Here is a 144179-nt window from a genome sequence, read left to right on the forward strand (position 1 = left end):
ATTTATGGCTCTGATCTCTTTTCTGGCTCTGATCTCACAACCTCCAGATGGCAGTGGAGGAGCAGTTCAACATTGGGTATGAGCTTTCACAACGGCGCATGTAGGTGTGTGTGTTTGTGTCTCTGTGTAGAACTGGTTGTGTGAACAGAGAGATGAAGATGGTTAGTAATATATAAGGTAATGTGGACTAATTCTACCTGTGCTATCTCTGAAAATTGTTTCAGCGATAGAAAAATGGTAAATCTTGTTCCTGCCATTATTTTTCTCTGTAATCTATGACAAAACAATAAGAGGATGTGATCAAACAGTTTCAGCTTGTTCCCTGGTTATTAAATGTCATGTCTGACCCAGATTTCAGCAGCATTTACTGTCACACTCATGTTTTTCTGGAGTTTTATATTGTAAAACTGAGCTTAAAAAAAGGAATGACATGATTTTGTTTTGATTCAGTCTACCTTGTTGCTGTCAGATGCTGCTTTGAAGCCTGAATTAGAAAATAATCCTTTTCCACTTTTGGACTGTGGTTTACTCCACATTTGCTTTCTTGTTTTTCTAACAACCTTCTTCGTGGCAGTTGTGTTTCTAACTCCTGACATCTAAACACTTTTGATCTTTTTACTATAATTTTCTCTTCTTTCAGAATAGATCACACTTTTTCTTTTACAATACCCCTTCTTTCTTTTCTGTCTTTTCTTTCTTTCATCAGCTCCCTCTGTTTCCTTTGTTACATCATGTGATCGTCAGAATCCCTGCTTGCAACCAGTGAAATTTAATCCTCCCGTTAGCTGTCATCAGATCCTCATCTGAGCTTTGCCTGATGTGTAATCTCTAGGTACACACCTTTTCTTTTTGCTCGCAGCTGCGTGAGAACCCGTCTGGGGCGTGACACAGAGTCATTGGCTCAAGCTACTCCACATGATGGAGAGGCCCTCCTGTGCACTCCACCATTCTCCTCTCCCCTCCTCACCCATCTGCACTGTCGTCGTCTCTCCCAGCCATCCGTCTCTCCCACCCTTCCACACTCAACCTCTCAATTTCTCACTTGGCCTTTGCGTCCAGCCCTCTGGCCTCTCTCTGCTCCACCACAGCTCTCATTACCTCTCTGTCTCTTTTCTCAATGACACGCTATGACCGGCCATCAGCTACTGACACCTTGATATCCTCCTCGCTTCTTCACCACCTTTCTTTCCACTCACTGCAAATCTTTCCCTCTTGTTCTCTGTTCTTCTCCCTGATGTCTTTCTTTCTAATTTCCTGTCTTTCCTTCCTGCTGTCATTTCATCACTGTCGGTTGGTTAGACTTTTGAAAAAAAAAAAAAGTTTTTCACCTTAATATTTTTTGCTTCCCCACTCGTCTCTTTATACTATTTAAGGTTCATATGTACAATGCCTAGTTCTGCATGGTGCACAGTAGCACTGATGTCTTGTAGCATAAGGTCCTACTTTCGAATTCCAGCCTATCTTGTGTGTTTATATGTTGCTTTCCAATGAACTGGCAGCCTGTCCAGGGTGTACTCCACCTATGACCAATGACAACAGTTAGACACCAAACCACCCAGGCAATGAATGAATGTACAATGTCATACAAACCACAAACATTGATGTATTTCATTGCAATTTCATGTGAAAAGTCAAAATCATGCATAACAAAGTGAAAGGAAATTACTTTCATCTTGTGAAAGTAATTTCACAAAGTGAAAACAGTTTATAAAAAAAGTTTCAAGTAGCCAGACTGAAATTTCTATTCAGTCCTCCTAAATCAATGCATTGCAGGATCTGTCACGAGTTGCGGTGGTGAGTGGTGAGGCAGACGCTGAGACCCAGGTAGGATGAATAGTGAAGGTTTTAATGTTGAACAATCCCAAAAAACAGAGTACAACGATGATCAAACTAGTCCAAATCTCTAGCAGCACTGCTGAGCGGAAGCTGAGGCTCAACACAGGTAGCAATAGAGAACACGAATGGACTAACGACACACGGCAGAACAAACGTCAGAGAAGACGAGGACCCGACAAAGACACAGACACACAGGTGACACTAAATACACGAGAGGTAATCAGGGAACGAGACACACCTGGGAATAATCAAGGGGAAGACAGGACAACACGGAGACTCAGAGACAGAAAACTCATTACACAGAGAAAAACTCAAATCATGACAGAATCACCTTTCTCTGCAATTACTCATGTATTTGGGGCATCCATCCATACTTTGCACATCCCCCAATTTTTCATTGTTATTATTATTATTATTATTATTTATTTTATTTTTTTGCAAAATAGCTTATGCTCAGTCATATTGGATGGAGACCCTCTGTGAAGTTTATAGCTCTTGTCAAACTGTCTAAATTGGAATCAAGTCTGGACTGTGTGATTCGAACACATGCTTTGATTTGCAATATAGTTTGAATTCTGCTTTTGTATTCTTGTCTCAGTGTCTCTCAGTCTTTTGCAGACTCTAACAGGTTTGAGCTTCATCCATCTTTCCATCAAGTTTGACAAGTGTTCCTGTCTCTACTAAAGAAAAGCACTGTCACCCCTTGATGCTATCAGTGCATTGTTTCAACTTGTGAAGGGTGTATTTAAGTTCGTGCGTAGTTTGTTTTCCACTGCTCATTGTGTTTTAGATGTAGCTCAAACCAAGTTCTGTTTTGAACTTCTCCGAACAAGACACTTTCTTTGACATGTTTGTTGTTTCCAAACATGTGGGCAAACCGTGAATGCAAAATGTGACTTCTTATAGTTTTTTTATTTTTTATTCTTTGCTTCTCTTCTATAAAGGCAGATATATAGAGTACTGAATTGACAGCTGTCTTGTAAATGAATTATTTTGCCTGACCTGCAGATATCTGCAACTCGTCCAATGTTACTGTCAACCTCTTGTCTTCTTCTCTGATTAATTATGCCTGACCTGTCAGAATATGTGGGCAGACATGCTTTGGAAGGTTTGCGGTATTTGTTTTTGGATGTTCGATCATACAGTGCTCCTTGTAATTTTCCGAAGCTTGGGTATTTATTTATAACCGAACCTTGTCTTAAACGTCTTGATGACTTAATCCCTAATCTCTCTGCTGTATTCCTTGGTCTGTTTGTTCACTAATGTTCTATAACAAATCTCTGAGGCCTCACCTCATATATTTACACTGAGATTAAATAACAGAGTTGGACCCTATAGTACTAATTAGGCACCTTGTGAAGAAAACTTTCTATCAGAGTACAAGGGGATTTATTTATGAAATATTTTTCATATTTTAATTGTAATATATTTTGAAATCTATTGAAGATTTTCCAACCACTTTACTTTATTGCTATATGCTGCTCTCAAAATTGCAAAACAAAGTAATCAAAGGTTTGTAGCTGTAAAAATGCTGTCACAAGGCACTTTACATTTCTTGCCACATATTTTACCATACTCCACTTTATGTGTCAGTTTACACCACTTATTCTCCATCTATCTATCCATTATCCAAATACGTTTATCCTTTCATGGTCCCAAGAGGGTCTGGCGCCTATCTCCAGCAGTCTCACTTATTTTCTTAAATATACATCTTTTTGCCTTTTTGCATCAAGGTCTTCTCCTATCATTGTGTCATGTTTGTGTGTATCCCAGTGCATACTGTACTAACTGCCCCATTCACAAAACCTCTGTGGCATACTGCACTGAACTAAAAGGAGTATAGGGACATCATTAGGAGAGTAACTGCAGTAGACTCTTCTCATTGTGTCAAGGACCTGGACAAGTATCCCTGTCCATGTTTTTCATCCCACTGTGGCATTGATGGCACCAAAATTCTCTACATTTGCTTCTCTGACTTCTCATCATCTACCTACACCGGCACCTTCATAACTATGTCTCCTCACAGTCAAAGTCTAAGAGTGTTTGTTTTTTCCAGACAAAACAATGGAACAAGCTGGATTTTCATCATTTTAAAGGCACTAAACCCACTGCAATGGTAGCCTGTTTTGTGATAACAAAGGAATATAATTTCAGTCATTAAAATTGCATATTCCACTCAAGTCACTCAAGTTCCTATGTGTGTGAGACAAAATATATTGTATTTCCTTTTAATTCCTGTAAAGCACTTTGTATTGCCTTGTTGCTGAAAATGTGCTATATAAATAAAATTACCTTTACCTTACCATTACCTTTACCAGTTTAGCATAGAAATCAACATACTGGTCATACTGGTTACATGGTTTACCAAAATTGTTTATTAACCTAGTGTACAATCTTAAAAAAAGTATTTGTACAGACATTTGCTGTTGAACTGTCGTACAATCCACATGTACAAACTAAATGTTCTTAATTAACTAAGAACAATGTTTTACTGAAAGCATTAATTAGTGACTGGAACCAACTGGGCAAAAGTTGTTAAAATTGCTGAAAAATTGTCTTTAAAATCCACTTCAAAATTCTGTTTTTTTTCTTATGATCTTCTTCAGGGTTGCTGCAAAATAAGTAATCAAGGTCTTTAAGATAAAACAAACAAACAAAAAATCCTGACTGTGTGAAACTCAAACTCATTAATATATTTCCACAAAGGCATTTCTTTGTATGTGTCAGTAAATAATTTTGGCAGCACAAGTTGATGCAGTTCTTATAGCTTTAGGTTTTTTTACCCTCAAGCACAACAGTTAAACCGTTGAGACACAAACATCTAAATGAGTTTTAATTATAGGAACTATTTATGAAAATCTTGCGTAAAAGACCATTCATACAGTTGCAGAGAAAGATATCTTAGAGTCTAATTATTGCTCCTAATTTTCAGAAGAATTTTTTTTTAGCTTAATTAGTTGGGCATCCTGCTGGGTGGCACACTAAACCATAATGGTGTCAGCTTCCTTGTTTGAAAAGACAGTTTTGCAGTATAAATACTATAAATATGACAAATCTACTTCAAGTTGTTTAATAAGTTTCAGAGTTTCCTAGGGACTACTAGTCATGGGTGTGTTACTGTATTAAGGTATGGGATTTTATAAGGCTTTAATTTTAAAACCACTAAAATACTGTCATATTATCCCTGTGCTATGAAGTACTTTTTCTGTGATGCCAGAGATGGTACTGAAGGTCAGGATTTTCTTTGACTTTCTTTGAATAACATTGCTGCCCATCGACAATGTCTCATATACTGACAGAAGGATCCTCTTCTATTTTTTCTAACATAAAAAATTTAGCTGTTGGAAATATGTTTTGTCAAAATACTGCAACAAAGATGGTCATAGTTTGGTAACTTAAGAAGTGGCACTCATTATTTCCATTAATGTACAGTTATTTTAAAATAACAGTTGGCAGGTTAAGGTTCAAGCAGGCATGTTTAGTGCCTGAGCTGATTGCCCAAGGCAACATCAGCATGTTAGACCCCCTGTACTAATTTATGAAGTGCAGAACTTAACTAATTAAACAATTGAAAACTGCTACTATACTTAGTTTATTCTATTCAGTTTTTAATCAATGCATCAAAAATAAAATAAGACTAGATATACTATAAATACTAGCATTGCACTCACAGTAGTTGATTTGCTAGATTAGTTCAGCAACAGTGGAAATAGTGGTTGTTTTCCCATTTCAAATATATGCACTTATCATGCTTTAAATTTTCATCACACTCTCTGTGAATTTTTAACGGATCCAGCATAAACATCCCGTGATGTTGGAGCTCAGAATGATTAAATTAATCAAACATTGTAAATAAAAGTAAAGCCTCATTATATACAGGCTAAATTTGAACTCTGTGTAACATAACTTCAAGCACTTCTAAAAAGCTGTTAAAATTCAATATTTTCAGAGCTAGGTGACTACAAAGTGTTTCAAAAACCAATAATAGAAACTCCTAAAAGCAGAAAAGAGTTGTTTTTCTTCATATTCTTCCCTTAACCTAAGGTAATTTGTTTATGTTTATTTCAGCCTATGTTATTTCTGTTGATCTATGCCGTTCAGTTTAATTTGATTTGACAGTTTCACACAAACATGCCATTAGCATTCAGGGAAAGCTGCCTTTAGTCTTTGTTTCACAACAAATAAATAACTCCTGGGCTATCAAAGTCACTTGTAGAAGAAGCCTAAAGAAAGCATTTACATGAAATAAAGAAAAACTGAGAAGACATAAAGCATCTTGAATATCAATAACTAAGGACACATGAAACATAATTTATCGCTATTTTGATGTGCTATGTTTCTTTGGTTTTGATCCTCATAGATTCTGATGTAGATGAACTATCGACTTCAGACAAAATTGAGTGCCAATTTTTTAAATGCTAAAAAATCTTCATCCCGCATATTCTTCTGCTCAGGACCATCTTGAATGAGTCCATCTGGCATCCAAAAAAGTGTAATCAATTAAAAAAAGATCACAAAATAGGAAGGAAATCACAGCTGCCTGAGTAAATACATCTGCCTGACACTGTACATCAGTATAGACATCTGGTGTTCTTTCTTCAATTAACAGTTTGTAAGTGCAGTAAATGAATGCATGAAAAAGTCAAAATTTTCCGTATTAGTTTCCAATTCTTTTTGTTAAAATGCCTAACATTATCTAGTGGGAGGGTTGTAAAATTACTTTGACTACAGCTGGGTGATTACGGTACTTGCTTTCCCTTTTTGGTGCTAGGACTGTGTCTTCTTTAAAATGTTTCCAATAATTTTAAAACAGTTTCTATACAGTGTACCCAGCATTTGGGTTGCCTAAAAAATATTTAACCCAACGGATGACATTCAGTGCAGCACCATGATCATTGCCTCCTAATGAATTCAATAGCCCTGACATTTCACAGTACACTGGTTGTCCTTTTCCTGCAACTGCTCAGCTGTTGCATCCTTCCCTTTCATGCATTATGTTGCTCCTTTGTTCTTTTTCTTGTGTCACTCGTTCATGTGCCTTTTGGCCCCTTACAATGCTCGCCCCCCCCACACCTCACAGCCCCTTGCACCGTTCTTATACCACCCTTCCCTCTTCTCCGCTCAGTCTTTCACTCATCGGTATGCCACTACACGCCAGGCTGTCTGTTCGAGCAGATTTGACAGAGAACAGGAGAAGGAGGGAGTAACTGTTTAGGAGCACAGACAGAATCCAGCTGGAGGGTCACAACCTTAAATGACCATGCACACTAACAATCTCACAGGCACACTCAATAAGTCATATACCCACACTTCCCTGATGGCAGGAGCAATAGGTCGTATGCCAACAGTGTTGGAAGAGGGAGAGATAGACAAAGGGGAATGGAGAGAAAGCCGGATTCGGGAACGAGGCGGTCATGTGCTTGGTGGACCATTATTGTGCTCTGTTGTGGAAGAATTGTGATAAAAATTTCAAGGCTGACAGAAGGTGTTAAGCTTGGGGGACAATTTGACAATGCTTTCGGAATTGCCTGAGTATAACAGAGTATAATGTCCTGGAATGCAAATAAAGCCTAAACTATATATGTGCATCATTGCATGCAAGAGACAAGGCCAAAACCTGAATCATAAGTACATTTCAAATCTAACTCCTGGAATGAAATTAAAAAGTCTAAGAATACTTTTGACAATACTGTCATAGATATGTTGACTACTGCAGCAACATAATTTTTTATGTTGTTGGGTCTTTAATTTGTTGAGGTTTTTTTTTAAGAAACATTTTGAATCTCACAATTAAAATTTCAAAATATTTCAGAATAACGCTGATGAACAACTATTAAAATATCTGAAGAAAAATGACAAAATTCATTCCAAACCCTTATCTTTTGTTCTATTGCCACAAAAAATTAATCATGTGACATTCATTATTTATAAGAAGCTTTTACAATTTTATTAATTATATATCTGTAATGTGTATAAAAAAAAAGCTGCTATAGTGGTGCTATGGTGTCAGCAATGACTGTATTGCCATTCTTAAATTGTAATGTAAAACAAACTGTTTCTTTGCTGATTAATAACAACTTGTTCCTTCTGTTTTTTTGTGTTTGTTTTTTAACAAACTGTAGGACAAACAGGGTCAACATTTTAAATTTTTATGGTAAGCAAAAATGTTGCATAAAACACATGAATTGTACCCATTTTAAATTTTATGATATATATTAGTATTGTTTCCCTATGCACATACGCATCTATGGATTTCCCTTTGGTCTTTTCAAATGAATTGCTGAACATTTTTATTTATACTTTTGGGAAATGATCTTTTCTTTGAAGGTCGTCAACACGGACTGTCTAGAGATGTTAATTTTAAATGAGTTAAAGTAACTCCAAAAAAAAACAAGTGCTGAAAAAAAAGTGACGTTGAAAGCTTTAGTCAGTGCTTAAAATTTATCTTGATACTCATAGAAAGCATCATTTACAAGTAAATCCCACTAGTCTGCTCATAATTATTTAGGGAACAGGGGGATAAATGCTTTTGAACTATGTGCTTATTTATGTAACAAAGAAAGTCACGCAGTATTAATCTGTCTGAAGTTGAGGATTAGTCATCAAACACCCGCAGGGAGGTAGAAACTGATATCAACGCGCACACGGAGCGATAATATATTCAACTCAAATTAACTTCCGGCTTCGGTTGCCATAGTGACTCCGTCCCAACAGACACGTCGCTCTTGTAGGCAGCGGTTGTTGGCGAAAAACTTACTCAAATACGGTAAACCTGTAATGAATGTAGGGAACTAACTAACACCGAGACATGTTGTGAAAAAAGACATTAACGCCCGGATTCAGGGTAAGTTTAAGCTCCTCTACGTTGTGTTTGCTCACTTTAAGCGGTGTGACGCAGTGCCAAAGTTTCTTGTTAGCTTCGCTTTGAACAGAGCAGCTGTTTTAGGATGTGGTTTTAGCAGTTGTTAGATAAAAGGTAAAAACACACGTGGAATTGATTATACGGTGGATGGGTTACCACAGAGATTGAACACAATTCTGTAGAAACTACTCCCTTTTTTTATTGCAAGTTGTAGTACCCATTTGATGCCTTTAAAATTTTTTTTTAGAAATAGTTAATGGTCATTTTCCAATTTATCTAACATTAACGTCTCTTTGATGAATTTAGTTTATTTAATTTTACTGTTCTGTTTTAAAAATGCTTTCTATGGTTCTAGCCAGAAGGTGTTGTATAGCAGCCTGCAGCTTGTAGTCGGTGTGTTTGGTCAGTATGTACAAATAATATTGAATATAGGGTGGCCTGTTATGATGACAAGTGAAAAGGTAGAGTGTGGTAAAGACTCGGAACTTCTTAAAGAGACAGAGGTCAATTTCAGCATGTCTGTCAAGGATCCGGGTGCAAGCTGGCAAACCAAGCAGATAGCCTTGATTGGACTGTTTATTCAGCTACTATCAGCTTGTTAAGAGCAAAATGGCAATAACGTGTATTTTGTGTATTAAGCGCTTCAGCACTGGTACCAGGTGTAGCTGGTGTTTACTTTACATGTTGCTACATATTACTAGCAGGTGTGCCTGTGTTGCTAATATATTGCAGTATTTGCAAATGTACTTTTCAATTTAAATACATAGAAAATGTCCATATCTGTCATACAATTTTTTTTGGCAAAGAACTGAAATAATTTTTTTTTCATTAAATATTTTGCTATTTTTATTGTGGTCTGGTTTATTTATAGCAGAATGTTATTTTGTGAGAAATACATGATTGTAAATTTAATGGCATCTCTGTACTGCTGCAGAAGAGTTTCTTTTCAAAAGCGCGGTAGAAGACCTTGGTGAAATACTGCAGCCCCTGGAAATAAGAAGCATGAATTTAAATGACTATGTGGTTCCTAATAACAAGACCAGATCTGTCAAGCTCAATGCCAGGTAAGATGAGATCAATAATGTGATTTAGGGCATTCACTAGAAGCCCACTAGCGTCCCTTCACTACAGTTCTTTTCATCTGCTAGTCATCTATAGGCATTCAAATTTTATCATGAACAAAATGGACTTCTGGCCAATCTATAGACTTTCTTGATTTTGCAGTTTTCTGTGTAGCATCTCTTTTAGGTGACTAAAGATATGTTGTCCAATTTTTGTGAGCACAGTACAAAATTCAGTTCTGTCCCTCGCTACAGTTTCTCACATGCCTACAGATAATTGAGTGGGTTGATGCCTTGCTTGGCAGTACACTGATCCAGTAACTAATTGATTGAAGTATTGATTTAGTCATGGGAACAGGGATCTGCTAACGCAGAAGATGAATTGAACATATATCGATGAAAGCCTTGCCATCCAATCTGACAAAACCGGCCATTTGTGTGATTGATTGTTGATACCTGATTGCTGTATGTGCATGTGTTTTTGTTGCTATAGGAACCTGCGCAAACTGCAACTGGACACCACATCTCTGGCCAGTGAGAGCAAGAATATGGAGGAGAAACTTAAACAGTTGAAAGAAAGCATGAGCAAAGAGAAGGAGGAAAGAAGGTGAGTTTTGGTTATACTCTTTCTAAAGAAAGCAAAGAGCAGTGCTGGGAAAGGATAAGCAAAGGGGATAAGCCAAAAATGTAAGTAAAGCAATAACATTAAATGAAATTGTGCTGTTGAGTAGACATGCCCAGAAAAATTCAGGATAGAAAAAGATAATCATAGGATTTGATAGTTATTAAATGGAATATACACTACAAAGAACAAAAAAACAACATTAGCATGTTCCTAAAAGTGGAATCTTGTTTTAAATAAAAGGAGATGGTCCACAATACTTCAAATGCATTTGAAGTATTGTGTTAAACATTATGACGCTTATTTTAATTGTATGGAAATGACAACTATGTTCTCTGAACAGTTTTATTATTTGTTTTCCAAAATTATTATTGCAGAAAGGCTTGGTACTCACTGCAGATTATCATTTTTATCATATCCTGCACATATTGATTTAAAATGGTGACTGGTTCTGAGTGGATGACACTGTTGAAACCTGCTTATATCTGGAATTGTATAACAAATAGCCTGAGTGATGTTCTGTTAAAAGAGCTGTACAGTCTTGGCTTGGGAAGAAATTGGGCCTCCATATCTTAATAAAGATATTGGATGAAAAGTAGTTGGGTTATAACCCGACACTAAACACTATTAGTGTTTAAAAGGGCATGCATAAGGCCGAGATGCAATTGGAGATGCGGTACTGGGACTAGAGAAAGTTGGAAAAGTGTGCAGCAACCATAAGACAGTTGCAAACAACATAGAAAAGACAACGAGTAATAGAGACAGAAAGACTATGACTGCAGTCTAAAGTGCAGAGACATGAGGGATTCTTCCACCTGTAAAGGTCAAGCAAAAAATCCACTTTGGAAGGAAGAGATGAGAAAACTGAAGCACCTTTTAAAATTAGGTAGGCTAATACCCATATAGTCATCTATAGTAAAGGTCAAAGGAGCAGAAATGTGGGTGCAGGTTTATGTCTAATTTTACCTGTCATTTTATTTGTGAAGACATTACTCTTGGTTTTTGGTAATTGTGAGTATATTGACAAAGAATTTCATTGGTTTGATCTGTAGAGATATAGTTCATTTATATATATATATATATATATATATATATATATATATATACACAAAATCTTACCACCATTCTAATCAAATATCTACATTGCTGGTTGTTTGCTTACAGGTGCATCTTAATATTTTATTGTTCATTAATTTCAATAACTAAATTCAACAAATGAAACTTATTATGTTGATCAATAACACAGAGACTGATCTTTTCATGCCTTTGTTCTGTTAATTATGATGATTTCTCAATTACAAAAAAAACATTTATGTATTTAGCATAAATCATCGCTGAATACACAAGTTCCCTCATGGAACCTAGGCTAAATTTTTTAGCCATTACTGTTTAGAACTATTTGTTTTTTCACACATACATGCATATGTGAGTGTAGTTCATTGTGTGTATATTTGGATTAGATGATTGGATTTTCATTAATGCAGTCCATACATAAACCCAAATAGGCATGCACACTGAGGGGGCCCCTGAGGGGACACCCTGTCATCCTGCACTGACAGGGGTGTTCTTCAACTGTCTCCTCTAGCGACAGTCCAGTTGCCGTGATGATGCTGGTAGGATGATTACCTGACGCCTTCCCTCAGTGTCAGTACAGCAAAGCAACAACATTAGGTTTCTGGATTCTCTATGTGTGTATGGATTCTCCATACACACATATTCAGATTCAAAGTCTGACTTCCTGAGCCTTGGCAGGCTGCCAGCTCAATCTAAAATAAACTTTTTCCAAAGAGAGCCCAACATCACAATAGAATAAATGTCATAAATAATTCAGCAACATGAGCATGAACAATATTTCCACCACACTTCTCTCATCCACTTTTGGAAACTTACATTTCTGTGCAGGGTTTGCACATATGCATTTCACTGGGCATTGGTCCATTACTGATATCAACATATATTGCTTCTCTGAAAGTATAAACCAAAAACCTAAAGTAGCTACCGCTCCCCCAGCAGGTGCTACACACAGTGCTTTCAGCTTTCTGAAAGGCAAAGCAATGCAAATTTATTTGCATAGCACATTTTGTGTATAAGTGCTTTACCGAAAAATGTAAAGAGTTTAAATACAGAGTTTAAAAATACAGGTATAAATTAAACATGATTTAAAAAAAATCATTGTCTAATGAAATTAGGAAAAAACAGTAGATCAAATCCTTCCATCTGTCATATGCACGGCTAAAAATAACTATTTTTAACTTGGATTTAAACATTGTCAGAGTCCAGTCCTGGCTCACTTCTCCAGAAAGACTGTTCCAGATTTTAGATTTTGCATAAAACTGCAATGCAGTGTTGTTGTGCTTAGTTCTGACTCTGGGTACCATCAGGAGACCACTACCTGCTGTTCTCAGTGTCTGAGCTGGTTCAAAAGAAGGCTTCCAAACTTTTCTGTTCTCAATAACTATAAATTGAGATGTTTGAAAGTATTTCCAATAATAAAATATTAACAGTTTTGTTTTGGAAGGAAATTAGTTCCCAAAGTAATTATTTAAATATACAGTTGAACAGCTACAAACATCACCTGAGCAGATAGTCCTGGTAAATATCTACCTATTATCAGTTTGTTTGGCTTGTGTTACTCTGCTAAGAGCAGAATGGCAAAAAAGACTTAGTATTCTGCATAACAAGCACAGTGTTTACTGTACTAAATTTACCAGTTATGAAAAATAACTGGTATATAAACAGTGTACCATTGTACCAATGTTTATATATCAATCAAGATGTACAGTAAATGTTACAGATAACATGATTTTAACTAATCAATATGATATACTAGTCGTTGTTGGGATAGTTGTTGCTTTTCTGTTTTTAACTGAATGCAATTAGATAATTTAATACACTTGTTTTAAAATATTGTGTTATTGAGATATCTACTCTTGTGACTACAGTTTAAAAAATTCCACATTTCTGCACCCTTCTCTAAATTTGCAAAGAAAACAAAAAGCTATTCATCAAAAATGAATCTGTTTTTTCAGTCTTTAATACTCCCAATTATGTATTATATGTACATTCCACCTATCCTGAGAAATGAAATCAGTAATAATCTGTTCCAGTTAAAAACCTTGAAAAATTTAATATTCCAGTGAGTTTCATTCATATTAATAGTGCTTATAATACTCAGATGATTGTTTTTCTTCTACATGAAATGGCACAATAAATCAAATTAGTTTAAAAACACTAACAACTGTTGCGGTGACTACTGATATAAGCTTGACAAAAGCACTGAGAGTTGTCTGAATCATCTGAAAATGCTGCTTTGTCAGATGTCATAGTCAGTGCTGTGACAAAGGACTCATGCTGGCATCTTCAACTCCATAGAGTTCTTCACTGTCTAGTTAGTGGGTGTAGGGAAGCATCTCACTAAATCAGACTGGTGTGCCTTAGTGATACTGATTTCTTGTTGTATGATCTCATTGGCATGAATGACAGAATGAGTACTTCTTCTGGAAAACTGTGGACTTTTGACAACAATTATAATCAATTATTCATTTAATCATCTTTCTTTAATTTGTAATATTTGTCTTTGTTGGTCTCTTTCTTCAGGCATTTTAGAGACTTAAGGTGGAAATTTGGAGAATGTATTTCTTCAATCAGTAACCCTCAACCTAACAGCTTCAAGAAGACCAATGACAACAAAGTCCAAAAAGTAAATAAAACATCAAACTCTGCATCCTATGCCTTTGTTATTTTATGGAACTTTATACAGTCACTCTGAGCTTCATTTGCTTTTGTTATCAATCCTAAACATTTAATGCCACATAAAAGATGCTGGAGTTGGTATACTGTTATTATTAAAACAAACAAAACATTTTGTTTTTACCAGGCTGTTTGTAAACTAAAGAATAAAACATTTTCCTCTTTTATGTGACTTATATTTCATCTTCCCAGCTTCCAGCAGGGAAAATAAAGATCAAAGTTTTGAAGGATGAGCCACTGCCAGGTGAGTTAATTAGTACAAGAAAAAATAATTTACTAAGTAAATTGATCAATTAGCTGATTAATTAGTAATCATTCCTATTTCTATAGCACATTGATTTAGAAAGATCCAACATACAATATAAATATACAATATAATTACAAAATCAAATGCATTCTTCTGTTTATATTCTTTGTTGTTGCTGTAATAGGTTGTATTTGCTCTCACTATGGGATGTATTTTACAACAGAAGTGAAAGACTTCAAATTATTTTTCCAGTTGTGCATTAGAAATATGCTCACTTGTTTGGTATTATTTAAGATTAAAAAATCTGTACTGAAAAACAAGCAAATGTTCAATAATATATTGTTCTGTACATTGTTTATTTATCTAATTAATGTGTTCTTTTTGTCTTTTCATTCTGGTTTGATAATGATAAATTCATATGTCGATAATAGTAATAAATAAAATCCCTGTGTCGGGTGTTAACATCTGCGTGTTTACTTTTTCAGCCCCACCGCAGTCATCATCTTCATCTTCAACCCCTAACGCTGGTCTTGGAATGACAAGAAGAACCAGAGTCAAGGGAACGATCTCCAAAAAATGTGAAGTCAAATCAACTAAATTAGTAAGAAAACAAACACATTTGATATTTACTCTGAAAGTCTTTCGAGATAGTCATTTCTTAAGGATTGTGAGAAGGCAAAGCAGCATTTTGTTACTTGTAAAACGACATCAGTCTGTTGAGTTCTTTCCAAATTTGTAAAAAAAACATTGTCCTGTACATTGATTTAAAAATTTTAGCAGATTAATCACATTTTGGCACTGTGATTAGTCATGATTAATCACTATGCCTGACTTTGTAAGCTTGGAATACAAATATGCTTGCAGTTATGCAAGTCCCTCCAGCCTCATTCCAATGGATTAAAATGCAAGCAATTATTAGACCAGAAAGTGGGTAATGTAGTCCCCAAGTACTCAACATCTACTACAGATGCATACGGGAAGTAGCAAACTTTTTCAGGGGACAACTGACAGATATATTTTATTTTTTTCTACTTCTTTGGTGTCCCACTCCTTATGGTGCCCCAGGCAACTGCCTATATAGATGAGGCGATGAGGTGACAGCCAGTTGACCTCATCCAACCAAGTGAAGGGCGTAATTGGTGCATGTGAAATTTCAAGCTCATACACATAGATGTGCACATGTGAAGCAACGCAAGAAACTTGAAAATGTTCAACTTTTATTGCTGTCTGCTGTCGCAGAAAACTTTCACCCTTCACTGTCATTTGTCGCTGCCCGCGTATCAAGTCCATTTCATGCTGCTGTGAACTAGGTGACCCTAGTTAATGCATTATAATTTTCAGATTAATCACGTTAACGTACGTGATTAATCTGAAATCACGTTAAGGTTAGCACATTCATTTTCTTTGTTTGCAGCCAAAACACAAAGACTTACATTCAACTAAGCTGGTAATAATCTCAGCTGTGGGATGTTCTTTACAACAGAAGTGAATTAAAATTTTTTCCACCTGCTCTTTCTCCATTTCTTTTTCAGCCTGCCTGTCACTCTCTATTTGTTCAGCTGTTGATTTCATTTAAACTTATCTTTTCATTGTTCTATTTTATTCCTCTTGATATATTTCTGTTCTTTGTCTCTCCTCTACATCAACTCCTGGCTTCTGCTGTCATTCAGATACCCATTATCTCCTACTCTTTTCTTCTTGGTCATTTGGTTTATCCGTCTTTTAGTTTCCTTCACACACTTTATCTCCTCACTCCTTTCCCTCACTTCCATCTGCTTTATTACAAAGTTGTCTTCACTGTGTCTTGTTTACCTGTTTTTCTTTATCTTCTCTTCTCCTTTACGATGCCTCATCTGTCCTATCCAACAGTCGATCTGAGTGTTTGTGTTTGCACTGATAACTGTTTAGTTGGATCCATTCATCGATATGGAAGACCCCTAAGGGCACCATTGTTTATTTTTTTCTCACTCATCTTCCTACAGCTCAGGAGGTGGGACAGCTACTCCCAAATGTTTGTGAATAAAAAGTGTGAGTGTGTGTAAAATGAGCAGCTTGGTTGCTATCTATCCTTTTTTTTCTAATTTTACCTTGAATTTAGCTGATCTTAGGGTCAAGCTTATGCTTTCAAGACACAGAGACAGAAAATGTAAGGTGGTGGGTGTGAGAGCCAGGCAGACTGACAGAAGAAATTAAGGAGGAGGAGGGGTTGAATTGGCTGAGTTGACATCCTGCCCTTTATGCTGTGGAATAGGTTATTCAAATCCAGCACACAAAATGCATTCAAATCTGTTGTGGTAATTTGTTTGAAAGTGCATGCGCTGATGATGGCACTAAACTGTCTATTAAAGTGCCCAGTGCCCCCAGTCTTCTATAGTGATGGGTTTAACGTCAGCACTTATAGTAGTCTGGACAGACACATAGCCTAAATGCAAGCACAAATATACACAATGCCCTAATGGACACATATTTTAGATTGCTCTTGTACCATATAACGATTGTGATAAAGGAAAGCTTTATAACTGTCTGGACACCTCTGTCTGAAAATGCACTCATTCACACAGTTTCTCTCTACACCTGCAAATGTAAACTTCCAAAGATAAATGTGTTTAACTTTGTCTGAAGTTTTGAGTGAAACTTGGACATTATTTAATATCCTACAGGCACATAACTCTGCACCATCTATTCAATCTAGACAAAAAATGAGGAAAAAAGTGGCAAAAGCTGCTCCTTATTTTCTGCGTAGTTGCGTAGCGTGTAGTGATATGCTGCTTGGAACCCAATAGGGAAGTCTCATCCCCAAGGAGAGGCTGTAATTTATCCTCAGGCCTGAGCAGGAAAATGAGGCTGTGTTTTACGGTATACTATCAAGCTACTATGAGGCTTTTGTAAGTATTAGTGTGCATCCAAATGCACATACACATTTTCTGACACGAAGCTGCAAGTGAGAAGAAATATGTACCCTTTTATTACGCATAATATTATTATTATTATTTCTTGGAAATTATTAAATTTTTTAAAAGAGAAACATAAAATAAAGGAGTGTGAAAGGGAGCAAGATTTATTGATGATTTCCAAACTGGTACAGAAAATTCACCAGGTATTCATCAACAGTAATTTTGTTGACTTATGGATTTAGGGCTAATTGTCTTCTACAATTGGCCAGGAAAAAAAAAGTACAACAAAAATTAACCATAATTATGCAATTTAGCAATGAATTGACTTTTGAAAGAAGGCTTCAGTATTTAAACTATATTATTGTATATTCTTATTTCAGAGCAACTGTCTCATATAAAAGTAAACTTGTGGACTAAGCAGAATCATTATAGCGGTTTAGATGAAGGCCGTTATATTGATTTTACATTGCCTTTTCTGTCAGGCAATTACTGACTTCTCAATACATGTTTCACAGAGGAAGATTCCTCATGGCTTAACCCCTCCTTTCTATAAAAATAATTGCCCAATGTAAACATAGTGGTCACATACATTTCCCCAAAGTTATTAAAACTGCAGCTGTTTTAATAAGGTAGAAGTCCACTTAAGTCTTCACTTAAACTAGCCACTAGCGTTTGCCTGCAAGACCAACAAATCTGGAATCCTTATGTTTGGCAACATTGCTGTAGGGCTTATTGTGTCCTCAATTTCTCGCAAGATGCCAAATTTTACATTTAAGTATTTTGTTTAATCTAATTGTGTAGTGAGCTGTACAATTGGATTGCAGAGCTCTCTCTCTCTCTTTATATATATATATATATATATATATATACTGTATACATACCATGGACTTTTGGATAAAACCAAAGTAGTATATTGCAATTATGAATTATCCCTCCACCACAGCACAACCATTTTTTAGTTACTATTTTTAAATTACATTTGAAACAAAATTACTTCTTTTAAACGCTCTGAATATGAGTTTGGAAAATATAGATATTTGTTTTGAGACTTTAAAAGATTTTCTTCAGTCAGTGAAAAACATTACAAATAAAAAGCATTACAAATAATGGGAAGAAAATTTTGTTGTTTTGTTTAAAAACAAGGTTGTTTTGCCCAATCCTCATTCCTTCATTATGTTAGTATTCACCCTGGCATTGCCTGTGTGGTCTGTCCAGCTAGTCCATGCATATCTTCCAGACCTGCTGACACAAGGGTTTTTATTTCTCCTACAAAGACTTTGATACTTTGAGGTAGCAGTGATAATGACCTCCCTTAAGATGCTTTCAAACACCCACACATGCATATGCAGTACTACTGCACTGTTGGTGCAGTGACATAAGGTACATATACAGTACAAAAAGGCACTTCTATCTTTATCTCAAACCTACCCAAAAAGTAATTTCAGTATTCATTCTGTAAAAGTCTGCCTGGCAAAGATGAGTGTTGAAGACTGTGAGATACTTATTAAAGTTAAACTGGTTTTTACAGGTTGTTTCTGCAGGAATTTAAATGAGCATGAACATTTGCATACTTAGCCCTTTTAAAACATTTTTGGGTCATGTAATTACACAAAAGTTTAATTTTTCTCTGGTGTAGCTTCTCTGACTCTTAGTCATAGTGTACATGTATCCTCATGCACACAAACTAAAGGGACTCTTGGTCTTGAAATGTACACTGATAACTACTGCTCATAAGGTGCTTTGACAGACTTTAACAGAAGGGGGCACTGAAACTCCACAACAGGATCTTCATTTATAGAAGCAATATCACAGGTGCATCACGCCTGTTTCCTCTCTATGTTCAATCTCAGTGTTTCTCGTCTTTACTTTTCTACTTCTGTTCTCCTTTGGATTTGCTCATTCTCTGACTGTTTCTGGCTTAAGTTGAAGTCAGTTATATATCAAAACCTACGTCTACAATAAAGAAATCTGTATCTGTGAGTTGGCATGCTTTAACAATCTTCACGTTCACCTGTACCTACTTTTATGAGACTTGGCTTTTTAGTCAGCACCTAACAGTTTAATTATGAAATACTGCAGTAAAGTAATGACACTAGTTCTAAGCTGGATAAAAACAGTATGAGGGTTGTACATAAGAAGGAGCTGCTACAAATTCAGTGTAAAATATTTGGACCCTCTGGTGATATTAAGCATACATTGTAAGAATTTTTTTTTATTATTGTATTTAAATTCTGGCAACCACACAGATTTGTGGTTGCCAAAATTTTATACGTTAACATTCTGGCAACCGCAGCTGCCAATATTTTATCTTAAATTAGAGACGTTTTTTTTTTTTTGTTACACTGTGCAATAGGTTTGTTCCTTCTAGCGTTTGTAAAAGGTTCCATGACAGTCATTCAGTTGACTTGATGAATCCTGTGGTCTGTGATCTCTCAACACTTCTAGTTGTTTAATTTGTGATCCTTAGTCTTTTATTCATGAAACAAAAGTCCCCTGAAATCAGTTTATTTTCAAAATCTATGAAGACTGTGAAAGTCATTTAGTGTTTCCCCAGCTTGATATAGGAAGTGAGAAAAACAAAACCCTAAATACAAAGACCACCAAGATAATCATGAAGCCAGAACAGAAAATAACTAATATTTTGAAAATAAAACAAAAACAAACTGCTCATATTTAGAAGGATGCAATATTATCATTAAAAGGCATGCCAAAATGTAAGCATAAAAACCCAAAGAAATTTCTGATCCAAATCAAAACACACAAACCACAAGCATAATTATACTTTGACATTGAATGCTGACGGCTTCCGTGTGTGTGCTGAGCTGAATGGGAGAACGATAAAAAACTGCATTAACTTTACCAGAGTAAGATATCCTTTTTGTGTTTAAACTCTGCTTTGGTAATGTACAATATTCAGCTTTTATATATGCTGAAGCACATTGTTTACTATATTTTCAGTACTTCAGCACAGGTCAGGTTAACACACTAATGTGTCTTTGGGATGCAACATAGATTAAATAAACCATGCACATACATGTTTGTTTAATCAAACCACAAGAGACCTTAAGAGACAATTGTCATTTTCTCTGTAGATTTTCACTGTTCGTTTGGGCTGTATCCTCACTTTAGCCAGCAGTAATGCAAAACTGTGTATTTTGGCAGAATATAAAGACTGGGGATTATGCTCATGCAGCTGACGCAGGCATATCTCTCTCCCCTATACTAATCCAGTTTGATTTTCTTTGGAAAGAAATTATGCCTTGCCCTTCTGATGAGGGATGAGGCAAAATGAGGTGCAAAAAGAAAGAACAAATCAATATGATAAGTTGAGTTGTTTTTTTTTTTTACCTCATCAGATATGTCTTGTCTTTCACACACAGAGACCTGGATCAATAACGATGAATTAAGTAATCATTACTTGTAGTTCATTAAGGCAGAACCACATGAAGTGGGTGTGGTAAGCTGTGGTGTAGCAAAATATTGTCAGGTAATTTCAAAGAGCACTATATAAACAAAGCATGTTTAATTGATCTAATTTATGTCATAATGTTGTATTTCTCATTTTGTCTCTGAGATCATCCCCACCCACTTTCTATTCTTTGGTTGTGGTTCAAAGGAAAACATTCTCCAATGCAATTTGTTTTCAGTAGGTCATATTTCTGTAAGCATCCCACTTCTAGCTCCCACAGTTACACAATCTATTAGAGCAAAAACAGAAAAATGGAACTGCACGCATTTACTTTGAGGTGCTTATTGTGAGACAAAGATTGATGAAATGAGAAGCACAATGACTTGTTGCAAAAGGGGTTTTTAATTTTTTCTCCATCTTAAAATGTAAGTAAAAGATGCTAGTTCCATAGCTGGTTACCATTCTGGAACCTATTTAAGAAAAAGTTGGCCTGTTTTGTTACTGTTCTGCTTGGAATTTGTTTGTTTCTTCAACTGTAAGAACATATTTTTAATGTATGTATATACGCATTTTGATGGACGCTGTAACTTTTGTTTAACAATATCTTTATTTTTATCAGTTCTATCAATACTACCCAATTTTAAACTATGTGGTTAAAAAAAATTACATTTATTTGTTTGATAAATTTTAAACTCATTAAACATCACTTCAATTGGGGAAGAAATGATGCTCAGCCAACGTTAAATTAAGATTTTTCATACCAGCCATGTAGTTAAGTTCCCTAAGACTGCGTTAGTCAAATGAATTTATCTTTTAAAATCAGAATTTGAACTCATGTCGTGTGTTATCAGTCGTTGTGAGGACTCTACTTTTACTGTACCTGATGCAAACTTTGGTCTAACACAGGAGAGATAAGTTTCTGTTTAAGAAATGTGCTTACTTTCTCCGTTTTCTCTGCATTTGCATTTTTTATCCAACTCGACTAAAACTGTTTTGGAAAAAGTGTTAGTCTTTCTTTGATTATCTGTTCACTTGCATGTTATACAAATGCTTTGCAAATACAGTAATATGTTAGCAGCACATAGTTGTTGAGATGCTTATACTGGAAAAGGGGAAGTATTCTTTATAGGTGGTGTAAAATGGGAGTTATGAGTTTGAATTTCAAAGCCATATTTGTGAAATCCTTTACCTGTAGCTATTGTGTTTTCATTGAATGTTTGTAAGTTGGACCCATTGCTCTACAATTACACCATCACAAAGAGAGTATCAGTTTCAGATGCTGATCTGACAAGTCCTTTGTTTCATATGCACTTAGACATTCAGACTCTATCTAAGTGCACCTGTGAACAGAGCTGGAAAGTGGTCAGAAAAAGGAAAAAGAGTAGCTTTAACAACCTTCTGTTTGTTCTCACTGTTTTTGATTTGCTATTAAGGGATCTTGAAAAGAGTGGCGTTTTGGCCCAACACATGTAAGAACTTTACACAACATTTGAACACTAAGCACAAAGATTTGATACTTGAAGATTTTATTTCCTTCCTCTTAGATTCTAAATTTAACACATAGGCAGAATACACCTAAGCTGATTTTGCTTTCTTGTATATAATGGCAGATTTTAGCATAAAGGGCAAAAACTCGTGCCCTGTCTTTTCCCAGTTGTAAATGTTGTAGAATAACCATCTTTAAATCAGGATTGGAGTGTGTGAAACGCATTGAACAAATAGAGGAGTGAGTACCAAACATTATTATAGTACTCAAGACATACCGTAATTTAATCCCTGTAGAGTTTTGCTTATTATGTGATATACCAGGATGGCATGTGTCCCACACTGACAATTAATTTAGTAAATAAAACCAAAACTTCAGTAGGCAAATTTGATATAAAAAAAAGTTTCATAGGTAACTTATTAAAAAGTCAAGCCCCTCTGCTTTCTCTCTGTTGTCCTGCAGCCATCTGCAGAAATACAGGGCTTGGTCAGAAACAACCAGTCAGAAGGAGAAGGGTCTCAGTTCTGTGTACACGCTGCTCACATGCTTCTCACATGCATCTTATACACCTCCTTGCTCTCTTGTTTGCTACAGATCCTACCCTTCAACAGAGCCTGCTAAGAATGTTCAGGCTTGTTAGCATGGCCTCCGATGACAGCAGATAAATGTTTATCCTATAACAAACTGTAAGTTGTTTATCCGCCATTTGCACTGCTGGCGTGCGCACACGCCAGTGCTGAAACCTTCCTCTTAGCTCTTATTGATTATTTTTGACGAAAAACAATTTATTTTGCAAGTGGCAGTAGAACTAGGCTGACCATTGCCTCCTTGCGCAATTCCAAGCGAAAATTTTTTTTGCTTCCAGCACACTCTGGCCTTTTCTTCTCTTGACTCGGATTGTCTCCGGTCGACCGGGCCAATCAGCAAACAGTTTTAAAATTGTAGTCAGCCTGAAGTTTTAGCAGTGGCAGCAGTGGAAGTGAAGGAAGCCATTCAGTCAGTGTTGGTCACGCTTCCAAATATTGAATTAACATTAACAGTCTTCTTGTTCGGATCGGTGCTTCTCTCTTCACAGTGGAGAATGGTTGTTTACAGTGCAGGCTGTGAGCCCAGACCCTGTGTACAAAGCAAATAGCGTAGGACAAGAGGCTGGTTTTTACCAGGCCACAGTAGAACCATAGGGAGATGGCAGAGGAGTTAACTTTTTCACAGTTTCTGTCTCATGTTATGCTGTCACATCATAGTGACAGTTTTAAGAAATATGCAAAAAACATATTTTTGTGACAGTTACCTACTAAAGCTTTAATGCAAAGGTCACCCAATTCTTTTTCTTTCTTGCTCAGTTTATTTGATTGGACTCCATAGATAGCTTTAGGCATGATGTATATCTGTGAAGCTGTTACATGTCCAATTTTAGGTGTTTCAGAACTAGTCATTATAACACACTGCAGGGCTTCAAACTGGTTCCATGCTGCCTGGATGAAGTAGGTGCTATTTTATCAGATGGTTGAACTTATCAGTGACTAGCTAAACTTTATAAGAGCTACTGAATTATGCCACTTACTAGTTATAATAATGTCATTACTGTCCAGTTGTAAAATCTCGCTGATGAAAAGCATCGTCAGCAGGTGTGTGGACATACGATAGAAGGTTATGTGGGATAGCGTAGAACTATGCAACAGTAAGAGGTGATGAGTGTGTAAATCTTTTTGTATTAGATTTATGAAGTTATTATTTGATTCACATAGATATAAATATATACAAAAATGGACTTTTCTGTGTTGGGTTTCAAGGGTAGACCAGGGATGTAAGTGTGAGCACTTAAAATGATTAGGAGTTACCCTCTAAATGGGGTCAAGAGAGCTGTCTGGCATCATCCCTTTTGCTTTATGCCATCAGTGTACTTTAAATAGGGCTTGCTTGGTATTTACTACTTCAATTTGAGTAAAAGTTGTGAGTGCTAAATCTCTTGTCTAAAATTTAACAAAAAGAATGGTTGCAGGTGTTTGGCACATCGTGCCGCAGTAGTTATTATGCTTCATGGCAAAAAAAGTATATATTCACCCTTTGATCTCACTTAATATGTTTTGAGAGGTGACCTTTAACCTGTCAGTGAGGGGACAGGTTAAGGGTCCCCTCACTGACAAGTCAAAGGTCACCTGTCAAAATGTATTAAGTTTGATTGAAAAGTATATACCTTTTTCATTGCACTACCTTAGCTTGTAGCAATATTGTTAACTAATTGGTCATCTGTCGTGATTGTTTAAACACAATTTCTTGTTTTTAAGTTACGTCAGATTCATGTAAATATATACCAGCCTCTTTGCAGTTTTTTTTTTTAACACAAAATAGAAAAGCAGTCAATCACCTGGCATTCAGTGTATTTAGGCATTTCTATGTGTTGAAGACGACTTGCTGAAGTTCAAACTAATCACCAAAATCAGGAAGAAAGGGAAATTAAGTAGCCTTGATAGTGACATAGGTCTTATGTCGTACGTCCTATGAATAACATCAATTAGGGTTTCTGTTAAATAATCAGGATAGGGATTTCTAAATGTTTACTCATGTAGAAAATAGTTCCTTAGTTAGCTGTGTCTGCTGATAGATCCAAAATTATCCATACACCTGGATTTGGATATAAAGTTATATTTTAATTCAACCAACACATTTCTTCTAAATTAAGCCAACTAGCTCAGTTGTAGCAAGGTTCTCTCATGTATTCCTCTCTTCTATAATGGTTTTCTTACTCATTTGTCACTGCTTGATGGGTTGAAGCGGGCTTCATTTTGGTAATATAAACTCTCAATAGGTGCGTGAGCTTATCGTAATGATGTTTCAATAGAATTTAGATAAGAGCAGTAATTCCAGCCTCTTAAACTAAGCAATACTGATCTGGTGTCATAAACTATGGTCTTCTGTTGCAGACAGACGCACAGCCTCAAGTGATCAGCCAAGGCGTCAGCTGCTTCCAGAGAAAGATTAACCCTGGCTCTTTTCCCGGTATCTATAATCCTGATTCCAGTAGAAGCCCTGATTCCAATCATAGCCTCACATTCAATGCAATAACCACAAGTGAAGATGAGTGGCCAAAGAATGGAACAAAGCTGAAGCAAAAACAAATGAAAGATTTTCATAATTGCAGCCAGGTATGTGCTGCAATTATCCTGCTTTAAAGTATAATATATAAGTAAATAGAGGACAACTTTATGCTCATTTCAATTCCAACATTATGAATCATAACTATGTGTACACGGCACATTCTGTTTATGACATTTAGATTTCTCTAAAAATAAATATTTGAGAAAGTTTTACTTGGTATTGTTTCATTATCATATGTCAATTATTTCATTTTAAATGACACTGTTTAAAACTATTCACTATTTCAGCAGTCTTGCTTTATTTCACTTATTGATATTTTGTTCCAGCAAAATATGAAGCCTCTATCCATGAATGGATACAGCATAAAAAACAAATTTGCCAGTGGGTAAAATTACACTCCATTTGCAGTTTACATGATGTGACAATTCACTAAAAAGATATCCAACAAGCGTCTACGTGGTGTGAGTTCTACCTCTGCACCATGTGAGTCAATTGAAGGAACTTCAAACAAACCCTAATTGACGCCAAATCCACAAGCTGTATCTAAAGGCAAACTTGTGAACTGCATGTACCTTTGGACTGAAAGGAGCCCTCCAGCAGCGTGGGTCTGGCAGGAACAGTTAGATTGACATTTCATACTCTTTACACCACAGAGCGCAGTTGACCTCATTCTGACAGTAGTCTTTTCAAACAACTGAGGTCACAAGGTAGAGAAAAAAATTTGCTCCATGTCCAACTGGTGTACATCTTGCAAATTTGTATTTAGTTACAAGTTTAAAAACAAACAAGATAAAATAATTTGCATGTGCTCGACAACAGAGTTTGCATTAAAGTTTGGATTATGCAGCTATTAATACGATTGATAATTTATTATTAATAAAATTATTAACAGAGTTGAAGTTTCTTTTGGAAAGAGTTGGGGCTCCACCAAAGTATCCAGAATAGTCAGTCAACCATCTTTGGTTTCTCATGAAATAAAAAACTCAACGCTACAGGAAACAAGACACACTTCACACATAATACTGGAATAATCACAAACACTTTTTTAAAATAAAGTTTGAGAATTTATTAACTAAATAGCTCAACCTTACAGTCAAAATATTCAGCCAGCAAGCTTCTATGTCAAACTACATAATAATAAAAAAGAAAAATCAGCAGAAGTAATTATGCAATAATACATTAGAAAAACAAAAATGCATAAATCTCAGAGATGTGAATATATCTATACCAGAACATGCAATACTGGAGGGGGAGTTTTCCTTGTTACCCGAAGCTACTAAGGCACCAGCTACCAGGGAACCAGCTAGCTTAGCTAGGCTTCATAACTTAACTATAGCTTAGCTAGCTTAGCTATGAAACTAAGCTAACTAGCCAGTCAGCCAGTGGCTAGTTAGGTAGATAGTGTGACCATGTGGGAAACTGATGCCAAATAAGAACAAAGGAACAATGACTAAAACTAGCTTTAGAACCCAGATAAAGCAGAAAATGAGCTTTAGTGGTTCCTCAAGATTTACACTCGCTACACCTCAGTCTTCCAAGAATTGGAACTGAAAGATAAAAGGAAAAAGAAAAAGGAACTGAAACATTTAGTATACATTGTACTGACAAAAGAATCTGTATTCATTACATCAGAAGAGCAGATTTGGAGGTGCAGATCATTAGTAGTGGTCACCTTTAGTAATGAGAATATGTATGGGAACTTGCATCACATTTTGACCATCACATAAAAGCTCATGGGATATTCTTTATGTTCTAGGTGCTGGTTGTAAAACATGGACAGGAGAAAGCAGTGGGAGTAATTGAAGATGATAAAAGTGAATTGGCCAACTCCATTTTTACAGGGCAGTATAGTGAGGAGGAGTCTGCAAGATCTTTTCAGGAGGCTCTGATACAGTGGAGGAATGAAAGGAGTGAAGGAAAAGAAAACCTTGATACAACCGATGTACTGGAGACACCCATGACAGCAGGTGAAATATATAGAAATGGTTGGTAGGCATACATACTCATTATTTTTTAAAATGGACAAATGAATTGTTGAGGGTAGCAATTGTAGCAGTTCTGAATACAAAGTGTTTTCTTTTTTGTTTGATATGATTGCTCCAGGACGTTCAGCATTCAGGCTATATTATTTCTAGGAGCTAGGCTGCCTCAAATGTGCAAATACTTCTTTGAAAAAAATATTTTGATTTTGGTGCACCGTAAAATTCTTCAAAACCTGTATACAAAGAAACCTCCTTTTTTACATGAAAAATGACACCAAAAGAAACTGCTCTCTCTCTTATGTCATGACTTTCTGTCGTAAGTCATAGAACCAACGACAGAAAATTATTTATTGCATATCAAAAGTCAACAAGTAAAGTGAGAAATTAAAAAAAAATCTTCACTTTGTTTGAAGTGTCAAAAAGACAAATACAAATCCAGCTAAAAACAAAACATTTCACTTTTAAAATGTGACCTCACCACATACCGAATAAGTGTGCTGAAATTAAAAGTTGTCTTTTTTCTAAATTTATTGTTGTAAGATTTTACTTGTATCTTATACATACTAAATTTATTTTAAGACTTTTTACATGTCTTAATAGGTGTGTCAATAAATTAAATTTGTGTGGAAGAAGCAGTATATCAAACGGTTCTGAAGGTTACTCATTACATGTTCTGTAGTTCACCTATATCCAAACTCAGCTAAAGTATTTGAACTGTGTTACCAAAATGAATTTTCTATCTCCTCTTAAGGCTCGGGGACATGGCATCCATTATTAAAAAAAAATGCATTTCATATTTTGATTCAGCTGGCCACAGGGCAGTTTTCCACTTTGCCTCAGTCCGTCTTTAATGAGCTCAGTCCCAGAGGCTACAATGTTTCCTGATATTTTCTGATAAAATTTGAATGAGTAGGTATGCTTGGTGTGTATCTTTCGAGGAATGCTGAACTTTTTACTTTTATAATTGAAGAGTTTGTGTTGAATGGTTTTTATTCTCGTTTCTGAACTGATGCAGACATTTCCTCCTCAGAACAATTTGTTTTTAATTCTGAATAAACTGACTTTTTCAAATGGAGGCACATCAAAAAATGTGAAAAAAGTTTGTTGCACACTTGCTTTTTTATACATTCCACATTATTTATTAATGTGTTGGCCCTCAGGCCATATGAATGCTCTTAAAAACGCTCTGGTCTGAAACGTCAACAAGTAAAATGGAATTTAAATGAAGATCAACTGGGCACAACAATTTTGAAAAAGCGAGTGTTAATGCTGTAACAATTGCAATATATTGACAATTAAATACATACAATGTATATAAAAATGTTTTTTTTTTATCATCCAACTATCGGAGCCATTTCTCTCTCCTTATCTCGTTTTCTTTTCAGCATTTCCTGCTTTCTTTCTGTTCGTAGTCTGATCAGTTAATTAAGTAAAGTCTTCACTATTATTGGAAGATCCAGGGCTGAATGTGGTGCTAGTCGAGTATAGCTGTTGCATCATGTCGTAATAAACATGGGATTATAAGGACAGGGCTGCACAAAATGCACAAAAAAAGCAGCACTGCCTTTCCTGAGACTATGGATAAAACTATATTAGCTAATTTTTGTGACTTTTCATCAAAACTGTATCTACATTTGTTTAAATTCATATTGTGTGTTTAAGGTTCAAATAAGGTGTGTTATTAGCACAATTTATATTCTGGGTTGTTGTTTGTGTGTGCATCTGACCAGATGTTTGTGTTCATCCTATTTTTTCTGCTCTACTGCTTGGACGAACTCAGGTTCTGTCTATTCATTCTGCTCTGCAAATTGCGGCTAGTCCCTCTGGCGCTAATCATTTCTGCAAGGCCAATGGACCCAAGCCCCAATTTAAAGCTGACACTGTGTGAACTCCCAATGCGAAACAATCACCAAATTTCCTTTACTTCTGTATTTTCTTTTCTCATGTGTGATCACTATGTTTCTGTGTTATTGTTTGAAACTTTATTCTTGCTCTGATATGGTTAGCTTTTGTCTTTCATTGCTTTGGCACTTTTGGCTTGTTTTGGGTATGTTTTCAGTATTTTTTTATAGAAAGGTGTTTATAAAAGGCTGCTCAAAATACTATCCTGCCTTATTCTCTGATTTTGATTCACTTTTCTGTTACTTTATGCTGTGTATTTCCTCTCTTATTTCATTGTATTATGCCATGTCCCCCACCCCATATTTTCCCAGTATTGGTGTCAGCCATGTCGACCCAGACTGACATCCCTCCAGGCAGAGAAGCTGATGGACTAAAAAGAGAAGGAGCAGAAGGGAAGCTAAATGTGACGTTTTCTGAAAACAGCCTTACCTACATGGATAGGTTGCTTCTCAAGAAGCACCGCAGGTACAAATAACAATACAAATGCAAATCACAACAACTGTTTTTAAATAGGTCCTAACGATCCAAAATATTCTATAATCATAGTTTTCAAACTGTAATACAAATACCACTGTATTTAGTGGTACCACAATTTGGCAAGCTAAATACTAGTTAATTAACTTTGATAAAAGTAAGTTTTTCAAGGATGTTGATCTTTGATGCTTTAGGGAGTTTTCAAATAAGAATGTAAACTGTTTTTAGAACTCTCTGTATCAGAAGCAGCTACCTTTGTGTCTTCTTCTGTTAAGTCAGATAAGTTGTGTGCTTTCAAAGCCATATCCAAGTTCTAAGTTTCAGAACTTGGATATGGCGTTTACCAACCAGTAGGATTTAATTTATATAGTCAATGATCAGGCTATTACTAGAAATGCACATGCTGTGTATTTCCCATCGAAAGTTATATGGTATTTTGTATTTAAAAGAGTTAAAGAGGGAGTATTATGTAGAATGAAATTTTTTTAGCATCATGGCATAGTGACAACTTGTTAAGGTCAGTACAGCACTAGTTAACATAATATAACACATATGCAACTTTCAGGAACACACACATTCTCTTTCCTTCTATGTAAATTAATCATGCAACTCCTTATATGCACCAAAACACATACTTACTGTATGCAAACACTTTTACTGTTAGACTTTTTGTTGCCATAGCATATGTCTCACCTGCATCTCCATAGTCAGCCCTTATAAGGCACTACTGAACAAAGCAATTTCTGTGTACTTATTGTGCAGTTCATTGCCTGCAGGTTGGGCTTTTGCAGGTCCCGTTATTATAACCTTTATTTAAGCAGTTTTTTTTGGCCTTAGTAGTCAGCTTGAGAGCAGGTCAGCAGGAAAGAGAGCTGAGTGGAGTTTTGGGCATTCTCTCTGCTGGAGCAGGAATGCTCTACATCCCAAACTGTAGCAGCCTTTAACTGTGGAATAGACCAGAGAGCCAATCTGGAGTGCAATAACCCTGAAGCAGTGGTGGTAGCAGAGCTTAATGGAGAGACAGAGAGTCTTACCGGCTGGAGGGAAGAAAGAAGGAGAGGTTGAATTTTAACAAGCTTTAATAATAATGGGAAAAGGAGGGGGTAGAGAGCAGGAGAGAGCTTTAAAGAATCAGCTAAAAGTGCTCAGCTATATTAGAGTCGTAAAGTCTATCACCCTAGTAGATTTGTGCGCGGCCTGCAGGTTATAGAAAGCGAGCTTTTGACCACGCTGACTGAGCTATGTTGCAGGGGTAAGTGAGTGCTCATCCCTCCTCTGAGAACCAGACTTTTAACAGGTCCTGAAAACTAAACTATAATAAACCCGCATGGTGATAGTCCTCTACTAGACAGGTCCACTTCTAGAAAGCAATTTTAGGATGAGGTTTAACAAATATTAGAGAAAATATTTGATTAACATTCCTTTATCTCTGACTATAGAGCATGAAAAAGGCAAATGTGTGATATCTGTGTTAGCTTGAAATATTGGTCATGACTTTTAACAATAAGGTTTACAAGCATCTGAAACAACACATGCTAAAACACAAAGTTAATCTGACATTAAATAATACAGGCCCATGATATGTCTAAAAAACTGCTGGTGTTTTTTGTAGCTCATTTGCTACTGCATTTTTTTTTTTTACATGCAAGTATTATTTTCCAAAATCTCAGATATGTTTTGCCTTAAGACAATTCTTCATCATGCACCATATTTACCCTTTTTTTGCAACCTTTTTCCAGGAATAGTAAGACATCTATTCAACTACCTACAACAGAGGTCAATATGCCTAGGTCAAAAATCAAATATGCTTTCTACGGATGGGCAATCTGGTGTCAAAAAATAATTATTTATAGTAATATAACAAACAAGTACCAGGAAGGATACAAACTAAACAAAAAAACATTAATTAACAAGATGTTGGTAGCACTGGTATCATTAATACGGAGCCCTCTAGGGGACATGGGGAATTTTTTTTTCTTTTGCGTTACCTCGCAAAACCTTTTGCGTTCCCTCGCAAAACTTTTGCGTTCCCTCGCAATACTGTACTGGTCAGTTATGCAGCATAATTGAATGCTGTAAGCCTTTCTTACGGTGGGCGCCGTACTTTCTGCTTTAATATAAAGTTATGTGAGGTTTTTCCATGAATGTTAGTATCTTTTTGTGAAATATCTGAAGTTTTATATCTTTCTTTAGGATAGAAAGGCACCACAAACCTACGATATAAACAGAAACCTTCCGTAAGTAGGAAAGAAATAAAAATACGTTATAATTTATACTATTTCTGAGTTATTATCTCGGGTAATAAGTCATCTGACAGTTTTGATTGTGTCTCTGTTGTGTTCGTAGTCTGAATGGTTTAAAGAGCTGCTTTCAGTGCCGCTCCATCTTAGCCTTAACAGACATAAACATGCAGTAAAAAAATTGATTTTCAGTCAGTGTTTTGCACCAAACAGTTTTTATTATTAACAAGTTTTTATTATTAAAAACACTGCAAAGTAATGATGGTAAAGGGCCACACTGGGTTAACTCGGGGAATCTCATCTGTCCGTGTATCAATCAACTCCAAACCTCTTCTTTGTTCTGTCACAATTATCGATTTATTCCATTTTGATGATCATGCTCCAAACTTTGCAAGGACTGACCGCCCCGCTCACCGCTTCCTAATACACACAAAGCCAGTATCCTTCCCATTCATACCTGGTGACGTCACTCCCACGTCGACACACCTAAGTGTCAAAGCCGCCTGCTCCTCTCATATCAATAATTACTTATTTCATTCATATGGCTCTTACAGAGCCTCAGTGAAAACTTGTTTATTATTATTAACTGTTTGGTGCAAAAAAAAAAAAAAAAAAAAAGGTGGATCAAGTTTTAGTTGTTAACCTTTTAGATATTCATATATTTTTTTACACATTATAACAAAGGGCTCTTTGCACGTCAGCTTCCGTGTTCGGGGAAAAGCGGCTTGGTCGTTTCCGGTCTCTTGAAAGTGGCATTTGGTGCTTGCAGGGCTTGTCCAAGGTAACAATTAATGATGTACATGAATCCGAAACCCCACCAAGTAAGCTGGAGAAAGGTTTTAAGATGGACGCCTCGTTATACATTCACAGATACAAAGGTGCCTTTTACTTTCTTTAAACTTTGCGGCTAACATTAACTTTAGCTTATGCTAGTAGGCAATATCCTCGGACATTTTTCTTATAAAAATGTGCTATTATAGACAAGACCCTGCAGTGGAGCAGTGGCTGAACATTGTGGAAGAGATTTTCGTAATGGAGAAAATCACATATAGACTAAGATTGCAGGAGGACAAGTTTGTTGTTAAATGGGAAAAATGGAGCGACTACAGACGCAAGGAGAATGCCATTCTTGTATCCAGCTAAATATGGACACGGTTGTCCAACATTGTATATGAAGTTGAATGTATTGATACCTCTCCACTGTATGTGTTCAGAAATGTTCAATAAAAAATAAGTATTAAAAAAAAAAAAAAATGTGCTATTTAAATATCTAAACATTTTAATCCATTCTAAACAACAATGTTTTTACCTTATTTTCAAGTATAGTATGTGTTTATGTTGTCGTTAGTGTCAAACAGACACCAAGTAACGGGGGAGATTACGGTTTGGGCTTTTTGCTTTCGATGCATGAGGAAGCACAACAAGCCCCATAGCTTAAAAGTAGGGCAGCAATGGTGTCAGAGTTCGAGTTCAGCTGACTGTTCAGATTCAAAGTTGTTGCTTTTAGAAAAATGTGGCCATGTTCTTTAAGGTCTCCATGTTATTTCATTTTATTATTTTTGCATGTTTCTTGTGAAGAGCTTAAATAGGACTGTGTTTACAGCAGTGTGTACAGGCGGATCAGTTGCTCAGCGATCTGGCTCTAGTCTGATCACTTGTTCCCATACACTTGCTCTTTCCGGCTGAATACAGAAGTGATTCCATGAAAATAACACAGGGATGGCTCCTTTATTTACCATCCATCTCCCTCGGTAGTTTTAGGCTGAAGAAGCTGATCCGGAGTGAAGTGAAGGCTGCGAACTTTGCTGGTCGGCATTAGCTTTAACTTGTAGCGACGAATATTTACAAGCCACCGTCTTCTTAATTCAAGATTGCTTGGAAATCCATGAAAACGTAAAAGCCCATTATATTTAGAAAATAACTATGTTCATAGTATTGCTTTATTTGGTTCTGATTTGTCCTTTCTAGCTGTCATGGTAACTCAAAGCAGAAGCAAGAATGTGACAGATGTGAGGTCAGCGTCTTACGTGCAAAGAGCCCACAACAGTTTGTTGGTAGTCTATATTGATTTGTGTTTATGTTCTTAAAGACTTTTCCAGAGGTGAACTTCTTTCTTTAACCCTCACCAAATTTATGTGAGCTTACCAGGACCAAGAAATGTTGGTGACGGTGGACAGGGAATCTTGAGCAAATGAAGCTTTTTTACTTGGTGCACTGCAATATGGCTTTCAATAAATTATGAGAGACAGTTGTCAAATACTGTGTTGTGATTGTTTTCAGTTGTTGAGGCTTGTATTATTGTCTCCAACTGGACTGAAATATAAATTTTTTCTTGCTGTGTGAATTCTTTTTTTTGTGACGTCATAATATTGAGATCCACTACCACAGATGGTATGATACAGTGGGTACGGAAACACATCACTCTTTGTTTCATAGCAGTCGTTTGCTAAAATTAAAAAAAGAATAGTAACAATATTAAGTCTCATTAATGTACATTCAGGGTTCTATCTTGAGAGAAAAACCCCCCAGAAATGTAGAAATCTTTTTACATTTCTGAATACTTTCTGCTGCATGTCAATACCCAGAACTCTATACCAGGATATGAAAACTGTCTGTTTGTCCATCTTTCCATCCAGCCATTCATCCAAAGACAGATAGTTTGAGGGAAATACTTATAATTATCTGCTTACATTTATTGTTATGTTTTAATTCAAAGTTGACTTTCTGTTTTCAGAACACCAGTTGAAAGTCCTCCGTCACTGGCATTTGGCATGGGTTTAAAACCACCACCTACCACAGACACAGAGGAAGAGATGGCCACCATCCTAACTGGTAACACAAGCACATCCACACATCTATCCTTCTCTGTGTGATATACATCTTTTGACACAGAAAATTAGACTGATACCGTGAGATCTTGATACTTTTGCTGTACATCTAACCTTTCTGATACACACATTTTCAGAACAGGCTCTCAAATTAACCTAACGTCTCTTCAGAAAAGTAGATCGACAGATGACTTACCCAAGCACACATCCACACATATCACATTCAGATATACAAACACACAATTGGAAAATCTCTTTCTCTCAGCGGGTCAGACATATCGGTCCTTGGCCATTCATCCATAGCATTGTGACAGGTAATCACTGGCTGTGATTGTACAGGTAGAGTGCTGTTATAGATGGCTCAAGCTTGACAGAGTAAGGGATGAGGCATTCAAGGGGAGGTAGGGTTCAGCCAGTCATCTGCAGCTCACTGTCTGTAACTTGTCAGTCAATGAAGTCTTTTCATTTTTTAACTACAACCCAGGGTTAAAAGGAGATGGTAGACTAGCATTACAACCACCCCTCAATACCTTTCGATCCTAGGGCATTCAACTGCTTCCTGTTGCAATAAAGGGCCATCTCTTGTTAATTTTTTAAATGTTATAGGTCAGAAATACTTCCTAGATCACACTGTTTTCTATTAAATAGTCTAAACAAATTGGGAGTCATTTTAGATTGCGCTGACGTAAGGATAACATTAATTGGACTAATTTAGTTGAGGGTTGAATATAAAAATTAACTCCTGACCAATTTTAGGTCTGTGAGTTTCAGCTAGTGTAGGTATATTTCACACATCCAAATGGTGCTTTTGAGAAAGTTGGTTTTGTCCCGGTTCTCCATGTAACAAAAGCCCTCAATCAAACTCCACCACAACACCTAATTGGTTAGCTTCAAAATTCCAGGAGATTGGCAGTTTCTGAAATACTCAGATAAGGCCGTCTGACACCAACAACTATGCCATATTCAAAATTCTGATGATGATGAACTTCAACAAGTTATCTTCACCACTTCTAAATGCTTATGTCCTTTTCTATTTGTTCGGCTAATTCAATATTTGTGTTAACAAGCACAAACAGGCGGATCTAACAAAGTGGTCTGTGAAGGTAAATTCCCCTAGTGAGGCTAAACACAAACATGTTAGCACAAACTTTTTTTTTGTTACTAGTGACCTTTGACAATAACTTGACAGAACGGAGGTGGGGAGAGGTGGAGGAAGACATGTGGCAAAGAAACTATGGACAGGGAGAGTCCCCGGTCTAACCACTGAGCCAGGTGACGCACAAACTTTGGTGCACTCACAAACTGCTGTCACTCCACCACGTTGGTCTGTCAGCATAAGAAAATGAAAATTTTAGATGAAGGGTTTCTTCCTACATGTAGGAAGTAAACAGCTTCTATTATTCATTGACATACTCATTTCTGCCCCTTTTATATTTAAAGATTGATGAGGGGGAGAGGCTCTGCAACCTGTTGTAACGAGCATGGATTAGAATAAAGGTTTGAAGCAGGTGGTAGGAATAGGTTATCAACCTCTGTACATCTCTACATTTCCAAAAGACACTTCTGTTTTTGTCTTATCTGCATAAAGTTACAAGAAAGAATAATCTATTATTTAATTCTCAGTCATGAAATCAAAGTTGTGGAGTGCACTTTTTTTTTAAATAAGCTGCTGAAGAAATTTTGAGCACAGTAAACACTTGAATGTGGATGGTTCACCTACTTGGATAGCAGTTTAAAATCCCTAATTTAATGGTAAAATGTGACCCTTTTTGTGGTTATAACAGAAGATAGTTTCTATACCATTCTGTTACTTTTGATTATATTTTTTTACAAACATAAAAGATGTATGTTATGGAACAGTGGCAACCTACTTTGGACTATGTCAGGTTTCCACATTAGGAATGCAGACCATAAGACCAATGTCTTACATGATAAAATGAAACTTAACAGAACAGTGTGTAAAAAGTGTCTGTTGGAGCAATTTGTTGAAGTACATGATTCATTTTCAGCATTTCTAATTTTAGGAATATATTTTTAACTTGAATTGTGCCTGATGTATTATTAGAAAATACATTTTAATTTGGTATGAACACTTTTTGGAGGCATTATACAGTATGTGCTGAATTTAGATTTAGTTTGCAAGAAGAATTCTTAACCAATGTTTATAATGGGAATGCCTACCTCATCATGTAAACTGTTTGAAAACAAAGCACTTCATACTTTTCAAACAACTCTACATGTTCATACTCATATTGCAGGTTCCATCTTTAGTCATCAAGACTTTTAAATCTTTGAAAATATGTTTTAGCATGACATTTTTTTGAGGACAGCAACAAAAATTACATAATTACTGTATCTTCACTTTCTCAACTAAATGCTTTTTGTCTATCATGATTATTTACTGCAAAGAGCCTTCAGGTTTAGTATTTACCATGACAAAATGTTAGATTTTGTTTATGCTAGAGTGATGTTGATGAGCAGATTTGCACATTGGGGCATACTGGATTGCAATGAAGAATTATTTACAGTGAATATGGATGATAGGAAATATGGAAATAGTGTGTTCTGAAAATCTGGAGGCTGGCCTGGCTCAGGCTCTGTGAGGAATGGGAAGAAATTAGCTGAGAACCAGAGAAATGGAAACTGAAACACCAATTCTGGGTAGGGCTTACAGTCTCTGGTGGAATTCTGAAGGAGAGGCATGGATCCAGGTAAGTGTTGTGGAGGCTCCACAGCCATACTGGAGGTAGAGCAAACAGATTATGGAGTCCAGGGTCAGGTTAGGCGTGGAACAGTCATGGGACAACATGAATCAAATTCTATGGCAAGGCAAGGTGTGATTCCGCTTGACCTGAGAAAGGATAAAACATGGACGAGTCCAGGTCGAACCATGAAAGACATTCGTAGCATTTGCTTTGCAGAACTTAACAACATGGCATGAAATTGATGCAAGATACTACCAGCAAGTGGGTCCAACCAGCGATGAGTGACTGCTCAGCAGTTTCTTAAGACTCCAACAGCTAATTTCTGGAATCAGTAATCAGACTCTTTCACAACGATCTTCTGTGCGAGGAGAGCACTCATATGAACACAGAAACTGAATCCTTCCGTACTGCCTATTTGATCATTTTGGATTTCTGAACATTTTTGTAAATATTTAAACTTTATACTTGAAATCATTTCAACTTAATTCCCCAAATTTTAAATTTTATTCTGCTAAATCACAAAGAATGCTACATAAATATGCCTCATATCTTATTTTCTCAAGTCTACTTTGTGTTTTTATATTTTTAGCTGAAGAGGAAGATTTTCGGGAGTACTGTTCATCACTGCTCAAAGTCCCTGTCAGCAAGGACAGCACTGAGTCACAAGTTTCCACACCTGAATTCTATCTTGAAATAGAAATCTTGGATGAGGTAAAAAAAAGGACCACTTTTATCCAAGAGCTTTTTTTTTATAGTTAACATATCACATCAAGACACAAAAACTTACAAGTGTACTGAGAGGGTCACAATATGAACATGTTGCCTATTAACATTTATGTCTCACTCATCCTCATGTGTTTCTTTTTTCACCACAGGAATCCACAGATATGAAGACGGTGCCTTTGACTGAGCAAAAGTTAGATAGCAACACAGTGTAAGGCTTTGTTTAAAGCATTTATTAGCATGGCTTATAATATAATAGCCAGGTTTAGATTATTTCTAATAAATTATGCACATGTTTTTACCAGCAGAGCAAAATCTGTCAATAACAAAAAGGGAGCAGACATGTAAAAGTTTAAAGAGCCACTCATGACAAATTCTTAGTTGCTGGTAAATAGATGTAAAGCAGATGTTCTCTTGATTGAAAGTATGCGTTGTTTCTTTAAGACAACAGAGAAAAAGGATGATTATTGTCTGTTCACCCTCAGTGCTGATGTGTACATCTAGATGAATTAGCTGCATTGTTGTTAAAGCTGGACTCAGTAGTTAAGTGAGTTGAGATTATTTGCTTTACTTTCAAGTCTTATTCCAATTGATTACATTGAAGAAAAATGGGTTATAATGAATTAGAATGTATTTATTGTCCCATTTGACCATCAACAGGCAGATGATTTGAGAAGGTGCTTTATTTTTCACTCAGAGTTTCAGCTGTTCAACTATCCCAAACAGCCTTGTTTGTTCACAGGAGTTCACAAGCTGTTCTCTCCTCTACCCATTCAACTCAACCATCCACACCATCTAAAGCATCAGTTCAACAAAAAGTCAAGAAGCCACATTGCCTTCGTGATCAGATTTTAAAAAATGACTCAGTGAAAGGTAAGCTGTGTTTTACTATAAAACCTGAATAAGGCTTGAGATTAAGTCAATTCTAATATTTTTTTTTCTTGATGGCAGCAATGCTTCTAAATTAGTCTTTGAAGGGGACATATTATGTAAAATTCACTTTTTGCACATGTTTGTACCTCCATATGAGTCTTTACTTTCTTCTAAAACAGTCCAAGTGCATAAAAAAACACCCATCCTTTCCTGGCAATAAGTTAATATTTTTTGGGTCAAAAACTCATAATAATTAAGTAACAATCAGCGGGCACTACCCTTTTTCCTAGCATCCCTAGCCAAGCCCACTCCTTCACTTTGCTCGAGCACTTTAGGTCAGCTGGTTTTACTGCTGTCCAATAGCTGCTGGAAAAGATAAGTGTTTTGTTTGTTGACTTACCATTCATAAACCGCCCCTGCATCCTTGGTGGTTGTGCAGGATGCTCCAATTCCTCTGCTTCAGGGTCAAAAATGTACTGTTGTACAGTTGAGCATCTGTTTTCCATTGTCAAGTGTATTAGTGCAAGTGTAAATGTTGAGTTGGGGGGTGTGCCCAGCAGCTTATTTCAATTTAAAGTGACAAAAGGCTCTAAAACAGCTTATTCTGAAAGGAGCTAAAAATTGGCTGAACTGACCAGGTGAAATCATATCATCTGACAATAATTTTGTGCAAAATATGTAATGAAGAAGTTTTTATAACCCATAGATATTTTCTAACCTGTTCAAGGGTGCATAGTAGGACCCTTCTAAAATTGTTCTTGTACAGCTAAACATGAATTTATCTTATTCCTGTCTGTGGATTATTTGACTAGCATAACCTTCAGATTGTAGGGCATCCACTTATTCTTCTGTCAGAACATCTAACATCCGCTAAAACACCAACTTCATGTTAATTAAGAACCATTAACTCTCCTACAATAAGTAAATCAATAGCTAACTTGGATCACCACAATGCTTCCCCTTCTTACCAGAATCAAAATTTAAAACTCACAAACCCTCCCAGCCTCCTGTTTTATTTTTAACTGATGTTTCAATTTTGGATGGTGCGACGTCAGTTATCCCAGAGGAGCATCTTTCCCCTTCTTCATCAACATTATTTTCCCCTGAGGTTTATGATCAGTGTCTCTCCATCAGCCTCTACTCAGTGCGTCTTATTGCCAAAGGTTTACCACTCAACCCCACAACAAAATGGTACAGAAAAAACCTGATCTTGCCAATTATTTGCAGAAGCAATCTCATCTCTGAACCCTTATGAAACACCAAGAGGCAATCTAATCTCCCCACAGCAATTCCAGCTTCCCAGCAGTGACCCAGATTGTCTTCTATTAGACAATCAACTCACACACTCTTTATCACCTGGTACTGTAACACCACAGCTAACGTCTAAGGCCTTGGGAACGATTATTTCAATAGCCAAGTCTGTTCCAAACAATTGTCCTCCGTTATGAAAATGCTCCAGTTCTAATGTCATTAGTATGTGGTGACCACAAATTAACACCATCATGTAAAAAGGCATATTGTATCTCATCATATCTTGTCTCAAATGACACTGACAATCCTGGGGATATGAATACTTCTGCGCTATTCAGCAAAAAGTCTAATGTAGATCGACTTTTTGGGGAATAGCTTAATTTTGCAGATAACGTTTGATGCAGTCAGAATGATATATGATTTAGATGCCTATCTGCCATAACATTCCTGTCATTCCATTGCATTAATACACTTTATTTTCACATTGAATAATTATATGGTGTAGTCTTGAAATTAAAAACAGGCCTCCAGAAAACTATTCTCCATTTAAGGATGACACATTAAAATTCTTTGCAGTAAAGAAACCTCAAGAAAATAACTATTTCATGCACAGCTTAAACACAGTTAGCAGTCAATGGCTTATAAATATCACAGTAATAGTTTATTTTATTCTCTTTGGCTATCAAAACAAATTTAGATCCAACAATTAAGCATGTTCTATTTTTTTCTTTTTGTTGAAACTGATTAGTTTATTTCTAATTGCACATCACACTTAAACATGTAACAAACAGAAAGGTAAATTAATGTACTAATGGATAAAACACATTTATTGCTGTATCACCATGGCAACATTACATAGCACAGTGAAATCTGTGGCCTCTCACTCTAACCTTTGTTTCTATCACAATAGAATTAAAAAATAAATAAATAAATCAAACCTTAATCCTCTGACCAATTTATATTTAAAATCTTTAAAATTTAAAGGCAGACATGTTTACAGGAGGTGTTGCTAGTTGTGTTTAAAATCACATCATGGCACAAAAACTCTCACATGCAAACAGAGAGTTTCTTTTAGCAGTTACATTCAATAAAAAAGTTAGCATGTTGTCTGGATGTACATTGTGAAGTCTCACTTGATTGGGCCCATGTTTTAAAATGTATAAGAACTGATAAGTGGATGGTAAAACTGTAGACAAGGGGAAAGCAGTTAATATTTAGCACATTTAATGCATTCAGATGAACGAGACCTGATTTGGCTATCCACCACTTACATTAGAAAAGAGAAGTCTGCTACAGTGACAGCTAAAAGGGTCTATTCTTTCACAACTTTCTCAAATCTTTTTTACTTTAACTTTCCTTCCCTTGCTTCACGTCTACAAATATTTCTGTGTTCATCCATCATCTCTGTGTTCTCCTTCATCTTTTTCATCTTTTATTTCCACTACTTACTTCAGCTCTTTGACCAAGGAGACACTGAATGCCAGCTTTATCAGCTTATTAGAGCTTTAAAGTGTCAAGGACACTTATATCACACATTACCATTTTACTGGAATATTGAATGTAAAAATGTTTTCTCCATCAGTTGAAAACATTACAAACAAGGATAGTCTGTTTTTACTGTTCACCTTGACATTTTACCATGTTCTAAACCACATAAAGACAATTGTATTATGTTTATTAATACTCTTGGAAAACAAGTGTTATTCTTTTTAGCTACAACACATTGGCAACTTTTATTTTAATGTTGGGTGTTTATATGTTTTGTAAAGACAGTGGGGATATAATGACCAGTTACAGTCTTTACCCGACTCCAACAGAAGAAGACTCCTGTGCAGAGAAAGCAAGAATACATGGACAATTACCAAGGGAGAAATCAAGAGAAATGGCCAATAATCTGGAAATGTCTTATCAAGAGGACTTAAGACCTGCAAAGAAAAAAACTGAGAAAGATTTGCAAACTGAAGGCACAAGACAGCGGCCAGAAACACACATGGTAATATATAGTATTTACTTATTATAAAGTTATGCTGAAAAGAATATCTCTTTGTTTTATACAAATGTTTTCCATGTTGCTGTCTTTGTTTAATGAAAGCCCTATGATGGACTGTCACTCAAACCAGTTCCCCTTCCCTCCCTGCAACCTAGTTGGAGATGGATGGATAGATGGATACATGCATGCATGAGTGGATTTAAATGACATAGTTTTGTAAAAAGTTAGGGGTAGTTTTATACAAGTTTAGAAACTCAACCTTCAATGCCTAAAATTGAACAGAGGTGGGTAAAGTACCCCAAAATTGTACTCTAATAAGAGTAGCGGTACTTCAGCATATGTTTACTAAGTAAAAGTAAGAATTTACTCAACTAAGAGTAAAAAAACAAACAAAAAACTATTTGGTAAAAAGACAACTCAAGTACTGAGTAACTGATCAGAACATCTGATTTAATATTTACAAAAATGTTCAGATAAATGGAAAGTAGAAAGCTATGTGTACGTTTAGTATATCAAAGACAAATAAAAAAAAATCACACAAATAAATAACATAATTACATAATAACAAATTAAGGCAGAGGAATCTAAGTTCAATATAAAACTTATTTAACAGAATGTAATGAATATGTATGTTAGAACAGGGTAAAGTATTTCCACTGTCACTATGGTGTACTGTATTTTTTTTTCTATCAAATGTCTCAGTAGATGGAAACTTTAATGAAAAGTGTAGGCATGTGGCTGTATCTTGGGCATTTTTGGTTAAAACATATTTATTGTTCATCTAGTGAAGTTACTCACAGTGGGTAAAGTATCTAGAAATTTCATTATAGTAAGAGTTGTGATACTTCATAGAAATATCACTCAAAAAAAGATCAAAAGGATGAGACAGTAAGGCTGCTCCTAAAGGTACATCTTTTCCAAAATATTATTCAAGAAAATGTAGATATTTACTACCCACCTCTGGAACCGGCAGGAGGAATGTTCTCTTTTTATCAGGACTAGGACCAACATCAGCTCCCATCCTCTACACCAGAGGTCTCAGACTCCAGTCCTCAAGGGTCACTGTCCTGCAACTTTTAGATGTGCCTCTGCTGCACCACACCTGAATAGAATAATTAGGTCATTAAGGCTCTGGAGAACTTATTTACACATGGATGAGGTAATTAAGCCATTTCATTCCAGTGTTTTGTACCTGTGGCACATCTAAAAACTGCAGGACATCGGCCCTCGAGGACTGGAGTTTGAGACCCCTGCTGTAAAGTGTTAGTGATTGCCACAGTTGCATATGACTTCTACCAATTGTAAGTGTCCGCATCGGTGGCGAAATACAGACTGGAAGCCAAATTGTTTTAAAAATCTGTGAAATTAGCTCACCGTCAAAGCTAAGCAGTCAGTACAGACCATTTCTTTCTATACACACATTTCTAAACACATCCCACAGTGTTAAGTGTTATTACTGTTATTATGAATTTCTTGCCCTGCTTTGTGACCTCTTTGCTGCTATTGTTGTAAGCTACAGTTATCATCCTCTGGTATCAAGGGCTAATTGACGAGGAGGTCCATTATGCACTTAATGCATAAAGCATAATTTGCAAAATGCTCTATAAAAAAACCTGTGGTTCTGCTTATCAGTAGCAGTTGTTAAAGGTGAAACTATAAAAGCAACATACAACAGTGAAATGAGAATAAGCCTTGGTAATATGCACAGCACAATTCAGAATTAAGGAGGCAGTGCTTTTGTCAAATGCTTGTCAGTGTTTTTGTCAAGTATGAAAAACTGGTATTGACACATTGTGTTAATACCAATTGACACAATGGTATCAATTGTGTCCAGTAAAAATACACTGGTATTTTTACTGGAATGTCTTTAGATTACTCTAAGGTTTTTGTGGCCTTTTTTTAGAAAATCTCTTGGATGGTAAACTGAGCAGAAAGAGAAAGACATGCAACGGCCAAGGTCACTTGCTGTTGGAGTTGTTTTTAAGAATGATATTGGTTTGGTTTGTTGTGATTAGTTGATGTCATGGGTATAAATGCGACTTAAATATTTGTATCCTTGTAAAAAAAAAAAATTGTTACCTTGTGTCAGAGAAGATATAAGCTTTAGACGTTTATAATGTTTGATATATTCACTGATTAAAATAAAGGAACTTCAGTGACCCATAGCTAACTAGTTAGTTTTTATAGCTGCTACCCTGTTCTATTAGACAATGTCAGTATCAATGTAATTAGATTACATCATTTATCTATAACTTAGAGATATACGATTCTGTGGTATTAAAAGTGAAATTCATTGATAAAAGAAAGCAGAACAGAGTGGATTAAAAAAGACCTATCTGAATGGTCTCAAATGAGTAATCTAACATTTAATGACATGAATCCCTCGTACCGTGGCAAAGGAATGAAAAGAAAAAAAGAGGAGCAGCCAACGCTTTATTAAAAAGCTTGAATAAAATGATGTTCATGATTGTAAAGATGGTGGTTATCTGGACTCTCTGGACCTAAATCAAACTGCTGCTGGAGTGATTAGATAGTATTTTCTTTTTCTAATTTTCTTTCTCTCTTTGCACAAGACTTTTTCTGGTCTCTTTTCCTGTTAATTTCTTTTACTCTCACTCCCTTTCATGTCTCTTGATAAATCTTTTGTTCATTTTTTATAGGTTTCTTCTTCTATTTCTGTATTTTTTTTCGTACATTTACACTGTACATGAGGCAGCTAGTCATTATTAGAACATATTCTGCATTAAGAAATATCATTCCTTCCCTGTTGCTCAGTATCACTGTTTGGTCTCTTGCCATTTAATTGTTTATCTTTTAGCCTGACTTCCTCCTTTCTTTCCTCATCCCTGCTCCTTTCTTGCTCTGAGCATTGCTATTCCCACTTGCCTTTCTCCCTACATTCTCCCAGCCCATCTGCAGTGTCATGCAAGGCTAGCATGCTAATGTATCAGATCTAATCTTAACTAAACAGCGTTTGCTCACTTTACTCCTATCTCACAGGAGGACACTTGCATGGGAGGAACTGCAAACACACCACACAATTGTGAGATGTTCTTGCCAGCTCCAGGGGTTAATTAAAAATCAATTCATCAAGTGGAAACAAAGGAAACAGGGAGAGCGGGGAATAATCTTCATTAAAAGACTTTGTCTTATTAATATGTATTTACATGCTCGACATTGAAAAATACAAATTCAGTTACTTGGGTTCATAAAAGTTACAATGATGGTCGATTTTACTTTAGCCCATACTCTGCTGGGTTATGTGCTATATTTTCATAGTTTGTTTCATTATTGTTGTGTCATCCCTCCTTTTAATAAGCTCCAATATTTACTCTTTTTTTGTCTTGTCTTGCTCTCCTTCTTTGTGTGCCATCTCTCTTTCTCATTCTATCACGAAATGTTTGAATCTATTTCTGTCCCTCATTCTCCTCTGTCTTCCCATCTGTTTTCATATCCCCTTAGGTGATGCAAAACCAGACTGCTGGGTTTGGATCAGAGCAGTTCTGTGATCTGGATGGGTTTTTGCCTTTAGGTTTGGACACGGATACCGGTCACCCAGACTCATCAGAGCAGACACACTGTGACAGACTTCCCACATGCCAATTTTCAGTGCGTGCCTCAGACCCAACAGGTTGGTTAAAAAGGGGAAAGTGTTTTGATATGCATAAGGGGTGTTTTTGAATATTAATGCATCACTTTCAGAGGGTTTCATCAATCTGGATCATGTTTTTTTCTGTGAGCTGCATCAGGAAGTGTCACTGCTGTTTTTGTACTTCAAGAGATTAGATTGTAAAGATTACCTCTGTGTCCAACTTTTGCTTGAAGATACTTTCCAATTTGCAAGCATTATTCATATCACAAAGGCCTCATAATGGGGTTTTCAACAAATATGTAAAATTTGTGGAGCTTACAAGAGAGATGAAAATGAGTTTTAGACCCAAAGGAGTTCTGGCTGCTTGGCGAAACAAGAGAGATGGGTGGGGGAGCAACAGACAATTTACTTCTTGCTGATCCAAAGGGAGGTTTTCTCAGATGTGCTTTTTATTATGTATGTGAATGTGTGTATGCCAATGCTTCTGAGTCAGTGTGCTTCTTTTTACCTGTGTTTAGTTCTTCAGTTCTTGGTGAAACAGGCACTCACAGACCTAGACATACTGTAGGTCCTGTGGTTTAACAAACACTTCTGTCCCCCCATTGACACTGAATATCTGCATTCTATAAAAAGAACTCCTAGATATGACACATCTTTTCACTCTTGTTTCTCTTTTAGTTGGGAAGTAGATAATAAGAATGCTGTTCTTAATTTAGATAAAAAACAATCTACAAATCATTTTTTCCTAGGCGCAGTTTATCTAATCATTGTCTTGTTTTTTTCTTTTCTTTTTAGTTTTTTAAATCCATAGCAAAAAAGCTTGTGCTAACAAAATTGCTAATATACAACTGTTATCTCTTGGTCAAATGGTCAAATAGCCGTTCAGACAAACAAACAAAAAAAAACTAACATCTATCTTTGCATTCTTACAATTGATTTCTTATCTCTTCATCTTCTGTTTCTAGGTTATTCTGTTGAATGCTATAGTGGAACTTTTAGATGGATATTTAGGTGAAATTCTGTTGCATTTATGAGCCATGGACAAAATCTGTTTTGCAAGGTTGTCTTGACCTCTGACCAATACCTTTATGCATTTTAGTTCAAGTGAACATTTGTACCATGCTTAATAAATATCCTGCGGATATTTATTGAATTTTGCATTTGTGGCATTGCACTATGTAAACAAACAAATTGACGAACAACCTGAGAAGAGTGTGTTTAGACATTTAAAGCTGTAGGGGTGCTGTAGTCTTGTTTTTGGAAATGGATATACTGTGACCTTCACCCCTTATTCTCAGATTGCAACAGATACTTCTATCATATATTTGATAGAAGATCAAATATAGAAGAAGTGTGAGTCACATCTCACACATTCAAAATATGGTCTCGAGACCAGGACTGCTATAGAGTACTGCAACACTAGGAGTTCGTTCTGTGGGTTGCCAACTCAAACCCCTACTCCGTCTGTCTCAGTCGTTGTGTCTTCGGGCAAGACACTAAACATGCCTTTCCTTCTGGCGGTGTATGACAGTCTCACTTCTGTCATACTGTGAATGTAAGTGTGAGTTGCTGAATATAGTGAGTTTGGAGTCCTCTAGATAACACTACAAGTCATTTACCATTGGTCAGTTATATTAGCTTATGATCAATGGTCAAACTAATATAACTGACCAATATACAAGTATCACTTTGGGAATTTGATTTTGTCATATATTGGGACGGGCCTATGTTTATTTATTCCTCAATGTAATTTTATTTAATCTAACCTGATAGTTTATTTTTTCTCTTCTGGTGGCTCTTTTTAGAGTCTAATTTGGTTTTATCTACATTGCAGGTGATTTTGCAGCTGGATCATTGTTTGTATGTTTGGTAAACCTTGCTTTGCCTCATTAAGAGCAGATTTCTTGTATTAGTGATATATTTTTTGGAAAATGGTGGCAACGGTGGTAAGAGTTCATCCCCCAGTCGGTTGGTTGCCGCTCCATTTTCCTCTATCGTTGTTTCTTTGGACCTTTCCTTTCGGTGGAGGGCCTGGTGGAGCCGGTCCATGGCAGCCTCACCTCTGTCAGTGTGCCCCAGGACAGCTATGGCTACCATCTGGTAGCTTGCCACCTTCAGTACATGAATGGGTAAATGACTGAAAGTAGTGTGAAGTGCTTTGGGGTCCTCTGGACTTCATAAAGTGCTATACAATTTCAGGTCATTTACCATGTATGTACCATTTAGTTATATTCAGAAAGTCACTCACTCCTTAAAAATTATTCTTACTCGATTTGTGCATAGCATGATACCTGAACGTATTACATGAGGATTCAATCATACATAATAATTTAACCAGCCAAATGGTTCATATTAGATGTTTCTTCTTTTGTATGAATCTGTCAATTTTAAAAATATATTTAAATATGTTTATATTATTTAAATTCTGAGACTGAAAGAGATGTTTGTTTGTCTTTTTTTAAGAAGACTTTCTATAGGGGAATTGCTACCCTTCCTGCACAGTGCAGCCAACTACTGATCAAATCTTATACAGTCTCTGCTACCATTGTTACAGCTCCAAAGATAATGGAACAGAAAAGTAACAGGAGAGCAGTATCACCCTGACAACACTTTACGAGTCTTTATAGCCCTCCATCTGTTTTCTTTATTCCTTTTTATTTACTGAGATTTAACACATCTCATGTCTCCACCTCTACCTTTTCTACATTCCTTCTTCCTTTGGGCTCTGGGCTGTCATTGGTTTGGACACAATGTTGTCAGTATGCAGTTTCTTGTTGCATTTAGACCTAGTAAAACAAGAACTAGAGGGAGACAGAAACATATCACAGAAAAAAATGAAGGTCTCAGAAAAAGCTTTAGAAAATAATTAGAGTAAGTAAAAATATCTATAAGACCATATACACTTTCTGCACATTAAAATATGCTAAATACTAAGACATGAGATGACAAAATTGCCAGCAAGATATGTACAGGTACAGGAAAAACTGCTAGATGTACAAAAAAAAAACCCCTTAGCTGACCAGAAATGACTGTCTTCTTATATTTTGCTGATTTAGACTAGTTAGAAGCTTCTCGGTGCAGTCAATAACATTAATTAATTGGCTGACCACTGGAGAGAATGAAGGAAAAAGCAGTAATTGCTTTGCAGCTATCGTGATTGGCTGAAAAGTCTTGTTGAGCATTACTGCCTTGGTCCTAATACTGCTGAATGCTGAAATATAATAAACAAATAACTAAATTCACCTGAATGTTTCTATGTAATTATTGACAATATCCTGATCTACAATAATAAAACTGGAAGCTATTGGTGCATAGAAAAGATACTGTGCAGGATTTGATAATTGACCTTTGTTACTCCTGTTTGTTGTTTTAGTTGGTCGATGCTCTGTCAGCCTGAATGAATGCCTAATATTGCAGAAATCATAGGGGAGCTTTGCTTCTTTTAGTGGTTCAACCATTTTACCCTAAAGCCTTGTTTTATTGATTTGTTGTCAACCCCAGCAAGTAACTATACTGCAATTATCATGTTGACTGATAAAGGAAACCTTAAATATTATGATCTGAAAACATAACCTTTTGGTTAAAATGATTTGTTTTAACTTTGGGATAATTAGTATCCCCAAAGCGTTGCGAGACTCATTTCTGGGATTTTATTTATGTTTTTTTATGCCATTTATGTAAAGGCAAAGTAAAGGCATTGCTACTTGCAATAATATTCTAAAACAATACATACTGTAAATTTGTCAGATATTTGTCATTTAATTATATTTAATCTTGTCAAAGCTATAGCGAACAAAATAAGTACATCTCATTCCAGAAACGGGTGGATGCCTCAGATTTGATACAGATATTATTATATAGCCTGACTATATAAGATATTGTAGTAAGTTCGGTAGACTGTATCTGGGGGAGAAAAAACGCACAAATACTAGGAGTTACTAACTGAGATTGTAGATTTGTATAGATGAAGATGTTTATGCTTGTTAAAGATAAAGGTATAAGCATTAACCAAATGACTCAAAAGTTGCAAAAAACCTGTTAGAGTTGTAAGTGCTTAATGGTAAGTTTGATTATATTAATCATCAAAAAGGTGAATGCATGTTACACGACAAGAACTAAGAGATCTAAATGTTATGTCATTCAAAGCTGCATATTTCAGTCTGAATAATTAACATCGAGTCTTTCGAGGTATTTGTTAGCAGATCTGTCATTTATGTCAGATTAATATATGTCTTGGTCGGATTTGTCTTTGCCTCTTTCTTACTTTTTCTATTCATTTTTGTAACTTCAGTGCATCGTTCACACAGCAGCCTTGGATGTCACTCTGAGGAATACCTGCTTTGCGAAGTGATGAAGGACAGATATGAAGAGCCAACGGGAATTCAAATTCATTCAACCCAGAGAGAAGAAATGTCAGCAAATGAACTCGGAACATCTGGTAAACATCTGCACACGTTCTTCTAACACTCTTCTGTGTATTTTTATGTGTATCCTTGAACAGTTTAAGGAAGCTGGGTGCCACCTGTTACTGCTCTGTATTCCTTTACACTGAATTCAATTTTGTACACAATTTGTACACAATTGGCTATAAGATTCTTCTTATAGCCAAAAGTTCATGACAGTGACCATGGAAATTTTTTAAACAGATTATACCTTATCACTGTTAGACACAAAATGGCGCACCAGCCATGGTTATGCTGCGAGTACTGTTTGAAAATATATGCATGTCTGGACATTAGTCCAACAAAGTATTTTATCACATGCGAGTCAGGTCTGTCCTTATTAAACAATGATATATTCTACCCACCTATATGAACCTACAGTGGCTCTAAAAAGTGACTGAATTTGCAATCTCTTTTTTTTCCAAAGTGCTTTGAGATTATATTTGTTGCAAATCAGAGCTACGTAGAAATACTGAATGTAACAGAAAAATTGACAAAATTTTTGCTGAATACAAAAGCTGCAATAGTTAAGCTGCATAATGAGCTCAACACATGGGAGGTGACGTTGCTCTCTTCTCCCGTCATTTTCTGTGGCACTTGTGCGATAAGGTGAAAAGTGCTTGCCTTCCTCCAGCTAAGTGACCCGTGAAATTGGTGCATGTAAAAATTTTGAGCTCATGTATGTAGATGTGCACATGGACCATATATGCAAGCTAACAACGCGACACAAGTAAGTTGAAAAATGCTCTATTTTTGTTGCTGTCACGTCCCGTGTTGGATTCACCTGTGGGAGCTTTCGCTGCCATATGTCGCTCCATATATGTTGAGCCCACACATGTGCAGATATTTAAAGATTTGGGTTTTTTTTAAGTACCTTCTGATGTAGCTTCCACATTCAGTTATCTTGAGACCGCAATTATCATCAATTATACTGAATTTGATTAACTTAAAATAAATTTAAACTTTCTCATCAGTTTCCCTGACACTGCTCATTTGCATTCTTAAGTTGACATCATAGTTTGCAGAGAGGCATACACAAATTAAAAAGTGATAATTTTACGAAGAAATCAGGTAGCAAAAATTCAACATTGTTGTTTAAATGCAATCAGCAACAATCTGAGAAAATGTAAGATAAAAGGGACTAAAACTGAATATTTCCAGAATTGATCAGGTATGAAACTTCCAAGAGACTCACAGCAACACTGAAATTTCTGACAAGTATTTGATGTGTTCTATGGGACATCAATTGGTATTTTTCATATAACCTGATTAAGAGATAAACGTGAAGGACAGATGCCTGCTCTCCCTGCTGTCAGACTCCTACCAAAGAAGACTAAAACCTGAAATAAAGTCAAAACGTGTTTGAACAAACAATGCCCACTTGTTCATACTGTGTTATTGCACCTTTTTAATTTCTATTTTTACTCCATTATCACATTTCAGCTAAATTGTGCAGGATAATTATACGTTTTTAAATTGTCATTCTCTAATTTTTCTATTTCAAAACACTGACATTTTAACAGGGAAGTTTCTTTGACTGATTCAGAGTTTACAGGTTTGTTGTTAAATACTTTATATTATATTCTAACATTTGGAAATAAACCTCATAAATTTCAAAGATGTATTTTAAAATCTCTGTAATCTTTCTACCTGCAAAATAGTTTGAGTGATGATAAAATTGCAAATTTCCTACACAAGGTAACCATATTTGTCTTCTAGAAGGATCATTTCAAGTCAGCGAGGCTTCCTTTAGAAAGCATCCATTCTGTGCTTCTAATTTAGGCTTAATAGAGAAGTGAATTCAGCTGCTATACTCATTAACACTTCACTGAGCTAATGATAAAATCATTGCAATAAAGCCAGTAGGTTATTGAAAGAGCTAACATATTGTGTGAAAGAGGTTTTTGTGATTTAGTTCATTAAAATTTTCAATTTTAACTTTGCAATTAACTGCATTCTCTTTGATTACTGATTATAGTTACTATTAAAACAGAGAGGGCAAAACTTCTAAAAAAAAACAGGATTTCTTTCAGTTTCAATTATATTCTACACAATGGTCATCAAGATTTAATCCCCATACACCAGTGCAGATTTACTGGCCAAAAACGCTTTAGCAGCAAAATTTATTAAATTGCTTCTCTTCACACTTATGTTTTCAGTCTTTTGTCAATAAACTTAATATGTATAAAATCTTTAAAGTTTCACCCAAGGTAGATATGTCAGAATACTTTGCCATTATGTTGTATCTCTCAAACACTCAATTTATTTGATGAAATTGTCAAGTTAACAGAAGCCCTTAACATGTTTTTCAAGTTCCTTCATTTGCGCTAACAAAACTAGCCATGAATGACTATTTTAAACATTTTTTGAAACTATTTTCGAATGGGGAACTCGTAGATGTTTTCATTTTTTGGTTTACCATTTTTTGAGTCTCTTTTTATGTGTGTAGTTGACACTTATGTTATACCAACATGTAGGTTTATGACAAGAAAAAATATATCAATAGAATATGACTCAAAGATATAGATATGTACAACTATACTGTTAGGAGGGTATAAATATTGCATTGACTTTCTTTGCCATGGAAGTTTTCAGTACAAAATAAACTTGGTTCAGACTTGCACTACCTTGCAATATCCATGGAAAGTCTGTCACATTGCAAATATGACTTGTTTAAAAGGTCAGATTTGTAGATTGCATGACTTTTAGATCTTTATGTTCACTAATGTTATCCAACAAACTTCTAAGGTTAGAGGTTAAATTACATACAGCTTGACATTTTTGTACTAATTAGGTGATTTCTGAATGCAAGTGGTTCCACTGGATTTTATTTCATGAGTGGTTAAATAAGTGCTGAAGGAAAACGCAATGCCGCTTCTCTTTCCACTTACAAATTATCCACTATTTTGAGGTTGTTTATCAAACTGAATACAAATAAAATTCATTCTAGTTTGTGGTCATATCATAACAAAAACGTTGAGAAATGTGGGAAAGTTTAATGGGCGTGACACTCTATCAGCAGCAGGAAACTGAACATTTATTCTAAATTGAAATGAATTTAGTTCAGAAGTATCTATGTTCAGATGCGTTTTCAGCTCTTCATTTTGTGCGTCTTTCCTCCCGTGCCATTTACTCTGACAGTGCAGGCGGCAGTGATGCTTTAAGTGGAGGTTCTAAGCCAGCCTGAAGACAGGAACAACAGCAGAGAGGGAGGAGAGAAGGTGGAGTGAGGAGACAATAGAAGATTGAAAGAGTGAAATCTTTAACACAAGAGCTGAAACTGGTTAGACAGCAAGCGGCATGAGGAATCAGTGTGCTACAGACATACACATGCTCAGCCACACCATCATAGCTTCTCAGTGGGGGCCTCAATGTAATTTACAGTGAGCAGGTGGGGATGGATGTTCAATCTGATTCAATTTGATGTGGCTCGCAGTGGAGTGGGATGAGACACCACTCATTCCACTAACTGTTGTGATCATGTTTGTATCTCTCACTCTTTCTTTGTAGCCAGAGCTACATTCCTTTTACCTTTGCCTTTCTTCCACTACACCTCCCCTTATCTCTGTCTAACACTCACTCCTTCTGTAGGTATTTTCAAAGAATTCCTTTTGCCACATTCTTACGTTTGTCATTGCATCCGTCAATCAACAGAACATCTACCAAAACAAGAGCTGGAACTCTTGAGTGATCAGAAAAACACTATTTACAAATCATATCAAATCTTCTCTTAAAGGAAAGCTCCCTCAACAGCAGTATAGTATAAGTTGTTATTAAGGCATTTTTGGAACATATGCACTCTTTTTTTCCATCCAATCATTTAGAAAACAAATCTGTCTTTATCTTTTCCCATTGCATGATTTCAAGCCCCTGCAGTTTTGCTTCTTTGAACTTTCTATGCATGAGTACATACTATTACTCATCTTTGTAGATCATTAAATATAATATCTGTTGTTTATTCCTTCATTGATATGGACCACAAAAACTCCCATGCCTACTTGCTCAAGAAAAAAAGGTTAAGACTACATTTTAACTCTTTGAAGAACCTTGACTTAATCCCACAGGAAAATTAAATATTAGTCGAGGTTCTTCAAATAGTTGTTGTAGACGCTGATGGCTTTGGGCTGAAAGATCTCCTGCAGCATTTTGTATTACAGCAGTTCTGAAGAAGCCTCTGACTAAAAACTCTGTTGTTTCAGTGCAGTCTCATAAAGAGAATGCTCAGGATTGTTCATAATTTTCTGGATTTTCTGAAGAATTCTTCATTGCATTGTCATCTCCAAAGGTTCCAGAGTCATTCCCATAACAGAACCTGCCTTCTTCACCAGATTGTTTAGCCTTTTTAAGTCCCTGGCTTTGCTTCTACCCCAGCAAATAATGGCAGAAAATATTACACTCTCCACAACAGACTTGTAGAGATATGTAGCATGTTGCGGTTTACACTCCTTCCTTGTAAACTGCTTCACTGTTGTATTTCTTGTTCAGCCTACTGTCCAGATGAACACCAAGGTTTTTTTAATTCTCCTCAACCACTTCCACTACACTTTCTCTCCTCCATAAAAAGCCTTGCTGTATTTTAGATTATTTCAGTTATCTGAATCTTCAGTAATGGGGAAGAGATCTCCAGTAAACAACATGGTGTCAAAAGCAAACAATAGTCTGGCACAAGAGAGTTTTGGATTTTAGTATATGGGAAAAGTTGCCGTCCGGTGCTACTGTCAAAGACGTGTTGTGTGGGGGAGGGAACTAACATAAGAGCAGAGGGTGTGTCGCCATAATATGGGATATTTACAGGAAAATTCTAATACAGGAGCATGGCAGGAAAGGGGGTAAAAAAACAAAACAAAAACGGTAGTTTCCCGGCCAAAAAGGGAGACTTGACAGGTCTGCTCCTGTGAAAGAGGTTTGACTGATAGACTGGCCCACCAGGTCATGTCTGCACAGTTGCAGTTAACAATAGTCACCCCACTGTTGCCAACTCAGCAACATTTTTGCTATATTTAGCGACATTTCAGACAAAAAATAATTGGTAGCAACCAATATCTGAACCGGCAGGTCAGACTTTTTTAAAGGTCATCGGCCAACAGGCAGAAAAATGCAGTCAATGCACCCCTAGCTACCACTTGTGTCTTCTGGAGTTTTTGACAAAGTAAATTAGGCTCAGTTGCGTTAAATGCATCGGAGAAATCAAACAATGTGAACCTCTCAATGCTGCCTTGTTTGTTAAGAGATGCTTTTCTTGAATGATAAACCAGAGCTCTCAATCCAAGAGAATTTGAGTTAGTAGGGAAACATTGGTCACTATTCTGGGGCAAATAGTAAAAAATATTTTACTGTACATGTACTTTCCTTTTTCAAAGATTCAAAATCATTAACCAGAAAGCTATAAATATTTTTAATGTTTCAATTGTCAGCATGTTGACTAGAAAGACTAACAAATACTCTGTGTCGTAACCAAAACACTACAATGCCTTTTACAAACACAATGACTGGTTCAGCCAGGAAAAAGCAAGCTGAAAAGTGAAGGAATGTAACAGATGAAATGTGATTTCATACAGTTTAGAAGGTGAGTGTTGTTCTTGCAGCATGTGTGCAGCAGTCACCCACCTGTGTGGGTTTTTTTGTGAGGCAGTGAATGACTAAAATCAGTGTAGTAAATGGAGTAATCAGATTTCTTTCAATTTAGTTTTAATTGAGAAGCCCGCAGCCACCTGATGCCAGTGATTAAGACTGATCCGATGCATTAACTTATTATGGTGAACAAGCAGTTTCCTTGAAAATATTAAGTAGCTGTCCTTTATTAGGAGATAATAAATGCTCTGCAGCCAGTCAGAGCTCAGTATTAACAAAGACGTTGCTGCCTTTTCTGAGTAAAATAGGCTTTGAACTAAATAACCATGTACATTTTATAGCACATGGTTATTTTTTGTGTACTGTATGTGTGTGTTATTGTTAGCTGTTTATTTTTTCCAGTTGACATATTTGAGTGTGAAATTTGTGCTAATCATGTGAACCAAAACTCTCAAGCAGAAAATATGTATTTCAATGAAGATTCAAAGTTAAATTAAATGAAGTAACAAACATTGCGAGGTGATACTTAAAAATGTCCAGATTCTCTTCATATTTCCGCTAGATTTTGTCTTTGAGATTGTGAAATTATATATGTAAGTTGATAATGGGTGACTAATTAGTAAACTATTGTGTTAGTTATCTCGTGACACTATACAGGAAAAGAAGTAGTTGCTGTTCAATCAAAATAGAAAACTAATAATTTTAATTGAAACATCCATATTTCTATCTCAAACTTAAAGATGCAATGGTTTTTCTGGACATTTTATGAATTTATTTTTAAATAAAGTTTTCATCATTATATCAAACTCATCATGCTTTCTTCTTTCCCCTCACCTCTTCTTCCCACCTGTTTTTCTTCAAAATTTGCTCTGGCAGGTTCTCAACTTTCTCAAGTGATCATGGAGATCTGTGGTGTGGACCAGACTGGCTGTGAGGACCCTGATTTGGACACAGACATGACCGCACGAATGCTGCACATTATGGAGCAGGAACTACAACTTGTGGCAAACACACAGTGCATACGTAAATAAATCTACAAATATATAAAGAAATAAATAATTTATGACCAGCATGTTACCTTATTACAAAATTGACTTGTAAAAATTCAGTAATCTTCTTTAATATCTGTTTTTTAAAAAGCTTTCCAAGTTTTCAGTTTGGAGTCAGAAGACAGTGGAGGGGAAAACGAAGATGAGAGTCAACATTTGAAATGGTGCATAACATTCAGCTGGTTACTTTTACTGCATAAGCAGGATATGCATCCCTGTGTCCTTGTTTTTACAATTATTATGTGTATCAGCATGTAACAGTGCAGAGAGATTTGTCATCACAACATTATGCTTCCTTAAACTCAACTATTCTGATTCCTGAAAGAACCAAGCCACATTGACTGAAAATTATCTGACATTTATTACTAGTGAATATTAGTCTGTTATGTTTAAGCACTGATGGAAATCTGATCAAAGCCTCAAAATCAGAGTTTTGCGACCCAGAAGCATTCCTATTTTTCTGGAATGCTATACATCTTCAGCCAAATTCAACCACAGTACTAAAATTCTTGTCACAATCTTAGTCATAAACTGTAGCAATTAATGAAAAAATTGTTTCATCCTAAAGAGTTAATGAATATTTAAGAAGGTATGTGTGTTTCAATATAAAAAGGAAAGTTTTTGCCTCTGCCCTGACAATTTGTGGCTAAACATGTATTGTATGTGTATTTTTGCTTTTCCAACCTTAAATCTTTCTACTTTTCCTGGTTCTCCCTCCTTGTGGTGCTTGTCAGTCTCTCTCTGTCTGATATATGAAATGTGTAATGGATCATTAACCAGCACAACGACTTTAGCTCTGACATCCTGTTAGGTACTAAGTCCTAATGTGCTGTTCAATGTTTATATGTGTGAAAAAAAGAGTGAGAGGGCGTGTGTGTGTCAGCATGTTTCCTTGTATTTTTAAAATAATTTTAAGAGTCTATGTCTAAATAATTTTAAGAGTCTAGATACTTCAGTATATAGAGGGTATTTTCTGCTCTAGAGGCCTGCTACTGAAAGGACTCTAAGTTTATTCCACCCATAGATTTGAATTGAACAGAGTAATTCATAAAAACAAGTTTTATGAAATCAGTGATGTTGCTTGATCAGCAATGTATCTTCTCCAGTATGTTTTCAGGCTCTTTGGCAACTGGTTGAGGATGTTTCCACCACTTTCATTACAGTGTTTGTTTTTTTTATCAGACATTTTCCACATCCTCAGTATGCCACTGCAGACACACTGCTTTGTTTTCTGGCAGAAAAATCCTAAATGCCAGAAACTCTTGTATGTACCATTGGATTCAAAGAGAGTGCTATGCAGCCAATGAAACACACAAAAACATGTGTCTCCTAATTGCAGGTTTACATGCTGCATGTGTGCCTTCAGTGGTAAATGATCTATCCTGTTATCAGGGACAAAGATTAGCAGAAAAACAGTGCTGTAGTTGCTAAGATGTACTCAGCCAAATTCTTTGCTGCCTAGCAAAACTCTGTGTTTAGGGCATCCTCACTTGTTCAGGTGGCTACTTTGTCAACTGTTAGTCATGCTTTCTCTCCTAACTTAAAAAAATTGCTGTATTTTAGATAATTTAATGCTATCCCAATCTTCAGTAATGGAGAAGAGATGTCCAGTGAACAACATGGAGTCAAAAACAAACAGTATTCTGGTTCAGGAGAGGTTGCTGTAACCATTGAATTTGTACAAGCAAAGTAGATTTTATGTCGTAATACACAGCTCAGATTGACCCACTAAAAAAAATCTAATCTTTGAAAAGCTCAGGATAGAAATGTATTAACACAGCAAAAGTTTTATTATACGAAAATCAACGTACTTTTATAAATTCTTGAGACATGTAGCACTCTGTTGTAAAAGGCCTTTGAGTCACCTAAAATATTTAGAGTATTTAAGGGCATTGCTGCAAGTGGTTTACTTAATAACATACTAATTTACAGTACAACTCTTACGCACCACCACTGTTGTCTGACATCTACAGAGGAGCTCATTAAGTAACAGTATTATCAGAATGTGTGGGTGAAGTGACATTAATATGCCTGCTGTTTTTTAGAACTTCCAGTTATACTTGGCTGCATAAACACAGTCAAAGATGCTTTCCCAAATCTTTTAGCATGTACAGAGACCAAAGATTAATTCTTGCCCCTGTTCTGTTTCAGTTACATTCAGTGCTTTCTTACTCACAAAATGTATTTTTTCTCCCATTTCCTATTTAAACATTTTCAAACTTTTTGTCAAACCAAATGCTTGTGATCATTTAATAGTTTTCCAATTGCAAATTTGTCTGATGATAAAGGGGTCTGCTGGTTTCAAATGTGACCTAATACTCTCTTCTGGCACCACTAACAACACATAAACTGTACCTCCAGCTGGTACAGCCTATGGACATTTATCATCAAAGGTCTCTTCAAGGGACAATATTATATAAAATCTGCTTTTTGACCTTTACATCATATTATAATGTTATCCTCTCATCAAAAACATACATAAAGTGTTGCCTTGATTCTTTAACTGATGGCATGTTTGAGAAATCCTTGAATCTGCCATGGCAACCATTCAGTTGTGCAAAACTGAAGGTAACATAGTTACGTGATTGTTCCATAAAATGTCACTATATGCCTGGAAAATACATATTACTGCCCCTTCAAGATTAATTACTGGAATATTTAGAAAATTTGCGGCACATGTACGTATTTATTGATTATAGGCCACAATGTAAGTATTGTGTGTGTATAACATTCAACCTTTAATTTGTGGGTTTGGTCTTGTAGGGATGGCCCCAGCAGTGAACAACACGAAGAGGAGAATACTACAGAGAGAGACCGACGAAGTGTCTTCTTACTGCCATGAGTCATGTACTGACAGAGACAAGCAAATGAAATTTACAATTGGTTTAAATTGTGTTTATGTGGTGTGCAGATGCGTTTTACCCACATTTATATAAATGTAGCAGTTATAATAAATGCTGTTTTGATTTGCCTTCTTTTATCTGTGACTCTGGTTACTGTGCACCATGTTTAAATTAGTCATATGGGAGGACTGTGCCTTGCTGTGAGATGCATGCCTGTGGAAGGATTAACTGAAGAAATAAAACAATTTGACATGCAGGGGACAGCAATGGGACAGGAGGTGACGGGAAGACAAATGGTGTCTTTTCCTTTATTCTCAGCAAGAGCCTGCCTGGAACCCTTTGCATGTGTGTTTGTCAGAATGTGTGTGTGTGTCTTTGAGACATCAGTTAAAGGACAGACATTGAGGGACAGTTGCTGTTGGTGCCAGTTTTCTTTTTTTTTCTACAGGGGTTAGGGAGAACATTTTTTTCCTCTGTTGTCACCATTTTGTTCTTTAATAAGGTTAAGGTGGCACTAGATTAGGTCAGACTGTCTACACATACGCGTGCATGCACTGAGTAAGCTCCTGTAGGTGATAAATTATGTTTGTGAGGGAAGGAAAAGGAAACTGTGCCAGTGGTTGCTGCTTCTGCCATCTCTCTGTACGCTTCTGCAGGAGTGGAGGAAGATAAACACCAGGCACGGAAACAGGTTTGTCATCTCTGAGGCGAATGTGCAGATGCTCTAGTGCTGTGTTGCTAGCGTGTATGTTCCTCACTTCTGTTGTTTTCCATTATTCCCTGCAGCCAGTCCTAATCTATCATGGCCGCCACTGTCCTCTGCTGAGATCACTACCCCACATCCACCACTTTATCTCCAGCTGATATGCATTTGAGAATCAAACAAGGACAAACAGGCGGGAAATCACGCTTGCATTACAAAGCCAAACACACACACTGAAACTGGAATTCAATAGATGCTAACTTCGTGATGGAATTGCAGATTAGTTTGTGAACTGTTGAGTGTGTGTGGTGAATGTGAACGCACATGGCCCCGCTCTTAACTCAGTAACTGTGGAGGTATATAAGGGGCATTTTTTTTGCCTGACGTTAATCGCTAGAAGCAGACAGCAAAAGCCCCGTAATCCAACAGCAATTACCACAAGGCTGATTGATAGCGCAGGGACAGAAGGAGACAGACAGAGCGACCAAGAGATAGACAAGGAGAGAGAGGTGAAAAGGTAGATCTTTGTTATTGTGTCCTTCACCGAGTTTATCACCTAATGTTTAGGAGAGGAAAATAACAGAGACATAAATCTGATGGATATCGAACCAGTAGGCTGAGCCTAAACAACTCTGAGATCTATGCAGTCCATTTCTCTCTTTTTTTTTTCCTGTCTCTTCACAAACAGAATCACACACAGACCCACAACTGCATGCATAGAAACATGAAACAAGATCAGTGAAGAAGAGACCTTTGTTAGATCTGGAGCTGTTGATGCTGTCAGAGTGACAGTGAAACTGCAGAAGTTGACATTTAAGTCTACTGTATTAACTGACCCTTTCACTGTACTAAAGCCAAGACTGATTGTGTCATAAAAACACAGAATTATCCAAGACACACAGCCTGCTTCAAGCTTCTTTTCATATTCCTGAGTAAATTTAGAAAACTGCTTATTCTCAAACTAAATTCTAGCAAACATTGCGAGATTGAACAGAACAAATATCGCAGCTGGGACGTATTGTTGAATTTCTGTTTCTGCTGTTGTATCCTCAAGAATTGCTGTGATGATTTGATAGATGGGATTTGTTTTCCTTTCCTTCTGAACTATTTCTCTTTCCTGATCAAAGAAAGATCAGTGAAGAATAACTTCACCATTGTCACCATTTAACTTTCTGGTTTTTCTTTAGTTTACCTGAAACCATTCTATTTGTCACCAATAACTAATGGTGGACAACAATTAATAGGTGAATATTTACAACCAAGCCTTTCACTCACAATTTCAATATAGACCAAATACTTTTATTTAGATTTGAAACTCAAGGATGGCGGTGGCCAAAATTTGAGGTTTTTTTTAACACTTTTTCTTACATTTTCTAAAAAATATTCTATATATGTCGTCAAAATAATTCACCAAAATAATATATTCAGTGCTATTGAATATAAAATTACTGCTTGATCATTTCATAATCTGCCTGTCTTCTAGGTATATAACGCCAATATTTATTGTAAATCAAATGACACGGAGGTGCTATAATTTCTGCAAGCATAACAAAAACAACTCTCATTAAGGTGATCATTTTTGTCTTGTATCTTATATCTGTAACTCTGCAGTACTTGTCTCTCTTGAGTGTACAGTATGTTTTATGACTCATTGGTGAATCGACAGCAGTTGCTTGGCATGCTATAGATCATTTAACGTGCAGTTTCTGGATTTCTTCTCTAAAAGGTGGATTGTTAAAAAGCTTTGTAAACATTATGCGGCTCTGATCTGATGTGTATTTTTCAATTTAGAAAAAAAAAACAATAAAAGAGATTATACACCTACTGAAAAAGGTTCTTTACTCAGACATGTAACACACCACTTATATCATGAGAATATGATTAGACCATGGTAGCTTTAACTTCAATTTATTCTATCACTGTTTGCATGGTTGGTAATGCAGGAAATGATCAATTAAACCATCCCCACCCCCAGCCTCAACGGCGCACAAACACTGTAGCATATACCATCAGTCTTTTGAAATTTCACTCATAAATCTCTTCAAGTATGCAAACTACATCATCCCAGTATGAATAAGTGGCTCTTTTTCTTTTTGGCTTTCAGGTTGGAGGCATATTTGCTGCAAGTGCAGCCATCTAATCATGTCCCATGTTGTCTGTTTCAGCCATGCTGCCTCATTATAGAAAAAGGAAGCAATGCCTTGTCTGTCTTTGTGAAATATAAAAAAGCCTCATAGCTACTTAGTTTGTGCTAGCTGCTTTCTGTGGGTCTACCTTATTATTCCCAGGTTGCGAATAGACATAGCGGCATAGTGCAACACAGGTGTGGGATAATGGGCAATCTTGTTTTGAACATGCAGGATGAACACCAGAATGATTTGCAGGTATCTTAGAGAATGCACAGCCAGGCATTAGGTTTCCTCTATTCACGAAGCACAAATCCATGGTTCATGTACTGCATTTTTATTTTTTATTTTATTTTTGTCTTTGCTGCATCATCCCTACTGTGTTTTCTCATGTTGCAACCTGCCCAGCTTTAACTTAGTTTGTCAGTAACTTTCAAGGTTACAGCCTCGTCTATGCCTAAATGACCCCCCATATGGTAGAAATGGGAGTACTTTATGCCCTGGACAGAAAGTTCAGGCAGACTAAGTTATAATAGAAGGAGGGGAGAGGGAGTGAGAAAATATAAAGAACAGAGAGGTTGTGGTGGTAGAGGGGAGAAATTAAAGAAAGGTCAACAGAGGACAGGAGAGAAATGGAGTGACATTAAGGGAGGGAGAATGCTAGTTTGATAAGGAAAGGTATTTTCCCCTCTACTCTCCCTACCTACGTTTTACAGGTCTACATTTATCTCTGCTCCACTCCTGATGTTGTCCTTTTACACCTATTCAATCACTCCGCCTAAATCCATTCTTTCCTTACCACTCTTCCTCAGTACTCCCCACCTTCACACCGTCTCCATGGTTTCCTCTGCTCGCCAAAGCTCGTTTCCTTTTCCCCTGTGCATATCTTTCTGTCTTTTCCTATGGCATCCCTCTCCTCTCTGAATCCCTGCATTCCCTTCAGGCCTGTGGCAGTCTAGGTGCTATTGTCGAATCGCCAGGACCAGCTGACAAATCGATACATCACTGTAATTGATTTTGTCAGGTCTCAAAGTGTTTAATGAGAGCGAGCATCCTCCTCCCCCCCTCCCCCACTTCTTCCCTATGGCACGTGGGCTTTATCGAAGTCCAGTTTAACGGTTAATGGAGGCATCCATGTGCAACGAAGTGCTAAAAGTGGTGGGTGAGTAAAGAGAGCTGGGGGGATGAGACAGGTGAGGTGAGGCAGTGGTAGTGGAGGGGTGGGGGTGTGTTGAGGGTTAATTAGAGGATTTCTCAAGGTGATGGATTGGTTCAGCTGGTTAATTAGGACAGGTAAAGGCTACAGGAGATCTAAAATGTGTGTGGCCTTGGGAGAGTAGCACTTTGTGGGAAGGAAGTGTGTTTAAATTTATGTGTGCTTGGAATGGTATTTCCTTGTGGTTTTAATGCTTATAATTGCTTACAGCCTTTCTAAATCAATATGTGTTTTGGATAGCCAGTCATTCATAAATTCTTTGCCTACTTTGTTTTGGTAATTTTGACAATTGATGTTTATAATAAGTGAAAGGAGGGACGCGAGGGGGGTGTCAGATAATGCTTCTGCATGTTGGCGTTCCACCTAAAGCCTTTTCTTTTCTTTTCGCTCCGATTTTCCCTTTACGACAATCTTACGACGTCCTGCAGTGTGTGATGTGTTATGTGGTGTCATGTCTTGGCCCGATTATAGCAGCCTGTAGAGTTTTCCCTGACTGGGAGCGAGAACTCAACCTGATGTGACAGGTAGCCAATCAGAAAGCGCGGTGACGTAAGAACGGAGGGGAATCCCAAACAGCTGACATGGCGCAACTGAGATTTCGGTGGACATCGGAGGTGAAATGCGGAAATGTTTATTACTATATGTAAAGGTAATTTTATATATATATATATATATATATATATATATATATATATATATATATATATATATATATATATATATATATATATATATATATATGTTTACTATATGTGATTATGTTTATTCAGTTAAAATGTTAACTACAAAAAAACATAACTCACCTCCAAATCACAGTGCAGCAAACAGAGCGCTGCTCCCGCCATCTTTTATCAAACGCCTTTTCTTTTTGTTTTGTCTTTTATCGCTTTAAATGAGCCACAAACTATCACTGCTGCTTCTACATGTCATCCGTGTTTGATTATTCTAAATTCACGTATGTTGGGAGTTAAACTGGATTTTCTTCTGGAATCGGGATGTTCGTGAGTGGAATCGGTTCGTGTGGTGTGTTGCTCCTGCCTTGTGAACCGATCGAACCTGTTGGACTTTTATCGGCTCACAGAAGTTTGGAAAATCGGCCGACAATCCTTAAATCCTGCCGTGTGAACCAGACCTAAAACTCACAAGCTCCACTCCTCTCATCTCGTCTCGACCACTGCCCTAACGCTCTCTGACTCTGGTCGCTATGGTAACGTTTACACATCCCTTCAAAATAAGATAGAGATGCGCCACAAAAACGAACATTTTACTTTCGTGAACATTTTAACTCACGATAACGACTAATGGGAGCCCTGAGCTAGTTTCTCTGCAACCAGACGGTCCATCTGGGAGTGATGAGAGACAATGACACCCGAAGTGTTGCTTATGCTCAGGATGTTTGGTCTCTATGTGGCGAAGCAGTTTGAAGCTTCATTGCCTCATAAACGCGCCGATCACCATAAATCACCTACCGGGATAAATCCATTCTCCTGTCTCTTTTCTGGGGTCTTTTACCCTTTGCAAAGAAACCTTCCAAAGAATCTGATGTGTTTCTTACTCATTTTGCTGCTTGTGGGCTCAATGTTGGCGCAAGACGTAACCGAGAGAATCCAGTTAAAGGATTTTCAAAATAAAAGATCCTCCAGACTCAAATAATACATAAAACGGAAATATTAAGTTAAAGATGCTGTTCAGTCTTAAAAAGCACAGTGGTAGAGGAGAAAGCAGGCCCTGATGATAAAGTGCGCATGTCAGCCTCAGCTTTTTTTGCTTGTGCGCATGTTTACATGTTGAGGATGGAGAACCTCACGGACAGTGAATCATTAATATCAGCAGCCTGTTAGACACTAATGAATAACAGGAATGTATTGCTGCTCTGCTCTCTACTCGTCACACACTTGTCCTTTCCTCCTCTCTGCGCTATTTGTTCCCTCCGTCTTTAATGAGAAACACCTGTTGGAGCTCCTCGTTAGGACCAAGCCCCCCCCCCCCCCCCCCCCCCCCCCCCACACACACACACACACACACAACACACACTTCCATCATGTTTAGGACGATTAAACACTAGTTCCTCTGTGTCTTTTTGTGCATGAATGATTGCTTATCTGTTTATATAGAAGTATGTACACTACCTTCAACGTTTTGAAAATAGCCTCCCATTATATATTTGCTTTCGGTGCCTTGCAAAAGTATTCATACCTCTTGCAAATTTTCACATTTAAAAGCATGTTTAAAAGCATAGCCTGCAATGTAACCCCCCCCCCCCCCCTCAAAAAAAAAAAGAAACAAAAATTAAAAATTGGGTGATATGTATGCATTTAGCTCTCTTCAATCTTAAGAGATCCTGTGCAGGCAGTTGCCATCATTCATACACACTATCAGTAGGAATCTTGAGTTCAGTGTCATGCTCAGTGGCACTTGAACATACGGTGGAACAGGGGATAAAATGGAGCTCATAACCTCCCAAGTGCTAGACAACATCTCTTACAGCTGATTGAAACTTACCATTTAGCTCTGATTTTGCTTTCAAATTAATAGCTAATTATAAAAGCTCACAGTCTCTGGATTGCTGCTTTTATGCACTGTGTCTTGTGGCAGAAGGTCTCTTCAGTTAGAAATATATGTCACTTCTGCAGCACTTCTAAACACTCCCAGGAAGGGAAATATGTGCAATGTTTTGTTTCACTGAACTGTCATTCATCCACATGCTTTACGCATCAATGAAGTGCATCTGAAATTTCTGTTTCTTCATCTGCTTTCTTTGTTTGAGCAGCTTCCTTCTTTACTTTGAGCTTTAATAGCTCTGACTTGCTGTGACAATTTTGTAATCCTGATTACTTCTATATTTTGTTAATCTGGATATCTAGGTAACTTTGACCTGTATTTGGACAGTTTATTGCTGTTTGGCTTTTGCACTGCTACAGCTTATAGTTTTTTTTTATTTATTAGCCTTAGCCTTTTAATCAAGTTTTTTTTGGTATTAAGAGCGCTGGGTTACAGTTCAATTAAAAGACCTGAATTTAGTTTTGTGATTTTTGTTTTATTCAGTGTTTTGTTTTTTCAGATTCTGTTTGACTTTTGATTATAAATTTTTACTTTTGATTTAAAAAAAAAAAAGAAAGAAAGAAAATGAAACAATAAACCACTCAACTTTTAAACTATTAAAATCTGGATTTTAATATTCCTTCCCCTGGTTGAGCCAGGGCATGGGCAGGAAGCTGCACCTGCACTAAAACAGAATAGGAAAAGAAAAATAGACAAGGCTACTGGATGTAACATCATGACTACAACTGTGAAAAAATCTGTAGCTCAGTGCAGTGTTTTCACATCTCCCGATATATTTTCCTACGACATGTATTTCTACACCAAACATGGAAAACTCAACAAGTCCAAACAGAAAAATGTTGGCCAGCCAGTTTGAACCATTTCTTGCTGCACAGCAGGGGTGTTAAGCACTGACCCACCATACCAACAACTTCAAAACAGAGCAGTCAAAACGCACCCAGAGGCAGTGGGGTAGCTGAATATTAAGCAGAGATGTCTTTTTAGTTTTCCGATTGCAGTGTAGTTGAACATTAAATGGTTTTGTGTGTGTGTTTTAACTGAGAAGGTGTGTACACCAGCTGGCTCTAGCTCTGTAATAACCTGTGCATCTATGATGTGTGCATCCACATATGTTTAGTACCGCACTGTGTTAAGACTAAACACACTGAAGGCCAAGCAATCAACGAATATAGTTTCCCCGTTGCCGTCATTAAAGCTCCACATAAAAGCTTAAGCTGCTTTTATCCTTTCAAGGAATAAAGGGAAAATGTCAGCGCATAATTAAATTAGATGAAAGGAGGGGAATTAGAGGCTTCCTCCTCTTTAAACACAAACGACTTAATCAGAACCTTGGGCTAAATGAAAGACAGACGGCTACATGATCACACGGAGGATAAACATTTTTCTCCCTGCTTCTACGATTTTCTCTCTCACTTTTATTCATTTCTATATTAGCTCTCTTACAGTCAAAAAAAGTCCAAAACACTTAAATAGTTGAACCTCCAGCCACGAAGGACTAAATACAGGACTCTGGTATAACTATTTGATTCAACAATCACTGCATTAACCTACTCCCAGCTTCAACAGGAAGAGAAGGAGCTGTGATGTCATGGGAACCTTTGTAACCCAAGACTAGGACAACACCTGTACGCTTCGTGCTGCGCTGCTACTTTGGAAATGAAAAAGTGTGAACTGAAACCTTCCTTTGCTGGCGGGGGAAGGCTGCTCTATGTCCCCGAACAATGGAAAATGAAGAACAAAATGGTACTAGAACCTTGAATTCACCATCTACTTCACAATTAGTTTCAACAGTTTCACATCGAAGCTGTTGGAAGTAATGATTTTGTATTTCAATGATTGGGAATGGGAATTCCGTCATATCTGACATTGATTTGTTGCGTCACATTTACCCTCAGTGAATGGCAGCTTATTTTTGTGTGATTCATTTTGAAGGAGGCTGTGATGCAAGCAAGTTCATCAGATGAAAAAAGTAAGAACTCCTTTAAGAACTACTGCCAATTCCTTCAATGCCTAGGAAGGAATCTATTTTGAATCAGGTCTACCAAAAGAGCCTAATGACCATAAATGCCAAAGACATTATTAGTTTAAAGCAGAACACTTTTATCTGAAACATGAAAAGCATCCACAAATACAGTTCATGTGATATATATAAAAAAAAAAAAAAAATGCTTTTTTTTTTTATTCATGTGATGTGCATCCCAAAAAAGGACAATTTAAAATATTTACAGTATGGTTTCCATGCTAATAATATTGTCTGCAAAAATGAATATTAATTTTGATTGCTACAAAGACCGTTTGTGTCAAGGAACAATATTTTCTGCCAGTAACTGAAGTAGGGAAACAGAAACATTTTGAAATAATTCCTCAGTCTCCTCCTAGTGCATGAATCACTTTGAAAGGGAGTCACGTCCTGGCCTAGATTTAAAGGAACTCTTTGTTTTGGCTATTTTGCAGTTTTATGGAAGTTTGTTTGAGCATAAAAATTGAATTCTGCTTCTCCAAGCTTTGTTTTGATTCTGGGGATACAAAGTAGACCAGAACCAGAAGATCTAAGATGTCTGGAAGGTTGATACCACAACAGCAGGTCTTTAATGTATTGTGTGGTAAAGCCATTCACTGATTTATAAAGTAACAGAAGTATTTTAAAGTCTATTCTCTGAACTACAGAGAGACAGTGTAAGGACATTAGACCTGGGGTGATGTGCTCTATTTTCCCAGTTTCAGCTGACGCTTCTTGATGCGGTGAAGCAGCAGATCCTCTTTGCTCAACTGGGCTCAGACCCAGCTAGCCTAATGAGGAAGATTATGTCAGCGGCTTGTGCAAAGGATATTATGCTTTAAGTCATGATCCAATTCTAATGAGAACAGGTGAGGGTCAGAGCAGAGACGGATTGGTAAATCGAGACCTTCCTTTTTGGCTCAATTCTTTTTTTCTTCACCATGACGGATCGAAGCTGTGCCCATATTACTGCAGCCAATGCTCCAATCTCTTTCTAGCTCTCGCTCCTATAATCCTATAGTTTCTTATTAAAAAAGACTTTTGTGAAATGCTTGAAATGTTGTTTACATACACCTGCATCTAATGTAGTCTTCTCTGTAAGAGTATGTGAAAACATTGAAGCCCAAGTCTCCTGGAATAGCAATATTGTCATCTGTCCATAACTATTTTTAGCCTCTTTAATTTACTGATCAAAGTCTGTTTAACAGTGCCATCTTCCAATAAATATTTCTGTTTGATTTTGCTAATTCGAGTGAAATATGAGATAGAATATAGATGCATTCAAATTCTGTGTTTGTATTTTCTGTGTGAACGTTAATTCTGTATGAAAGTCTGTTTTTCTATCAACTTCACTGCAAACCGTAGGGAAGCCATGAGAGTGCTAATTAGCAGCACAGGGGGAAGCAACCCCAGCGGCGAATCCAATGCTTTTGAAACTGGTCCCCCTTGAGATGCCGTGGACACAGGGTGGCTGAGTTACCACGGCAATGAAAGATGATGTCATTTAGTTTGAAGTGTTTAGAAAACAGATTTTTTTTTTAATAAGAAGAAAGACATTGTTTTTGTTTGTAAATGTTGCAATATTTGTATCCTCACAGTTGTTGACAATTATAGCTGGAAATTTTTCAAAGGGGGAAACGTTAAGTGAGCAACTTAAGCATGGAGACAGGTTTATACCGGGGTCACATTATAGATGAACTCCTTCAATTTTATGTGATTCAAGAAAGACGTCAACAAAGTTGAAACAAGTCTCTTGATTTAGAGAGTTATGTGTGATTATTCAAATACACCCTTTTTAAACAGTTTTCTTACTCAGGGTTGCAAAGATTGCACAGCTTGATTCTTAACGGAGGGGGGGGGGAAAAATCGTTCATAACAGATCTTTTTTTAAAAACATTTCTTAAAAGGTAGCAATTATACATAAAAAAAGTAGAAATAAATTGACTTATTTTGTTAGTCAATTGTGGTGAAAGCCTGACATTTTCTTGAACTCTACAAGGCCTCACAGTTTGCAGTGATTTGGACTGACAGCAGTTGATAACCTCCTTGTACCTTTTAAAAGGGTTTTGCCTGACAGCAATCATTCAATTGAACAAGATGCTGTAGTGTAAGTCAGTCAAGAGAGTTCATTAGAGAGATCAGAAAAGTGGATTGATTTCTTAGCAAATTGAGCTTCAGAGACCAACTATACTACTGATGGAAAGAGTTATAAAGGATTGGGAACATGGTTGGGAAAATGGGTTACTTAGGTGAGATTAAAACCAAAAACGGTTCTCGACGTCTGATGGCTTTTTTCATCTGAGGCCGTTGGTTCTAATGTGTGAGAATGTTTTCCACAGGATTCCCTAAAAGGTTCACTGTAAAAAAGAGAGAAACTTAATAATACAGCATTCATCTTTCCTAATTTTCCCTATACGAATGTATGTTACTTCCCACAATTTTGAACTGTTGCGAAACTTTTCACTTTGCCATGAAGCACGAAACCCAGACTTTTAATCTGGACAGTCCCTTAAGCGGCTTCTCATACCTACTGAGGTATTTGGGGAGAAAAAGTACCTGACATTTACTGTCAAACTGAAACTTACTTTTCATCATTACACCTTCTGAAGAATGATGGATATAACAGGTGAATTGAAGTGCTTGTAGGCATATGCACTGTAAGCTGTGAAATGAGTTAAACTTGCAAAATGTCTTATAAATTTTTGATGGACTGTACAACAGACTTCCCAATTTAAAAATGTCTTTTAATTGCAAAAGTAGATTCAATACCCAAAATTTCCAGATATGTTTTTGGACTATCTTTTATAGGTCTTTGCTTTCAAAAGCATAATGTTTGAAGCACCAAATTTCACATTTACCATTATCTAATCTTTTTTCTGGGACTTTCACATAATGTATTCTTTTGTTGTTTTTTGACAATAGATTCAAATCATTGCTGATTAATGCATACTTAAAAAGTTGCACAAGTACATCAGCCACACAGATATAAACCAATGAAAATCTGAAAACTTGTATACCACCCAGGGACGCCGTATAGGGGGGGGGGAAAGTGATGACAGTTCTAAGGGCCGTTGACCACAGGGGGACCCCCACAAAAAAAAACAAAATAAAAAATTTACAGAAATAGAAAAAAAATCAGGGTCAAATACTGTTATTGTGTTTTTTTAAAATTGTTTTTAGCAGTAAAAATTATATGTTACCCCTCCCAGACCAAAAAGCACACATCCATATTTGCAGTGAACTCCCCCCTTATCTGTGTTAAATGGTTCGTTCGTGCTTAGCCTGCTTGACTGTGATGTTTTCAGCATCAGTCAGTAGAAGACAAGAACGACTGTGTTCTTGTCTAGGCAATTTTGCTAGGCAGCAAAGTTTTCTAGGCAATAAAATCAAGTTTTCAAAAAAATAGAAATACCACCTCAAATCTTCTGTATATATATTTTTATTATCACACTCTGAAAAAGAAGTTATAAAGTTTGTAGAAAGCCCTATGCTGTCACAACATTACCAGCAATAAAGACCCAGAGTAAACCTCTTTCCACTTAAGCTTCTTTATAGCACAGACAGGATGTGTTAGGGGTTGGGATTTTTCACGCTAGTGAACAGGTATATGACTGTACAACCCACTTGGGAACCATGGCAGCAAGCAATACAGTGTTACATCTTCCTTCTGGGAATGATATTGTAACAGAAAACAAACGAATATAGAACTGCATGTAGTGAGAATAAGAGGACAGTGGGGACGTAGTAGTAATACAACTCAAGACTCGTGAATTCCTTCAACTTCTCCAACTTATTCTCCTCATCAAATGCTATATTAACGTATGTAAACAAGAATTGAAATACGTAATCCCTGCATATATGTTCAGTTGGGATACAAATAATCAAGAAAGTTGCTTATGCTCTATTATTCACCCAAGCTGCTAAGCACCGAGTGTTCTTGAAACAGTTTGTTGCCAAATAATCAACTCATACAGACAAAAAGTCGATGCCATAGGAAATATTTACAAGGTGTTCCACCTATCAGTATGTTAAAGACTTATTAGGTCTTTAGTTTTTAACATTCAACTGTCTATCCCAGGGAAAAAAGAACAAATTATTTTGGGTTATTGTATGAAATTATTCCCATATTTCGACATTTGTCTGTTTCTTTATGTTGTTTTCTTTCGCTCATTTCTGGGCTGAAATTACTGCAGTTAAAAATAATTGAAGCTTTTCCAGAGAGAGCCTGATGACTAGATTCATTCATCTGGTAAACAGAGACCAATTTAGAGAAAGCAGCGTAATGAGCTCACATGATGAGATCATAAATGATACTGGGTTCACATAAGATGAGATTTTTGAATATTTTTAAGAGAAAAGAACACTGAGTTTGTGTGTCAATTTACAAAATGTAAAAACTGCTCTAATTAGTGGGGGCGTGAGGAGATTATGCAAAAACAACCTTTTCAGCTTTATATCATAATGTTGTTCCTCCATCAAACACACACAGTGTTGCTTTGAGTCATTCGTGCATGTTTGAGAGTCCCTTGAAAGTCCAGTGGGGGCCTTAACGTCTGTTCATGCAATGTGCTGCCTATTTACCCAAAGCTCTGCCTTAGTGGTTCAGTCCCCAGCCGAGCATCCACCCCACAGAGCACCTCTCCCCAGCACTCCCACACACAGCTCCACCGGACTAGCAGCAACGATTAGCAAACACCTGGTGGAACTGTGTGTCTAAACTACAATGCTGAGAGAACGGTCAACAACGAACAATTGGAAAGCCATCAATGGACAGTATGGAGAAGCTGTGACGCTGTCACTATTTCTCCCAAAATGAACATTCCTAGCAGTGCTTTTTTTAACAGAGTTGCTCTCTTTATAGTTGTCTGCTGTGCTTTATTTAAATTTTTGAAACAACAAAACATGCACATACAGTATATCTCCTAATATGTTCTGTGCCCTCACATATCTTATAAATAATCGTTGTCGGCCTCGATGGGCAAAAATGCCAGGTCCATTTTTTGGTCCTGGTGAAGACTGGCTGAAGACCTTGATGTGTGGTGTTGCGTATGTTAGGGAGCAGACGATGGTGCCAAGGCGCTAACACAAATCCCCCTGGGCGCCAGCTCCCTGACTGGCCCCTGCTTTCCCACCCATACAATTTTTAAAAATTATTTTCTGCTAATTTCCAGAAGAACTGAATTTGGGTTTAGAAATAATTAGAATCATACTTAGTGTCTAGTTTTGAGTTAAATTATTTGTATAAATAAATGTTTTGATAAAATCTGAATATATGGAGGCCCACCTGTGCCTACATGTTGTGTGTCAGGTAACAGAGACATTGAGTTATCATGGATTCAAATGATCCAAATCCACCACTTTCTTACTGCTGTCTCCAAGAAAAAATGAAATGATCCCACAAAGCAGACTGAATTGATGCAGGTGCTGGTATTTTCTTGAACTATGTTTCTTCTTTGTCCTTATATCTTGCTACTTTTGTCTGACCTGGCTGCCTTGCTTTCACTGTTGCTGAAGCAAGTTTTATTTTGCAAAGTGGTTCTTTAAGTATCTCAACATTTGTTGCAAACATTTGTAAAAATCATTTTCCTTGAATAGATAAATTCTTACTCAATGGAATTGTAACCTGAACCTGATTGCATTTTTTATACCCGGGATTAATTTTGATAAATTTTTTATATCGGAACTAGTTGCGATAAAAGTATCTGCTATTGTTGCTATATTTTCGAATTGAATAGCATTTACTGAGATTTCCATCTAAGGTTGCTCTTTATATGTCTAGAAAGTTGGATGTTTGTGAAAAAAAAATTGCTCCAAGTTTATGCACATTTATTTACGTCTCCTAGGTTGCTATTATTTTCCTTATAGAATGACATTCTTGTCAGAAACAATGCTCTGTGTGGTTTCTTTTAATGTGACATCAGTTCAGAAATGGCTGCCAGCGAGAAATTATACTTCCTCTAGCCAATGCTAATTCAATCCTGGGGTATTATTGTCCCAGCAATCTAATAAGTGAAAGTGCATTAACCTGAAAGCATATCTTTACTGACTCCACTAAGACATAAATAGGGCACAGGTGTCTGTGTAACAATGTTATTGTCTCCATATGCATCTGTCACATTTAACATAACTACATCATCTTCCAATTTGACAGTGGATGCTGCTTCTGGACAATTTATGGTATAACAGCTTTCAATGTCAAGGTTCAGATATTGATTAGCAGTCATGATTCAATGTTTATGGTGCAGTGACAATAGTATCCAGCGAGTTCAGAGTAATAGATAATGTTAGTTTAGCACCTGTAGTGTTTTGCATGTAAATATGTTTTCATCATAAACACTTTGAATTGCCTTGTTGCTCAAATGTGCTGTTCAAACAAACTTACCTTGCCATTTGTAGACAATATAGAGTTTAATGTTCTGGAAGCCTTAAATGTGGAGAAACTCTTAATTATTTTCAAATTATGACTAAAAACAATGTTGTTTGTTAGGGTTTTCTCACAAAGACCAAAGTTTGCTTTATCATGCCTGTTACATTTAAGATTTTACTTGTTTAATTATTATTTTAAGGTGCTTTTTTTCGTGTGAGTGCTACAAATTTGAAACACTCCCATGAGTGTATTTTATGTATTTGTGTATTTATGTATTTATACATAATACCTTATATATAAATACAAATAAACTTCCCATTCCTTCTACATTTTTGCTGTGTCTCCAACATGACTTGTGGCAGAAGGCAAATGAGATCTATAATGGCTTTCGTTCAACAATGGCTTTCAGTCTACCACTTCCCCATAACGACCAGATTTGTGGTATCCAACTGATAGTTGTGCTGTCCCACATAAACTGAGGATTTGTGCATCTTCTTGTTTACAGTTATGTAGACGTTTCCTTTTTTTTTGCATGATGCATTGCTCCATGAGACATTCAGTGCTTGGGATTTTGTTTACAAAGCTCTAAACATTTGTTTGCTAATGTTCTCTAGCAAAACTCTGAGGCTTTACTGAGATGAAATTACACAGAAGTGTAACTTATTATGTGAATTCTGAAGACAACTGGCTGAACTAAATTTAATTGGCTGTTGTAACAAAAACACAGAGAACTAAATACAAGATTAAAGATTTATGTTTGTTAAAAACATTGACAACCATGTATTATATTCCAGTCTACAATTATGTACTGCATTGTATTGGTCAGTCACATAAAACTACAGTAAAGTTCATATGTACGTTATTGCAGTAGTAACTTGACAGAATATGAAAAGGCTTCTTGGATATGCCTATTTGTGTGAGGTACTGTATTATAAACGGACAGATAACATATGCCAGGTATTGCAAGCTCTTTGTTTTGTTTAGGAATTAATGTACATCAGTTTTGTGATATTTGTCAGATGGCATTTAATGAAAAACAGATGACTGACAGCTCAAAAATAGCCATCTCCGACAATTTTTAAAATTATTGATATAATAGTATTCTCACTATTGTAGAGAATACAATAGTGAGAATAAACCACTGAACACATTTTTAAACATTGTTTACCCTTCCTCTTGAAAAATATATTGTCAAAAAGAAGCTAATATTGCTGGCTGAATTTATTCCTAAATCCATCTATGCCAGATCGCAGCTGATTGTCTGTCAGTTCTGCCCCACTTTTAATTTTCCACACGCATTCTCCATCACTGTTGTTTGAATGTCTCTCAGTCTGTTGTTTCTCTCCAGACCTGCAGCCGTTATCAGAGATGCTCCACATAGTTTACCACAGAATGGTCCCCTCCTGCTAATGAACATGTCTCCCTGAGTATGTGTTAAGCAGCGGACTTGATGCAGTGTTTGATGTTTTGATGCATATGTCTCAAACACAAATCGAATGGTTCAAACATTTCTACACAAGAGGCTTAGTCTGACTAGTAAAGGCTTTTTACTAGTCTAGCTTTTTACTAGCAAGTGAATGCTGTGTTCAAGCCAAGGTTTAGTGAATGATTTCTTCATCGTTCATTCATGAAACACAAACAGTTGTGCAGCATTTGAGGGCACAATATTACAACGTTACAATAATTTCAAAATATTACAATGAGGTCTAAGTCACAGCCTCTTTCTAACTAATCACTGTACTTCTATGTGATGCTAACAATACCAATTTATTACATCTATAATTATAGATTAACGTATCAATGTGGAATCACCACTTAACATGCTTGGTTAATAAGAAAATTACATAAATAAGTTTAAGTTTTTAAACTACTAGATTAGAAGTTACCATGTTGTCTAAAGAAGCTGGATGTGATTTTCTGCAGTTGTTATATTTTGCCATCGACATAAAGTTTTAACCTTGGTGTTTTTCTTTTTTTTATCCAGTCAGGTGGTTTTCAGCAGGCACTCTAACATAACTGATTCTGTGTACATTAGCCAAAGTGGTTTATGTAATTATGATCTTTGCAGGGACACAGAGAGAGCTGTTATTTACCTTGAGGCTTCAACACCATAAAAATAACACCTTACAAGTAATCATTTCGCAACTTTTTTCTTGAATAAGTTGTGCTGTGGGTGGAGAGCTCTTTAAATATCCTGCATGTTCTAGTTCTGCATCGTCCAACTCACCACAATTTAGTTATAAAATCTTAAATTATTTGGGAAAGTTCACCACTAGTTTCGAAAGGACTCTTTATACATGTTGCTTTACAAATGCATGTAGTGAAACTATTTTTACAAAAGTTTCTCTGCTGTGTTTAACACTTCATTAAATTCCTGAGGGGGAAGAATGCAGACAGTAGTGTTAATGTGACTCTGAAAATAAATAGTTCTTGTTTAGTGTTTGATTTTTGTCTAGTTTCAGGGGGATACCTATTGTTTCAACAAGACTGCCAAATCAAAACTAATGAAAACTATTTTTTAAAAAGACAAAAAAGGAAATATATCCTTAGTAAAACTTCACAAAAACCTAGTCTTTTAGACAACAATAATAAAGCTTATATGTACCAAAAGTATCACTGAGCAGTCTCTCCAAAAATAAGCTGTGCTACTTCAATCCCAACATGGTCAATTAACATACAGTCAGATGTGTATAAAAATGTGCGTGTGTGTGGGAGAGAGGGAGAGAGGTAGAGAGGAATTATAAATATTTGATGTTATGAGTCTCAATACATGTTCCTCTTTCAGCTCATGACAAGTTGGGACCAGATATAATCTAAATAAATCATGAGGCCACTTGCTTATCAAATCAAACCACTTACCATTTATTCAACTTCTTGTCTTTTCCAGATTTTTTCTGGCTGTAGTTAATTTTTTTCTTATTTTAATCTAACACTGAATCTATAAAATTTCAGATCTGCCTTATTTACCAGTCAAGCAAAAGAAAGATAAAATTATAAATAGTGAAGTAGACAGGTATTTGCCTCCTGACAGATTTCCTATGTTTGTGTTTTTTTTCACATTAGGCTGCCAGATAACATATACGGGCAACATAAAGTAGTCTGAATGATGCTGAAACACAAACCATTTTGCCCCTTTCTAGAACAGAAAAAGTGATAAGAACAAAGTCCCTGTGATGTATCAGTCTAGAAGGAGTCATACAAAGCCATTTTCAAGGCTTTGGGACTCCAGCAAATCACAGTGGAAACATCATCTGCAAATGGAGAAAACATGGAACAGGACTGTTCCTTTCCAGATGTGGCCAGCCAACCAAAAGGCTGCATTGAGAACACGTCTAGGATTTCACAGAAGACTGCAGGCCTTTCTTGCCTCATTTAAGGATTACACTTATGAAAGCTAGTGTGTTTATACAACACAGTTCAGCAAGACAATTCAAAGTGCTTTATCAGATGAAAACATTAAGATTACACTGCAGTGACATAATAAGGAAAAGCAAAGTTTTACTAAAGACTAAAATGAATGATATTTCAGTTAGTGCTATACATTGAACAGTCAAAGGCAACTCTAAACCTTGATTTGACAGGACTTTGTGTTTCATCATTTTGTAGTTTTCTATAATTGTGTTCCAGGTTAGAAGAGAAAAACAAATGAATGCTGTTTCTCCCAGGTTCTGATTCTGGAAATACACAGGACACGAGATCTGGAAGATTGATACAACAACAACAACAACAGGTCTTTAATAGATTTCGGTGCTAGACCTTTCAGAGATTGTATGTTAATAAAAGTATCTTGAAATCTATGTTTTCTGAGATACATGGAGCTTAAATCAGGACCTTAGAATGGGCTGACGTGGTCTACTTTCTTACTTTTAATGAGGATTTGAGAAGTAGTGTTCTGGATCAGCTGCAGCTGTCTGATTGATTTTTTTATTTAGCCAGTAAGAAAGAAACTGAGCAAGAATGTTGAAGTGTACCAACAACCGGTGCTGAGCAAAAATAACAAAGGCTCGCCTCACATTCTCTTAAAAAAACAACTTGGTAATCACCAAGATATCTTCATAATATAATGAGAGAATTATTATTCTGCTGAAAATTGTAATTTTTAGTTGATATTATTTGGCAAGGCCTTATGCAGTCCACTCTTACTTGGAAACCACCGTAGCCGAATTAAAACAATTTTGTGAAGAACTTTGAGCCACAATATTCCACAGAAATGTAAAAGAGTCATTGTCAGAAGAGTGGCAGAACAAGCTATTAAGTTTAGGGGGCACTTCCTTTTTCACGACAGGTTTGTTTAATTCTTTTTTGTCTGGTATTAAAATCCATTTAATAGTCTGAAACAAAAATAAGCAACAACAGAAGCGATCTAAGTCTAGTTAAGTGTTTACCTTCATCAAGCACTGCTGATACAAATGCTCTCTTTTTAAAGTATTTATGTAATTAAGAGCACAGAAAAAAAGCACATAAAACCTTTGGATAAACTGTATGTAGATGCATTTTTCATTAAAATGACATTCCCCAAAGCCATAGTCACTTGTTACAGAGAGACCAACAAGCAGAAGCAGTGCACTGAAACAAAATTTGTACAAACTTGAGCACAGATAGAAATGTGTCACACAGAGATCAACAAGGCAGATTAAAAAGTCAGGCACCCCTGTTGGTATGTTCAAAGCATTGCACAGTTGCATTTTATCATAGGGGACATATAAAACCTCAGCTCTGGTGACCTTAGACTTTTTAAGCTGCTTCGGAGTACAATAAAAATCCAGCTTTTTGACTTTCAACAATAACTGATGTGCTTAGACTGAGCCAACACAAAGTTTCCAGGTTATTCTCATGTTCAGCTTGTGCCCTTTGGAGCATTCAACCTGTTCACAGAACAGCAAATACGAACATCTGATGCATCTCCTTTCATCTGTAAGAGGACTCCAAAGAGCTTCTCCCTACACTCATGCTCACACGCTGACCTTATGAATGACCTTAATTTATTATCTAAATAATCTAGTTTGATCAATATTTGAAGACTTACTTGGGTTGACATTAAGTCTGTTCAACTGGTCTCAAACTTAGCCCCTCTCTTTTATTGAACCTTTGAATATCTAAGGTATAACAGAGAGGTGGAAGACTTCTCACAATATTTACTGTCAACTTTAACCACGTGCAGTGAAAGGTTTTTGTAAAAAAAAAAAATCATAAGAAATTTTATAGTGACTAGCTTTTGTGATTTCAAGCTAAAGTAAAACTGAGGCCAAGTCACCCGAATTGCCCCAGTTAAAGTACAGAGTGTCTGCACCCTCATTAGCATAAGCATCATAGACTTATAGCAGTCAGTGATATAAGTTCTGTCTATTTTGATTATGGCTTACAGCTTATGAAACCCAAAATTCAGTTCCTCAGAAAATAGATACTTGCATAAGATCAACAAAAAGGTTTTTTTTTTAAAAATACCAAAATAATATGGCATGGTTAGATGAAAAGAGGTAATTGCTACAGAAGCAGGTTGTTTACAGATTGTTGTTTTCAAAGTTTCTTTTTATAGGAAGTTTAGTTCAAGGAAAAAAATGTCTGGTAAAAGGAAAAACTTAATCTATTGGAGTGACTGCAGCCGTAGGAAAATTGTGAAACAAAGTCCTTTCAAATGTTTGGAAAAAATGGAAATTCAGAAAGTGTGGACTGAAGCCACACTTTCAAAAACCACCACACATGGGAGTTGAGCTCCAGCTGTTGCCTTACTTGTGTTAAGGATGTCCAGAGACATTATAATCATCGAAGCTGAGAAAAGGGTGCTTAGTGATCCAAGTTCCTCTTTTCAACTGAAATTAAAACTTTTCATTTGAAACTCTGACTTGCAGAATCTGAGAAGAAGTGAAGACCTACTGAGTCCAAGTTGCTTGAGGTCCCATACGAAGTTTCTATAGATAGTTATGCTTTTAGGAAGCTGTTATATCTCTGTGTTAGACGCTATCCATTCCCACAGTGACAATCAAAACAAGACATCCACCCTGCACAAAGCTCCATTTAAGGCTCCATTGAAATAAATGGGGATTTAACAGGACTTGGAAGCACCCCACATTGCCCAAACTGTAAATACTTTGTTCAATGACCATAAGATCACTGTGCAAAAGGGCAATAAAATATTAAAGAATATTTCTCTGATTCTGTATGAAATATTTTCAGTTTTTGAATTAAATTCCTGAAATAAACTTTTGATGATAGTGTTACATATTTAAAAGGCACCTTTAAGGACCTAACATATGTTAGCATGATTTGTTCTTCAAATAGTACATTTCGAGCTATGATGTGAATGAGTTAAGTTCGAAATGAAAACAGTTGTGAATGTGTGTGAATGGTTTTAACTTAACCGTCTGCCTCTGTGGCCACAGTTTTGCATTGAAGAATGAAAGGGATTGCTGATTTGTTGTTGAAATACAGTTCCAGGAGTGAGAGTTATGCCTGTAATGTTTCCAGTTCATGCCTAGTCTTTGTAGCCTTCATAGCTCCGACCCACAAAGAAAGCGGTTCAATAGACGGCAAAACAAGCAATTTCACAGAGTCAAGAAACTAAAACAGAAGCGTGAAAGAAGTGGATATTTGTAATTATGTGTGTGTTTCCTTGTTTGCGTGGGAAGCAGACTGGTGGCAAAGACCTCCAGCAGAGAGACAGAGATGACTTTGTGAAGGCATCCTGACTTCTTCCTCACCACATATTGCTCCAAACAACTGGCGAGACTCAAGCTGTGCAACAGTGTGAGGATGCTGAGGGAAGGAAAAAGGAAGAAAGCATGAGGGAGACACAGAACAAGAGAAAAGGATGGTGGGAGGGAAGATTGGGGGGGCATCAAACACAATATAATAACTGTCTCTAATTAAGACCAGGAGGAATAGGGGAGTTATTAGCTGTCATAAGCAAGTTTATCACACAGAGAATGAGGAGATACAGGGGTGCGTGCGTTTGCGTGTGTTACAGTCTAAGGCAGAGGGAAAAAACTCCGATGGTTAGTTAATGCACTCCTAATGCGTGTCGATGAATGTGTGTATGCTAGATGTAGAGACAGAGAAGAAATTATGCCTGTACTCGGCCTCTTGTGCCCACGTTCATGCAAGCAAGCTGTAATAGCCGAACAGTGGTATTTCCCCCAAACACCACAGATGTTATTAATATGCATGCAGCTGAGAAAGGAATATCTCCTAGCTCATCAAAAATCACTCACAAACGCATCATTATCAATCCCCATTAAACCTCCCCTCACACTCAGATACAGAAGAAGAAACTCAGACATCTATCAGCAAACAAATGATAAGAAATTTACATTTTAGTACTTTTCCATTAAGACTGGTCTCTTTAACGGATTGTAGGACTTTTATATGGGTGGGAGCGCAGGCATCCACAGGGGGTTGGAACATAAGTAAAACTGTGTTTGTTTCTGTCAAAGAAAAAATTAACATGTCAAACAAAAGTAGTTTTTTTAATCTTTCTCTATGTCTTGGCATGCTGATCTATCGCTGCTGTATGAGTCATGCAGTGTTTGGACAAAGTATTTGTTTTCTACACTGTAAATGCAAACATATTGTGCAATTGAAAATAGTTTACTTAAGTCAGTTTTCACCAAATTGCTATCAACACTCAATTTTAGTGAGTTACTTTGTGGTTGAAAAGTCTCTCTGGCTCACTCTGCTTGAACTGGATTAATTTATAAAAAGTAAGTTTTTGATAATTGTGTTTTTTTTCTTTGTTGGAAAGTAGTTTGACTCAATACTGCACACATCCAAGTATACATGCTTTACTTCAATGATTTTCTTCATTTCTGAAACCAGTAATGTCTCTCTGACTTTATATATATTTACATAAATTATATATTTATATATCATTAATGTAATTTCTAAGAAATATATATGTATGTAAACACGCAATGGCACACCTCATTATTTTTTCCTTTATATTTTCTGCAAATAAACTCAACACATTTTAATATCCCATGATGTTTTCCTTCTTTGGTTTTCTTTCTGTTTTCTTTTCTTAATTGTCAATTTTCCTCTTATTGGAGCCAATTTCCCTGCACTGCTTTCCTGAACACTCACAGGGGGTTTAAACAGGCTCACTGAGGAAGCATGCTAACACAAGAATTTGCCTACACTGATAAATGCCACTGTACGTTTCCTCCATCACACCTAATTATTTTACACTCCTCCCTTTTTTGTCTACCACCATGGACTCATATTACTTCATTTTATGTTTCAAGCTTTCTCTTTAATTCAGTTAATGCAATTTTAATCCAGTAATATTTCTTTTCACATTTTCCCACCTCTTTCATCTCTCTTGGCTGGCGTTCACATCTTTTTGTGTTTGTTTTCGCTCTCACCACTCAGCCATCCCCTCTGCCTCTCCCTTGACCATGCATTCCATTACAGTGCAGCCTCCATTGATTTGCTCTCTGGTTGAAGTGCTATTGATTACAATACATGCTCCACTGCTACTGAGCTCAGGCAGTACCACTGGGCAAAAACTGTACATACACACACAAGAGCACACGTCAATCTCACACATACATTTCCTCCTTTCTTCAGCTTTTTGCCTTATACTCATATCGACATTAGAACATCCTGCAGTCTGCTAGATCACTGCTTTATGCTCTTCTGGAGTCGATCTAAACCTCCAGTAGGCATTATTGGCTCATTGTATACACGCTTCAAAAACAAGTATTTCAAATGGCAATTCTTCAACTACTGTTTTTGGTTTTAGTATTGTAAGAAAAAATACCTAGGATTTGTAGTGATGGGAAGTTTGTCTTTTTTTCAGAGAGCCAGTTGTTGTGGCGTGGCTCCCAAAGAAGAGCCAATTCGTCCGGCTTCCCAAATGATTCTTTTAATTTATCTTCATCTGTAGCTTTATATTTTAGTTCAACTTAGGAAAAGTGAATGTTTTGTATAATAAATGCATTTGCATTCAGTGTTTTTAAGAGAAACCTCATACTTGATTAATTTTGTGTGACACAAGAATTGTAGGAAAAATCGCTAGAGCAGAAATTGAAAAAAAAAGATCAAAGCTTCTAATTTCTAAGAAAATGGTGATTTTATTTTTAGTTTTTTTGCAAAATAGTTGAAGTTGTGAAACTACCCCATGCTTTAAATAGCAGTGTAGGAGGTTTCTGTTTGAATTCAACTAGCTTAACAACTGTATTGAAGTCTAAAGTCCAAACTGTTTTGGAGTGTGGGGTAACTCACAGCTTTTTAATATAGCTTAACTTTACTGGCTATTCACTTTTGTTACTGGTTTTGGAAAATAAGTTGCATGTCTGAAGTAAACACATGGCTCATTAACGTCGCCAACACTTTACTCTCAACCCACTCCGGCCATTGGGGAAAAAAGATTAAGAGGTCAGAGACGATAATTTTGAGTGAGATGGCTTTATACCCGGACACAGGGCTGTGATGAAGACATCAATCTGACTTTCCTGTTTGTTATAAACAAGACAAATCAACTGCAGTAGCCACCCTCCAACTCAAAGAGGGCAGCACTAAGACACTTTAAGGCCAAATACTGCTGGATTAAACAAGTTTACAAAAAAAGTGGCAAACTGTGATCAGTAACAACAGATGAAGCCCAATTTATCTAACTTATCTACAGAAAAAGCTTATTTGGGGTTTAGTTACTCTTTATCTTTCTGTTATCTGATTTGTTTAACCAATCGATTTTAATTGCTTTGCGACTGCGACTCTGTCCAAGGTTTGAGGTTTGTGTTTATTTGACAGACATAAAGTCAGTCTTCATAAAAAGTATTCATCCACAGATGTCATTTGACGTTTTTCTTGTCAAACTATATGACTTACAGACATATTTTTTCTTCAGTTTGACAATCTGTGATATATAAATTGTCTTTTAAACTCAATTTGGCATTAACAAATGATATTTTCCCAGCTATATTTTCTGAGGTTAAGTATACCAAAGTGTTGCTCTGCAGCACAGAAAAGATGTAAACCATTTTGACAGTTTTTTAATAAGTGTCTGAAAATTTGAATCGCTAACCTTTTTAACAATAGGCAATCAATAACTTGTAAATGAACTGCAGGCTCCAGTGCATAAAATCCGTCTAATATAGTAATCTGAATGCAGGGCTGTATAATTAATAGCTTTCACTTTATGTTATTTTTAGTGATTACTGGCCTTTCAAACAGCTGACTGATCAGTCAGATGAGGTTATTGGGCATGTAGTCCCTATCATCATGTCTGGGTTTTGGCTGATTTTCATATCTGTCAGACAATTAATTCAGGAGAGTGAAGTAGTTTGAGGTGCAGCTATCAGATTTGAGCATTGCATAAATGATGTAGAACCATCTTATTATGCTTTTAAAATGCATTTTGTGTAATATATTTATTGGGTACTTTTTGGGCAGGGAGATTTCTTAGCAGAAAGCATAACACAATTTATTTCCCAATTAGCTGTTAAGATTTACATTGCATCCTCTATGTTTTACTTCATTTCCAAAATAAACATATGTGAATCTAAATACAATTAAGTGCAAACACTAAAAATGTGACTAATCTTAAATTGCAGTCATTTTGAATTTATCAATATAATGAGATGGAAATATTTAATATGACTTCCCAGCAACAGCACAATAAATTTTAATAGCTGGATCGGATGAATGATGTAAAATAAACTTTTGTGCCACTGAAAAGTGACTCCAACCTGATATATTGGAAAAGAACACATCTATAAATGAGGGGCAGTGAGCCCCAAACATCAGATTTGGAAATATATTAATTTTCTAATATGGCATAACTTTGTTTGCTTCAGTTTCACTAAGGTTTTGTTTAGAGAGTGAATAATCTTTACCATTGTTTCTTGTTTCATCCATCAGTTTCTTCCTCGGTTTAAGTTCCTCTCTCCCACACACCTGGTCCTGTTTTACGATTTTTTCCACCTGCATCACCAGAATCATTACCTTCCTCAGTATATATAGTACCTAATGTTCCTTAGTTCCATGACTCGAGTTCCATGATTTTTTTTTTCGTAGGACACCTGGCTTTTGCGTTATGCTTTGTTTTGCTTCACAAATGATAGTTATGTCATTGCCTGACTGCAAGCCTATATTTATTATGTCTTTCTGTATGATTCAGTGTGACAGGGGTAACTAGGCATTTGAGAGAAAAGTGCTGAAAAGTAAAAAAAAAAAAAAAAAAAGCCCTATTTGTACTAGTGGGTAATTTAGGTCATCTGTCGTGAGTTCTTTCCGCCTCTTAAAACAGAGAGTATGCTGACCATTGTTTTCTGCAGCTAATGGCCTCCTTCTCTCCAGACCGTGAGACAATAAATAACCAGCCATACTGTGGATGTTCTCTGCATGGCTTCAAAGCGCTATTCTTTGCGTCTATGTATTGTGCTCCCTCTTACATGTCAAGAAATTTAAAAGCTCCCCTACTGTTTTGAGCGTGGAGAAAACTTCTGCAGTGAGATTGTGATGCTTCATCGTTGTGGTGGCATCATTTCTGGGTCACTATATCTTTATGGAGGAGCCTGGTAACGTCATAACGCTTGCGTTGCTTTGTCATCAGAGAATTCAAAAGAGTGGCTCTAGGTTGACCTTATGCCAAGGCAAACTCATCACACTCACATGTATCTTGCAGTACTCTACGTAGCCTAATTTGTTGTTACTTTTAGACCTGCAGTTGCTATGTGTAATTGGTTATCACACAACTGAAATGAGCAATTCAGTCCATCAAAAATAAAGATAACTTGTGCTATGTTCAAACACAGATTGATAAATGCCTCGCTCTCTGTGGATAGGGAGAAGAGGGCACACCTACAATAAATACTGAAATTAGGCTTTATAAATTTGTCACAAGGTTTAAACAGCTTATGGGACCCTAGAGGCAGCAGGGCACTTTTATTGCTTTATGAAAGTGACCCTAAGATACTGACTACTCACACCTACTTCATGTAATCCCTTAAACCTCTTGCCATTTCAACCTGTATTTAAACCATACCTCAATCTAGAAGACATTACTTCATCCAGGCACCTGAAGAACAAATTATATCAAACTCACACAGGACAATAATAATGAAGAACTGACTCAAAAAATCAAACTAACAACTGTTGACTCAGCTAAACTAGATTTAAAAAAATACAACTTATTCACTGCAGATTTTGCATCTTGGGACTTCAATTATTTTTAATCTTCTTTAAGTTTGGATAAATAATTCTTGTGCCTCTGAAGTGAAATGAGGCTTTTCCCAAAGCATCACAGTCTCTCACTGATTCCAAACAGATGCAGGCAGCATCACACACACTGACACACTCACGCACAGCAGACATACAAAATGCACACTTATCGTAGGGCAATCAATAGGAGTGCTGATGGATAACGCATACTGATGTACGAGCTGCCCTATGACCCGTAATTGAATGTGCAGGTTTCAGACACTTTATCATGATAGGGCCTTTCACTCCACAGCACATCAGCTGCTAAATGGTTGATAAACCTGCACACTCTGTCTCTGCTGCTCATATGTCTGCTGTCAAAGCATTGGGTTTGTAGAGTGATTTTCAGAAAGTGCTAAAACGCCTGAGTTTGTACTTCAGAAAAACTGAAGCAGTGTAAAACACCGCACATGTGTGGGGGTGCACATATCACGAGTCAGACATTTACAAAGGCTGATTTTCTTTGTTATTTCTCAATGAAAATGTCTGTGATACAAAAACAAAGAATGAAATATAACATCAATGTGATATCAAATCCTTGAACCAATTTATGACCCATGAGTTCATAGAACCGACACCTTCCCGAGGTTTTATTCTCTTTAAGACATCTTCTGCTCTGCTTTAGCAAAAAGTTACTTGCACAAAAGTTGTACAAGTTCTTACACAAACTATAATCTTTTTAAAACTTCCCATAAAATAGCACCACGAATGTATTCAACGTGGGATACAAATTATGAACATAAAACACAGCGGAATTAAACTCATTAAAGTTCGATCTCATGTTTCAGTCACATTTTCCAGCCTTGGTTGAGAAATTCTATTCAGCAAACTCACATTTCTGCCATAAAGAGGGTAATTGGTAATATCTCTCTGCATTAGGAGCATTTCAACTAATCAGTTCAAAATCACTCAGCGAGAAGATGAGACAATGCAAACAGTCGGTGCTATTAAACAGGTAAATTAAAAAACGAAATTAGAAAATAAGAATGAAAATAAATGTATAGTCATGAACCCTTTCCCACTTATGTTTGCATCAGTGATTGAAAGATGTGGCTTTGATTATTGGAGTCAGCTTTTTTCTTTCAACATCTTTCTCAGCTTTTAATGGCGAAAGCCATATTAATTCATTACAGGTACATCTCAATAAGTTAGGATATCATCAACAAAGTTACTCATTCAGTTGTCCAATTTAAAATGTGAAACTAATCATCTTTGCTAAGGGCAATAGTAACTTTATATAAACTCCTTACACTCAGAGTCATGAATTTCAACCTTTTCTTTCTATTAACACAGGACATTTACTTACAGTTGAAAATTCAGTTTCTTGGAACATAGATATTAAATAGGACCAATAAAATAAGGCTTTTTAACACATAAGTTTGATCTTCTCAGTAAAAACACAAAGTATTTTAGGTCTAATTTCTTGTGCAAATATCGTTGTACACTTGAAATAAGGTAACTAACTTACAAGTAACTTTACAGCAAGATAGTAGAGTCTGTTTTAAGTCAATAATTCCTGAATATTGATTTTTAAAAAAGTACTAGTTCCACTGGCTGATGATTTCACTTTTAACAAGGCATTTTTACCATCTAATATGTGAAATCATCTGCTAGTGGAATAGTACTTTTTCTAATTCATGTGCTAATTTTTTGTGGTTTTGGCACCTTGATAAGTCTAAAGTTTGGCAGCTCCGCTCACATGAAAGTGCCAAGTCCTGTGGACTGTAACATTTCAGAACCAACTTGAGCCTCTTCTACTGGATCAGACTTCCTGGTCAAGCCTTTGTTTCTGACTTGCGTCAATGAGCCTTGGCTGCAGATGACACCGTTTCTTGACTCATCAAAGTTACTTCTTTGGACTGCTGCTTCTGATAGGTACAGACCATTGCAGGCTGGGAAAACCCCACAAACCCTGCAACTCTGGAGATGCACTGTTCCTGTTTGTCTAGTCATCCTAATCTGGCCTTAGTTAATCGTTAATATTCTTACACTTCCCTGTTTTTCCTGCTTCCAAACCCATCAACTCTATAAAACAGAGTGTATACCTGCTTCTTGATATACCTCACTATGTTATTTACCTTACTTGCAAGTGGGAATAATGATATAACTGTGTGTATGTGTCATAACATTCCAGAACACAAGAATGTCTGGGATGCCGGCATGGCTATATACCAGCACCATTCCAATCAATATCAAAACACTTTTCTGCCAACTGACAGATCCACTCAGAAAGTCCTTCCTTGATGTGATTCCAGACAGGTCGCTCCTTGCGGACTGCTTTCTCCTCAGTCAGGCTTAAAAGGGCTGAATTCAGCTTTAAATCACTGCTTCTGTTTGTCTGCCAACAGTGTCATTATCTTTTAAGTAAATCATTATTTTTCCTGAGGACTGAGTGATGCAAGTTCATTGAAAGACAGCAACAAAAAAATAAATAAATTAAAAAAATACAACTTAACGTTGCATTAGCAGATCGGATTTACATTTTTAATTTAGCAAGCAGTATGGCGAGATTTCTTATCAATAGATTACCAGAGGTAACAAAGGCTAGTACTGAGCTCCCAATCAGATTCTCAGCATGAGAACAAATTTATAAAATTAGCATTTTTAAGTCACCAGCCTGATGTATTCATGTCCCTTCAATCATACTGATTGCTTGTTTTAACTTGTCTGCAAGGCAAGCCAGCTTGAATTGTTGGATATTATGATTAGTTTCACTGTACCACACAAGATCAATTAATCAAAAGAAACTTAACACAGGAAACAGAGCCAATCTTTTTAGACATATCCATCTATTTTACTATGTCTTCAAGAGATTTTAGCTAGCATAATTTAATATTAATGTTCCTTTCAAAAAGTTAGGAACTTCACAATTGGAAATAGGTTCTGGACTTGCATCAGCCTGATGTCAACAGAAAAAGAGTAAAAATGAAAAAAGCACGATTCTTAATGCATTATTCTAAAACAAAATGAAAAATCAGTCTTGGCCTTGAATGAGGCTGCCTGTCCTTGGTTTTATATTTACAGAGGAAACAGCCAGTAGAGATCATATTAATCATGTTATGGTTTCCCCCACCGTGCGTATGTTTGCTTGTATTTTTGTGTTAGTCTAAATGCTGTGCAACCCTGGGTAGCATGGCCTTCGCTGTGTTGTGACGCATTACAGACCAACACAAATACACACTCATAGGATTTAGCAGGACATTTGGAGGAGAGTAAACAGAGAATATTTCATCAGCTGTGTGAGTTGGCAACATTTGGGCCTGCGGTAACACTGTTGCAGTCTATTTGTTCGAGGCCGTGAGTGTATGTGAGCTGGAATGTGTGTGTACATCAGCGGTGCCAAAGCCCATGGTGGTGTGGGACGCAGACTCACCTTAGCTGGTTTGTTTTGAATAATAAGCCTGCATATAGCCTTTCTAATGCTCAAAAATATACAGTAGATGCAAGAAAAATTCCCATGCAGGAATGTCTGTTCACAGTGAAGGTATAATAAATTCAGGTGAAAACTATAATGGGTTTTTCCAGCATGCTGTTTGCATCATACACACACATCTATATTATTTGTATATAGTTTACAACTTTTTGTAGCTGTCCTGTAATTAAAGGTTATTTCAAATAAGTTGGATTCATCTACCAAGATAGTGATGATGTGCTAATGATGATGTAGGTCTTTCTTTTGGAAATATCTACTTAAAAATGCTACTATTTTGCATGTCCTGTTTTTTATGATTGAGATAAAAAGCTGCAGAATATGCATCAGAATAACCATATTCAATTTATCAGAATAAGCATATTGCATTTATTCTTACATATCCACATCAATGTAAGAATAGTGAAATGTATGTAGGAATTCACACTTCTCTCCTCACAGTCAAAAGTAAATCAAACTAAACTTTCATTATTAATGTCAGTTAGATTTGTCAAAATTATTTCTGGTAATTTTTCTTGTATTACTTACCAAAAATACAGCAATGGGTATTTTTTTAATTATATTTTTCGAAGCCAGATATTTAGAGACATTTACTTAGCATTAAGTAGAATTACCTTTTGAACTCTACGACTTTAGTCAAATGTTTTGTGTAACCTTCCACAAGTCTTTCATCATAGTCTCCTAAAAAAAATGACTAATTTCTCCTTACAGAACTGGTATAACTGAATCAGGTTTAGAGGCTGGGATAAGGGTTTGGTATCCAACAATATAAACCTAATATTGTAACATAATATAGAATGAGGTATGTCTCACTCTAAGGGGTTTGGTTTTGGTTATTCTGAGTTATCTCTGTTGCTATAGGCTTAAGCTGATGGAGACAAAACTAAACACTTTTCAACACTCTTATTTTGTAATTTGCATTATTTATTGTTTTTTTACAGCTAACTTTATGTTTTCCCTCAGTTTTTTTCCTCTCCATAGAAGCTACATCTGGTCTGGCATTCTGTCTGATGCCTTCCTAGAGAGGAGCATCAACTGAGATATTGCTGCCAAAAACTAAATGTTCTCCCTCTCCTGCTATTAAATTTTTACTTTTCACTAACATAAAAAGTACCCCTACATCATTTCTTTTTGTGTATCTGCTCTGCCTTCTCAAACCCCAAGCTGATTGTGGCAGATGCCTGTTTGTGCTGAGCCAGGTTCTGCTGGAGGTTTGTTTCTGTCAGGACACAACCGTTGCTTCATGTGCTGCGTGTGGATGTGTGGCTCACGTCTTTCAAATTGAACCACATAACATTCAAAGAAAAGTCTTTCAATGAATTGTGGTTCAATTCAATATTTGAATGAATTGTCAAAAACAGCAAATTGATCTCATACTCAAATCACCTGCAGGTGTTTTTAAAAAAAAAAAGTTCTGCAAAGCCTTATTGCTCATACTGTTTTGCAAGGTGTTTTCTCTCTTCTCCTTACCAAATGGAGTTAGAAATGGCAAAAACAATTAAATAAAGTAAACATTGCTTTATTTTGGAGGCCTGCTCTGAAGGATTTGAATTTAGGTCAATTAGAAATCCCTAAAGTGGGCCAAAGTAGAGTTTTATATAGAGATACATTATTGTTTAAGTTATAGATTTGTCATTTCTAACTCCAAAGAGAAGTAAAACTGTGTTCAAATTAAACATTGTACATTGCTTGCAACACTCATAACGTAAAATATTTAGCAATAATCAAACCTGATTATGTTTTAACTGACAACAGTTGATTTGGAAGGGGTCATTGCTTGACGAAGTATAAAAACGCCATTGCTGGTTGGTTAGCTATACATGGAAGGAATCCATTAAAACAACGAACCAAACACTATTTAAAACAGCAAAAGTTGCTTGCAGAGTGATGCACTAGAAGTTTTGCACTTTTCTTACTTCTACATTTTGCTTTATTATTGAAAGTAAGTCCATCTTTTAGGCTGTTTGTGATAGTTGGAGCCAATACACTACAAGGTGTGTTGTGTACAGACATACATCCCGTTATGACGGGTCAACTTGAGAGTAGTAAATACCACCTTTTCTGAGTAGCATTTTCATTGTTTCCATTCTTTGAGCCTTTGATTGCCTTGATTGCCTTTCTCCTTCACCTCAAAGTTATACACTGTTAGATTTCAGTTTTGTTCCTAATTAGTTCCCCTGACACTATCCTCGCTGTCCAGCTTTTAGTATATGCATGTGTCCTTGTGACATTAATAAGAAACTTGTGCTCCATTTATCATATCAGAAGTAGAATTCCCTTTTGAATTAAAGGTTTATGTGTCCTATTTTATTTTTTGTTTTGTTTTTTTTTTTTTGTAGATGAGGATGTGAGTTTGTGTTTTGAGGTTTTTAATGATGATGATTCCTCACTGTAGTGAAGTGTGTGGCTCCAACAATGTGAGACGTACTGCAGATTTATTTTTGCTTAATTTTTCACACCCGCATTCTAAGGCAGATGTCTATCAGAGATGTCATCTGGAAAGAGGAGCAGTACACTTTAAAATGTCAGTCTGCAGTTAGCAAAGAAAAATAATAGGCTATTAACCACAGCAAGCATACAGAGACACAATTACAGCAATAATTTGCAACTCCCAATTAACAAAAAAATTATGATATTTCAGTTTTGCTTTCAGTTGATAGCACAAAATTTGTGTCGTTTGGGTGACTTTACTCATTAGAACTAAACTTATATGGACAGATAGGAACTTACCAGGAAGGTGAGAGACAGATGTTGGGCAGCAAAGATGTTAAAGCTGAGTTGCAAGTTTCCAGATAAACAACAAGAAAAATATTGAAGCAAAACACACAAGTCATAACTGTTTTGTGAAATGCCAAATATTTCAAACATGTAATATGCTTTAGTCAGTGGGAATATAGTACAACATAGGTTAACATGCTGGGAATTTCAAGACAACTTCAAAAGATTTTAAAATAGTATTTTCAGTGCATTTGTTTTTAGCTTGGGGAGACAAAGCAAGCGACACACCCCGCTGCTGGAGTGATGCAATGTCACAGCTTGAATGGATCATGTACGGATTGTGATGGAAGAGGTTCTGTTCTGCATGAATTAACTGCGTGATCTGAACAGATCTTGTGAGCGGATCATTTTAAGTGAATAACCCAAATGACTCAAATTAATGTTATTTCCATCGCTAACGGTGCGGTATGTCTTACAACAGCAAATACAGTTTCTCAAAACCATTATTTGGCATAAAAGTACAGATGGAAAAGAGTTTTAAATGAATAAAATGTATAAGGGTTAATATATCTAAGAAACAGTTCAAACCTTACAGTTGAAATTTTTATTTGGCATGGGGGACCTCCTGATTTCAAACAACTGATAAATAAGAGGCAGAAGAGGAAACAGATGCATGAGACAGCGATCGTCTGTCTGGTCACAACTAAGGAAACTATCTTAACTGTTTTTCCATTAAACTACTTAGAGAGAGACACTTTGAGCTCTCAATAAAATTTATTGTCACAAAGCAATGAGCAAACATTACAACAATAATCACATAAATTATGACATATTATGCTAAGACTTATTGAGGCATTTGTTGACAAACTGCAACAACAAATATCAATATTTATTCAGTTATTTGAGTGTCTATTAGGATCTACTTCAGCAGTTTCAAATATTAGGCACGCGAGGCAGTAATAACAACAAACAAAAACCATTATTTGCCATAAAAATACAGATTATTTTTCCTTCTCTAATTGGTTTTCTAAGAATAAGAATAGAATTGCTATAACGTTTCCTTACTCTCTGTTTAATTTTATCCTGAGCTAAGTCTTGTATCAAAACTTCCTCTAAGGCACTCCCATAATATCTTATATTGATACATGTGAGCATATATGACATATAAAACAACATATTTTCATGGTCTAGCCTAAATTAATTAAGTAATTTTCTATAGTACCCAAAAAAATATTAAAATGCTTTCCTTTCAGCTTGTCATGCTTCTCTCATCGTAAGAGACCGGATCAGACAAAACACCGTGTCCACCCAGCTCTCAGTGATGAATCTTCATACAATGATGGAGGAATCGGAGTGTGGCCTTGAGGCAAAGAGATCCACTCCTCCCCACTGCCCCTAACCCTCTTTTGAATTCGGTACAGACTTCAGTGTCTCTTAGTGGATACCTCAAAATTGCCAGCAGCAATCCCTCTGGGTGCAGTGTTGTTTAATTAATTTATTTTTTTACTTTATTTGTTGTGTGTTTGACAGCTTTTGAAGCAAAGTCTTGTGGATGACCACGTTTTTTTTTTTACTCACATCAGTGGGCTCAGACCAGTAGTCCTATTACGTGGACTTGTTATGAGCAACTACTGCTGACATTTGCATTGGGAATAAGATTAGGTACACTGTAGGTCCAGTAGGAAAGCAGTGAGTCAGAGAAGGCAAGCAAAGAGAAATAAATTAAAACGTCTCATGATCCCTGCACAACTGCATGTTGTCCTATTTATCATCATTACCATTAAAGGAACTGAGCAGCAGTAGACGCAGAGTCTTGGCAGCCTCATTGATCCCGCATTACTGTGAAGGGTGAGCTTTGAAGATGTCTTAAGATACAAATGTCCCTTTTTTCTGCTGCTTCTTTGAGATAAAATGCATAACACAGAGAATTAGATGACAACGTATGCATGTTTTTATGTGTCTCTCCTAAAACTTACAAAGTGCCCATGCACATGTCAAATCAGCAAAAGAATAAAAATAAATCAATTCTGAATTGGAGCCTGGAAACATACAATACAGTATGTGAAATCCCAGCTCCAGCAAAATTATAGAGTAAAACAGAAATATACAGATTTCCTTACACACGAAATGTTAGTGTATCTGTACTGACTGACACAGATAGAGGATATGGGTTTATAAGACTCTGAGATGTTAAAAGAATAATGTGTCATATTTAACAATTAATATTGGGAGATTAGAGAATACTGTTCCGTAGCACAAAAACCATTAAGTACTGTTCCCACCAGTGATGTTTAGTTTCATTGCACTTTAAAATGTTCTTTTAACATCACAAGCTACTTAATTATGGTTGGATATTAAAATTCAAATAGCTAAGGTTTAGGAATGAATTATTAATCTGGACTTTTAGACTAAAAACGGCCTGATAATCAGGTAAAAGTCAAGCACATCCTAAAATAATTTGCTGAACAACCTTTTGATTAAACTTCAGTCATCTTGAATGAGCATCTCACACTTGATTTGGTAACAATTGACCATTTCCCATCCTTAAAATCAAGACACATAGGTGGACCTTATCTGCCAGATTTAGTTTTGTTCTTGTCGTGCTTCCTTAAGCCATTTTTGAACCTCTATGGATTTGTTGTAGGGCACATTATCCTGCTTAAAATTGCCACAGCAATCAAGGAAAATAATTTCCATCAGAGTGCGTACATGGAGCATACCTTTGGATGGCAAAAGTTTTGCTAAAGTACCGTACAACCTTTGCCGGCTTGCCTTCGTGTTACTCATCGTGGTACTCTGAGTTCATGTAAGTAATACATGTGCAGCTATGATGTAACAGAAAACATGATTTGAAAGGCCATGCTACCCTCTTCCATTGCTCTATGATCCATTTTTGATGCCATCATTGTTGCTTTATGGTGGTGGAGAGCGGTCAGCATTGGGGCTACGACTGGTCTGTGGGCATCTCCTTGGGCAACAAACTGTAACGCAGTGAGGCCTTACTATCAAGATGATGACTTGATAGTAAAAGAGAACATCTTCAATACTTTCATTGTTGATAAATACTAACCACAGCAGACTGGGCACACCCCACACAAGCAGTTCTGACCCAGTTATTTAGTCATCACAGTTTATGTAAAGACCTCCAGCTGATCTGCATGAGTTGCACACCAGGAGGTTCTTTTAACAAAGAGGAGGGAGCAAGTTGATTTTAATGTTTTCTGTCAGTTAATTTATTGAAATGGTGAACTGGCTAACAAATGTTAGGACATACTGTTTTCATAATTGCATTTATTGTCATATAAACATCACATATTTTACACCTTTGTATGCTTTATGCCCATAAAAGTCATGTGGAAGTCACTTGAAGTGTTCACATGTATTTCCATACTGTGGGAGGCACTTCACCTCAGACCTGAACCTTTCAACTGTCTGTTTGGCAGCTGATAGGTCACTCCAGGGCACAACCACTGCTCACCATGTGACTGTCTTTAACCAGACTGCCTATGTCCAATAAGTCATGTGGATCAACATGCAAGAAAAATGTCCAAATAACAATAAGCTCATGCAAATAAAATCTAAACTGGACATAAAAAATGACAGTAAATAAGTAAAGCAATACAAATATCTAATGTGACATTTACCTTTGCCCATTTTATTTTTGCTATGAACATAAAAACCTGGAGTCAAAACATTCATGTATTGCCAAATGTAATCCTTGGAGTTGCCACGATGAAAAAATTATCCATGTCACTCACTTTAGTTGTCAGTGGTCATAATATTATGCCTGATCAGTGTATGCATAATCTGATTACTTTGGCAGCTGGGATGTGCTCATCTTATAGGCAGCTATCTTCTTAGTGATAAAGTAATGTGGCGTTACATGAAAATGTAAATGTCTATGATTAAAACGTGATGGTTTAAATAGGTGGAACAAATGCAAAAATCTATATAGGTGGTTTGTTAAACAATCACAACAAAGGAGATGGAGAAACAAAAGGAGGAAAAATGCCTCTATAGTATTTTGGGTGTGCCACCATATTATTCTTTGTACCTCATGGGAGACAACCTTTGTGATTGCTTCATTGCTCTCATAAATCCCCTCGATTTAAGTGTCTGCATTTCAAATGCTTCTCTCTGAAGCACTCTGATTCTGCAAGCCCCATAGCCTTGGGGCTAGAACTATTGCGCTCTAACTGGGGATTATAGGCGACTATTTGCCATTTACTCCTTGTTATGGGTCTTCAGTGAAAGGCTCCATTTTCTATGTATAATAGCCTTCCAACTATAAGGAACTCAGCTAGATTATCTTTATGCAGTGATGCAACAGGAAACATGGTAAACAGCTGATTGGCTTTGATGCAAGAAGATGAATATGATAATGATGACGATGATAAGATTTTGCAGTTTGCAGGGCTATCACAGGGAGAGATGCCCTCTTTTAGACGCAGACAGAGATGGAGACAGAGAGGATAAAGATGAGGAAGTGAGAAATGTGGTACATCTATCAGTAAAAAACAATAGCAAATGCTTCCAACAGAGGGTGGGAGAAAAAAACCGGGGGAATGCAGGAAACTGTCAAAAAGGCTAAAAGAGAGATAAAGGGAAACGCAATACAAACAGAAAAAAACACAGTGGAGGCAGTAAATGTCTTTCAGTCCAGCCCTACCTGGGTTCACTAACTGGGGACTCAGTCAATATTTCGATGATGTAACCTGTCCTAGGCTGATGTTGTACCATCACAACAATGACTTTTGTTAGCTTTTAAGGTCAAGCTCTCTTTTTGCCAGTGAACTAAAGCTCTGAAGTTCCTACATAAAATCATCCTCTACTTGTGATAGTTTTAGGCAGCCTCAGTATAATCCCATAGCCTTATAAATACGGCGTTATAGTCGTTCTTTTGAGAGTTTGCGTCGAGCATGTACAAGCCCAGACAGCAGTATGGCAGCCACATCACCTTTCTTAGTTTTGTTGAACAATATGGAGCTTTGTAGGGGTGAACTGCCGGTTCTTGTTATATTCAGTTTTATCCTGTTTAATTGGTTAGGTAGGTAAGTTGGTGACATGTGGTTTGTCTGTTTTTTTGTTAAGTTAAATGTGTTCAAAGTGGATAGTTCTTTTGGTTTGCTGTTTTGGCATTACAGTTCATCCTGAAGTCCCTCTTCTGCTCCCCTGGTAGTGATTTGTAATGTTACATCTTTTTCTTTACAATGAATTACCAGATAAAATATGATCTATTGTCTCTTGTGTAGACAGATCGCAGCATGAATGGGGGGTGGTCCGACCCTTTTCTCATGTTTTTAGTAAGTGATTAATTCTGGGTGGCAAAAAGAGAGCAAGTGTTTATAAAGCACATTGGCTATAAAACTGAGGAAAACACAGTTACAGCTTCATCCAAATAACCAACTTTTCCAAGTGCCGCTGGCAATAATGCATTTAATAATGCAGCAGGAAATTCAAGAGAAAGTGTTTTAAAACATTAAAAACACTAATTTAGGGGTGTGCCGTGGTGGCGTAGTGGTTAGCGCGACCCGTATTTGGAGGCCTTGAGTCCTCAACGCGGCCGTCGCGGGTTCGACTCCCGGACCCGACGACATTTGCCGCATGTCTTCCCCCCTCTCCTTCCCCGTTTCCTGTCAGCCCACTATCATATAAGGGACACTAGAGCCCACAAAAGACCCCCTGGAGGGGTAAAAAAAACAACAAAAAACCCCACTAATTTAGCACATACAGTAACATGTTTCTACAAGTAATTAAAAAAGAAAATATACAGTAAATCTCAAAATACTAAAATAAATTAAAAAGAACAATAATGTTAAAATTTTATGATGGCTTTAAATTCAATCATTGCTCAGACAAACCATGTAACGTGTACAGGCAGTATTTGATTCAGGACAACAGTTTCATTTTAGGGCAGCAGACTTCCAGTCTTAGCCTTTACTGTCCACTTTGGCTTCATTTGTCTAACATGGAGTTCTCCAAACTCCTTGTAGATCTTCCTACTCTGGGAAAATCTGAGCCACATGGACTTTTGTCTTGTACTTGCCTCTCCCTGAGACTTTGTACTACGAAATGTGGGATATTCAGTTGTAGGAAACTTTAAATATGGTTGACTGTGTAGCAGGGACTTCTATGCAATACCCAGCACCTGCTATAGACTATCCTATGACAATACAAAACACATATGTTCTTGTTTAACACACTTAATGAGTTACTCTTTCATTTATTACATTGATATCCAGAATCTGAACAGTGACTTGCTGTTCAGAATATCTTATATAAAGCATCTCAATAGGTTTATCATCAAATTATATAACAATAAGAAACATTGCTAATGAAGGGGAAAATTAAAAGACAAACAGAGCTATCATAAAGATCATCCCACTACCACAGCAGAATGAGCTACGCAGTCATATTCAGTAAATTAGAATGTTAAAAGTTCAGTTGCTTTAGTAACTTAATTCATTAAGTGAAACACAGAATAGGTGATGATCATTATGATGATTTTTGAGTTTTGGGGTAATGAAAACATGACATTTAACGCTAGAATATTACATCAGACCATTAAAAAGTTAGAAAGGAAGTGTTTTTTCTGCTTTTTTGCCCTGCTCTGTTTGTCTTTTATACTTGTAGTGCTCTTCAGGCTGTGTGAAAACTTTTGCCAGAAAAGAACTGAACAGCCATTTTTAAATTGCTTGGTTGCATTTTGGGTACTTGGTAGAAAAAACTATCAAAAATTTGACAGTTAGCAAACCAACTATTAGCTGCTAACTATGCTAAGTAGCCTCTATAAGAAAAGGCTATTTTAACTCTAAAACTGTACCAATTTTATTGAGATAGTTTTGTAATTATTCCTGTGTAGAACAAAAATTAAAACACTTGAAATAAAACAGGCTGGACGATTCTACTCTGAACACAGGCTACTTAATACAATATTAGAAATTAATAAGAAATGTAATCTACTTATGAAAGCCGAAAAGGGAAAACTGTTAATGCTTTAAAACTTGACTGAGTTAGTGTACATTGACAGCAAATTCTGTTAAAAATAATTTTGTGTGTAAAAGGTTTATTCATGTGAGCAAAAAATGGGATTTTGTTTTCCCCCATTATACTGCTATGATCTTGTTTTTTTTCTCATTATCAACTGAATATTTTCTATCGTCTCATGAGCGAGGCGCATCGCTGAGGAAGATTCACTCAGCTTGCCCATCCAAATGCTTGAAATGGTTGATATGGTAGGAAACTACGGTGGCCGACAGGTGCAAATGCGCAGCAAAAGAGAAACATGCAAACAAAAAAAAAACACGCGCACAAATTAAATGCGGCAAGCAAAAAGAGAGACGCAAACACCCCCGAATGAAATGCAGCAAACAAAAAGAGAGACGCAAACACCCCCGAATGAAATGCAGCAAACAAAAAGAGAGACGCAAACACCCCCGAATGAAATGCAGCAAACAAAAAGTGTTGAAAACGGAAGTGCTCCAGACCACTAGGGGGAGTCAAAGAAAATAGTATTCATTTCTATGGGACCAGATGCAAGATTCAGAGAAAGAAATTTGAAAGAAAGTAAAGGTATCTCTCTGAATCTTGCATCTGGAAAGTGTGATTATTGTGAGAAGTCTGAAACAATAGAGCATGTTATTTTAGAGTGTTGTAAGTATGAAGAAGAGAGAAGATGCATGCTGAGAGAGTGTGTAGGTATTAAAGAAAGGTTTAATTTAATAGAATTTTTGAGGAGAGATTTCGGGAGTAGACATATTCAAATAATTATTCGGTATCTTAAAAAAACAAAGCTATTTCATAGGATATGAGTAGAGCAAGTTGGGTGTGAGTGTGTAAAGAATATCAAAGAGGGGTATATAAAGCTATAAGCAAGTTGGATAATATAAGCAGGTGTGTATGTGTGGGGGTATGTTTAATCAGGAGTTAATGGAGGGAAAAGGTAGAAAGTGAAAGTTTATAGACCATCTCGAACCACACTCCATACTGGTAAGTGGCGGTAATGCTACTGTAAGTTTGTTGCCAACCGCCAATAAATACCAAGAAGAAGAAGAAGAAGAAGAAGAATCTTGCATCTGGTCCCATAGAAATGAATACTATTTTCTTTGACTCCCCCTAGTGGTCTGGAGCACTTCCGTTTTCAACACTTTTTGTTTGCTGCATTTCATTCGGGGGTGTTTGCGTCTCTCTTTTTGTTTGCTGCATTTCATTCGGGGGTGTTTGCGTCTCTCTTTTTGTTTGCTGCATTTCATTCGGGGGTGTTTGCGTCTCTCTTTTTGTTTGCTGCATTTCATTCGGGGGTGTTTGCGTCTCTCTTTTTGCTTGCCGCATTTAATTTGTGCGCGTGTTTTTTTTTTGTTTGCATGTTTCTCTTTTGCTGCGCATTTGCACCTGTCGGCCACCGTAGGAAACCCAGTTGTATGTTTGGACTTAAAAAAATATATTTGATCACTTCTCATTGCCTAGCAAGCTAAAACTACTGAAAAATACTTTGAATACATCTAACAATTCCTCTTCACTGTTCATTTAGACTCTACCTTGTGGCCTTTTGCAATAATCTGCCTTAATTCATTTTGAGGTCAGATACCACATCTTAGTAATTTGGGCTGCTATATATTGTCAGTTCTGTGATCTCCTCTCAGTAAGGCTATGAAACTAAAACCCCCTTCAGGTTGTCTCTAAATAAACCACAAGCCGTATTTTTAAACTAAAGAGATCATGTCAGCATGTGCAGGAGTATGATTCATTGATCTGTTTTTAATAGTTTTTGGAAAGTACAGTGCTCTGGCACAAATGACTAAACTGAATCAGGTGGGATAGAATTTATCTGTTTTTTTATGGGGATTTTTAGGATGTGTTGGCCATAAAAAATATAGAAGATCAAAAGCCATAATTTTTACACAAAAATCAATCCAGACCAACCACCGTATTTTTCTTGCTGCACTTGCTTCGCATTCAGACAGTCTTCTGAAATGTGAGTAAGATTTTAAATATTTATCTTTTCGTTCTAAAAAGATTGCTTGCAAGAAATCAGCAAGAAAGTTGGAGGACACAATCCTCACACACAGCAAACCTATGCTGACTCACATATCTTCCCCCAACCGCACATGAAGTGTGAATGTGGCCTCTAATCGTAGAAGCTGACCTTTGCTGCAGTACAGCACCTCTGGCTTTTATTGTGTACCAGATTTTCTGTTTATGTGCCTGATTCTGCAAACGTCATTTTTGCACATGACTCACATGATCCACGTGTGCACATGCAGGAATAAGTTATGATGAATTGTAGCATACCTGGAAGCTTTGATTAACTGCCTCTGAGGTCTGACTGCAGTGGTCAGGCCATGACCAAAAGGTGCTCAGGTTTTTATAAATTATAACACTGCCTCACATGTTTACTCAAGGGAAAAGATGTTTTCTTCAATGCTGGATTGTGTAACAGGTTTTTATTAGATTTTGTAGTTCATTTTTACACTGCAAGTGTTTATACTTGCATTTTAGGTGTGAAGTTAGATCTTGTCTATATAACACAAATATAAAAGGGAATCTCATTCAGATTTCATCAGAATCAATTCCCTGTGAAGCTGATATATTAAATGCAGCACACATAAAGTTACATATTTCAAATGGGTACAATGTGTTGGCTGAAAAGAATGTCCTTGAATTCTACAGTATATGAATTTAACACTTGGTGGGGGTCCTTTTGGATAAATTGCTGTATCAATCTGGCATAGTTTGGCCAGAAGCTATTAAAACAACCAGAAGCCTGGTTGTTTTAATAGCTTTAACAGACCTCTCCTCATTGCCGGGTCTCGGGTCACTCATCTGTCTCTTCATAATACTCCATGGGTTTAGGTCAGCCAAGTACACTGATCAATAAAGCACAGAGATAGAATGCTCATCAACACCTGACTCTGCTAAGTCTTGCTGGAAAACAAAATGAGCATCTCCATTTTGGTTGTTACTATAAATATGCATGAAATAAAAATGTATAAAAATTTTCTTTTAGCTAAAATCAGGACTTTGGACCGCCGGAGCATCAGTCCAGCTCCTCTCCTGTGTACGTCTGATGATGGTTCAGGATGGGCTTAACAACGAATGCAGTGGTTCATGTTCTGACACGTCTGTGTTGTGGCTCTTGAAGTAAAGACATCAGCCTGTCTTGCCTTCTGAAACTTCTTGAATTGGCTTCAGTTCATAATCTTCTCAAAGCTGCTGTTATGTCTGTTGCTTGTGGACCTTTTTCTGTCACACTTTTTCTTTAATGTCAACTTCCCAGTAACATGTTTGGAAGCAGCACTCTGTGAAGAGAAGGTATCTTTAGCAATCACTCTTTCTGGCTTAGCCTCATTGTTGGGGAGTCAATGACAGTTTGGCGGGGAACTGTCACTAGTTTTGTCTATATCTGATTGGGTTGTGTGTCTTAGCATGTTATTTTTTAATTAAAACAACCTTTTATTGATTGTATTTATAAGTCAAGATTGTGATTTACAATGTTGTCTGTAAAGAATCTTTTTGAAATTAACTTTTTGAATTGAATAGTTAAAATAAAATTACTTTTTGGATCTGATCAAATTCATTGAGTTGCATTTGAAAACATGTTTTTGATTTAGAATTGATTTTATCATAAGAAAAAAGATCAAATAATGTTTTTAATTTAAAGGTTATTTTAATGAATAGCATTTCTGAACATTAAAGAGAATGTTGATATGTGTAAATTAAAAGTCAAGGAGACTGGTTTAAAAATGAGGTGGAAACATTTTCACAGTATATGGTTGCTAAAGAAAAATATCTTAAGGTGATGGTAAAACAAATTCAGGAGAATTAAGAGCATGAAGATTAAAAAATGTTCATTTCTATCTTTTCATAATATTCCTCATTAAAGTGCTCTCCTTTCTTACTCTTGTGTTTTCTGACTGTACAGTGGAAAAGGAAAGCATGGCTCTTTATCCACATGTAAATTGCGCACGAGTAAATTGACAGCAATTGTCATAGTACCTGTCTATCAAGACTTCAACAATACCTTCTAATATGCAACTTAAAAAAAGAATAGAATCCAAATAGCAGTAGCAGCTATTATGAAAATTGAATATGGCCCATTTTGACTTGCAGTACCTGCTGCTGCTACAGCATGAGTCACACATTGCTTACATGAGAGACACATAGAGTATATTTCTAGGCATAAATAGTCTGATTAAGAATCCACTTGTGTAATCAGTAATCAAAGATCAAAAATAAAACCTCGTCTTAGATTATCATCTCTTATATGCGTTCATGTCTCACTGAGCCACTGAGCCAATTTCAACCACATTTCGTCCTTATTTAGGTCTAATAACAACAGTTAGGAATTTGTTAGTGAATGAAAACAGTTGAATCATCTTGATTTGAGTATCTAAGTCATTTGGCTTTTAGAAACCAGGAAAGTGTTTACAATCTTTGTTTGTCTAATAATCTTTTGACTAGCAGATGAAAATGTAAAAAAAAAAAAAAAAAGTTTCTTAGCTCATTTGTTATCCTGGAAAATGTGTGTAAAAAGCTATAAATAAATGAATCTTTTTAGCTTTTCAGTTAATGTAGGTAGTAACAAATGTTCACACTAGAGATAGAAAAAAGTACAACTTGGGTTTATAGTATTTCTTCAGAGGGGATCATTAAGACATTTCTTTGACAACATTCCAGCATTTATTTATGACTTACCAAGTTGCACAGCACAGAAAATGGCAAGGGAGGTAAGAAACAAACATCTCCAAAGTTCCCTAACAGAGAACTGCAGCAGGTAGTGGCATCTCGGGGTCACCAAGTCTCCTTAACAACAATTAGAGCTATTTCTGTCCTAACATCATAAAACTCAATTTTTGCTGCCAAATAATAAGGAAATGTATATTTCTGAATTTGAATAAAGTATCTTGCTTCTTGCCCACTGAATGCTGGTTTAAACCAGGTGTCTCACTGTCAAACCATTCTATCAACCATAGTGATCACAACTCAGGCATCTTACATGGAGCATTTTAGCTGCAATATTGCATTTTCTTCATTTATGTAGATTTTAGAGTGTCTCCACCAAAAATATACAGGCACATATTTTGGGGCTTTTTATAGATTATTAGTTTTCTCCTTTTGCTATTTTCCTTCATACTCAGCTAAGTTACTTGCAGATGCAGTTCCATTAATTTTTTACATTTATTAGTTTACCAGTTTGTCTTATTCTTTTCTGCCTTCAGTCAACCTAGCATCAGTTGCTCAAAATGATTTGCTTTGGGTCTAAATGTGTCTGTTTGAGGTCAGTTCATACCAGTTCACTCTCACAGACATGCAGGACTGTTTGACTGCCCTTAGGTGTAAATGTCAGCCTTAATTGTCGTCTGTCCCTCTGTGTTAGCACTGGTGACGTGTTCGTTGAGTAGCAAGATGTTTGGTCCCAGGACCCAGCTTCGTTTTCTGTCTCCCACTTCATGTTGAGTAGTATTTCATCCCTGTGGAGCTAAAGGATTTTGTAAGTGATGTTCAATGTTCCTGAATTTGATTAGTTAGATAAATTGTTTATTAAGATAAATTCTAATTCAGCAACTGTGTGTTAAATGCATAGTAAATAGTCCAAAAATAATAAACAAACAAAAAACAAATCTCAAAGGTTAGAGAAAATATCAGAAGGTTTTGAAAGCAAATATTAAGTTTCCACATTCTCGTTGCTTTCTTGTCACTCTCCCACTGCTTTGTAACCACTTTGTCTAGTCACATTTCCACAACTTATTACCGCAATGGAATGTTTTGATTGTAATTTCCGTATGATTTACCAGAACATTCATTCTTCTCTTCTGTGCTTTCCTTTCAACTATGGTGTCTGCCTTGGCCATCACACATAAAGCCCAGCAGCTCAGTATGTAGCTTATGAAAGAGTCTCAGAAGAGCCTGGGGCTCCCTGGAGCCTTGAGTTTTCAGGGGATAAATCAACATACATGTTTCTTTGTTTGTTTTTTTGTCCATTCTTTTTCATGCCACACTCTTTATGGCTTACAGCAGTAACATTTATTTGGCAACACTCAATACTTTGAAAAGTGGATTTTAAAATTGCTGACAGTTCTCTCTGCCCTACAAAATACTGCGTTTTGTAATGTTTGCAGTCTTTACATTGTCTGACAAAACCCACAGAAGAAAACAAACTAAAAAGGAAGGTTATACGCTGAAATTCACCACTAACAATTTTTGTTATGTGAAATTTACATTTTACAATGTTTCTTCTTGGGGTTTTTTTCAGAACCTGAAGATATTTAATCTTTCTAATTAAGTAGATTAATATCTTTGAATCACAAAAATATTTGAACTTGATGGTTAATTGAGAAATTTTTGATACATCCATGATGCATTCTTTTTAAAATGATTCATATTTCAGTCCAACTATCTTAATGGTGGATTTACTTTTCATGACATATTTGCAAGCTTGTCCTTTTTAAAGAATGTGTAAAGTATTGCTTTTTTAAAATTTTGAACAAGAGTTACTCTACTCTCTGAAAGCATTTAATCTCCCGTTTACTGAGAAAGGTTGTTACCAGATATACAGATTACACAGCAACCTCAACAAACTTGAGTTGATGTTTGTGGAAAATTACCAAAGCAGCAAAAATAAAAAAATCCCCTATAAACAACTTTGTCATAAGATGATGTTATAGTGTAGATATGATTGTCCCAAACAACATTTTCCTCTACACACAATAATAGTTTTTTTGGTTTGTAGACTCTCGTTCAATTCCAGATTTTTAAATATGGATATGTTTAAAATTAAGTAAAGTTACTACTGTTAAACTCTATTTTGTTAAGTGAACAGAACACTTGATTCAACACAGGGATTAATTAAGCAAATTATTTAAACAGATCAAACAACAGCTGTGTGTGAAAGACTAAAAACACTGTTGCTGCTTCTGTAGGATTTAAAGACAGAAAGTAGCAGCCAATCAAATGCACTTGTTTAATTTACCAGCAGGTGTAAGCACTTTTCATAAAACTGATTCTGCAAGTTTAATGTCAATATAGGTGTGTGTTACACTTAGATAAAATATGAAAGACATTTAATTTTAGCATTAAAGTCATTTTTACGTGAATGTTGATCCTTTTAATTGGACATTTTAAGTCTCTTATTTAATTTGAACATGTCGTTGCATGTTGTGTTTTGATCATCCTGAGATCTCTGGGACAATTTGGGAAAAGTTAAGCTGAATAGTAAAATATAGTCATTTTAAAATATTACCAAACTACATGTGGTGTTATAAATGAAGCTTTTATTATCTCAGCTACTGTAATAAATTTAATTCCCTGACAGAGAGTGTGTTAATATTTTTTAAAGTGACTGGCTTGAGCTGTGCTTTGGTCAAACATGACTGATATTTTTCTGCCGTTCAAAGAGTTTTTGGTACTTAAACCTCAGTTCATGAATCAGGCAGGTTCCTCCTCCGCATGTTGAATCCTAATTTGGGGTGTATGCAGAGTGGAGAACAAAGGTGAGAGGGTCGCATCTGCTCAGGTAATCTTTTTGGTATCAAACAGGCTCTACGTTTATTTTTGGAAGCCAAGAGGAAATGGGGGGTAGGGCGAAACACCACCAGCCAGGATGAAAAGACAAATATCTCATCAACTTTTTTGTTAGAGAGACATGGAAGAACATGCTGAACTAGTTAGAACTAATGTTCAAAAATATAAAACACTTTGTAACAAGACAGAAAATATGGTATTATTTGTACGATTGTGGCTGTTTAGGAACATAACTGGGGTATGACTGAGAATTTTAAGATATGCAACAAAGCCGAAGTATACAATTAAAAATGGGAAATAAGTGAAGAACCAGAGAATGTGTCGGTTATTAGATTCATTTACATCTACTGGTCAGCACAGAAAGATCCAATTCATATTTCTAACATCAGCTACATTAATTAGAAGTGGTATCTGTTCTATTGTGCCCTTCCCCAGTGTCATTCAACCTTCATTACAGCCACTTTGATATTGAAATGAAACAGCCTTCAGTCGAATTGTGGCCATTATACTGCACAGGCTTCCTGCTATTCAGCTGCAATTACATAGTCAAGCTCCTTTTGGGTTTAGCTTGTCTGTCTGGCTTGTTAATTTGTTATTCTGAATGTGTGTCTTTGTGTCTCTCTGTGCATTTGTGCATGAGGATGTGTGTCTTGCATGCTGATGCTTAGTAGTAGATTTGCTTACATGTTGGTGTGTTCATGTAGATTTGATGATGTGGTCAGTAGTGGCTAAAATACATACATTTCAATGACATAATGTATGTATTGTCTCATTTAAATGTTTTTCCCGTTTGTTGTTGGACTGGGACAGAGGTGCTCCTGTCCTCGAGAGCTTCCATCCTGCAACTTTCAGATGCTTCCCTGCTCCAACACACCTGAATCAGATGAATGGTTCGTTACCTGTTCAGCGCTGATCCCAGTCTGTTGGAGTAAGCACCTCTCCAGTAGGATGTAACAATGTGTTTGGATTTATGTTTGCATTATTTGATCACTATTAAATAACTGTAACATTAAGAAAATCCTTGTGAAAATGTTCCGTGTAACACATTGACACCAACAATATTTCCCTCCTGAATCCAACAATATTCTTACATTTGGTTAAAAAGAAAAAATAAATTCAAATGCACTTCATGTCAGTTGATTAAATATTCCTCCTTTCATGAAATTGTGACTTTATAAATGCAGGTGGCATGTGTAGCAATATTGGTCATTATTACATTATTTGCTGTTTCTAGAAAGATAATGTGGCATTATGTAGTCTGGCAGCAGCTTTTGTTTACAGGAACTTGAAAGTATTTTATGAAAATACAGCATAATCAACATAAAGTGGCTCAACATTTGCTGCTGATTTTTGTTGCTTATTCCATCACCCACAGAATCATTTCTGCTCTAGCGTTTTTTTTTCCTCTTGACATTTTCTGTGAATGAATTTAGTTATACAGGAGCTCTTGGGTGAAAAAAGTTCTATCAGGCCTCCTAAGTGTTTTCAAATACTGGATGGTGAAAAATGGCGAGAGATCAGTGGCAATTTTGCTTTTGTTTCATAGATATTCATCGTGCTGAGCTGTGAAACTATTATGAGCTCCTTTTGAATAGGAGTCATAACATTGTAACTTCGTGCCACTGCTGAGTATGAATAATTCACTGAAACAGGAAAATCCACCAATATGATGAAATGGCGCATTAAAAAAAATGGGAAGACAGGCCTTTTATTTGGCATAACTTTGATTAAATTTGTTTGGAAACATTTCCTGGTAACTATCAGAACTAAGGATAGCAGAGGTATATTTTTCATTTATGAAATATTACAATCTCTTTAATATGTCAAAGACTATCTCTCTAGACACACAAGTCTATTACTATTTTCTTACTGACTGTGTTCCAAGGGGTGACACTGTTAATCCACTTTTATTCAAACGCTACACCTCATCTTCCCTGTTTCATTGTCTTTTATCCTCCTGTTCAATTTGTGAACATCCCTGCTCCTAAAAAAAATCACTTAATTTCAGACTCACTACTTAAGCTCACCATCTTAAGTGCTGTAGTCTCATATATATAGCCTTGGTTTTTTTTAACAAGACAAAATTTCTCAGGGAAGGTTATATTCTTTACACAATTACTAATTTGAAACTATATATGTTATCTTTAATACGTGGTATTAAAGAAAAAAGTATTTCCTCCAGTGAAAGGAAAAAGTATTTTATCCTTCAGAGATTTGATTTTGACTTTTTAGTTGTGCTTAATGTATTAGAACCATATTTGCTTTGAAACACAATTTATTTTAGAATGATCATTTATTTGTAGTAAATTGTATTTGTATCAATTGGAATGTATACATTTTCCATCAATCATCAAATGGACATACAAATGGAGGCGGGTGCTGCTACACTAAAAATAAGCAATTGTAATAAAATAATGTCACTGTTGAATCGAATGTGAAATGTCGTAAATTACTGAATTGTCCTCTGCATAAAGGTTTAGCTATGATCAAAGGTCAAATATTGTCATGTTGTAATTAATCATTCTTTCTGCTCTTTAAGAAGGCTATTCCTCCAAAAAATGTTGTCAAGGTATCAAAAGTGGTCTTGTATGTCTAATTTCTTCTCTTGCCATCAAATTAGAGCGTGAAATTTTAGTATTGTAACAACCCTGCTCCAGACAGAAATATTTTAATACCTTTGACTAAAAGAATTACATATTTTGCTTAAAGAAACTGATATTATTTTTAATACATACTGTTACTATCAGTGCATTGTGTGTGAGGTTAAATAGTGAGACATTTATCCAACTATCTCCACTTCACACTATTTTACCATTGATAGCACAAATGTTACAGCAGAGCAAGCTATGTCTATTGCAAATGAAGAGTGAACCCTCTGCAGACCCAAAAATGTCTACACTTTAGCTTTGTTGTTTTTTATTCCCCCAGTGGGCTTCCAATGATTTGTTTTTTTACCGTATGTTAATGCTACTGTGAAAATAGATGGGTAGACATTCTGTGATCAGTGACTGCTTACTGTGACAATTTAGTTTACTTGAGGGAACAAAAACAAAAAGAAAGCTAATTTTGGATTCCTCGCCTCCTTTGTAAATGAGTAGCGAGTTGCTTGGACCAGAGGTAAGTGGCAAATTAAAATTCAAATGACTCACTAACACGGCAATCCTCACAAATTCTTTAGAGGAACAAAAGTCATTATTGACTATGAAGCCTTTCATTTTTTAAAATTACTTATGAACTGTTCAAACAAATGCAATAACTCGGTAATAAATGTACCCTTACTTATACTTTACCAGTTACTAACTTTGACTTCAACTAATGCATCTAGAGATGTAAAACGCTCACAGTCGTTGCTACTATTACAGTTTAAATGATCTGTTGTAGGAATGATATTAGTTGTGGTAGTATTACTAATATTTTTAGAATTTTGTTCAATACAGATTGAGTCTATATTACATTACATGCATTTTTAAGCATGCATTCATTTATTTTGAAAATAAAACCTATGGTTTTCAGTGATATAACTTGTGCAAGTAATTGAGAAATAATAGAAAAAAGGACTGCAATATTTGTAAAATTTGCAAATGCGCACTCTATACAGTGATAATAATTCCAGTGCAAAAATATTGGAAACCAGAAAAGATTTGAAGTCTTTGCTGAATTTGTTTGTCTTTTTTTTTTTTAAATGACCATCATTTAGCTCTTGTCATTCTGCACATTTTTTTTCACTAAACTTTTGTCCAACTTAAAGATCTTTGACAGAAACTATAGGAAATTAAACAATAACACCAATTGTTAAAAACATTAGAACCTAAACATGACTTGAAATCTCTCCACACATCCTTTAATTCCTTAAATTTTACAGAATTTTGGTCCTTCTCCTCCTTCATAATCCACTGCTGCTGGAATGAGCCTATCCGTCTTCTCTCATGCTCCTGCTTGTCCATGTAGCCCCTCCTCGCTCCGTGTACTGATTGTCAGGTCCGCACAGTGCGACAACCTGACATCGCTGATACACAGCTATCCAAGCAGAGAAAATCCTATTGCCTCCTCAAGCGTTTGTCCCATTGCACTCCGTACTGTAGATAGCAGCAAACACAGATAGCAGCAATCTGCTGGAAGCTCCCTCCACTTCTCTAATCCACAATCTGTCAATAACAGGGTGATGCCTGACAAGATGCGGCAGAGAGAAACAGGAAGCCCATATAAATGTTACTAAGGTTTGATGTGTGATGTCAGGTAGTCCCCCTCCTTAAACATGACACCCTTTTCAAGCTCGGACTGCTGAGCAGAGAAATGCAATCTCTTATCTTGTCACTCTTATTGCAGCTTGGCTGTGCAGTGGAGAGGTTGGCTGAGGCTAGAAAAATGTAAAAGAAAAGGGGTTGACAGACTAGGTATGCAATGCAACAAGAGGTGTGTGATGAGGAAAAATTATTTTAAGAGGAGAAAAGTAGGTTAGCAGAAAAATATAGAAAATGTTGTGTTTTTTCAGTAAACCTGACAACAGCCATGATGCTGTGCAACAATTCAGTGTGATCATCTAGAGTCCTGGAGCAGGAAGAGAAGGAGGGAGGCAGAGATGATACATAATGCAGAGGTGTGAGGGGTATGAGGTTTAAGAGAGTGAGGTGGACTGTAACTTAGAGAAATAGAGGAAGAGAAAGCAGAAGCTTGACATATCCACAAGTTTTTCTTTTTCTCACCCGGTTTGTTTCAAAGGTGTCACATCACAGCCAATACAGATCTTGGGGCATGTCAAAAAAAGATACCGGGGGTGAGGGGGGTACTGTGGTGGCACAGGTATTAAGCACAACCCACATAAGGAGGCCTTAGTCCTCGGCGCGACCGTCGCATGTTTGATTCCCGGCCTGGTGACCTTTGCCGCATGTCTACCCTCTTTCCCATTACCCTACTTTCCTGTTGTAGCACTTTCAAATAAAGACCACTTGAGCAAATAAAACCTAAAAAAAAAAAAAAGATAACATGGTAACTCCCATCCTTAACCACACTGTATGGGATTGTTCATAATGCACCAGACACCCAGAGCTGGAGTTGCCGCAGATTCATGTCGGTGAAACATGTAGAAACAAAATGTGACAAATTTAAATAATATTAAAACTCTCATTAGCAGCCTTCTCCTGACATTTGTATTACACGGACGGCCTGAAACTTAACATGCCAAGCAAATACACCATGTTACCTCCTGCTCTGTTTCCTCAAAGTGAAGCTGAGCTGCAGTGTGAACGTAAAGCGCTTGACAGGCAGCGCCAAATGATATAGTGTCTTGTAATGAATTTGATTTCATCCCGCCATCTCAGGCAATAAACATACAGGCTTAAGATGCATAGGGTTGTAAATTTTAGGCAAGGCGCTTGTTTCAGCTGGCGATGGGAAGATTGTTTTGTGAGGCGTGTGACAAGGCTGGACAACAGACTTGCGTGTGCAAGTTTGTATATTTGTTTGGTGAATGTTTTTACTAGCACACTTCCTTTAAGCATAAACAGTACTATGAAAAAGCTCTGCCCATACAGATTTTGTCTGTTACTCTTATTGGCTTTAAGTCATCTAATAAATGTTTATATGAAAAAAAGACACTATGAGTCAATGCAAAACAAGTTTTAAAATCCCAATTTTGTTCAATAAAAAAAAAGGTGGGCTGCACAGCTACACTGCCATTAGCAGTGTTACTTTACAGCAAGAACATTTTGAGTTTGTGCATGGTTGTTTATTCTGTGCATTGAACTGTGATGGACCCTACAAGGATAAACTGGTACAAAGGAAGGATGGATGGGGAAAAAAAGCTATCCTGCAAGCTATTTGTGTATGTAAAAAGTAATTCGATTCTTCTTAAATTTCTTTATTTACTCCCAGGCTTATGGAATAAAGGAATCACTTATTCTTTATCCGATTAAAAGTAAAGAATATTCTTTATAGATTATACCTCAACACCACATGAGATAAGCAAATTCGTCTAACAAAGCAAAACACCATGCCATAATATAAATAAATTTCAAGAAAAGATGGGAAACAAAGTCTGTGACCTTTATCTCTTTGGAAAGACATGGAAACACATTTCTAATTTTTTGGAACTGCAGAGGAGCGCACTGGGAGCCACTATTCACAAATACTAAAAACAAAGAATAGTGCTAAACCCGGCAGACCAAAATTAATTCAAAAGGGCAACTACACCTCATCCAGGAGGTCACAATATAGTTCATGTTCATGATTCAACACTTCGAAAGACACTGTAAATAAATAACATTCACATGAGACTTGCTGACCACAAAGAGTAAAAAGGGCCATCTCACAAAATCACTAGAAAGATCTCCAAAACATTTAAGAAAATATTATTTTGACTGATAAGTCATTTGAGCAGGCTATCTTTGTCTTATATGAAGTTTTGTTTGATGATCCAAAGTCTTTAAGTACATATTATCACATTTTACTTTGATGGCCAATGTTTCTTACGTAATTGTTAAGCTAAGACAAACTGTTCAGTTCCTTACAAATGGATGGTACCACTATTTTTTTTTTTTTTGGTTGAGGACATAAAAAAGTCAACTTAGACACGACAGAAATCTTCTGGTAAGGAACAAAGAGGTAGACAGTAAACCTTGTGGAAGGAAAGTGAGAGTCAAACTGGCAGAAGGGTTTGAAACATTCAGTTTGTCAGCAGTCATGAGGGAAGGGATTAGAAGCAGATTTTCATCTATAAGAAGTGGATGTCAGCAGAATATTGTTAATAGTAAAAGAGATTTGTTTCTGCAAATTTAGAGAGCTTTTATAGATCTTTGTTTGGCTTTGTGGATGAGATCTACATAACTTTTTAACATTAAATCTTGTATTTCATATATTTTAGTTGGCAAATTGTTTCTCCTGTTTCTTATCTGCCCATATTTTCTCATTCAGCTATTCAAAACGTAAGTAATTCATGTCAAGTCTCAGGGCTAGACCTAATTCTAACCTCAAAATATCCCTGCATAAGTACTTTGACTGCCGGTATCCCCAAGAGATAAGAGTAACCCATCACAGCGCATCAGAGTTAAAATGCTTCAAATGTCCAAACTGTTTAATATCCAGGCTGGAGATAAGTAGGCCATGCCAATGGTGCCACTTAGTCAAAGACAGAATGGTGGACATCTGAGATGCATCATCACTGCAGTTGCACAAAATGATTGAATTCTGAAGGCAAAGTGGTGACATCGTAAAAAGAGATTGGACATTGTACATCAGTCACAGTACTGATGACAGAATAGGCCCTCAGTGCACAGTTAGGCTGAAGGATATTTTTGGGAAAGGGCATTGGTGAAGAAAATAGAACCCTAATAGACACAGCACCCTTAATGCTCTCTGTAAGCCTCAAGTCTTTCCACTGTATTTATGCGGAAAACGGTAAACTCCTCAACTTCCAGAGACTGGTTTTTCCGCCAAAGAGCAGGATGAATAGTTTTGAGGAGGAATTGTCCAAGGCTCTGAGGAAGTATTTACCGTTGGACCAAAACACTGAAGTGCCCCAACTCTGTTCTGGTCTGATGCAGTGGGCAAACGTCCCACCAACACCTTCTGTTCTTTTGTTTGACTTCCAATAACATAGAAATTAAAATTAAATCTTGCAGCTCATCAATCATCACTTCTTTCTCACTTCAAGTTGTGAACTTGTAATAGTCGTCTCTCCTTACCATGATCACTATGTTTACTATGCTGTTGTAAAGCACACATAAGACAAAACACCATGACATTATACTGCAGTGGGAGGGGTTTCACAGGACCTCAGCTTGGTGTCTTGTGGACTTTGAAGGATGCGTGGGAAAACAAAGGTCCCACAAACATGTGACTGTGCGTTGACAGTTCAACTTCTACCATACCGCTCTGAGCCCCTTAAAGTTTCTGCTCCCCATTTAAAGAGCACCACTCACCTGTGCTTCCCCCACAGCTCCACCATACTAGTGGCAGAGTGGAAGAGGAAAACACCTGAGCTTACCATACAAACTGCAATACTTCTAAGAATGGATGTACAAATCATCAATGAATGACAAAGAGAAACATTGTGATGATGCACTGAAGGGGGAGTGTTGGAAAGGCTGAGAGCTCCGTAAAGAGACAGAGATCAGTTTTAAGATATAGATATAGATATGTACAGTAGATGTGCTGCAAAATAAAAATATATTTGTTAACCGACTGCAACAATACAAACATTTTACAATATTAAATCTATGTCGTTATATTATAATAATAATGACTAATAATACATACAATAATAGAAATCCATTTTGTGATCAAGTTGACATGATTATGGTGCAGCAGCTGCATGTATCTGCCAGCTTGGAGGCCCTGCATTTATGTGTGGTTCAGGCTCAGAGCACAGAGTTGCCATCTCAATGATGAGGAAATCATTGAATCTGAATAAGAGTTAATACAAAAAAATATTATCATGTCACCAACTCATGAGTTGTTGGTAAAAAAAAAAGTCCAAATTGAGTCAAAAATATCATATGATTTTATTGAGTCAATTCTGATGTCATTGACTCGTTTTGACACCTTGCCTTGCCAGAAGAAGATCCCAGATTACAAATGCTGACCATCTATTGCTTGGAGTTTGGATGTTATTTCTGTGCAAAGGGTCGTCTCCAAATATTCCGACTTCCTCCCATAGTTCAAAAACATAGCTGCTAGTTTAATTGGTCACTCTAAGTCACCCTTGGGTACGAGTTTGTGAGTGTGTGTGGTTGTTTCTCCTATGTGTCTTTGTGTAGCTCTTGAGTGGTGATCTGTGAAGGATGTACCACATCACTAGACTTTGAAAATAGGCATTAGGCAAAATGTAATCCTTAAAGAATGACATGGCTAGATTGATATCCCCATTGAACATGTCCCTTTTAGTCAAGACATTTTTTTTTTATACCACTGAAAATGACAGACTTCAAAGAACAGCATCATTTGCATATTCTGTGTTAAAGGGTATGACTCAAAAGTCTCTTTTTGAATTAGAAAAGTGCATTTTAAGTGTACCGTATTCATGCACTTTGATAAAACATGGGATGGCCAATCGTAATTTATTTATGTTCTCATGGACAGATGGATTTTATAGACTTTAAAGTTTTCTGGGTTTAAACTATGAGAGTATTGGCCAAGAAGTATAGAATATGCTGCTTCGGACAGGAAAAAAACCCAGCAGTCAAAAACGAGATAATGAATGTAAAGTGTGGCTGTGCTGGATTAAACATAGAAACAACCAGCAGAACGTCTTTCCATTTCAAGTTAAGGAAAATGTAAGACATGTGATATTTATACACTAAGACCATTTCAGAACCTTAATGTTCTGAGATGGTCAGAACTGATGTGGAAAAAAGAGAGGTTTTAATGTTGTTTTTTTATTTATTGAATTTTTTACAATGATGGGAATACTACTAAAAATTGGTTTACTCTTGCCTATTTTCTTGTGCTATAAAGTCAAACTTTACATCACCTTTTCTTTATTATCTGCAAAACATTTATGATCAGGCTATTTCACACAAGTTTGCAGTCAATGTTTTATGAAGTTTTATGGTGGGAGGCACAAACCTAAGAAACCTAGAGTCAGTGACTGGTTAGGACAGAAATTGAAAAGAGTAATATGACTTCTTTGGGTGAATATGGTGGTGAAATGTTAATAAAGGTACACATTATGCCAAATCCTTATTTCAGTCAATATGAGCACCTCTCAAAACAGAGAAATTGTTTTTGTATCTTGTCTTCTGTGTTCATGTTGCTTAGTTGTTTGGATAGCTGGGGATCTACACAGACAACATTGTGACCAAAGTGCACTGCAGTTGTGTTGGTCTTGGAACAGGGACTTTAGATGACGGATGAGAGCTGAATCATTTAGGATTTAAATCTATTTCCATGGGGCAGCTTTCCTCAACAAGTCTCTGTGTGACTTCACGTTACGACACACTTTGCGCCCCAGCTGAGAGGAATGATGCCACAGAGGTGGGAGAGAAGCAGAACTTAGCCAAGACTGCTGCACGCAGTAAAATACAAGCGAACATACTGTATTTCAGAGCTCGGTGCAGCAGGTTCTGGTGCCGCTAAGGGAAAAGCAAACCAGTCCAGATTATATTAACACACTCAATGCTGTGCACACCACTGTGACACACTGAGTACCAAGTTTATGGACTTTAACTATGAAGAGATTTTTCAGCAACAAAACAGAACAAAGATGAGAAAAATCAGAAACAGAGACACTTTTGAGAAAGTTTGAATTAACAATATTTATTAACTTGCATTAGACCCTCTGTTTTTGACACTTACGTGTCAAAAACAGAGGGTCTAACATTTAACATTTTAACTTTGTTAAATGTTTAAAGGTGTTAGTGCTTGGATATTGATGTCTATGTAAAATGTCTACGTAAGACCGCAGGATGTTTTTAAAGAGGAATTAATGGGGCCCAGTGATAATACTGGGATATCAAACCAAAATAAAATCCCAATCAGGAAGCAGAGGCGCAATACAAAGTTAATGACAGATATCAAACGAATAACATGACGGCCAAAGACTAACATAAACATTAAATATAAAACTCATTGATAATTCTAATGAAAACTATTTATCTTCTTTTTGAAGTTGTGTTCATTAAAAATATTATCCACATGAGACTCTCATTAGGGAGGATTAGTGGGGGAACCTAAATGCGGTTTAGTTTATTTGTCTGAGCAGAGTGATTGTCCAAACCTCATGGTAGAAAATGTTTTGCATTTAAAATAAAATCACATTGATGTTTTTTTTCCACATTATTCCAGCATTTTCAAGATATAGTTGTTGGGCATATATCACTGCCCCCTTCAGAAGCTGTAACAATAACAGCAGCATCACCCATCTCCAGTTATCTTTGAGCTCCGCAGAGGCCATTCATTTGAATCAGTAGGTTTGGAGCATGGATGCATCCAAGACTTGGAGGATGCACGTTCTTCAAGACTGGGCTTGGGCAACCCTTCTTTCGGCTCTTCTGGATGAGATAAAGTGCTATACAAGTACAGGCCATTTAATGTTTTCCAGGCATTTTTATTTTCTGCACTGTCTATTTTAATAAGGTCCAAATCTATAAATTAAAAAAGTGTAGAGGCAGTCACTGTTCATTGAGGCCTGCTTCAAATCCCTGCTGTGTCTTGTGTGGAGATGCCAAGGGTCTAATTTAGCAAAATATCTGTGAAGAGAGCTGCCATAACTCACTACCCTGGTGACCGTGAGTGTGTACAACTCATATCCTCTCAGCACTGAAACATTTAAATAAGGTGTTTCTTGAATGTCAGTCTGAAGTTCCCCTGAGTTTGTTGTCATTGTGAATGATGTTCTCTGCAGTTAATCTCTCAAAGGCCCTGAATTGTTCTTTAGACATCTGAACTGGGTTTAAATGTCTGTGCTGTCCTGTACTGCACAAAAGATCAAAACATTAAGTCCCATGTACCTTGTGGCTTTCCTGCCTGCTCACATTATGCACATTCAGATTCCCTGTAATAAAAACACATCCAGTGCTTAAAACCACAATTATTAGTGCAGGAGAATGACTGACTCAAAGTTTTGTACTGTCTTTAAAGTTTGAGATTCAACACAAGAAATTTCAGATCAGAACAAGAAAACCTAAATATGACAATTCTGTCATTGGTCATTTCTGTATGTTTCCACTTTTGTAATGTAAACCTTTCAATAAATATATTGAGCCAAAAAGAATGAAATAAAATTATACTTTCTATAATTCTAGGAATAAGAAAGTACTCTGAGTCCCTGTATACACAAAGAGGAGCACAGTATATTTTTATTATAAACGATTAAGAAAAAATGTGTGTCCACACAACAGGATGCAGCACCACTGAAAAAGATGCAGTAGGTATGCCAGACTGATAGGCGGAGCTGTGACACTGCCAGAGAATGAGACAAACAACAACAACAGTTGAGAGAGTGAGGCACATGCGGGCTAGAAAGACGGAGCGTTCAAAAATAAAGACCCTTCTCGCATGGCCACACGGCCTTGTACCATGTTATAATGTTTCCTCATCAAAAGCCTAAGTGGAGTGTTTCTTTCTTGCATGTTTGAGAAATCCTTGAATTTCCCATGGCAGCCATTCGGGGGCGCCTAAATGCTTGCTTATGTGCTTATTTATACAAAGCTACTCCTTGGCGCTGTAGTTCCACGATGAGCTTCCGCTTCACACAGCTCCCCTCCCCCATACTTTCCCTCACATCTCCTCCAGTCTAGCAGCAGTAGCAATTAGCAAACACCTGACAGACCTGTTCGTCTGCTGAGCTTATCATAGGAATTACTTCTCAGCCCAACGTTCCTAAGTATGGTGGTAAACAGCATAATGGAAAGGCATTGCCATGCTGAAGTACTGAAGTACTGAAGCCTGAAAGAGGAGGAGATTCTTAAAGAGACAGATGCCAATTTCAAGATGTCAAATTGAAAAGTTACATTTCTTTTAAATCATGTTTAACATATACAACTTTTTTATAACAACTGAAGGTAACAGTTACTTCATTGTGCTATAAAATGGCACTTTGTTCATACATAGTGTAAGTGTTTCAGTCTCCCCTTTAAGTCTCAGCTACAGCTCACAAACAAGACCTCTCATGACTTCATCTTCAGTTGATACATCACCAAATAAACCTTTGGCTCCTGAAATCCTATTCGTATTGGAGACGTTGCCATCACTACTATTTGCATGACTGCTGTGTCATACAGTAATGTCTAATTAGTAATACTAATTTTTAGTATGCAACATCCCTCTTTTTCAGTTTTTTAGCTTCCTCCTCTGCTGATATGGTCGTAGTTTATTGTTAATACTTTTTAATAAAAGTTGTAGAAGTTATTGAGGACGGAAAAACAAGTAACACAACAGTAGTTTGCGTACCTAGCAGGTGCAGGGAGAAAGAAAGCAAATTGACATGCAAGTGAAAAACAGAGACAGCACAAATAACATTTTGTGTACATGCTAAGAAGATTTTTTTTTCCTTTGGCTTTACAGACCTTTTTATTTTGTTTATTCATTGCATACAAAGTAAATTATCTAAATTTTTTGTTCAAATTTCACACTTCCAACAGATCTTGTGTTAATGCTGAATTTTATCACCCTTGAAACTCCCTGTATCCACCCAAGGTGAGTCATTTGGAGAATTTCCTGCTTTTTCTAAGACCATAGGAGAAAAAATATCTACATGAGGCATGTGTCAGGAATGACCAGTAGCTGTTGATTTAAAAATATCTTGAAGCTGCAGTACATGTGGCATGACTCACACTCGACTGTATTTAATTGACAGCAAATATCAGCAATGGCCTCCACATCCCGCTGACTTTAACAGATGGCTTAAAACATGGTGTTTCACTGTGTGTGTGCGAGGCATGCTTCCTCTCAGCTGCTCTTTTTTCTCTCTGAACCTTTGCAAGGATTCACCACAGGTCTGTCACCTTCAGCGTGACATGCTGGGACATGGAAAGGAAGAGCTTATGAAGCAACATGGCCTAAGTCTAATCAGTTTTGTGGTCATGTTCACAAGCTTGACAGTTAAAGATTATAGGATTACAGCATCGGGGTCGTAATGTGGCAGGTCATGTTGTGCTACTTATGAAATTTCCATCCTTACAAATCTAAAGGACATAGCTTGTGTGCATTTGTACCCACTGTGCATAAATAATTTTGCAAACATAGTTGAAATTTAGTGGGAATATTTCCCTCAGCAGGAACATACAAATATATCAATCTAATTTTTTAAAAGAATTGTCTAGTGACAGCATTAATTTGCATTTGGTTGCATGAATGAGTGTGTTTTCATAAACGATGAGGTAAACAATCAGGGAAAAACTGAGGTCTTGGCTTTGTCGTAAATCATTTTGAAACCCTGCTGTCACTCACACACACACGCACACCCACCCACACGCACACTAATCAAGTTCTCCCTGTATCAAGCAGGGGCAGGCTATGTATGAGGGCCCAAATAAGTAATGATGGAAATGGCATCACCTTTTAAAATTAAGTTGTTAGTGCTGGATGGGAAGATTAATGTAAGTTTCTAAAGTCAACTTTTCCTCTGAGTGCAGAAAGTTTTAACATTCTGTCCTGTTGTAATGTTGTAACCACAAACGTCAACATATTAGGATTTCATGTGGCAGACCAACCAAAAGTAATATATCACTATAAAGTGAAAGGAAAATTATATAATTTTTCAAATGTTCTTTAAATACAAAAAAAAATGAAAATGGTGATCTGCTTTTGCTTTCAGTCTCTTTTACTCTTGCAACCAACTGCATTCAAATCACTTATGTTACAAATAGTTCACCTTCATGGAATATAATCTTAATACAACCGAAATTATGGTGGCAGCATCATGCTGTGGGGATGATTTTCTTCAGCTGGAAGAAAGATGGAACAAAATTCGGGGCAAACCTGGGAGAAAAGCCAAAAGCTGTGGCTAAGATTCACCTTTCAGCTGAACAACCAAACATGCAGCCAGAGCAACTAATTTCACATTTCCAACAGATCTTGGAAACAGATCTTTGCTCCATCTGTGTATGGGTTCGGAACTAAATTAATTTGGAAATGTTTCAGCAGACTTGAACATTTCATTATAGATGTGTTCTCTCAAATTTAACAGAAATGAAAAGTTTTTAAAACTGTGTATTATTTTTCCTTTTAATTTATACTATACATTAATCAGTTAAAATTTCCAAAACATAAAAAATTAAATGAAGTCACAATAAAATGTGTTATAGCTTGTTGTAATATTGTAAAGTTTGACAAGTCTAGGAGTATCAGTGCTTTTGGAAATACCTGTAGCTATTACCACAGTATAAGATTTGTATGTGCACTCAGATATGTGAGATCATTTTAATGTAGAACCAAGAAAAGTAGAAAAAAGCAAATAAATCAAATAAATGGAGAAAAAGCGCAACAGCTCTTCTTCAAAATTTGTTTCATCTCTCATTAATCTATGTTAGTCGTCAGGATGCATAAAGAAATATGGCTTCTGACTGCAGTTTGTTCTCAAGGACATGGCAATCTGTTTTTTTTTTCTCTGACAATATTTCCAAATTGGACAAACGTTCAAGATAAATGATAAGTAGGTCATAGAAATGACATTTCTAACACCACTGTTTGACAGAACACATGCGGTTTTAAGTCTTTCAGCACATGCATGGAGCTTAGCTTTATACCGAACTTGAAAAGGTAAAACAAAAAATGAATGATGAAACACAAGGGCAAGAGTGAACTGAAAGCGTGGAGGGAAGGGCAGGGACTGGGAGAGGTCCAAAAAAGCAAAACATTACAGAAAGAAATGTATAAATAATGCAGCAAAAACAGCAAAGCTAATTGTACTCACAGTTTTACTAATCACATTTATTTAAAAACTAATAATAGAAACAATGCTAAATATTTATTCAGATTCCATATAAAAGTCACTTTTGAGGCATTCTAGCTGACACTGTCATCTGCACAGCTTAGATACCACAATGCTGTTTCTCAAGGTCTTTGAAATCACAAAGGAAGAAGTTACCTGAAAGTCACCGATCTACTGATGAAGGAGGTTCTCATTTAATATTAATGGAAACACAAAGCTGTTTTCTCTACCTTTGGGGTTACTGAAGCTAAAGGTAAGCACAGTTACAGAGTTCAGCTGCAGTTCAAGCAGGTTTGACTTCTCTCTCTGAGGGAAATCCACGAACAAAAGAACAGAAGCTTTCCTCAGGAAGTTCAAACAAGACCTGTGCTGCTAAAACCTCAGTACTTTTTAAAACGTACCTTCTTATCTCCTTCTTTCTCATCTTTTTTCTCTCTCTGATACAGTTATCACTAAAAGAGTCATCGAATCATAGCTGTATCATAGCCTTTTTCAAAGGAGTGTGTGTTTTTACAATGCATGTAGTCTTGCACTATTCTTATCTGTGACACTCCCTATTGAAAAGAGGTGGGTTTAATTTGTGAGTATTATGTAATCACACTGACCAAATATAAAATGATGTGCAGATTCTAGAGCTAAAACAAACAAATGGGTAAAAAAAAATTATATCAAGACAAGATAAATTTAGGCTGAAGAAATACACATTTTCATATCTCAGTTTTTCACAACGCAAAGCTTTTTGAAACCAATACTTACGGATGGTTAAGTATATATTTTCCTTCATCCATGTTTGTTTCCTCTGTTAGCTCAGTTACTTTCATCTGATCAGCCTTGTCATGTTTTAGTCAGCTCTCAGTTTTATTCTTTGTGATAGTTACAGGTAGAGTAATTTCCCAGTTCCCCTACTTGTCCCCTCCTGCTGCCTTGCCTTGTTACCAGTCTGCCATTTACTCCTCGTTCCCAGCTGCTAGTCATTTACCTCATGAAGCCTCACTCGCTCCCATCCTTGATGTAGTCAGTTTCCCTATTGGTTCCTCTCTCTCCCTCCTCAGTCCACTGCTCCGGTCTCATCTCACATCTGTAACTTGTTAGCTAATCAGCCCAGGTCTTTTGTCCCATCATTCACCCTCACAGTATTTAAACCTTATCCTGCTCACACTCATTTCTGGTTCTTCATGTTAAATCCTACCTAATCCCATTGCTTTCCTGTTGTTGCTGGTATTTTTGTTCTGCTCTGGCTCCCTGCATTCCCCATGTTTTTTTGTTGTAAGTTTTTGTTTTTTCATTCATCGTTTAATCTTCAAAATCAACTACAAGTCTAAGCCTGCTGCATTTGTTTCCAACATCAACACACATTATGACAGGTATAGCAAGGAAAGAGGACTGGCAATTTGGAGCCCAAAAAGTAAGGTAGAAATGTGTTAAAAATATGAATATGAATGTAGATGAGGTAATGCAGTTAGATAATTGACTGAGTAAGAAATGCTTTAAAGGGGAAAGTGAAACCACACAGTGAAATAATGTATTCATTGAAGAATGGGGTGAGGGCAAATGGAAACATAATGCAAGAGTGGTTAGAATGGTCTGTGCAGGATGCTCTGTCTTCAGGCAAAGCAGTACATCAATCAACTTATGTGTCAGTCAGGCCGCCCACATTTCTCATCAATAAGATGAGAAACATGAAACGCAGCATCTGTGTGTGAACTTCCTGGAAGGCATGAGCATGTTTTAGGTGAAGGTGAGTCAGCTGGGTAATAACAAAAATCCAGAATTTTATGTGTGTGTGTGTACTTGTATATGCCACATATAGAGGACCACTTTCACCATATTTACCATCAAAGGGAAGTCATTTGTGGAAATTGAGGTTTCCAGGTCCTCACTTCTTTGCAGTTCTACTGTTCTCAACTTGTTAGATTTTGAGGTATTGTGTGAATTTGGAAAAGAAATAGGGGAATGAGAGAGAGAGAAGACATCCAGCAAATGGCCTGAGACTGGGAATCAAACCCAGGACAACTGCACTGAATACTACAGACTGCACATGGTGTGCATGTGCACCATCTGAGCCACGACGCCCCCTCTCTCTCTCCATTGTACAATTTTGAGCTCCAGCACATCATTCTATCACAGTTAAAGTGATACTGTAGTTGTGCAAAGTGCTTAGCCAAAAAAGTTAATGAAGCATTCATGGAAGGATGTTTGTACAGAAACCTGGCTATCAAGTTAGCTGGCAAGCTTCTTATCCTTGTTAGGCTGTAATTTTAAACTAGATGATTATGGTGGAATTTAGAAACTGGATTGAGGGGAAAAAATGAGTGTTTGTGTCTCTGCAGAAGTTCAACAGACACACTATGATTAGGCTCCAGTTTCTGTTCGCTGTTTATCCACATTACCACTGCCAAGGAGCTTACCAGCTAATTTAGGCAAATCATGGTCCCCTAAACAAATTACTTGCTCTATTTGAGGAGAGAAATCAAATTAAGAAATTAGCACACATCCAGCATTGTACTACAACCACTAATACCAATGGTTCTTTGTAAATTTCTTTCTTCCTCAAAAAACTTTGTTTACAAAGCTGTAAAAAAAAACAACAACGTGTACTTTCACTGCCCTATTTGTGCTTAAACATACTAATAGAAACCTGCTCTAAAATAAAACCACACTTTAATCTATAACTTTGATTTTAAATCTGTTAGTCCTGTTAGCAGGCTGCAATACAATACCTAACTATATGTTGAATGTCGGTGAACAAATGCATAGACTGTTTCAATATCCTCCACTGAATATGTGTTTACACTATTTACACAGGCTTTATATTCAGGTTCCACAGGGATGCTTTTGATTCTGACATTTTGGTTCGTTGGACAGCTACAATGCTTTTTTTTTTTTAAGAAAAGATTAGGGTGTTGCAGCCTATTCAGGCATAAAGGATTCAGGCAGTAAGTAAAGGAAGGCCTATAATGCAGTCTATGTGAAGAAAAAGAAAACAATAAAATTAAACACTTATCTGTTTGGCCATAATAAAAGTATGGCACAACATGGTGTGGTGTTAACAAGGATAACTGGTCCAGGAAGGGAACCTTGAGTTTTCCTTCCCTAGCAAACCATTGTACTTCCAATTGTCTCTAAAACTAGACTGAATTGGTTTGAATTTAATTTGATTTGCTAAGTAAACACAGAGTCATTGAAGTTTAAAAAACTGAATTGCATCAAGATAATGGAAACTTGCTCATTCTGTCAAAGGTCTGACAATGTTGTCGACTCAGTAGTACAGACCAATCAAACAAACACACGAACACAGACACTTGAAAATTACAATGTAGCACCGACAAAGCTATTAAACACAACTATTGCCCGGTGTAGTGGAGTATAAACTTGCACAAAAGGCACTACAGACAACAGCAAAGCTAAACGTGCTCAACAAATTGTTTAAGAGGACTTGCCAAAGCAGAGATGGGTGCCATACATCATGAAGGTCTTTCCACAAGTCTTCGAAACTATTTACAAGCGTTGGAGAAGAAGGTGTAACAGAAAAGGAGCTGAATTAAATGAAAAAACTGGATAACACTGAAAAAAAGCGAGAGGGCGATTCAGGAGAAATCACCAATCATACGTCACCTGCTTCCCTCCCTTCCCTTTCTTTTTTCTTTTACTGACTTACTTTCAAGCTACCATTCCTGGCCATCTCCCCTCTCGCTGTTGCCCTCCCTGTTGCTCCCATTGCACTCTCACCTGAGCAAGATTAATCGTTCCAGTCGAATCACATTACCTCCGAGCCCAACTCCATACGCTCTACTCACGCACGCACACACACAAACGTACCTGGATATCGAGGGAGGGGAGAGGAGAGAGGCGAGAGACACAAGGAGATGGAGGGTGGAGGGTATTGAGGGACTTAAATGCATGGATGGTCTGCTCATTTAACTCATCACATTATTTTAGCCCTGTACTTTATTACACTTAACTGGGACACTAGGCACTCAGTCAAACACACATACACATTCACATATATTCCTGCCCACACATCCATCCTGAGCTGCAGCTTTGCCATAATGTGTTTATGACGTTACATGTTTAATTTGGGGAAGAGGATGATTCATGGCCCCTGATAACAATGCTTCATCATCCCAGAGCACCTATGTCATAAAGGGAGGCTGTGCAGGGCAGGAAAACTCTTGTTAATGGGATGCTAATCATCTCATAACCCGGGAAATGGGCTAACAGGTACGAACCCCTCATGCAAATGCATTTAGATGTGCCTGTTTGTTGATGTTTATGTGCATTCCTTTCACTGTGTAGCTGTGTGCAGGTGTGGTCTCTACGTTTTAGTGCTTGAGTGGTGTGTATGTGTGCATGAGGGTGAATATTGATCTATTACTATGTGCTCTATCACCCTGACAAGCCTAATTCGGAAAAATGGGACACTAAGCAGGTGCTATCCTCCTGCTGATTTATAAAACATATGCACAGCAGTAAACACCTCAATCACTCTGGGGGGCAAGACTTTGGGGATTAATAACATTTACATGCTGTGAGGGTACAGGATTCATAATTTTTATGTCTGTGACCTCTTTAGTTATTTAAAATACAGTAATCTTCAATCTCAAGGTTCAGTTATTACATTCAGGAATAATCTCTTCAAGGAGAGAAAAAAAATCAATTAGAGGTCAAAATGGCCATGAGTGAACTTGGTTAAACTTTGATATGAATGAGTCTGTCAGTGCTGTGCATTTGGGGATACATTTATGCTATTGCGCAAAAATCTTGAGTCATCCCTCCTTTTTTCTGTTTTCCCTCCAAGAAGCCAGACGTTTTTGTATTTTTTAAAGTGACATTGAGCCATATTTCTTCAGGCTTCCTAAAAGTCTTTCAAACATTCTTTATGTGTCTTTTTGCTATGCTACTTAAGTCTGGCCTATGAATAATTCAGGATGAAACTATGTTGTGTTCACACAACAACAAATTTGACCTTTATCTCCAGCTACTTGTACCTTGCCACAATCACTCTTTGTTTTGTTAAGTCTAAAAGATATATTTCAAAGAGAAGACTGACTGAAAGACAATGACTGCAAGGCCAGAGTCAAGGAATGACTCTGGCATTGAGGGCCGGAGTCATGCAACTTTTAGATGTGTCCCTTGGTCCTACACACAAATCAAATGGTGAAACTGCTTCACTAGTGTGCAGTCAAGCTCTGTAGAGCTCCGCTAATGAGCTAATATTGGAGTCAGGTGTACTAAAGCAGAGAGATATCTAAACGCTGCAGGACACCGGCTCATACGGACTGCAGTTTAAGACCACTGATCTAAATGCTTCTCTAAGCTCTGATAAAGGATTACTTCAACACCTTACTATGCTTATGACATACAGCTTTATGAGTCATAGTCTTCATGACCCCAAATTGTGTTATTGAAGTTATAAGAAGTTGAATGTTTGTGCATTCATATAAGGGTCACACAACGCAAACAAACAAAAAAAACACTGTGCTCCTCTGCTTTGGAACGAACTGACTGAAAACCTCAAATGTGCAGAAACTTGTGGCTCCTTTAAATAAGTCTTAAAATATCCCTATTTACTGTAGCATTCCTATACAAATCAGACATTGAAATGTTAGTTTATTTGCATTTTTTGGTTGTCTATAATTTGTATATGTAATGCATACAGTTTATCATTGTTCTTTTGAGGTATTTCTTGTTATTAATGTATTTTCTTTACCTTCGCTCCTTTAATTTGCTGTAATGCTTGAAATACAGGACCTTCTAAGCCTTTCAACCTAATACTCAAAGTAACATGGAGTTATTTAGCTCTAATATCTACTGTCCTCTTTGTGGCCTCCACTGCTCTGTTATTATCTCAGTTGCAAACCTTAAACAAACACCTTCATCTTTCTCACTGTGCCTCACACTCTCCTCTGTCCAAGCCGTTTTATCTCTTGCCTCTGTTTTGTCATTCCTGCCTTTGCTTTCCAACCCAGGCTTTTTTTCTTCTCTGTGCCATGTGTCAGCATTCATTTTCAATTTTCTCCTTTACAGCTGCCATTGCTTTTGTTTACTTCACTTCTGTCATCACTTTTTTTCCTTTCTCCTCTCTCTGCATCAGAAACACGCATCACTCAACTTCTGTGTCTCTTCTCTCTCTCGTGTTCCACCTTTGACATTGCTGTCCATCTCTGCTGTGAGAGTTGAAAACCTGTCAACCAATCAAAATGAACACAGTTTTATTTGACATGTGTCTTTGTGTCGGTGGCCTTTCATAGATAGGGCTACACCCACCACAGTCACTTTGTAAAATGAGCTAGCCCTTCAGGACAGAAATAGTTAATAAAATGATTATAGTATGGCATGCCACTGTTGGCAAATACAAACAATTCTGCAGATGTTGAAATTCTAAAAAGGATTTGTTTTAGAAATTTTATTCTGTCTTAAAAGCATCAGTTGAATGTGGTCTTTATGTAAGGTAAAAAAAAAATTTTGTAACAAAGCATCACTGTGTAGGCATTACCTGTGAGTCTAAGCAATAATATTGGTTTATTTGTGTCAAGGATAACCCCTTGAGATATAGCATCTCATTTTCAAGGGGATTCTTAAACAATATAAAATAAACAACAATGATGAACACTTCAGTAGAGGGTGTGTACGTAGGAAACTCTTCACCAAACTAATGCAATAGATGGTAATCATGAAAGACAGGAGGTAGTTCCTTTTGCCTTTTAAGCGGCTGAGCACAGAGTTTGGGTTTTCAGAGACAGCAGGAGATAAGGTGTGGTGATTTTACAACCACAGTGGTCACAAAATGGCTGACCACCTTTTCATTTTTTTTTCCATACCCTTTATCCGATCTCGCTTTTTCACTCTCCCATGTAGAATCACCAAAGTTTATTTTTGTTAAAGTACATGTAGACACTCAGAAGTAGGCAGTTCAAGTATATTGGTGCTTTCAAATGTGTTAAATACTGAATCTGTCTGTCTGTCTGTCTCTGTCTGTAGGTCATTTTCTCTTCCTACACCTTTCCCTCCACACTTTGCCATGCCTGACAGCAGTATCAGATGTACCATAAGGTAATTCATAAACAGTGCTAGGTTCCATACTCATACCAAACTGTGACCTTTACACCCTGACAGTCAAGCCAAATGTAGCAGCTGTGAAACTGTTAGCACCAAATTTCTGCAAAAACAACCTGAACTTAAATAAATTATTTAAGAACATGCGTAGTAAATATAGCAACAGTTTATTTGAATTTTATTCAGTTTGATAAACAACTGCATTTTGTTACAGCAGACATATAAGAAAATTACTGTTTGTTTCTACAACATGTACCTGTTTTAATGTCAGAAATTCACATTTTACCTCTGGAAATGCACAACATGTTTCTTTGAGACATTCTCTTTTTTCTATTTGAACAACACTTTAATCTGTTCTGAAGTTTTTTTAATTCCAAATTATTTAGAAATTTGATGTATTTAGAAAAGCAATGCGAATTCCTCTGAGTTTTATGTAAGTCAGAGTCTGCATATGGACATCATCCTTGGATTATTATTACAGCGCAATAGCTACCTGCTCATACACCTGCAAAGTCCAGTTCACGGTCTCCTTAACGTGTGGTGCGTGTGAACAAGCTGCTGAATTATTCATATCATTGATATAATGTAAACTAGTTTGCAAACTGTTTGCTTTATGTGAGTCCATACTATTATGTCTTTGCACAAGCTCATTGCTGTTTGTTTTGACAGGACATCTCAATCAACTAGAATATAACTGCAAAGTTTCTTTATTTCAAAAAGCTTCAGTAGGTAACTTTTATACAAATGTTTTTTTTTTCGTATTTGTTAAAAATGTTACTATATTGTGACAGTATGATAAGAGGCAGATAATTTGTGAAAAATTGAGCTCATCTACCTCCGGCCTGTGATCCCACTGTCGTCAGCAGGAACACACCACCAACATGAGAGCCAGGAGGAAGGTCTTAGCTCTGTCAATCATGCTTCTATACTTAAAAAAACATTTTTATACAGAAATATGGGCCTACTAAGAAGTATGGTAATTTACTACAGTATAGCTCCAGGTAACTTTGCATAGATTACTGTTTTGGGGTGGCATGGAGGCGGCCAGCCTGTGGCACTGCTAAGGTGTTAAGGAAGCCTATAGGTTCCTTTATAGCAACAAATCACTGATTTTCAAATCTTCACTCGTGACCACAAGATTCTCTCCCGTCTTTCTCCAGACTCTGATACAGGTTTAGACCTGGTTTTCCAAATGAAATGCAAGATTTACTTTGATCTAAAAAGAGGACTTTAGGGCACTGATCTTCATTGCAGTCTTTTTTTTTCCTTTTTAGCCAATGTAAGACATTGTAACAGGCTGCTTAGTGTCGCTTTTAAGGCTCCCACATACGAGGGGGCGGACTCCAGGCACAAACAGTTGAGATTTCATAGGCAAGTGTACCGATTTCACATGGCAAGTTGAACGCTGGAATAATGGACCGGGACTGATTAACCAACAGGTTGCAGGTGTGAGGGGAGGGAGAGAAAGGCAGACTGCAGAGAGAGACAGAGAATACGGCACAAGGGAGTGAGGAGGAGTAAACACAAACATGGGAGCTGGGAAATAAAATCTAACCACTAAAACAAATAACTGAACACAAATAAATAGATATTTTTAAGCATAAACTAACTAAAATAACTGAGACCAGACTGAACTAGTCTGACTTAATCAAAATAAGAATAACTAAGGAGACCATATAACAAGTCAGTCAAACTCAGAACCCAGAAAAACAAACCCCAAAACAATTCAAGACTCTGAGCGTTTCAGAGGAGTGATTACTATAAATAAATACTGTGAATCCAATGGCCATTTTCCTTATAATCCTCAATCTTTGTGTTCCTTGTGCATCTTTTCACTGCCACAGATTAACCTTCTGTTCAACGTTCTGTCAATATACCCAGATATAGTATTCTGAACAGTTCATGTTTGCTGCAATTTTCTGCATTTTCCTCCTCATGGAGGTTGTCGGTAACTGTTGGAAAATTGCCAAGTTAGTAGCCTTCCTCGCGATTGTGAAAACCATAACATAAAAATATGCATTAACAACCCCATGTAACATTACATTTGGGGGGTTTCCATTAGAAGTAATCCATAATCATAAAATTAACAGGTATTAAATGCTTGAAATGTATGTCACCATATTCGGGTTTCTCTTTAATTTGAAAAACCAAACTAAATTGTGTCATCAGTGATATTCCAATTTATTCGGATGCATCTGGAATTAAATTATTGCCTATAATAGATTATTGTCTATATACACTCTGTTAAAATTGTCATTTAGGTTTGACCTCAAGTAATGGTGTTTGACAGCCAGAGGCTAAGACAGTGATTACAAATACGCAGACAGCATGCATCAAAGCACCCTGACCAGAATAAAAAACCTGGGTAGAAGTGTTGTTAACAAAGCTGCCTCCACACCATACTTGACAAGAGCACGAAAAACAAAATAAATCTGTTAAGGTTCAGATTTTCTCATTTAAGCTGACTTTAAAGCACTAAGTTGATTAAATGTGTCCTTAATTTAAGTAATGAAGAGAGTCATCCTCTACCTCTGCTCCCCCTTTCTCCTCTTTCTCCTCCATTTGCAAGTTCTTCTCCTTTTCTTCCACTTCTCCCTCTTCTCTCTCAGTAGATGTCACTGCAGTTCCACCACGTGCCTGTGACACAGACGGATTGCAATGCATCGTGGGACTTAGACACCCTCAGGTGACGATAGCAGTGACGAAAGTGACCGAAGGGGAGGGCGAAGGTGGGGAAACGATATAACGAGGGAAGAAAGAAGACAGATAAAAAGAGAGGGAAAGGCAGGGACGATGGAGAATCTTTAACTCTGGCTTTACAGGTAGGCCCTGGCAGCAGCTGTCAGTGTTGCTCATTCCGTCCTTCGCTCTTCTTCCTCTAGAAAAAAACAAAAATACACAAACTGTAAAAAACCAAATCATTCAGAATCACATGCCCAAACTGTTAGCGGTGATGACATATTAACACACACATTCCCACAAACATCCTGGTGATGCAATTAACTGTCATGGCCCGATCTCCTATCAGTTGGTAATGAACAGATAAACTGTTGTGGCATCAGGGGAAATGTGAGGGAAGATAGAGGTGTTGTTGACTTGCCTCTGTCAAACAGATGGTAATCTGTCAGCTCTCCAGTTTTCCAGCTCTTCCGCTGATTGGAGCTCACTGTAATTACGTTATTCAGTATGGGAAATGGAAAATATCACCCCCATCAAGTGACATTTCAAGCAATATTTCATTTTGTTCTCAAGGGGGAACTTTACTGTTGTTGTTCAGCAGACTGAATGTTAGGCAGAAACCCGGCACCATATTGATTGTTTGTTCTTAGAATTGTAACTAGCTCATCTTTACCTGAAATACAAAATACATAACCTGCTAGAGAAGCTGTAAACATTGATAGGTTTTCAGGATCGAACAGTTTGAAGTATAGAGACAGAGTAAAGTGTTCATATGGCTGTCCTTACTTTGTTGCTTACCTCTTCTCAGTCATTGCCAGGTTGTGTTTGGGACTTTTTGCTGAAACAGTCAGGATTTTTTAAATCTGTAACTGGTCATATTTAGAGAGTGTCTGTGCATTTTCACAGTAGTTTTGTCTTACTCAAAAAAAAATCTGTTTATTTTTGCCTCAAAGCTTGACTTTCAATGGAAATGAGAATAACCTCCAAGGATGTTTCGAAGGTAATAGTTTGGTTCTTATTTGGGAGACCAAACATTGTTTTCTTTATTTCTTTGGATAAAGCTCATAGCTTAAAAACAAACAAACAAAAAAAAAAAGTTTCATTGGACAAGTGGACAAAAACGTGACTGAGATAATTCTGCCAATAACTAAAAGTTCTCCCTTCCCGCCAAATAAGAACAGGCTGGGTTCTTATTTGGATTCAGATTTCTTCCTGTTAAAGGTGAGTTTTTTATGAGGAATTGCTGTAAAGTCAGCGACAGAATGCAATCTGCTGGGTTTCATTAGATAGAAACCAATATTAAACTAACTTGAATAATGTACCAAAATTCTTGCACTGCTTGATAACTAGGATCATTTGTAACGTACATGTGATTGAATTGAAATGACTTGTTTGAAAAAAGTGCCTTGAGACACAATTTGTTTTGAATTGGAATTAAATGAATTGAGCTGAATAATAATTTGTCAGGGAAGACATCCTGATGCTTGGGTAAGTATCAAAAGATGTGCAGATGATGTTCTCCTTATGAATGCTTTTTGATTTCATCTATTTGAACGAAAGAACTTCTTCACTGAAATCACCCAGACAAGAAAAACAAAATTTGCTTTCAGTATATATTTTTTGTTATAGATATTAAATGAACTTTGTCCTGCCAGCCTTATGGAATTGGGGAGTCAGCTATAATTACCCCTTTAGCCCCAGACAAAACACAAACAACAACAATATGGTTCGGAAAATTAAAGAATGAAATAATGTTTATATTCTGCGTTACTTGAAAGAAAACAGTAACCTATCGAGCAAATAATTGTAAGGTGGGACTCTAGTAGGGACAACTAACAACAGAAGCTGCCTCCCTTATTGGAACATTTCACTCTAAATCAAGGCAAATTAGGACATTTTCATGCGAGTTCTGTTTTGAAAACCTGTTGCCTAAGAATCACTGTTCTCTCATTTTGGGCAGACAAGTGAAAACAAGAACACCTGTTTAAGGATATTTGCCGTCATCCACCTGTGAATAATTGATAACTCAGCTGTAAACCAGTAAGGCAGGAAGCTTTATGTGGGCGGGCAAAAACAAAAGTGACTTTCACTGGGGAGGTTTCCATGACAAATTTAAATATTGGCCTGTCACTTTGCATTCCTTTTAATGTTCTGTTCCCATGTGTGCATATGAATGCTCAGATTCGCACAACACAGTTGTAATACTACATAAAATTACACTGTCCCTCCTTTAACACTTACAAATGTTGCCCTTGGAGAAATGTAGGATTGCATTCTTTTTTCTTGTTTATTATTTGCAGTTTGTCTGTGGGGTAAATGCATTGTCATCTTGGTTTGCGGTTTCATTTACCAGATGCTATTAAATCCTCTTCAAGTAAAAGTTCTGCCAGGGAGGGAAAACCTATCTGTAAGCAGCGTAGCTGTGAGAGGTAGAGTGGGTTTTGGACATTTTTGCTTTGCTTGTGTGTAAACAAATATGAGTTGTTTTCCCCAGTAATCGGAGTGTGTGTGCGCATTTAAGTACTTGTGTGTCACAGTTCAAAAGCAGACAACTGAAGAGGAGCATTAAACGCCCTCTTCCTCCACTAATCAGGGATTAGACAGTGTTTAAGAGCACAAGAGAAAACCATAAAACAAATGAGGGTATAAAAGACATGGCTAAAAACGCCTAGGAGGAAATAAAAGAATGCCTTTCTGTTGTTTTGGTGTTTGACTTGTCTCAGAGGGCCCAAGCCACTTAGCATTTAATTTCCAAGAATTTCTCTGTCATTCACAATTTCTTTTGCTTAGTGTTACCATATTTTGGGATTTGATTGCCACTGGACTCAAAGTAATTTTATGCAGCAGAAAGGGAGCTTATGCTTTAAAGTCAACATTAATAGTATAATGTTTGCTTTAAGTATTGGAGTTAACTTTTATGTTGATGACTTAAATTAAATTACTTAGATATTAAATGTATCGGGCTGTATCTATCAAGGATTAATAAAAAACATGAGGTAGACGGGGAAAAACGATTAGGACTCTCAATAAGCAGTCATGAACTTCTTTGACAGATTCCTGTTAAATTATTTTTTCTGAAGAATTGAATTTCAAGTTTATTTTTACCAACTGAGTCACACACTTCAAGATGGCATTGCCACACAACTATCCATACTGAGTCATAGTTTCCTGTTTTAGTGGGTTTCAGAAGTACTCAACTTTGAAAATTGGCTTAAATGTTATGATTTGCATATGTATCATAGTTTCAAGAATTTATGTATTATAGCTCTAAAATACGATACTTGAACTTTAACAAAAACAAATCAATAAATTCTTGTTTATTTAAATTATATATACAGTAGTTTGACATAGTTTAAAGTTGTGAAATTCTTGTCCTAGTTTTATAAAAATGTCTGGCCTTTCCAGTAACCTGTGAAAGCAATCTTACTGTGTGCTTAAATAAACCAACAGGGCTAAAATGTTTATAAAATTTCCTGAGGCAATATGTACCCAGCAAAGTTGCTGCTTGTGTGTGTTTTTTAAGCATCTTGCTCTTTTGGTCTGATTGCCCTCCAAGAGGTTTTCTATAACATGCCTCACTTAGAATAAATTAATCTGCCATTCATTGTACCATTCCAGTGCTGCTGTTACAGCTTAACATTTCAGGTAGCATGTTAACACAACACAACTGGAAGGGGCTGATACATTTTGTAACATATAAATAGATATTTTTTAGAGTTGTTTCTTATAAGAAGAGAAAGGGAGATATAAAGATATAGAGAATGTAAAGGAGAAAAAGACATACAGAAGGAAGGAAGACAGTCTTCCTTGGGATGTAGGAATGATTAATGTGAAGCTGTCAGAAGGGTGGAGAGGGGAACCCACAGCGATGGGGGAAGAATCATGGCCAGGTGCAGAGAAAAGGATATGCCAGAGAGGGGGGGGAAGCAGAGATGATGGCATAACAGCATGAAAAGGTTCCATGACCGACTGCAGACAGTGAGAAGCAGCGATTGTGCAGAGTTTCAACTGTGGAAGCATGAAAGAGATTTTCGGAAATATTGCTTATAGGGAATGTGAAAAACGAAGAAATAAAGGGAACAGAGTGAGTCGGACAAGATGAAGATGTAACAGAGAAAAGAGTAGCAAAGGGAGCCGAGAGTTCTGGAAAACAGAAAGGAAAAGAAAAATGAAGCCCTAAAAACAACCAAGGACATACAAAAGCCTGAAGACGAAAAAAGATCTAAAGCAGGTTGCTTGTAAAAAGACTCTTGGGTTGTTTCCGTATTCCAACCAGAAGAGTCTGTCTGTCTGTACGAAGAGTTAAGAAGGAGAGAATTCAACAATGTGGTTAAAATTAGAATAATGTTTCTTACTGCAGATGCCAGATGTGAAACTTTGCCATATTTTTTACTTCTGTGTGAGCCAGTATGAACGATGGTCTGTGTCTGCACTTATTGTTCTGCTTCACCTCTAACCTCACTCTACTTTATTCCCCCATTCTATCTAATGGACTTTCCATTGTGTGGATCTCCTTGTAGGTGTGCGCGTGTGTGTGTGTGTGTAAGCTGTAATATACAGTAAGAAAACAATAATTTGATGACAGAATGGTAATAATAAAGCCAATCGAGGCATCTTGGCTTGTTTAATGTTTAAATTCAGGAGCTGATGGATTTTCTGTAAGAAGAGATGAATCCATTAGTGCGCAATCTCAAGTGATTCCAGACAGATTAGCTATTGCCTGTGTGGCTGTGGATACATTTGCCCATAACAGTACAGAAACTACTTAGCAGTAGTAGTGCTGACCTGATCATTGCAGGTCAGTTTATTTTTCTTTCTTTTAAAATGTTTTCCTGAGTGGGTTGAAGAGGAGGTTAATTTGTTTTACTCTCCTCCCCCAGGTATGTGTTTTTATTTTAAGTTATACTTTTTTTATGTCTGTTTATTTAACTCTGTCTCACTGTATTGTGTTGTTGTGGCCACCACAACAACACAATTTTTCTCCTCTTGTTTTTAGTTTATGATTTTTGTGAGGAGATGTCTTTTTTTGTTGACTTTTGTTGAATCTGAGAAAAAAAAAGAAAAAAAAAAGATTTTAGTACTCAGCGTTGTTCCGCACTGTTGTGGGGCTGGAGTGCAGGGAGAGTGAGTTGAAGTGGAGGTTAATTTGTTTTACTCTTCTCCCCCACAATAAAAAAAATCCCATTGAAACCTGACTGAATGACCCCTGGAAATTCATTGTTGCCACACGTTACACCTGGTTTTATTGAAAGCGTGGTGGGGGTCGGTCATAAAACAGAAACCTAAAGATAAGAAGTAGAGGGGTCTCTCTGAACTAGCTGAAACCGGTTTCCCCAAGAACAGCATGGTCCATCTCACCTTGTTTCCAGCTTAGAGTAGAGAGACAAACTTATTCATGAGATAACTATTTGCAAAACTCTGACAGCAGATAATGAACTTCTCCATTATATGGTCTGTTCTCGCTATTGTGGTCATCCAACTCTCCGCTGATGTTTGCGGCAACACTCAGCAATGGAGAACCTCGTGGTTGTGGTTCTGTTGGACTCAAGTAAACCCAGATATTTCATTTTGTCTGTCGCTAAACATACAGCGCTTTATTTTTTAAATGTGCAGCCACGCATAAATTTTATTTTATTTTTTTACATCCAAAGAAAAAGTAAGTTTCACACTGTCGGTGCAGGACTGCATCTTGTAACTGCGTTTTGTGCTCTGTCTGTGAACATTGCAGACATATCTGTGGAATGTAAAATTTAAACAAGAACAACAATGCACTTTTTAGATTTTTGTAGTTAAACGGTAATTAGACAATCTAACATAACTATTGCATAATGCCCCAGAAGATTAGTGTGCTTTGAAGTAGACTGAAAAATACCAACCCGTGGAATACTTATCAGTTTCCCCAATGGCTTTGTATTTTACTCAATAAGAAATGATAAAGTAACTTCTATGTTTTCTTTTGTATGCAGTATTGAAAATAAAGGCAGATTGAAAAGTAATCCAGGTTCTGAGCTCAATTTGAATTGATGGCGTGAAACTCTTATTGAGGAAGTGTTTTGATCAGTTTTCTGTCTCGTTCCTTTAAGAACAAAACCTTTCTGGTCACAGCGAAAAGATTAAGAAGTGTTTGGACCACAGGATTGTTTAATCATGTAGGAAAACTCTTCACTTTTTGAAAAGTAAAATTAATGCAAATATAAAGCTCATCTACATTCTAAAGGTTCTGTTTTCCACAAACTTTTAAAGCACAGCAAATAATGCACACTGGGACAGGATACTGACGGAGACAGCCACATTCACAAGACCCTGAAAGCATCTTACTCAGTTTGAGTGAAATTACATTAAAGGGAAGCTAGAACAACAAGATGAAACCCAGTGAGACATGGGTGAGGTATCATTAGGATTTGCCTAATGTGAATGTAGCAAGGTGATGAGTGACTGAGCGTAGATTATGGGAGAAAACATGGATACAGATACAGGAAAACACAGGAATATAAATACTAAAGATACACAACAATAAACATTAACACATAAGAACAACTCAAAACATTGAAACCAGAGCACAAATTCACCTCAAAGTCCTACAGATCATGAAAAAAACATGATTGTTTACATTTATTTAAAAAGGATGAAAAGTAAATTGTAACTTTTTTCATTTGTTGTGTTCCTGAACAACCAACATTACTTTGAAACGTGGCGGTTTCAAAGTAATGTGAAACTGCCACATTACTGTCATTTAAAGATTTTTAAAGATTGTCATCTTTAAAAGATACTTTTAAAGATGACAAAATTTACAAAACGAAATCCAATCCTTTCGTGTCCCTTTTGCTGATGCTCCCATCATGTGAGATGGCCACATCGATCACAGTGACTGTCTTCTGCTGCTCATGAATGATCACAGTGTCCATTTTGATCGGTTATTCTCCACCACCTTGGGAGGTGATTCCCACTTTGACCTAGGGGTCTCCAGAGGACTATATACATATGTATCCAGCAAAAAATAGCAAAGTTGACGCTGTGGCGCACTTACACTTCCTGATCTTCCTGATGGGAACATCATCCCATCATTCCACATGACCTAGGAGCACAATATTATCTCCCTCATCAAGAAGGCTGGACAGAGAGTGTATTTCCTGCTGTAGGTTGGTAGGTTTCACCTGCCAGAAACAATGATGGTTTGCGTCTACAGTGCCATCATTGAGTCCATCCTCACTTCCATCCTCACTTCCTCCATCACCATCTGTGTGCTGCTGCCACTGCAAAGGACAAAGGCAGACTGCAGCATATCATTCGCTCTGCAGAGAAGGTAATTGGTTGCAATCTGCCATCACTCCAGAATCTGTTCACTTCTAGGACAGTGAAGTGTGCCGAAAAGATTTCAGCTGACCCATCTCACACTAGTTATGAACTATTTCAGAGTCTATTTTATGGTAGGAGAGAAGTACCAGCTGTCAAAAGTGGTACTACAAAAGCCAGCAGTAAACTTCATTAAAGAGGGACATTATGTAAAATTGACTTTTTTGTGCTTGATATCACTTGTTGCATGTGCTTAAATGTTAAATGTAGGTGAGATAATGCTGCTTTCCTACTTTCGTTTTCAGCCCATCTTTGGCTATATCTGCTTATTCTTACAGCTTCATGGGGCGCTGGTACTTATCTACAGCGGTCATTGTGCAAGAGGCAGTGTACACTCTGGACAAGTCACCAGTCCACCACAGGCCAGCACAGAGACACACCAAACAAACAACCACACATGCATGTGCCCATTCACACCTTAGAACAATTTAGAGAGCACAGGGACAACATGCAAACTCCAGGCCGGGATCCAAACTGAGGACCTCCACAAGGCAGCAGTGCTACCAACTGGACTATGCCATTACAAGCAAAGACAAAGACAAAAGATAAAATTTCTATTGGGCAACCTATAGTATCTGCTTGGTATGACATGTAGTAGTGGACATTAAAACTTGCATTTTTGTCACAAGTCATTCTTGTGAAAGTCTAAGTGAAGTCAAATTCTTATGATATTCTTAAACAGTTTAAAATCAGCAAATTTCTGACTTGGGCTTTATTCAATTTTAAGTCACATTTCTCAAATCCATACCTTTGCTCGTTTGTAGACCACACAAATTTATCATTTTATATCCATGCTTAGATCACTTCCAGACCAAGAAAATATATAGCTCTAAATCACAGTTACATAAATGAGTGTCATTAACTCTTCTAAACAAAATCAAAGTATTGCTTTAATACTGAAATTAGGTCAATTGCTCATTGGGATGTCTGCCATGTATTTCATTAATGGAAATTGTCAGAAGAGTTGATAAATAGCTTAGACCTGAAATGTTTGACTTTATATGTGCAACAACCATAATGCATTCTTAAACTGCAGGTTTCTTAGTGACCTTTAACTTTCCCTGTCAGCATTCTGACCTGAGGTGAAGTTTTTGTTGTATTTTCATCTAAGGCCTGACTGAGCAGAAAGAGAATGTGCCAAAACTTTTTCCATAAAAAAATCAGGGCTTCATATCAAGTTGTTATTTTCGTCAATAATCTTCAGATATTAACTCCACCTGAACAAACCACAAAAACTATGTTTTCAAAAATGCCCACTTTGGAATGACAATTTTTAAAATATTTTTTTCCTAAATTTGGCAACAATTTAGGTGGCAACACTTTGCTAAGTATATATCTCGATCTGGACAGAGCCTAAGTCATTTCCTCTATTGACTAAATATAAGGAAAAGTATAGTTTGTACTTTAATATTCAAAGCCTTTTATTTTATTTTCATGAAGACTTGTATTATTACATAATTTTCTTCCATCTTTATTCATCAAACCTTAAAGTGTTTATTTGGGAATTAAATATCAGCCAGAAAGGTTCCAGTAAGGACTAGGAGCTGTATAAATTATTGATGTGCAGGCCTCGGACAACTATTTAAAGTGAGTTTGAATGCATGTGGTACTCTTTGTTGTAGCGTTGTGGTTGTCTGAAATGTCCAAAAAAGAAGTTACTAAATTTGATTAGTATCTACATTGGCTTGCTTTGCTGAGTCATCACATCCACTTTCATTCTTCCCTGTCTAACACTGATGACTCCTGAAGTTATACGATACAGTGCTAGACGTGAGAATTTTAGACGGTCCGACCATGGTGATTTAGTATGCATGGCTTGAGGAACAATACGTTTCGATTAAATCCAGTTTTGGTGGAAAGGGAATGACATTGATTGGTCGAGGGAATGGGGATTGACATTGATTGGTCCCGTCTTGTTTGTGAGGGTCAGAAATGTTTTGCATAATGTGGGCATTTGCAGTCTGCTGAGATTCTTTGTGGTATACTGGGCCAGAATAGAAAATGTGGACAGCAGGGAAATAGATGCTCCGCTTATCTTTTACATTCACATTGTCGTGTTTACACTGCTTTACATTTAGAAGTTTGGGAAATCTAAAAGAAAATATCATTCCAAAATGTGTTAAAGATATATGTTTGCCTACAAAGCCTTTAAAACATATGGAATAAAACTATTAAGACAACGGGTGACTTAAGTAAAAAAGAAAAATCTCGAGAGACTAAAGGAGAGGTGGAAAAAAAGGAAAAATCTCTAGAAAGAAATAAGAAATATATCTAGGGAACTCAAGAAAAAATAAGATAAAAGAAAGTTATAAAAGATGACAAAGATGAAAGGAGAGCAGATATAAGAGAGAACAGTGTCTCCTACTCGTCTTTGTTTATGGTGACAGGGACAGGTGGAGCCTGACAGCAGGACCTTTACAGGGAGCCAGTTAAAAAAAAGGATGGGATGGAGAGATGGAAATGAGCTAAAAGAGAGATAGAAAAGAAGATGGGACACTCCAATATTAAATGCCAGTCCCCAAATGGCTGCCAAGCCTTCTGTTGTCTTTCTGCTCTTGAGTTGTAGCATCATGTGGTCAAAAACAGCATGGATGCTAAAAATGGTCGGACTATCCCTTTTGTTTATTTTGATCTCTTTTATATTATAATATAAAATATATATTATATATATCTCGATTATAGTGCTATCACATGAGCAGAGATAATCTAATGGTTTTTTGCATAACCAATATGAAGCAAATACACTGATTTTATTTCTCTCTTACAGCCACACTTTAACTATATACATGGCTTGTCAGTCTGTTACCTTTAAACGTAAAGTTAAGAAATTGATTCTTTTATTTTTGAAGGAGTCTTGTCTGGTCCTGATATTTGCATGCAAATAGTTGTTGGTAACAATATTTACCAGTCTGAATAGTTTTTAGTGAAACATTTAGGATAGTTTTGTAGTTAGAACATTGCATATGCTATAATTTTTTATTACATAAAACACACACCGTTAGGTATTTTGATGCAATGTTTGTACATATTGTCAGCTGTTGGCATAGATCAACAATTACTGTGCATATTACACATCAGCATGACCCTTTCATGCTTATATTTACATTCTTGTTAGATGCAGATCTGCTAAAAATGGGTGGTGTGTGTGTGGGCGTGTGCTGCGGGTGGAGGGCGCTGGAGGGGAGCGAGTGAGAGAACCAATTTAGGGTAAAACTTACATCTCTTTTCAAAGATGTACCTGCTTAGTTAAGCTACGTTAGAGGAGCAGCAATTATTGCTCCCAATGTCTTTAATTCTATTTAGAGTGTTTGTAAGCTGTGTTTTACTAAAAGCCTTTTTAAAGCATTTTTATAATTACAATAAATAAAGTAACTGTTATTTAACATTGTATTTAAGATTTAACATTTGATCTAAGATAAAATGTTAAATAAAACCACTCTGTATACTTATCCTGTCGCACTATTCTCTCAGTTTGAGCCTGCTCTGTATTTTCCCAGCTGCAGTGGATGCATCCTTCCCTCCTACCTCTTTCTACTAATTACCTGCACCTGTGCATGACTCTATTTAATTCCCCTGTTTTCCTCAGTCTCCATCCAGATTGTCTGCTGCCGTCTTGCCACAGTGTTCAAGTCTGCATTTTTCTGAGCCTTTTCTGTCTTCTGATTTTTCATCTGGCTTCCCCTCCTTAGACAGTCCAAAGAACTTCTCTGGATCTTTGGATTCTTAAACCAACATAATCTTTGGAATTGGTCTTACAGATCATATAGCACATATGTAGTCTCTTGGTGTTTGTAAACATTTCACACATCCCTTTAAGTGGAAAGATGATGAGTGAAAGGCATGAAATCTCTTGGTTACACATACTTCCTGAGAGGGAACTTTTGAACCAACTCATGGTATTGAAGGATTGTCTCACTGTGATTACAGAAAATTTGAGTAAAAAATAATCAACTGCGTGGAAAAAGAAATGGATGCGCATTTCATGTTATGTGCATACGGAGAGAATACAAGATACAACCCCAAACTCACTCGTCAAAGCAGGAAATCCAGCTACTTTGACAGGCATAATCCTGGAACGAGAGGGGGTAAATTTAGGAAGAGACGAACCCAAACCCGGAAAAGCCGATTAGAGGCTGAGGGAACAAAACCCAGGC

The 144179-nt window shown here is 36.7% G+C and overlaps 1 protein-coding gene across 1 annotated transcript; it reads left to right on the plus strand.

Annotated features, from left to right (window-relative positions):
* The first annotated feature begins 8422 nt into the window (after positions 1-8422).
* zbbx (zinc finger, B-box domain containing) lies at positions 8423-59859 on the plus strand. The gene is made up of 19 exons (XM_032590292.1): positions 8423-8680; positions 9633-9762; positions 10253-10366; positions 13979-14081; positions 14324-14375; positions 14864-14979; positions 25092-25313; positions 27023-27233; positions 29462-29615; positions 34599-34696; positions 37987-38108; positions 38273-38331; positions 38863-38993; positions 42062-42237; positions 45697-45865; positions 50118-50264; positions 56716-56862; positions 56980-57052; positions 59652-59859. The coding sequence occupies exons 2-19, from the start codon at positions 9701-9703 to the stop codon at positions 59728-59730; spliced, it is 2235 nt and encodes a 744-aa protein (XP_032446183.1). The 5' UTR covers positions 8423-8680; positions 9633-9700; the 3' UTR covers positions 59731-59859.
* The last annotated feature ends 84320 nt before the right edge of the window (positions 59860-144179 follow it).

Source organism: Xiphophorus hellerii, chromosome 18 (assembly GCF_003331165.1).
Source record: "Xiphophorus hellerii strain 12219 chromosome 18, Xiphophorus_hellerii-4.1, whole genome shotgun sequence".
Classification (NCBI taxonomy): domain Eukaryota; kingdom Metazoa; phylum Chordata; class Actinopteri; order Cyprinodontiformes; family Poeciliidae; genus Xiphophorus; species Xiphophorus hellerii.

Bases quoted from the DNA above. Each gene is read 5' to 3' on its own strand.
- zbbx (XM_032590292.1), top strand. From the start codon at position 9,701: ATGAATTTAAATGACTATGTGGTTCCTAATAACAAGACCAGATCTGTC. The intron at 45,866-50,117 runs GTTGGTTAAAAA...TTGTAACTTCAG, and splicing joins GCGTGCCTCAGACCCAACAG to TGCATCGTTCACACAGCAGC. The intron at 56,863-56,979 runs GTAAATAAATCT...TTTTTTAAAAAG, and splicing joins GGCAAACACACAGTGCATAC to CTTTCCAAGTTTTCAGTTTG.